Source organism: Ixodes scapularis, unplaced genomic scaffold (genome assembly GCF_016920785.2).
Source record: "Ixodes scapularis isolate PalLabHiFi unplaced genomic scaffold, ASM1692078v2 PGA_scaffold4__175_contigs__length_147842914, whole genome shotgun sequence".
Taxonomy (NCBI): Eukaryota; Metazoa; Arthropoda; class Arachnida; order Ixodida; family Ixodidae; genus Ixodes; species Ixodes scapularis.
Window position 1 is genome coordinate 48939633 of NW_024609879.1, and position 144179 is coordinate 49083811.

The following is a 144179-nucleotide window of genomic DNA, read 5'->3' on the forward strand; positions in this document are numbered from 1 at the left end:
CCGTTTTGTTTTTAGGGTTGATCCCCCTTGATGTTGACATCACGGGTCGTCGAGGGGCCCCACACTGGACATGTCACTCTCAGAAGAAGTGTCACCTTCATTAAGAGCGATGACGATTGGCTCTATGTGAGCACTTGTCGTTCCTCCTTGTTTGAAGCTTTCTTCCACTTCGACGACATGCCTCACAGCGTTGCACCAGTGGCAGTTACTAGCCGTGACCTGCTCAGCTTCTTCTTTGAGGAGTCTCTCAACGTCGCCAATCTTGAACATTGTGTTTCGGGCTGCGACACGATTCTTGATCTGTGCCCAGATGAGTTCAATTGGGTTGAACTCACAGTGGTAGGGTGGAAGCCTGACCACTGTGCAACCAGCCCTTTCTGCAGCAGTGTCCACACGGTACTTCACGTACTGCGGCTTGACCGACGACACGATCTCAAGGAGCTGCCTCTTCAGCATCTTGGCGTCCCAAGCAATACCTTTCGACGTGAGCCAGCCCTGGATGAGCTCCTTCCGGGAACTGGTCGTCGGCACCGCCTCTAACCGCCGGGAATGGTGCGGGGCATTGTCCATTACGATGACACTCCCGGTCGGCAGTTTTTGGAGGACATCGTCGAACCACTTTTCGAACCGAGGGCCGTCCATTTCCTCGTGATAGTCGCCGGTTTTTTTGCTGCGGAAGACGTCCAGGCACCCAGGGACAAATCCATCTTCGCTGCCGATATGCGTAACGATGAGGCGCTGGCCCTTCCCCGACGGCTGCTTCAGGCCCGTTGTGAGACCTCGCATGAAGGCGTCGTGGGACGAAGTCACAGTGCTGTCCACCCACACCGTCGAGGCAGTGTGCCCGGCCGTCACCCACGTCTCGTCGAGGTAAAAAATCTGGCGGCCCTCTTGCCTGTGACGCGTGATGTCCCGCAAGTACGTCTGCTGCCAAGCGACGATGTCGTCTCGCTCGACCATGAGCGAGTTTCGAGCCCTCCTTTCTCGCCTGAAGCTGATGTCAAGAAGGAGACGACGCACGGTCCACGCCTGCAGCGAGGGGAGTTCTGGGCTTGTGCGGAACTCGGCTGCTATCTTTTCAACCGTGGGCATCTCGTTCCGGCGAAAAAACCGATGCACTCACGATCTTAAGGCACACAGCACGAGGTCACCGTACTTGGCAGTACGCCGCTTCTTGCCTGCATTTGTTGGGCGCTTCCGAGAGGGTGACGCGAGTTGCCCATCATTCGCACTTGCCTCCTTCTTGATTGCAAGCACACTGGACACGCTGACACCTGCCAGTTTGCTGACTGCCTTGCAGGATTCAATCACGTCGAGGTCGGGCTCCGTATGTCGCATCCGAACGTACATGTTCAGAAGGAGCTCTCGTTGGCCGCTGTTCAAGATGTGGCCGCTCTTGTGCTTCTTGAACCAGCGTTTTGGCGTAGACGGTAGGTCTCTCGACCAAGAAGAATCCGAAGAATCACTTTCCGCAGCTTCCTCGTTGGGATCCATGACGGAAAACATGTGGAACACACAACCGGAGAACGACTTTCCAAATCGCGAATTCGTCGAAACCGGAAACGCAAAAGATTTTCTATTCAACAAATCAACTAAACATACACTATTCATCTATAAAGTATATAAAACTAAGAAAAATAAGGTAATTTGCATTAGTTACGAAATAATAATGTCCTTTCTTTTTTTTTTTTAGTTTTTCAAAAAAGTCGGGTTCTCGACTACCAAAACCGAAACCACTGGAAGACAGAAGTTCAGACAGCTATTTAGACAGGAAGTCAGTTAGAAGGCGGAACATTAGACATGACCCCTGTCCATTAATACTGAACCCGTGCGTGGACAATAACGTATCTCAACTTCTTTAAGTATCGTGAATAAACTAAATTATTTATGTATTGGCCTAGAAGACGTTTCTTTGAGAGGGATAAAACGGCGTTGCTAGGGAGCTATTTTCTTTGACGGCGTAGGCATTTCAAGCGGCGCTTTACGTTTGTGGGCGGAGCTCCAGCTTTTTTCTTAACCTGTAACCGACTATAGGTGTGTTTGTGTGGAGGCTTGTGTTTGTCCTTTGTCTCCTTTGTTCCCCTTCTCCAGGGATTATTTTCGTCAAGCCCTCGCAGCTCGGCATACTCCGTTCGATGAGCTGGCTGGGCTAGCTGTTTTCCTTAGCGGCCGAGCAAACTGGGCAGCGTCGGTACCGTGTGACGCGGGCGAGAGCACGCGGTGAACGTGCAGCGTGCACATGGGACTAGGTGGACTATCCGTGCCACGAGTCATAGTACAGTTTCTCGGCCACAGACATCGGTGTCGCCATCTACGATTCAGGGACGATATTCAGTTGGAATGTTTTCACTTTAAACGAGCTTACTGGCACTAGTGGGGCTCAGGGATGCTCGCACGCAACGCCACTGGCAAAGAAACTCCTTTTTTCGCGGTGTAATTTCAAGGAAAAAAGCGAACGTTTCCATTCAATCTCTCCTTCGCAAAATTTGATGACGTAACTGGGCGGTCGCAGTACCGCTCGGTGACGATATCAGAATGGGGCTCATAGATTGAACCCGAGCTCTGCGTGAACACTCGATTTGGGCTCGTGATAATCAATAGCTCGAGAAGCATTCGGGTATTGGCCCGCGTTCAATCGCTGCAACGACGACAGTAGCCGAACTATAACAATGTCTGGAACTCAGCGTGTGTCCTGTGCCTTGCCGACCCTAGAGTCACTAAATAAGCTACGCTTTCAGAGTGCCGCATTCCTTTTCGTTGGCACTTTGCCGACAACGCAGTCGCTCTATTCAACAATATTCTAGTTTACTCCGACATCATTGGACAGCGGCAGTCATGAGAGTCACTATAATCATCATCGCGTTTTTTCAACGCTACCATTTTGGGTCCAGCGATCCGCTGCTTGCAGCTGTTTTACTTTTTACTGCGCGCGCACATTAAAGGGACACTGACAGGGTATTTATGCTCGCCGAGGTTTTTAGTTGTACGTGACATATGAGAGCTCAACTACCCAGAACAGAGTTTGCGGCTCGAAATTCGGTTTCTTTCCGCCGGAAAACCGCCGATCAAGAACTGGCCGGTTCGAGTCTCGCTCACTCTCTTTTCGGCGGTCACGGGCCGTTTTCTAAGGTATCGATGCGACCACCAAATTTAATCAAAGTCGTGGGTCACTGAAGGCATACACTCAATATTAAAAATAGAAAAAAATATGAAACCCATTTTTTGTGGCTGCTAAAAAGCTGCAAATACGTTGATTGGAAAAAAAGTTTCACAGACAACCGGAAGCATTCTGTGCGTGCGTCGTTTCGCGTATCGTGGGACTCGCAGGGACGCGATGGCAGCGGACGACGGGCGTGAGACCTCTATTTCAGAACTGTCGTTCGCGGTACCGGAAAATTTTGTCTGCCTTTAAAAGAGAAATTTGGGACTGATCAAAAGAATTGGTCTTCGTCCCGTACGACACGCCCGACCACCAAGCCGATTTGCACGAAGACGTCGCCGAGCCGTCGCTCCCTTCTCGTGGCTTAAGACATCGCTCGCGCAAACGTCAAGCACGACGTGTCTACTTCGAGTTGAATATGCACGCGTACGATTTCTTTACAAGGGCAGAATGTCGCCAATGCGGGGTGCATCCCGACTTCGACCCGGGAGTGCTTTTGCTAAAGGAAGATCGGTAGCAAACTTCCCAACTTACTGTTTATCGGCTGAATTATTACTAAGGAAAGAGATCCCCTTGCTTCGATATGCCCCAGTAGCTTCGTGGGAAAGACGTCCGCTTTACACGTCGTAGGATCGAATTCGATCCCCCGTGAAACTTTTTTTTTTTCATATGTTTTTCGATGTCTACATTTCTTTTCTTTTTTTACAATTATCACTGCAGAAACAAAAAAAAAAAAAGAAACAAATGTTGTGGACGACACGTCGCTGAATTAAATGTTATGGGATTTCCTTTTTGACACCTGCGAACTCAATGTAATCACTTTCCACAAAATGCAAGGAGCATATAAATCAGGTAGCGTCCGCTTTCTGAGGTGCCCGTAAATGGTCTACAGGAATTGCAGCCAGCCTTTGGTCCCGATCCCGTTGATCTTTCGGAAACTCTGTCGCACAATGCCACTTCTGTTTCGGACGCAGGACATGTGAGCCAGCTCTTCACGCAACATCTTGGGTGTATTCTTTTCGGAGCCGATCAAAATTCACCACGGGCACTCACTACTCATCTCCAACTCCTCAATATACAAAACAACTGATCTTGGAGTACAGAACAACGAGCGGAACATACATAACTGCAAAAGAATCCCACGGCGAACAGTTCCCGTACGCCGCACGTCGTCTGCTACCGGGAAGGAGAAAAAAAAAAAAAAAAAAAAACACGGTCGGGTGTAGCCACGTGACTTCCACCACTTGTTCTCTTCTCTCCACTTCTCCGACCTCCGTCGGGTTTCGGTTTCGGTTTCAACCAGTTGCGTCTTTTGGCTTTATTAAAAAAAATACGCTACTCTGTTGCAAAATATTAATTGGGTAGTCCTCCGACATCGTAATGAAGCGCCTGGCAAAAAATTAAAAAAAATTTTTGGGGGGTGTCAGTGTCCCTTTAAGTCCGTCGTTCAGCATGCGCTTTTTCGTTCTTATGTCGAGATTCGAACAACACAACCTTGATTCGCTGCCACAGCCGCGGCTACGGCAGCTGGCGCAGGCGACGGCTACAGCTCGGCTTGGCTCTGCTAGAGGCACCCTTCCATCTGCGCGCGGACCCAAGATGGCGGCGCCTGACGCGCTTCAGGGGCGTAGTTTGGGAGTTTCGGTACTCTGAAAGCGTAGCTTTATTTAGTCACTCTAGCTGCGAGTAGAGGGGGTGAACGCTGCTCGTTTTTCTTTAGTTCGTTCGGTGACTTCGATTGCGTGTGGTGAAAAACGAAGGGGAGTTGCACAGGTGATTAGGGAGTTTCAGCAGGTCGTTTCCACACGAACGGTTCGCCCTCGAACGGATCCGCGACGCCACTGCGCATGCGCGCGCGAGTCGTTCGGGGAGTCGGGAGGCTCTTCTCGTTCGTTTCTCCCATTCCGGCCGCTGGAGTCGTCACCGCAACGCAGCCAGCACCGTTCACGACTCGGGTAAAAAAAAGGTGACGATCGGTCCGGCGACCGCCTTCGCCGACCCAGCCGAGCGTTAGGCTTAGGACAGCGGGAGGCAATTTGCCGTCCTGTTAGTCTGCTTCATCTGAGAGGTCGAACCAAATTATTTCGAGGACTGCTCACAATGGTAAGCGATCGTGAATGCTGTAAACGGCGCATGCTAGTAAATTTTCGCTATCTGCGGGCAGACTAGCTGCCGTGGCGACCGCAAGCAGACGAAATGATTTGGTTCGACGGCACACAACGTGAACGATCGTTCAAGTTCAAGATGACGGAGACACACCACATACCTTTACGGTCGTTCAGACACTTTTTACTTTATCTAGCTTCGCAGTTCTTGAAATTCCGACCGGCAAATGTTACGCCGGCCGTCTTGTTTACATCAGTCGTACGCCGGAAACACGAGCTGCCACGGATTTAAACGTTGCAGAATGTTTCACATGTTTGCTAGAAGATGGCGCCACCGTTAAGCATGATCATCATCATCGTTTACACGGTCTCGCCACTTTCACGATTCGCTAAAGTATGTCAAATTTGACGTACGGTTTCACGGAACGAACCTGCTGTACCGTTCGTGATTTCGGAACCGCGTGCTTGAAAAGCGACTCGATAAAACTCCCTAATAACGTCAGGAATCCACTCTAGGAGATATTGCATCGCTCTTTTAAGATGACCGCTGTGGTACCTCAACCTTAGTGATCAATGCGGAAAAGAAAATGTTCGACCGCACGTCCATCTCGATCAAAAGTGGTAGAGGCCTTGACTCCCTGGGTTCGGTAATCAGAAGTTTCGACCGGGTTGCTAAACTTGTCAAACACAAAGTTGGGGCCGAAGTTCGCTGAGCTTGCTGATTGGACACTCGCGACGATGGCGTCACGCGGGGAAAGATGTCAATCATTCAAGCTGTCTCGGTGCTCATATTCTAGCGAGATTGTGAAAAACAAAGTCATAGCGAGCTTTATTGGAGCGCGCGCGAGCAAAATCTTTGGGCCAGCCGATTTGAACGGCTGCACTAATGACGTCGTGCCCTCGTGCCCCTACATCCCTAGGCTGCGTTATACTCAACGCTTCCTAAATTGTCACTAGGCTGGCTATGAATACTCTGAACTTTCTTGTCGCAAGTTCGCGGTATATGAACGTTTTTGGTGACAACAAACTAACGTTTCAAAACTTTGGGAAGGGGTTATTTAAGCCCGAAATCTTCTTTGTGTATCGAGGCAAATATTGAACTTTGTACTATTGTGAAGCTGTGAGGCGGTGTTCACGGCTTTAGAGTTCATCTTCCGCCACAGGGAACATGCCTGCCGGGGTTACCCAGAGGCGTTGTGCGTGGTAACGTCGGTAGTTTTTGATAGATGTGGGGGGCGGCGGGGGCTGGGGCAATCGACTCCTTCCATTACCCCTTTATGCCCTTTGTCCCCTCTTTTGACGCCAACCGGGGGGGGGGGATGAATTGTTTTTCTCCCCGTTGACCTATTTGAATTCCCCTGCTTAGAAGTGTTCCAACTGAGCATTGACGAGGAACAGCTCAGCGTGCCATTTTCAAAATAGTAGCTTTGTTCGACTTAACTGCACCTCTCACACCGGTGCAGAAAAGTGTAGGGCAGTGTATTTCCGGTAGGTGTATTGAGATACGACCAGAAGTGCACCGCCCTGCACTTTTCTGCACCGGTGCAGGAGCTGCACGTAAATCGAACGAAGCTTCTGTTTCTCGAAATTCTGACTGTTCGCGTTTCATGAACCTACTAGCGGCCATGGCAGACTTTCAAGCGAGAGGCTTGTGTTAGGGTTTGTAGTATGCAGGCGGGTTCAGTGACGTCCTTTCATTAGCGGCGAGATGTTTCGGTGGCGCCTTCGTTCGGTTACCTTTCGTGACGTCATCGCCTTGTGAACAACAAGTTCGATGGTGTTTGTAATGAGCATTCTAGAAGCCTGAAATCATAACGGTCTCAAAGAAACACTGCCAGCACAGTCAAAATTGAAGTTCTTACATTCCTCTCATTTCCGTCGATGAGACATTCTTTGCTGACGTCATAGTCATCATTCGGCCAATAGGGAGTATTCACTGGATGCCATATTTGTGTGTGCTGTTTAGAGCGCATGCTCAGAACGAGCTCACATCAATTGGCTGCTAAGACCGGCACTCATGATGGTGCGGAATGCACGTTGCAAAATAACTGTAGAAGCTCGCCGTCAGCACGCGCTCAGCATTCGCGCACACACCTATGGCCGCCAGTGAATGCTCCCTATTGTGGTAGGCCGACCACAGCGACGCTTTCCATCGCTCACGTCGCCAACACCTAATAATCCTGACCCTTTACGTCACTGCCAGGATTAGCAGTTGTGAACAAGAAATTTGATGGTGCATGTTCAAATTTTCGGTACAGGTTTGATTGTGTACAATGGAAGCTTGGAGTCATCGCGTTCTTTAAGCACCATCGTTAGTATTAATATCCTTTGCTAACCCTTATTGGCGTTAATGAAAGCAGAGTTAATCCCAGTTTGGCTAATCTTGGCAACTCGACCACACTGACGCTTTTGCTAACCTATGTGGCCAATCGTATACTTAGTATAAACAGTAAAAGGATTTGATTTCGCCGATGGGGGGACAATTGCCCGGAGGCAAAATCCGCCCGAAAACGGACAACGCTACTAGGTTTGTTCTGACCTACCCTACCGAAAAATCCGGTATAACTTTCCCTATCCGGAATAAGGAACCGGAAATTTGTTACTGGAAACCCGAAATCCAGATTGAGAACAAAGGAATAATTTCTGAAAACCTAAATTCCAGATAGAGTCCAGATAGAATCCAGATAGATTTCCGGTTCCATAATCCGGATAGCGAAAAGTTATACCGGAATTTTCGGTAGGGTAGCCACGTCGGGCTAAACGTTTACTATATTAAAATGCTGACAGCAGTGAAAAGAACAGTATAGACGTTTTTCAGTAAATCCTTCTTTATCAGCGGAAATGAGAACGATGCCAGACTGTCAACTGCGACTGTTTTGATGTCAACGTTACTGGAGCAAGCCTTGTTTCACACCTGTGACGTGGGCTCAGTGGCGGTCACGAGAACTAGCAGCGCTGCAGTCGAGACTTACTTCCCGATTGTTTAGCCTGCGAAGCTTCAATAGCATTACTTCAGCTGGGGCGAGTTGGCAATTCATACTAAGGGCCGGTTCAGACAGTTGCGTTTGAGTGCGTTTGACTGCGTTGCCTCGAAAACTGAAAGCGAGTCACCTGCATATCTGTGCTTCTTATGAAGCTTGGAATCCAATTTAATGAATCATCTTCGCACGCGATAGAACCAGAAGGGATGTCCTGGTTTCTCGCAGAAACGCAGTCAAACACAACTTTCTGAATCAGGCTTAACACTTTATAGCGCAAGGAAACAGACGCACACAAAAATAAATTGCAAACACTCAAAGAAAGAACACTCACATTGCGCTGACTCTGATCTCTGTGGTGTATTACACTTCATCTTCATCATCTCTTTTTTTTTTTTTTTTGCTATTATACAGATGGAAGTAAAAAAAAAAAAAAGAAGAAAAGGAAAAAAAAAAAAAGGAAGCTCTCAACGGGGTGGTAGTAGACGACGCGCGAGACAGGGAAGCGAGATCCGACTGCAGCGCCGCTAGTTCTCGTGACCGCCACCTGCGCCTGTCGCCTCTGCAGGGGAGAATATGGAGCTGCGAAACAGCTCGCTCCAGTAACGTTGGCCTCCGCTGTGATTTTTAGAGACGATCAGAGATGATGGTCGCAGTTGATAATCTTTGTCGTGACGTCACACGTATGGACCGCGGTCGTCTCCGCTCGCTCTCTCGTGCTGCTCTTGTTCGGCACCTAGGAAAAGGTCGGGATTTTTTGCTCCTTCAATGAAAACCGTCACGAAGAAAAACGGATCTGCGGGTTCGTGAGAAAAGAAAACTTTGCGGTAATCTTTCGGCTCCCCCCTCTCTCTCCCCCCGCCCCCCCCCCCCCCCCCCATGTCATAACACAAATAATATTTGTGTTTGACGTGTTTAGCGACCGTGCTCCGAGCTTTGGTGCTATAATATACACGACCTTTAATTTCCGTCGTTCATGTACGCTAGGCACACGAATTATGTTTCGATTAAACGGAATGCATCATTTGCAAAAAAAAAAAAGCGCCATCTAGAGTAATCATGATCAATTGTCCAATTTCCGCCATATGGAAGGTTTCGGTGCCGATAGTTTCGCCCAAGAGACAATTGTCCCGGCAAAGTGGGACTCGTACAATTAAAATATTATCACCTGCTGAAACTCCAATTCGAACCCTTCACACAGCGTCTTCGATAAAGACTGTCCCTTGACCTGCGTGACCCAGTTCACTGCTTGAGTGACGAATCTTGCGACCTCGTTGCTTACACTTACTTTCCAGAATTTCGCGACCCTCTTTCTTTCCTTCTTTAGAACGAAACTAAAATGCAACCTATTCACTACAGAAAAAATTGTTCTAATATCATGAAAACCGAGTTCAATGGAGAAGCGCTTTGTCCACACCTGAAAGATGTGAATCCCTGTCCACCACCCCAAATATGGTGGCTCCAATTGGCATGTTGACGATAGCTGTCAAGAAGTTTGCACATGGCATATAGTGTAACGCCATCTAGAATAATTGAAGCATGCGAACAACCTTCTCTTTCTCCACGTATACATTGTCACACTCTGATGACGCCGACTGGGCAATGGACCTCTTGCAAAATCGAAGCGATCCTAAGGGGGCAGTATCGCGCGAAGCATCTTGCGATACCATTGGCAACAGTTTTAGTTTCGATTTTCCAGTGTCACTTCACGACATCGAGTCATGACCAAATACAACACTTCAAGTTTCGGATATGTTACTTTCCCTAATTTTATAAGACTGTTCGTGTTGCCTACGAATACCAATAGAATGTTGGGACACGTTTGTAAGGCACCCATTCTGCCAGCTGTTGGCGCGCAAGGTAAATACAGAGCTATGATAGCATATGGAAGAAATATGGTGGACCGATCATCCTCTTCCAGTGACTTCTCAATGCCCTAAGCTTCTTAAATGATCCGTGAGCAGGGGTTATCGTGCTCCACCCTCCAGTGGCAGCCAGGGCGCCAGGAAGGTAGGGGATGTGGCCGGCCGACCGTGCTCCTACTCCTCGCTAAGACTAGGAAGATCCTAGAACTAAAGCAGCGCTTCAGAGTAAAAACACTATCCCGTCTTAGTTCTTCAAATCTTGGTCGCCAGTTATCTGAAGCTCTATGTAAAATCAGAGGAAACACTTCGTACTCAATAAATGTTTATACAATTCGAGGCAGAGATAGTCAATATTACGGGCCCTTCCTAACACCGACTCTTATGCTGAGAAAGTCGCACTTTTGAATAATAACGATATGCATTTGCGTCTGCTCTGTGCTAAGCGCCAAGATGGCGGCGCCCACAACAATATCGCGGAAGAGTGTGCCGATACTATAAGCGTAGCTCACTTGTGGCCCTAGCAGATCCTTACGACCGCTGGAGGTCTGTGTTGCAGCTGGGGCTCTCATGAAGATCTATGAATGCAATGCAAGCGAGAGCTCACTTTATTTTATGTGATAACGTTCAAATGCTAGTGGACGTATTTTATTGTGTTTGAAGAAGTTTTTGTAGTAAACTGAAACATCTGCTTCCTTTCTTTCTCTTTTTTTTTTACAGGCAAAGGTTCCCCATGCCACTCGTAAGTCATTTTGTCTCATTATACCTTTCAAATAATTCTTGGTTGCTTTAATGCCTCAGTAAGGATGAGGCGTGACACCTCAAGGCTACAAACGCTGTTGACATTCGAAACCATTTGCGGCGTGCGCAACCGAAAGAGGTTACGCATATTGGCAAAAAAAGGAATCGTCTTTTACCTTACCTACATGGGCACTCTTAACCACTTTTAAGTGCAACTGATTTCGGACTGCAATAAAGGGTGACCGGGTAACTAGAGTATAGTTGGCAGTAACTGCTAACTATAATTGAGCGTAACTTTGGTTTATAATGCACGCCGGGCACACTTGACCATAGTTGAATCTGACCTCAGTCGCACTTAACTGTGGTTAAGGGCGCCCATGTAACTAACTGTGGTTAAGGACGCCCGTGTAACTATGGTATAAAGCTGTTGCACTCTATATAAAAAAAAAAGAAAAAAAATAACAGTTTAGGAAGCAAGCGCTTACAACTGCAGTCCGGTTGAAAATGCAATTCCGAAATGAGAGCGCCCTGAGACATTTTATGGAAAGTCTTTTAAAGGATGGGTCGTAGGATAATTTTACATAAATAGTAATGATATACAGTGAAACGTAGCGAAGAGGGACAGATTGCGATTGTTGTTTATGCTCAAATGCGAAGCGCAATGTCTTGACAGCAAGCTTGTTGTGCGAGTAAGTAATTATTTGGGTTTTTATCGACCATTAGAGATGCGAATGTTGGCGACAATAAAATCCCGTACGGCTGAGTTAAAAAATACAACAAAAAACATTACAAACTTTTTGAATAAGTTACTTGCGACGAGCAGAGTTTTTGGTATTTCTTATAGGTAGGCGGTAAACTAATTTTGTTGCGTGTATGTTTATACAGCCGGAAGTTAGTCAGCCCAATGTGTTTGTTGTGTTTCAGCTATATATGAAAAAATTAGCGAGTGCAGTACAACCGCTAGACTGCGGTCTTTAACATGCACCATGCAGTTGTGATACACGACAGTACGCCGGTAAGATGCTCATGCAGATCGAAACGAGCAGGGGTGGGGATTGAACCCAGCATCCTTGGGTTTTCCCGAAGAGCACCGTTAACCATGCGCTGTTGTCAGAATTATGAAATTGGTTAAAAAAATAACCAAGAAAGACATTTGCTGATGGAAATTTCTGCTCTAAGCGAGGAATATTCTAGCGAAAACACTCCGTTCTGAGACGTGCCGTCTGACCTCACCAAAGATCAGGCACGACTTGCCAGTTCTGAATCAGTGGAATTACTGACTTTGGAAGATAGTGGCACGTGAGTTAGGTTCGTCGGTTGGACCCTGTAGAGGTGGTCGCATTTTCGCTTGCCACCGTGACGGTGTTTTGTTTTAGGTATTTTGTTTATATTTCGCTGTAAATGTTGAACCACGCTTTTCCGCCGTGACCACAGACATATCTATCCCACGGCGAGGCCATGGCCTCGGAGCTTGCTGATGACCCGGGGGTGTCCGGGAACGCGAGCCCACGCAAGCCCACAAGAGCACTCGGAGCGAGCAGCTGCTCCCGTCAAACGACTTGCACTTCATTCTACAAACTAGACCGAGCTCGAGCTCAAACAACGTTCTCGTAAACATCAAGTCAGGTTCGGGTGGTTCCAGATGCTGGCTGAGAAAAACTGGGGTTTATGAGTCGGCATGCAAACAGCAACGTGAGAGCCGCCCCGAAGCGTGGCTTTCCTATCCCCGGAATGCCGAAGATGAATAGGGAGTCTTCGTACATCGTGTTCGCCGTCCCCCAACGATCTCCGCAACGTGCTACAATACCCAAAACTCTACAGCCAATACCATCGCTGCGCAGGCGCAGTATTGTCGTCTTCGTTGTGGAGGGGATAGCGGAGGGGAGAACGCGGTCTAAGAAAAGTTCCTATTGGGGAGTTTTTGTTGGTCGCTTTCGCCGTCCCGCAACGCTCTTCGCAACCCGCTAGGATACTCGGTACTCTTCGGCCAAGGCCAACGGCGCACAGGTGCAGTATTGGTTTCTTCGTTGCGGAGGGCTTAGTGAAGTCTATATTTTTGTCACCAACTACAGAGGCTGAAGTGCTTAACGTAATAAATTCATTAAGAAACAGCGGCGCATGCGGCGATGATGAGTTGAAAGTTAAACCTATAAAAGCAATTGGTGGGGTAATATGTCAACCACTATCAGCAATCTGTGATAAAATATTAAGCATCGGGATATTTCCTGCTCAATTAAAAATCGCCCGAGTATCAGTAATACACAAAGGTGGGCCACTTAATAATTTAAACAACTACAGACCTATATCTGTATTGCCAGTATTTTCAAAAGTAATAGAGAAGATAATAAACTCCAGGATGTCGGACCATTTTATTAAAAATAACCTAATTGTTGAACAACAATATGGATTTCAAAAAGGGAAATCAACCGAGGAAGCTTTACTGAAAATCAAGGACAAACTTTTAACCAATTTTGAGACCAAGCTTTACACATTAGGAATATTTTTAGATTTCAGGAAAGCGTTTGATTCTATTAAGCATGAAATAATTCTGAAGAAGTTGTATAACTATGGTATTAGAGGAGTAGCCCTAGAACTTATTCAAAATTACTTATCAGATCGTGTGCAATATACGACTTTAAGTTGCGATTAATCAGAAATCGGTAAAATACAATATGGTATTCCCGAGGGGTCCATCCTTGGACCACTCTTATTTTTGGCGTATATTAATGATATTGTCAACATTCCCCACACACCTGACATTGTGCTATACGCCGATGATACAAACGTATTTTTTTCTGGTGCCAACATAGATGAACTTGAATCACTTGCGAATGATTGGATGTTAGAGTTAAGTGCATGGTTGACATGTAATGAATTAGAGCTAAACACCGAGAGAACAAAGTTTATGATATTTCGAGCAAAAAATAAAAGTATTAATCAAGAACTTAACCTACGATTTAGAAACAGTGAAATTCAATATGTAAAAGCTCACAAGTTTTTAGGTGTATACTTTCAAGAAAACCTTAATTGGTCTTATCATATTGATCAGATCCGGCCAAACATCTCCCGGTCAATAGGCATTATAAATAGGCTCAAATATATCATTCCGGTTTGGTTAAAACGACAGTTATACTTTACTCTTGTTCATTCTCGTTTAAATTACTGCAGTTTGGTTTGGGGTACGTGCTCACAGACCTGTATATCCAAGCTGCTCATTCTACAGAAAAGAGCAGTACGGTCAATTGCCAATATCTCATATAAGGAACACTCTAGCCCATATTTTATCAAGTATTCTCTTCCTACGGTAGAACAATCACTCATTCAAAAATTGGCAATTTACATGTTTTACAAAATAAAAGCACACCCTCAGTTTGTACATGAAAATTACATCAACAATGCATCAATATACTCATTTCGCCATACCCACTTCACTCAGTCCAGAGTACGCACAAACTACGGTAAACAGAGAATACTTAATCAGATCGCACAGCTATTAAACAACCGCCCTGAAATACTGTCCATGATAAATAATTCCAATACAATATACACATTTAAACGAACACTGAAAAAGTACCTTTCAGGTATAACATGATTTATTAAAGTTTCCGGCCGCATTTCTTTTGTTATATCAATGTATCTTAGTGTAATCCCACTATTAGTATTTGATTGTTTTTGTTCCTATGTTTCTGTACGTTGTGCTGCTGACTGTACAGGGGGATGGAGCCCTGTCAGGCGATTTAAACCGCCTTTTGCCCCATCCTCCTAGACACTTGTCTGAATAAAGAATATTATTATTATTATTATTATTATTATTATTATTATTATTATTATTATTATTATTATTATTATTATTATAAGGGGAGATGCGATCTACGAAAATTCCCCGTAATCAGAGGTCCTCCGCTACACCTGCGTTCGCGAGACACATGCGCGCTGTGTCCGGTATCTCCTCCGTTTATCTTCTTTTGACGTACCTAATGCTCGCGCCCTCCTCTCAGACGACCGTTTTTCTCATTAGGCACGTTTTGACATTTCTCGTCCAGACTGCCTTTTATAGGAATATCTTCTCCAGCTCATGAACAAACCAGAGCTAGTTTCTTTTTATGTTTCAGCTGCAGTCGACCTTACTTTTGTCCACCCTAGATGAGGGTAGTATTTTCAGTCAGAGTGGTAGGGAGTGCGTCAGAATTCGTACCAAATGGGATGCTAACTAGACCCTGATTGGACGGGACAGGTGTCCGCGCACTGTCTTAGCCCTTGACCGGACGGGGTACCATTGGGTTTGAACGCGAACTAGGGGCCCAGTAATTCCCTCTCGCGGTTCGCCGTGTTTCTTCTCTCGTGCGCGAACAGTCCCTGTTCTGCGGCTTAACCGCTGTCCGCACCGTACGTGCGGAAGGACACATGAGGACGTCCGTTTTCGGTTTACTGCCTAACTACGTAAGTCGTGTGTATCAGTTCATTAGAATGTTTAATGATCGTACTGTTTTCGCGTAACTTTTTTACGCACTACTAAAGGTTCTATTTGTTTGTTCTATTCAATACAACCTGAGCCTCCACTTCGATTAACTCTTCGCCGTCGGCCGTAAGAAAAAGTCTTCAATGCCAACAAGGATCCTTGCCCACCTTCCACGATCCCCCCTGTCCCCGATGGCAGGCACCCTCCACGGTGCCTATTGAGGTTTGGGACCAAAACAACCTAATATATCTATACTGTCCCTAAGGAGTATCACAGTGTATATGCATTATTCATGTCCGAGCTGGACAGTAGTGTTTACAACAACACTTGTGGTTATGGTTGAATCTTGCGAATGACGCAGAAGCACTTCCTCGTGGCAGAAACATTTTGCTTGAGAACATATCAATGTGTGTCGAAGTCAAAAGACAAATTTGCCGTTAGGGTTGAACAACGTGACTTTAAACTGTCAGAATCAATGCAGCATTCTTACACGCTGCCGATTCGAATTTCATTCAGTGCAAAACCACCGATAGTCTGGAGTGCTTAACTTGTATGAAGCAGTAGTGTTGCAGGACTGCAAGTTGTTGCGATGCTCATCCAGACCGAAGGGGCATGGGTGTGGAATGAACCCAGTATCCTTGGACGCCGCAGCGCAAGTTTTTTTCCACGTGCTTGGAGCTGCGGTGTATTAACAAACGTGACCTTTCATTGGCGCCAGATAAGCGGCAATTGTGCTGCCCTTACTGCTGATCGGGTACTTTTTTCTAGGGTGCCTACTTTTTTCAACATACATTTTACACCACCAACATTGTTCTTCGCGACAAGCTCAAACACATATGATCATCAGCGCAATGCGAGGACGTCACGTTTCAGCTATTTATGTTTGCCGTCAGACGGAGCAGAAATACTGCAGGGTGAAAAAAATGCATGAACCATTCGACTCTATGACGGTGGATGCAGAGCCTTTTATACTGGGAGAGTTCGGCGGGTGGGAGGGGCTTACGGCCCGCTAGGTCTAGCGGACTCAGCGGGCGCCGCTTCCGCCATGATGTGCCTCCCGGCGAGTGGGTCCCCATTGAAATGCGACGTATACGCATGTAGGTTTTGCCGTTTGCGCTTTTGCTGGCGTAAGGAGAAAGACGAAAAATCAAGCATTTTGGGACGTTAATCATACGTTAATCCTAAACTTACCTCGCACAACCGAGAACTCGGCTTCCAGTCAGCCCTTCTTGGTTTGGTTTCCCAGATCTTGCGCCTTGCGTGGTTTTCTTTTCCTTGCGGGAACCGGTACATCCTGAACCCCTTTTTCGCGTTGTTCAAGCACCCAACGGCACTGCAGCCCCCCATCTCTTTTTCATCGTCTGGCAGAGCGCAGCGCTGAAGGATAGCTAGGTTCGACATTGTACATGTACCTTTTTTTAGTACACGGAAGTGACGTCATCACGTCTGATTGGTTGGAAACAAAAGTGACGTAATTTCCCTAGAAAAATGTGGGCGGAGTCGGCAAAACTGGGCGGAGTCGGCTACCGGACGTGACAACAAAATGACGTTTCGTTTTGGACCGAGTACGTTTCAAAAGGTATTTGCCCGGAACTAGGTGTCATTGGCAGCATGTTTCGGCGGCGAGGCGTCGTCGTCTCGTCACTTCGACTTTTTCTTTAATAGAGCTTCTTTTTTCGCCCGAAAGGCTGTATCGGGAACACCGCGATGCATTCGAGCTCCCGGAGGAGATCTTTCGGAAGCAATACCGCCTGCCCAAGATCGTGGTGCGGTGGTTGTGCGACGAACTTCGCGAGGAAGCGGAGGTGAGGAGAGTGCGTACCTCGTGGACGGTCATGACTGTGGAGCTTCAAGTGTTGTGTGCACTGCGCTTCTACGGCACGGGGAGCTTCCAAGGCATGATGGCGAGCGACGAACACGTAGCGCGGGACCAAAAGACAGTCAGCGTTGCGGTCCGCGCCGTGTCCGTCGCTATCGTGCGTCGTCTCGGGGTCCAGCGTGGCTGGATCCACTTCCCCGAGACGCCGAGCGAGAGGTTCGACGCGGAGAAGGGCTTCAGGCTGCTCGGCAGGATACCCGGCGTCATCGGTTGCGTGGACGGGACCATGGTCTCCATCGTCGGCCCGTCCAAGAACGACCCCACCGTCACGAAGGCGGCGTACTGGTGCCGCAAGTACTTTTTCGCCCTCAACGTGATGGTGGTAAGTACACTCATGTTACGTTGTTAAAACGCGCCCCAAATCTGTAGAAAAAAAAAAAAAACGTATTGCCGATACGGTTTACGTATGCCGTTTTATGACTGCGGGCTGTGGGGTCTCACGACTGCGCGAGCGTGTGCTCTACGTAGCATGTGACCCGTGAGACTCTTCTCCCAAAAATAATACTTATTTTTGGTTTCAAAACGTGCAAGCTTCCGTAAAAAAAAAAAAAAACACATTATTTTTGTTTCAAGGTAGTTGGTTGTACCTTGCATCCAGGAAGGTGTGTTGACATGCATGTGTCAGACAAAATAACTTAAAGGTTCTGAAATTGCGACTGCTTTGTGAACCATAAGTACAATCTACTACTTGTGGATTCAGGTAATTACATGTCAATATCTCTCTCACTTTCAGGTGTGCGACGCCGACTGCCGGATAATGTGCATCGACCCACGGTATCCCGGGTCGGTGCACGACTCCTTCGTGTGGCAATTTTCCTGGCTCCGAAACCAACTCGAGGAAGGGCAGCTGCCACGCGACGGCCGGTTCCTGCTTGATGAGCGTACTAAATTCATTCCTTACGCACACGGTGGCTCCCACTGCTTGAAAGCCACAGTACCACACGTACTGTGCTTGTTGTGAGGCACACAGACACAGTTGCTGGAACTCCTTGAAGTGAGACAGCACCCAAAGTTTGGCCATTAATCTCTGTTTATGTCCACATAACTCTCACACTCTGCAGGCTACGAAAGCCACACTACACCAATCTCACGACAGTGATAGACTATGCAAGGCATGCGACCGCAGTGCGAGTCGCTGTCCGGTTCGGCCCACTCACTGTTACTGTCTGCCTGTACCTTCTTGCCGGTTGGTTTTCGCATGAAGTTGGAGCTCTTTCACTGATACCTGGGGGCTCGCCTGGTCGCTTTGACGGTCGTCAGTTTGTACGGAATGGGATCAATTCCTCCTTGGCCACTTGGGGCTCGCCAAATCTGTCCTCGGGTCGTCTCTGTCCCACACACTGGATTCTTTTCCCTGACCCTTCTTCTTCGGTCTGCCTATATAGCTCCTCCTACTAGACCCTCCGTGTCCCAACAGGACCTGACTCCTTTCCAATCTAACCACCCCCTCTCTTTTCCCCATCTCCAACTCCACCGAGGATTAGGAAAGAGGTTCGTCGAACTGGCGCCTTATCCCCTTGCTTGCCAAAGACAAGGCCAGCGTGTTCTGCTCTGCCCGTGCCTAAGGTCACGGCCACACTCCCAAAAGCAACAGAGCTTTTATCTGTCGGATGCAAGGGCCTAATAATGCACTTGCATACAACACAGCACCCCTAAGGAATCGTGCACACATCCCATACAACCCACCAGGAAAACACATAGTTACATGAAATAACAGGGAGTTTGCAGGCAAACTGGTGCTAATTAATCATAATGTAAACTGATACTGTAGTGCAGAAATATTAACACACTTTTAAGTCACACTTAAGTTACATTATAATTGACATAGTTGCACACAGCTGTTTTCTTGCCTTTTATTTTAAAAAGTAAAGAATGTAATATGTTCCATCCTCTACATGTGCAGGTGACAGCGGCTACCCCTTGGAGCTTTGGCTCATCACCCCTGTCCCCGGGAACCACGCGACCTCCACCGCTTACGGCCGGTTTAATAAGGCGCATTCCTCGATCAGGTCTGTTGTGGAGCGCTGCATCGGGCTGTTGAAAAACAGATTCCGGTGTCTGCAAAGGCACCGGGCTCTGTATTACCACCCTTCAACAGCCACCGCCATTATTTCGGCATGTGCAGTGCTCCACAACATCTGCCTTGCATCGAGCGAGCCAGAACCGGAGTCAGACTCCGACCCTGAAGAGTCAGAGTTGGAGTCTGAGCCAAGCTCGGACGGTTCTGAGCCGAGCTCGAAGAGGTCAGCGTCGGCTCCCGAGAGGCTGGCTCCTGCCGGCCCTCCGGTCGGCCTTCCGGGCGGCCTCTCGGACAGGGGGAAGGCTCTGAGGCAGCGCCTTGTCGCCCGGTTCGGAACCCGCCGCAGACGTGCCCGTGCAGAGCGCCACACGCAAGGGGTCCGCCGCCACGACGGTAGTCCCGACCACCAGGGACACCGTCGGGAAGCCCCTCAGCGCCCTCGCTGCGGTGGTGCAAGCACGGACGCCGCCAGCGACAGGGAACCTCTCGCCACCACGACTGAGGTCCTGACCACCAAGGACCCCGTCACATCCTTGCCCTCAGTGAAGCCCTCCCCGTGGAAGCCGTAAAGTGCACACTTCGCTTCCTGCTCCACAGGCATGGCCGTCCACAAGCTACATGCTCTCTTCAGCTCCTACACCTTGTGAAGTTCGTCGCACAGCCAGCGTGCTGCCTCCGGATACGTGTCGAGTGCATCGCGGTGAAATCGATACAGCCTTTTTTTTTTTATTTTTATGAGCAGAAGGCACGAGACGCAGTCGACAGTGACAGAAAAGGTTCGGAGGTTTAGTTGCCAAACCAACAGGTCATCTGGATTGCCCCTGCAAAGAACTCAGAAGTAATTTAGACTACCTCTAGAAAGAAATGCTTGCTTTTGCAGAGATTGCTTTCTTAGTTGCTGATTGAACCAGGGATATTGTTGTCATGGACATTGTTTCATTTTGCAAATGCTTCAAAGCGTCTTGCCTTCTGCTCCATTTTATTATCTCTTTTATGGTACTTCATCAAAGTTAGGTGATTGTGTTATCTCAAGACAGTGCACATGTAGTTTGTTTTAAAAATTGCTTTATTTCTTAAAGAAAAACCTGTGACTTCATGAATAAAAGTGTGATAACATGGAATGTAATATTTCATTCTTGGAAGTAAAACTGAGCATCGACTGGAACCATGCAAGCAATTGGGCAATCTTAAGTATATATCACATATATCTTGTTGAACACTCTGGTCTTATTTGAGCACAATAGTTAAATTTCGAAAGGAAAAAAAAAATATATATTCTGACTAGCATACCACCATATAAACACTGGACCACTTTGAAAGAATTATCACAGATGTTGCGCCAAACATTCTTATTTGAGCACAGCAATAGCAAGTTCTCGAAAGATAAAAAAATTGTTTCTGACTAAAGCAGCCGTCACTCGCGCGCTCCCCGTTGGTTCCGCCGACCCCTCCGCTGCCCCCGGCACACCCGGCTCCTCGTGGTTCGACATTTTGGTTTGAAGAAGGCGCGTAGCGCACATCCCGCATAATATTGGAACAACTTTCTCTCCAATTAATTCTTAAATGTATTGCAAAAGGGTACAAAAAAGCGGTTTGTTTTAACAACGCCCAAAAGGTTTTGATTGTTTTTCAATACTTTTACCTGTACTAGAACAGATGCGACGGCCAGCGACGCACAGGATTGGTTGCCGTTCCTTCGCTAAACGCAGGAACTGCTCCCCGCGTCGTAGTAAATCCTACCCCGTATCCCGCGCGTAGGGACGCCTCAGGGAATGCGTAGCTACTTCCGCTCGTCGGTGGTTGGCTCCGAACGTCGCTGAAACGGGTGACGGGTGTCAAGTTTGCGATGACGTAGCGGCGTCAAAGTGGGCAGAGCCGCCACGTGAGTGTTGCTAGGATACGCTCCTCCTTTGCATTACGTCACTTCCATGTACCTTTTCTCAAATGTCCAACCTAGCGATCCTCAGAACGATCATTTTCATCGTCGTCTCTCGCTCCATGGACTCTAGCGAGCCGACTGCCAGCTCGAGTCAGTAGGGCAAACGGGTTTTATCAGCCGCCACCAGCCTTACACCAAACAAGGGTGAAGCTTGCAATTTAAGGTTATAATTATAATCCAATTAAATGCAAAGGTGCAACCAAGCTAGACGGCAAGGCACATCATGGCGGATGCGCACAGTTGCCAGACTGTTTGATCAGTGCTGCCAGACTGGCGGCTGGATCAAAGAACCGCCGAACTCTCCCAGTATAAAAGGCTCTGGGTAGATGACCAGCGAAGCTGTTTAGCACAGGGCACAGACCCGCCCCCAGGAGCCGGAGGAAACTAGACACGCGCGCCTGGACCGCCAGCCCGGGAAAGCGGAAGGAAAGGAAATTAGGCACACAAGCGCTTGCGACGACGACAAGGTGCGGGTGGTGCTGGCGTAGCCATGGCCGACACGGGTAGCACCAACGTTACTAGAGCAAGCTCAGTTTCACAGCTCCGCCTGAGACATGGGCTCAGTGGCGGTTACGAGAACTGGCAGCGCTGCAGTCGAGTCTTGCTTCCGGATTGTCTAGCCCGCCAACTTTTAATAGCAATACTTGAGCTTGGCCGAGTTGCTGATTCATACTAACACTGTACAGCGCAAGGAAACAGACGCACACAAAAATAAATTTCGAACACTCAAAGAAAGAACACTCACAATGCGCTGACTCTGATCTTTGTGGTTCATTACACTTCATCACCTTGATTATGGGCGTACCAATCGGGGGGGGGCAATGAATGTGTTTTACCCCCCCCCCCCCCCATCCGAAACAGCCGACACTGGGCAAGGCGAACTCTGGCCGGCGGCGCCCAAGGGATACCAAGGGCACCCCCTTCCGGTTCTGGGGGGGGGGGGGGGGGGGGGGGGGGCTGCTGTACCCCCCCACTCAAAAACAAGTTGGTACGCCACTGCCCTTCATCTTTTTTATTTTTGCTATTATACACACGAAAGTAAAAAAAAAGGAAACAAAGAATAATAAGAGGAAGCTCTCGACACCCCGAAGTCTAGAAGCGCGAGCACATAGCGTTGGCAGCAGCCCTTACTGCACGAGAGCTTGTGCCGCCGAGACGTGCCCTAAATCAAGGACCTCGCGCTTGTAGCCTTTCCTGCGGTACATCATAAGGTGAAATAGAGTATAGCACACAACGCGCGAGACAGGGAAGCAAGATCCGACTGCAGCGCCGCAAGTTCTCGTGACCGCCAACTGGGCCACTCGCCTCTGCATTCGAGAATAGGGAGCTGCGAAACGGAGCTGGCTCCAGTAACGTTGGGTCGCACAGCGGCAAATCTTTAAGAAAACTTTATTATCTCCCTGAGAGTCTAGTGAACTTGAAAATTGTGCTATTGATAACAAATTTATTGAATAGGTCTATTGCTAAATTACCCAAGCATCAAGGATTATGCAGGGAATTATGTTCCACTCGCCGCACCGTCTGGCGTCTGCAGCAGTAACTGTTATAAAGCAGAAGCCTGAAACAAATGGCATGTTGCACGCGCTTTCGTAAACGCTATATTTTGGTTATTTACTTTGAAGAAAGAGTGGGCGTGCGGCGCTCACGGCGGTCTGAGCGTAGAGTTTTTAATGACTGCACTCGAACAATCCAAGGAAGCCTAGCCATAAACACCGTCGCTGTAAAATATTGAGCTGTTAATCCGCATTACAGCCGCGGCACGCCATGCCGAAGTCGTTGGACACCGGCGTCGCTTTCATGCATCGTGGGTGTGTAAACAAAAGTTTTCAGAACAAAATAGACATCTGGCCATTTTGCTCCGAACGGTTTTGTGTGTTTTCTTCCGGAGCGCGTGAAAGCTAGTCCATGGCGTAAGCTCTTTGGATTAACAATGCTACCACGGCATTTTGTTATCAATATTATTTTTTCAGAGAAACTGTACAGTCTGCAACCGGTAGTACAAATAAAAAGCCAAGTATTAAGCAGGTTGTTAACACTGTGGGGTGGATCTTTGGTGAACCTCAACCTGTGTGGCTGTTACTGCTAGGGGAATTTTCCAATTTCAGATACATTCAGTTACTTCCGACTCAGCCAGCAAGTTGGTGTCTTTTAGGCTCTGGATTTAATGAGTGCATGGCGCTATATGCCATTGTTCAAGACTAGATAATAAACAAAAACAAATGGTGTAGTCCTGAGCTAACGCCTACACTTCGCACGCAGCGCACACAGGTTCGATTCCCGCTGCGGCGGTCGACCTTTTTTCAAGATTTGGCATCACCGAGGACGTTGCCACACTACAACGCCAACTAGAACAAAGACAACTATTACAACTACAGCAACTACATCAACAACAGACGTTACTTTAAAAAAAAAAAAGGGAAAGAAAAAACAAATTAGTCGTTAGTTGTTTATACAGCCGGAGTTTAGTCTTCCAGAACATGGCGACATTGGAACCAACTGTAGATAAGCAATTTAGCCAGTGCATTACAACCGCTGGCCTGGGGTCTTTAACGTGCACGACGCAGTAGTGATACACAACCGCACGCCGGTACGACGTTCATCCAGATTAAAACGGGCAGGTGTGTGGATCGAACCCAGGAAACCTGGGTTCTGCAGCGCGAGCTTTCGCTCCACGTGTTCGAAGCTGGTGTGCGCTAGACCACTCGGCCACCGATCGCCCTGACGTCATTTTCAGTTTGTCAGGAAGACCCCATTAGAGCCATCGCTGTAAAAGATGAGGAAAATTGCAGGGAAATTACGTTAATAAAAGGTTCCCGGACCTGTGTACCAATTCGCCGCCCGTCGTCTGCAAGTATCGGAATTCTGATCGCGTGAAGCGGGATAGGGTTTGAACAAGTCGAAAACTAAATTTAAACCGTTTGTTTGTAATTAGCGCTTTATGTTTTCGAAATTTTCTGTCGCTGGTAACAATTCTTTAAGCGTCCTCACGAAAACAACAGCCGACATACACAGATTTGTCAAAAGTAAATAAACATTAAAGCACATCAATAGAGCGTTTTAGTAAATTGCTTTTCGTCCCCATAACGACACCCGATAACGATACGATGCGTGCCCAAGGCCACCGGAAGGGAGAGGAAATGATCTGCTTAAATTCTCTAATACAAATTCCTTATAAAAGAAATTGCAGTTACCATTATCTTCAAAATCTTATAATTCGTGAAATGAATTACTTGAGCATAAATCGTTGACATCTGCTTAGGCGACATTTAAAAAGTCGTTTTGGGAAGTAAAGAACGCACTGCTTAAATCGCCTGGCTTGAATATCTCGTCAAATAAAATTGAGGTCTGATTACATTTGGTGAGGTGGATGGGATGGGGCTTGCTCGTGTTGGTCGCATCGAAATGGGGTCGTCTAGCCCACAACTACGTTTTCTACTAATTCGATTGATTACTTCTGATCTAGAGTGATCTTGCAGGCGACGGTAGGTATAATTTGCCTTTAAAGGGGGCTACAGTGTCAATTTAAACGTTTTTAATTAAACATTTGTTTAAAAGAGCAGCAAAGAGTAAGTCAGAAGCGGCCAATCATTTTACTTCAAACTCTTTAAATAATTTTTAATGATAGAAACAGGATCATATCGCAATGGAAACCAACTTGAAACTTTAGTATTTTGTCATCTTGCCGTGACGCTAGATGTATAAATATCAGCGCATGAGCAGCTTGAGCCTGTCTTGCCCAGCGTCAGAAGCCGTCAGAAGTCTGTCGCGATCCTCCACGGGGAAAAAGTTGAACTAGTCTTAATCAAGCGTGTCTGAGTTGAGCAATATCCAGCAAATGTTTAAAACTGTTCCAGCACGATATTTCAAACGATTCGCCATTCGCGTATGATTCGTCGGCATCTCTTATGAGCGATCTATATTCCCCATGGATGCATACACAATTTGCCGACAAGTCGACCTAGATGCCACTATATAATGAAAATGGTATGGAAGGATTTTTTTTTCTTTTTTCTTTTTTTTTTACCATCGTGCGAACGCTTCTTTTACCACAACCCGAACGCTGGGGGCCAGCTTTTGCGTCGGCCTTCTCGAGTCTACTTCCCTTCGCAAATACGTCTTGGTCGGAAGCCGGCGTGATGTCACTTATCTACATAATATTTTTGGGTACTATCGCACCTCATTGGATAGCACTACACCCCCATTTGTTTTTCAAGACTATGGACCCTGGGAAAGTAGTGACATTGCCTTCCCTACCTGCTAGTCGGACTCATACAGATACTAACATACAGACAATCATAACCACGCAAAGCGATTAGCTAATTTGTCTACGTTGCCCTAGAGAACGACATCAAAGCCTCCAGAGGGTCGTTCTATACCTGCCGCGCCATGATCATCACGGACCATCATCGTACTGGAAGCATTCCTCGCTAATATAAGCGTCTTTGGCACTGTGTATGCAATCAACTTATCAATCATGCCCATCTCCACGGATCTCTTACAAGCATATCGTTCTCCTTGTGTATTTCAAAACCGTTAACTTATTTTCCATCGCCTCCGAACACCGGCACAGCATGTGATGGTGGCACGACGGTGTCCGTTTGTTTCGCCGGTGTGTGGATAGCGAAATCTCGGCTTACAAGAAACGTTTCCATAAAACTACACGTCACCAGCCAAGTTAGATCGGCTCACCGAAAACGGAGGGGTCAAGGAGAAATCGCCCGATGGACCATGAAGGCAGTTTTGAAGTTTTATTCGACGATTGAAATGGATGTCAGGCACGTCTCAGATACTGTTGACCTAGGTCTAGCTCGAACAGAAGTTTGGGTGCCGCACCAATCGAGCAAACAGGCGCGGTAATAATAGCGCCGGGAACGATGCCTGAGACCCCACCGAGGCGGCGGCAGAAAGGTGAACTAAAGTGCGCCGTAGAAGCGTGACGACAACGGGCTCCTCGCCTGGCGATTGGTTCAAACGATACACGCGCTCTTGGTTTCGATTTCGGTGGTGAGATGTGATGAAAAAAGTTTACTTGAACGTTGCATAATCTTTTGGAGTTGTAGTTGGGAATTAATAGGTTTCATACCGTGCATAAAAGCATATTCTGAAGTGATCCCTCCGTTTGTCACTGGTTGAACGCATCCCACACTGCTATCTCGGGCGCGTAACAAGCATCGAGTAACCATGGACAAAAAAAAAAAGAAAAAGGTACGAGCGCCGGGGACGGCGGACTTTTGGTTTTGGTTTCGTGCGTCGTCTCGTGTTCGCTTCGCGAACTGATGTCTCACCAATCACGCCGCGTTTATGTGCAGTAGTAGGCTGCGCGAAAGGTCGGCTAAAGACGTGCGGTCGATCGGGCGACGTTAATTTGCATAAAATGCCGACCGATGCAGCTACGCGCAGCATTTGGTTGCGCGTAGTCGTCGTGCGTAGAGCTGTGGACAGCGGTGTCAGGATTTGTTCATTGCATTTCCGACCAGAAGACTTTGAGCAGCACCTTCACGTCAGCCGGAGTCTGGGTAAAAACATGAAGTTCCCGCGTCTGAGGGAAGCGCGGCGTTGTCGTCCATTTCTTTCAGGTTTTCTCCACAGACCGCCGCGCACTAGGGCGAACCACGGGAGCCACACTGAGTGTGCACTAAATCCTACCGATGCCGACAGTGCTCCCTGACGTCACTTCTTTTTCCAGAGACGAAAAAGGAAAGAAATCTGATAGTTTGTTTCGGTTTCGCAAATTTATTTGCAGGTACAGAAATAAGATCACAACGTTCTAGAAAAAATTGTGTGGCATGCCAGGACCCCAATGCTTCCGAAAACACCTTCTTTTTTAAAAAAAAAAAATTAAATTGCCTTCATGGTTCTTTTAACCGACCAAGACGGCGACCGTACCAGCTTATTCACACTGGAAACGGCACCGCGTTCGCAAAGCGGTTGCTAACGCGGTTGTGTGAAGATCCAGTACAATTGCACGCGCACTCGATGTCATCGAGTGCGCGCGCAATTGTACTGGATCTTTATACAACCGCGTTCGCAACCGCTTTGCGAACGCGGATCCGCTTCCAGTGTGAAGGAACGGTTAGGGAAGCTTGGCGCTACTGGCGCTACTTTCTCAGGATCCAGCGACTTTACCCCCTCCCCCCGCCCTTCCCCTTACCTCCCTCTTCCCTCTCCCCCTCCATCGTATGCGTCAAATAGCGTAAACAAGTCAAAACCCGTAAGGCCAGAAACACGCACTATTATTACAACGCACAACGCCGTAAAGGAGGGAGCCTCTGCCCTCGGAAACAATACTCGACGTCACGACCTATCCTAGTGCCGCCGCTACTCGGACTTGCAAGTAGAGCTCCAGCAAGGGATTCGGAAATGAACTGATATTCTTGAAACCTTGTTATCTCGTAAAAAAATGGGTCAGATATATTTTAGTCATACTCAAGAGTTAATATGTAGTGCCTTGTGACAGACTTACAGCTGTTTTTGCTTTGCTGATCAAATATCTTTATTCTGCTATTAAAAAAAAATATATATATTTATATATAATTTGAATCATTTTAATCGAGTTATTTTATCGTGTATTACAATATTATGTTTCGACCAGACCACCCTCTTTAGAAGCAACAATATTGTTACAACAGATTGAAATTTAGAGTGATTCGTCTTGCGATCCTTGCATGGTTTGTACATAAAGTCATCGCACCGCACTGGGAGTCTGCGCTATGTGTTCTTGCCGAGAAAAACAACGTAAGTGGTGTGAAAGAAAACTCCATCGAAAAAACGCGCTCAGCAGCAAGCCCATCACACTTGCAGCTGACATGAGGTCAGTCCTCGCATGAAAACGCACCAAACTTGATGGTGATTTGTCACAATCACGGGAGTTAAAAAGTATGGCTAAGTAGCGGTCATTTCTTGTACCAATTTCTCACACACTCTAAATTCTACCGCTCGAGCAGTCTGATAAAATGTTTTCGCGTAACGAATACGGGACACAAGTCATTGCGTTACTAATAGTCTATAAATTGGAATGTCGATTCATTCTATCATCGGGTACGCCATTAGGATGAATCCAATATATATTTATTGTTAAACTAACCAACCGTCAAGAATAATGCAGGGAATGGTGTTCCACGCGTTGCACGTGCTGGTGCCACCAGTAGTAACTTTTTTTAAAGCAAATGCCTAAAACAAATGGCAACTTGCTTGCGCATTTGTCAACACTTTATTTTGGTAATTACTTCAAATCTTTCAAACGAGGAAGGCGTGCGCGTGGGGCGCGTGGAACACCATTCCCTGCATTCTCCTTGATCCTGGTGTAATCTATAAATAGGCATATTTCTATAACCTATTTGTTTACTTCATAAGTGCAGAGACTTCCTAAAAGCGTATTCTGTTTGCCCAAGAGTGTTCGCTCTGCGCTTGGCGCCAGAACAGCGCCCGTTGCACCGCGCTGTAAGTTAACCATAGTTTTGTTTAACCCGAGACTGGGGTATTTCGGAAAAGGGACGAGAAGAAAAGAGGCCACAAGGAGGCGACGTCTCTGCTTGTGGCCTCTTTTCTTCTCGTCCCTTTTCCGAAATACCCCAGTCTCCGGTTACACAAAACTATGGTTAACTTCCACCAGCTCGCCTGCACCCTTACAATTTTTTCACTGTAAGTTAACTTGTAGTCAAGCAAATGTTTTCGGTGGTTGACCAAATAGTCACTTCAAAGACACATCGCCCACATTTCATTAACGGGATATATTCAATCATTTTTATGCGTCACGTGATGTACGAAGACAGAGTTATGGCCGAGTTCCGCCAGGGTTGTTCTAGTCGCCACTTTTATTTTGCATCTTTATTTAAACTTTTTGTTTGAAAGTGTTTACTCTGAAACAATTTTTTTTATTTACTCTGGAAGTATTGAGCTACGGGTGTTTGCGTATGCCGATAATGTTACCCTGTTTTGTGCCGACGAAAATAGCATAACTTAGGCAGTGCGCATTGTCAACAAGTTTTGGAAATATATTGGAAGTGCTGTGAATTGGGCAGAAATGTATATAGGTTTCTGGCTTAGCGAGTGGGATCATAATCTTAGTTTGTCTGAAATCGTTAGTTGGGTAACTACCATCACTTCACCACATAGAAGTCCAATATATACGCTACTTCTACAGTGACCCGTATAGGCGGAATTTGCTGTTTAACTGCGCATAAAGCCAGATAAGCGTACATGGAGGCATCTGTTGATTGTTACACATGCCACAGTGTGCAATTTAGTCGTTCTCATCGAGCTTACAGCACGTATTGCAGGTATTCTACTGCTCGCGTGTAAATGTATAAAAAAACTGCAGCGTATTTTTTTCGACATTCTCTGGGAACGAACGAGTCGAACGAGCATTTTTAGTGCGTTATGTGGGAAGTTTTATTATAGGCACATTTATTTTTGCGGCAAAGTGTAATCTTGTTTTCCTTTGTCTGACAAAATATTTTTTTTTACGCGCGACGGGCAAACTGTGCCAATTCAGAGCCTTGTCTGAATTTGTACTTTTTTGTGTGTGTGGAGGTGAGATTAAAGGCTAACTACAAGAAATTGTTTTTGGCAGCTCGTGTTTTGAGCACATGATTTTTTTTTCTCGAATATTTCTGCAGAATTTTTCCAAAGCAACTCTACAGGCACTTAGCGGTTTTTGTGCTCTCTCTCCCTCTCTCTCTCTCTCTCCCGCCCCCCTACCCCGTAGTGCTGTATAGATCTTTATACCTAAAAGCCCGGGGCAGAATGTTCTCAAACAAATTTAAATGGCGAAAAATCTACTCTGTGTTCAGAAATGTTTTAAAAGTTATATACCGAAATTTTATTGGCTACGATGTTGATCGCAGAGAAAGGTTTGTTCGTACCATGGTGTCTCAACACTTGTGAAAGAGACCGTAGCCAGTAGAACGTGTCATCCTGAACTGATCGGAGGTGCTTTTTAGAGCGCAGCTCTTAGGGGCCCGTTTCCGGCTTGAGCGGCGTCGCCGTCGGCGTCGCCGTCGCCGTCGGCGTCGGCGTAACCGCGCGGTGCATCATGAGAAATGTCCCATAATGCACCGCGCGAGCCCCCCACCAAGGTCACGTGACCTCGTGGGGGGTCACGTGACCCCCGAAGTCACGTGACTCCCCTGAGGTCACGTGGCCCCCTCCTCGAGGTCACGTGACCCCCGCCGATGTCGCGTGACCCCCCGATGACGTCATCGTCACTGATGACGTCACCGGCATCCACATCGTCATCGTCATCATCACTGATGGCGTCACCGGCATCCACATCATCATCATCATCACTGATGACGTCACCGGCATCCACATCGTCATCGTCATCACTGATGACGTCACCGGCATCCGCATCGTCATCGTCATCATCGCTGATGACGTCACCGGCATCCACATCGTCATCGTCATCATCACTGATGACGTCACCGGCATCCACATTGTCATCGTCATCATCACTGATGACGTCACCGGCATCCGCATCGTCATCGTCATCGTCACTGATGACGTCACCGGCATCCACATCGTCATCGTCATCATCACTGATGACGTCACCGGCATCCACATCGTCATCCTCATCATCACTGATGACGTCACCGGCATCCACATCGTCATCGTCATCATCACTGATGACGTCACCGACATCCGCATTGTCATCGTCATCATCACTGATGATGTCATCAGTGACGTCACTGATGTCGTCACCGGCATCCGCATCGTCATCGTCATCATCACTGATGACGTCATCAGCGACGTCACTGATGACGTCACCGACATTCGCATCGTCATCGTCATCATCACTGGTGAAGTCATCAGTGACGTCACTAATGACGTCATCGGTACCCGCATCGTCATCGTCACTGATGACGTCATCAGTGACGTCAGTGATGACATCATCGGCATTGGGGGTCACGTGACCCCCAAGGTAACGTGACCCCCCCTGGTTAGTTTAACCCCCCCCCCCCCCAGTGCCCTTCCCTCCTCCTCCTCAAGAGCTGCGCTCTAATTCGGCGTTACAGGGAGTTGTAAGCGGCTTTCATTTTTTATGCTTTGTTTTAGAGCGCAGCTCTTAGGGGCCCGTTTTCGACTTGAGCGGCGTCGGCGTCGGCGTCGCCGTCGCCGTCGGCGTAACCGCGCGGTGCATCATGGGAAATGTCCCATAATGCACCGCGCGAGCCCCCCAACGGGGTCACGTGACCCCCGAGGTCACGTGACCCCCGCCGATGTCGCGTGACCCCCCATTGACGTCATCGTCACTGATGACGTCACCGGCATCCACATCGGCACCGTCATCATCACTGATGACGTCACCGGCATCCACATCGTCATCGTCATAATCACTGATGACGTCACCGGCATCCAAATCGTCATCGTCATCATCACTGATGACGTCACCGGCATCCGCATCGTCATCGTCATCATCACTGATGACGTTACCGACATCCGCATCGTCATCGTCATCATCACTGATGACGTCATGAGTGACGTCACTGATGTCGTCACCGGCATCCGCATCGTCATCGTCATCATCACTGATGACGTCACTGATGTCGTCACCGGCATCCGCATCGTCATCGTCATCGTCACTGATGACATCATCAGCGACGTCACTGATGACGTCACCAACATTCGCATCGTCATCGTCATCATCACTGGTGAAGTCATCAGTGACGTCACTAATGACGTCATCGGTAGCCGCGTCGTCATCGTCACTGATGACGTCATCAGTGACGTCAGTGATGACATCATCGGCATTGGCGGTCACGTGACCCCCCAAAGGTCACGTGACCCCCCCTGGTTAGTTTAACCCCCCCCCCGTGCCCTTGCCTCCTCCTCCTCAAGAGCTGCGCTCTAATTCGGCGTTACAGGGAGTTGTAAACGGCTTTCACTTTTTTGGGATGTGCTTCAGTGTGTGTTGCGCATGCTCAAAAAATAGCTAAGGCCGATTCACACAGTACCGTTTTCTTACGTTACTTATAGGTCACCGAAATATGCGTGTGTAGAATGTCACGTTCCAGGCTATCCCCTTTGAACACTGGTAGCCACGTTGAATAGGAAGCAAATATGCCCTGAGGACTTGTATGTAAGCGTTCGCAACGTAATATAATGTTAGAAAATGGGGCTGCGTTAATTAAGGTATACCCTTCTTTCCGTACCTCTCTCCAGTAAGCTTCTGGGCATGCGTACACTCCTTCCTTTGGGCTTGCTTCCCGTTGTAGCCATTTTTGCCGGGCAAAGTGCTGGTCTAATAACATTTTCAGCACGTATCTTGGCATGCAATTGTTCTTTTTTGGCAATCCTTGTTTAAATATACGCTAATTGGGGGCATAAAAGCAACAAAGGTTAATACAACGGCTCGATTCCGATGCATTCTGACGGGCAAACGCGAGTTGGGCTGCCCTTGAATTGTAGTTCGAAAACACATCCGCGAACGGCGCTCGTTACTGTGAAATGGTAAAAAATTTGGGTTGTATATATGTTTATAAAGCCTAAAACTTGGTCTGCCTCAACGGGTGACGAGTCTACCAGTTGTAGATGAGAAATTTAGCAGGTCCAGTACAACCGCTAGCCTGGGGTCTTTGACGTGCATCACGAGTAGAGGTAGACGACCCGCACGCCAGTACGACGCTCATCCAGATCGAAGCGGGCAGGGGAGGAGATTGAACCCATAATCGTGGGCTCTACAGAGCGAGCCTTCGCTGCAAGTGCTCCGAGATGGTTTGCGCTAGCCCACTCGGCCAGTCGGCCACCGATCCCTCTTATACTTATCCAGTTAAAAAGGGAAAGTGTGGGCGTTGGCGTTCACATGCTCTGAGTTGCGGTGAGCTAGCACGTGGATTGTGGTAGAGTAGCGCCTTGCTTCCCATGAATTTCTACATGACGTCTCCATTCTTGGTGAGCCGATCTAAATTCGCGGTGACGGATAACTTTATAAAGCTTCTTCTTATATTCCGAGATTTCGCTATCCACACACTACCGAAACAAGCGTACATCTTCGTACCGTCACCACATGCGATGCCGGAGCTTCGAGGCATTTAAAAAGTGAAAGCCGTTTACAACTCCCTGTAACGCCGAATTGGAGCGCAGCTCTTGAGGAGGAGGAGTGAAGGGTACTGAGGGGAGGGTAGACCCCTCCTCCTTCTCCTCCTCCTCCCCTCATTCTTTAATATGCTCCGGGGGGGGGGGGTCACGTGACCTCGGGGGGGGGGGTGTCACGGGACTTCGGGGAGGGGGTCACGTGACCTCGGGGAGGCGTGACCTGGGGGTCACGTGACCTTGGATGTCACATGAGGGTCACCTCAAGGTCACGTGACCCCCAAGGTGACCCCCACGTGACGTGGAGGGGTCAGTGACCTCAGAGGGGTCACGTGACCTGGGGGGTCACGTGGGGGTCACCTTGGGGTCACGTGACCTTCAGATGACCTTGGGAGGGGTCACGTGACCTCGGGGGTCACGTGACCTCAGAGGGGTCACGTGACTTGGGGGTCAAGTGACCTTCAAAGGGTCACGTGAGGTCATCTTGGGGTCACGTGACCTTGAGATGACCTTGGGAGGGGTCACGTGACCTCGAGGGGTCACGTGACCTTCAGGGGGTCACGTGGGGTCACGTGACCTTGAGATGACCTTGGGGGTCACGTGACCTTGGGATGACCTTGGTTACGCCGACGGCGACGCCGACGCCGCTCAAGCCGGGAACGGGCCCCTAAGAGCTGCGCTCTAAAATAATTTTCCTGTATTAAAATACGCAGGAACAACATAATACACAGATCTAACTAAGCTTTCGGCGTTTGCGTGACGCCGCCATAACATTTGTTAACAGGAGGTAGACGGCCGTCCATGCTAGGGCTTGTGCCGTCTTGTGTTCTACATGTGCAGAGCTCCAGCGAGGTTGTCGCCCCTGCAGAAAGACGAATGTTCTCTTAATGCATTTCAACAACGGTGACGAAGTCAAACTGGTTTGTGAGATCGGTCAATTGTGAGATATCAGTGGAGGTGGGCATGATTAAGGTATTGCAGCACACAGTGCCAAGTATGCTTATATTGGTAGGAAGGCCTTCAGTTCGACGATGCCCTATAGTGAACTTGGTGCGAGTTTAATGGATCGACCCTCTCGAAGCTTGGAAGATTTCAATGGGCCGAAATGGCGATTTCATGGCAACAGAGACGGATTAGCCAATCGCCTATTGAGGTTTTGGCTGTCTGTATGTCAATATTTCGTTGTGCTTGGCTAGTAGGCAGGGGAAGGCAATGTCGCTTCTTTTCCAGGATGCAGTAGATGCAGTGGATTTAGCGCACGTATATTCGAAGAACCTGGAGGGAAAGCTCGCGCTGTAGAACCCAGAACCCAAAGATTCTGGGTTCAATGGACCTTTTGGCGAATATGTGCTGCCATCTATGGGGCGATGGACGAACCTGAGGCGCACTGGGTTGGAGAGCATTTGTAGAGAAAACAACGTCCACGTTAGGCTTTTTGTGTGCTACCGGTTCGTTTTCTTTTTGCTGCTCTTAGTTTTATTTCGCTGCTCGCATTTATAAATGATAGAGCAAGGGAGCACGCAGCCTCGGTGAGAACCACAACAGCAGGACATTTGTCAGCTCATTGGCGGACCTGTGGATGCGATGCTGAGCTCACTAAAGTCCACTTTAGAGCTCACCAGCATAACCGTCTTTCATAGGAACAAGAACTCCTTCGCGCGTGAAGTGCTGGAGGCCCTGGCCATCGAAGAAAAAGGAGAAGATTGCGGTCTGCCACACCCCGTTGAATACTAGGCTAAAAGGTTTTAGAGCGCACCTCTCAGGGGCCCGTTCCCGGCTTGAGCGGCGTCGGCGTCGCCGTCGGCGTAACCAAGGTCATCCCAAGGTCACGTGACCCCCAAGGTCATCTCAAGGTCACGTGACCCCACGTGACCCCCTGAAGGTCACGTGACCCCCAAGGTCATCTCAAGGTCACGTGACCCCCAAGTCACGTGACCCCTCTGAGGTCACGTGGTCTCCTCCCCAAGGTCATCTCAAGGTCACGTGACCCCTGAGGTGACCCCCAAGGTCACGTGACCCCCTGAGGTCACGTGGGGGTCACCTTGGGGGTCACGTGACCTTGAGGTGACACCCAAGGTCACGTGACCCCCAGGTCACGCCTCCCCGAGGTCACGTGACCCCCCCTCCCCAAAGTCCCGTGACACCCCCCCCCCCCCGAGGTCACGTGACCCCCCCCCCCGGAGCATATTAAAGAATGAGGGGAGGAGGAGGAGAAGGAGGAGGGGTCTACCCTCCCCTCAGTACCCTTCACTCCTCCTCCTCAAGAGCTGCGCTCCAATTCGGCGTTACAGGGAGTTGTAAACGGCTTTCACTTTGTATAATTGTTTATTCTGCCGTTAGACGAAGAAAAAGAAAGAAAAAAAGGGCCTAGGCCGGGAAGAAGACAAAGTAAAATTGAGTTGATAGTCAGCGTTGTCTTTGTCCAGTTCTTTCCTTCGTGTCCTTGTTTTTTCGTGTTCAGCTGACCTGGGGGGCTATGTTGCGCTTTTCGCACTCCCAGGGGACTAGGGAGAGGGAAGTGACGTCAACGACACAGCAAACGCAGATTGGGTGTTGATTTCGTTTTCTTCTGTCAACATCCAATCTGCATTTGCTGTGTCATTGACGTCACTTCCCTCTTCCAAGTCTCCTGGGAGTGCAAAAAGCGCAACATAGCACCCCTGATTGCCAACAAAAGGTTCTCACCTTGGGTTGATGATCTGGAGGACCAGCGTTGAAACCGACCGAGGGCTGACGGCCGTGGAGGCGAGTAGCTAAACCGTGTAGGGACATAGTCCGGGTGTGCCTTGTCTAACGCCGGCTGTGATTATTGCCGCACTTCGCAAAGCTCTATCGCTTGCAAAAATTACAAGTCAACTTTTCTGTAATAAAATGGGCGCTACATAGCCTGGACAGCTGACTCGGCTTCCAGTTCTTCGAGGGGTCGGACTTGTCAACTCTCCTGATGGCACAAATCCAGGCTGCCCGCTTAACGGGATGAAGCTTAGCACACGGGAAGCGAAAAAAGCTAGTTCCACAACCCGGGCGATAATAGTTCCGACAGCCGAAGGCTACACAATTCACCGGCATGATTGCGGTGCACGTCGTAATCTAGAACGGGCGTCGTCAGTACGATGACTCGTCTTCACCTTGTTCGCAACATCAAAACTTGAGTCTCGATGGTCTCCATGGCGCGCAAAGGCGAGAAAAGCAAGATGGCGAATTGTTTAGAACTAGATACTCTCGAACCCAGGCGCATCAAATACTCCCAGCATGCGCAACGCGTATTTCTACAGAAGGTTCATTCCACCCCTGCCCGTTTCGATCTGGATGAGTATCATACCGGCGATCGGTCGTGTGTCATTACAGTATGGAGCACGTTAAAGACCCCAGGCTATCGGTCGTACCGCACTTACTAAATAGCTCAACTACAGCTGAAACACCAGAGGCCCACTGAAGCAGATCAACTTATGGTTGTATAAACATTCACACACCATTTTTAGGGGCGAAGATCCTTAAGGCCTAGCCATGTCCGTATGTCCGTCCGATGTCTGGCATTGGGTGCTCGTGCGCACGAGCACGTGAGCACGTGGTCCCGTGCTCGTGTAGGACAAAAAAAAAAGCAACCTCATCTCCACGTGGTGAATGACGCTGATTCGGGCAAAGCTCTGGTGGTGCTTGTCTCCGTAGACGGTGAGCCGCAGCATGCCGAGCCTTTCGTTTGTTTTCATCCATGACATAAAGAGAATGTGTGGTATGGAACGTGGTTACATACGCATTTGAGGATTTGACCACAGCGTGACATGAATGAAAACGAACGAAAGGCTCGGCATGCTGCGGCTCAGCGTCTACGCAGACAAGCACCACCAGAGCTTCGCCCCAATCAACAACATTCAACACGTGGAGATGCGGTTGTTTTTTTAATCATCATCTCACAGGGGTGCATTCGTGTATGTCTAAACTGTGTGATTAAACAGCCCATGCTACCAGTAGTACTGCACTGTCTAAACTTATCACCAAGAGAGGAGGCACGAGACGCACATTGGTGTGTACTAATTTTTTGCTGTCCGACGTAACAAGAAGCACAATTAGTTACGATATGTTTGATATCCCACTTTTAATATGGCAGTATGTTTTTTAGGGGCGAAGTTCCTTGGGGTCTAGCCTTGTCCATCCGTCCGGCGTCCGTGCTCACATCAATTGCCATCCTATCTGCCTGTCATGAATGAAACGTTTCATGTAGCCGCCCAACGTCTATACAGGAGAGGGCGCTGCGGTCAAATGCGTATATAATCGCGTTAAACTTTGCATGCATTGGCTCAACGTTTATAGACGAGAGGGCGCTGCGGTCAAATGCTCAAATGCCTATATAACCGCGTTCCATACCACACATTCTCTTTCTGACATGGACCGTTGACTTAAGCGATGGAGACGCATTCCCACGGCTCCTAGCGGATCCAAGCTGATCCGCTAGAGGAACCACTGGCTCTGCATTTCACTGACCATAAAGCAGTAATAATGAAGTCGAAAAGCAACCCGGCACTTAGGACTACATGTGAGCAATGAAAAAAACCAGCACCATGAGCACTACCTATGAACAATAAAATTAGTATCACCAGCACCACCAGAGTTTCGCCCCCAATAACATCATTCACCACGTGGAGATGCTGTGATTTTTATTTTTTTTCTTTGTGTTTCAGTACCCACAAAGGTTACCAACCTCCGTGTCCTGTTCCGAACTCCAAGCTCGGTGTCTTTGGCCTGGAACAGACCTCCTGCGGTGTTCGAAGGCTACAAGGTGATCTTCCGCACGAGCGGCACCAGAATAGGCACATGCCTCAACGGAACCACACTGGACCCGACACAGACGCAGATAACCTGCGAGAACCTCGAATCATGCACCACCTTAGACGTGACAGTTTTCACGCAGAAGTCGTCCTCGTCGTCTGAAATTTCAGCCGGAGTTACATTGAGCGACATCCAAGTGCCAGGAAAAGGTAGGGCTCCTTCAAGTGCTTCGTAAGGGGTGTAAAGAAAATGGGAGGGAGATGGAAGGACAGAGGTAAATTGCCACAGTCGCAATTGAACTAACACACGAAAACCACTATTGAGCAAGATTTTTAGCTAGTCTCTTTTCAGTAAATGCATGCTTGGACACAAGGTCCCAGGAATGATATCAGCAAAGTTTTCACGCAGCCGGTTGTAAGCTCACAAGTGTTTTTTCATGCACCCGGTGAAACGTATTCCCGCAACTTTCGCCTTATTAAACCTGAACATCTCCTGGGATATGATGTGTCTCCAAGAACTGTCCAAAGAAAAAAGAAAGACCTACGCTCAAGCGTGCTTAGACAACGCAGTCACGAAAATGTAAAACGGGAGCGTTTTGCAGAATCCAGTGTTTTGGGGTTTGACCAACAATTGGCCAAAAACTCGAAGTAGTACGCAGAAAGGACACAACAAATCAGGGCAACGGCCTTTGTGCTCCTCCTTGCCCCCGCAGCATCCCTCGACACCTCAAATTGTGACTGACAGTTTCGCAGGGTGTTGCGAGCTCTGCGCATCTTATTATAGTTCCTTAGCCAGTCGAGCTTGTTGTACTACCTGACAAGGACGCCGAAGAACAGATCAGAAAGCGAGACGCGACTAACTAATAAGCTGTCAAACTAATAATCTAGAGTCAGCGACAGCTTGAGCTCTCGCTGACTCTAGATTACAAACACCGCAGTCACGAAAACGTAAAACGGGAGCGTTTGGCAGAATCCAGTGCTTTGGGGTTTGACCGACAATTGTGCGAAAATCTCGAAGTAGTACGCAGAAAGAACACAAATCAGGGCAACGGCCTTTGTGCTCCTCCTTTCCCCCGCAATATCCCTCGACACCTCAAATTGTGACTGACAGTTTCGCAGGGTGTTGCGAGCTCTGCGCATCTTATTATAGTTCCTTAGCCAGTCGAGCTTGTTGTACTACCTGACAAGGACGCCGAAGAACAGATCAGAAAGCGAGACGCGACTAACTAATAAGCTGTCAAACTAATAATCTAGAGTCAGCGACAGCTTGAGCTTTCGCTGACTCTAGATTACAAGTGTGAACACTGAATTTCTTTACGTCTGCTGGGACGAGCGACACGCATTGACGAGCACTGTCGAGTGACCGCTCCCAGTCTAGATCAAAATTGTCATCACACAGGGCGCTCTCGGTGGCATCTTGCCTGTGCGCTCTTTGAAACCCATTCGCGGACCAGCGTTTGACTATGTCCTCTCAGGCTACGCTCTGGAGAGGCCAAACTAAATTCACCGGCTCACCTTTGGTTCCTATGTCACATAAAAGTATACTCAAATGCCTCGCCCCGCTTCATGCAAGGCACGGGAGCTCAAGTGACTCGCAGTTCCCCCTCGACGTAAGCCCTCATAATTTTTAACTAGTGTTCTATGTTTTGGAGGTTCCTTTTTCTTTCGTTTGGGAGTGATGTTTATTGTCGATTTTTAGTGTCGGACAAAGAAAAATTAAAAACGTGTAATGCGGAATTGGAGCGCAGCTTTGAGGAGGAGGAAGGGAGGGCACGGACGTCAGGGTACGCCCCTCCTCGCTCTCCGTACCCTCCTCTCCTTATCCCCTCCCATTTAGCGGAACATTTTCGCTAAATCTCCGCTCTAAATATAGCGAAAATTTTCCCGCTAAACTTAGAGGGAAAATTTTCACGCTAAATGTAGCAGGAGATATAGCGAAAATTTTCCCGCCAAGATTAGTGGGTTAAGTTTACCCGCTAAATTCAAAGGGGAAATTGACGTCACATGATATTAACACCAATTCAGTTTCCCCGCTAAATTTAGTGGCCAAAACTGCGACGTCTCTCAGTGCAACGCGCACGGTTACGCCGACGCCGACGCCGCTCAACGTGGAAATGGGCGCCTAAGAGCTGCGCTCTAAAAACTCAGGACTATTTTGGTTTACCGGGGCTTAATTCGGGCTTATACTAAAGTGCCTCAACCCTGAGAAAGTAGCGCCATTGCCTTGCCTGTCTCCTATTTGGGCACAAACAGGTACTAAAATACCGATGACAAAACCTCGTAAGCTGATTGGCTCATCTGCCTAGGTTGCCATGACAATTGCCATTTTGCTCCATTCACACCGTTGAAGTTTTGGAAGGGTCGTTCTGAACCAGTCGCACCAAGATCGCAGTGCAACATTATCGCACTGAAAGCGTTCCTCTTCAGTATAAGAGTTTTGGCACTGTACATGCAATCAACTTACCAATGATGTTTATCTCCACGAATCTCTTACAACGGCATTGTTGCTCTCGCGTATTTTAAGACGGGAATATTTTCTTTTTAACGCCGCCAACCGCAGATGCCGCATGTGATGGTGATGAGAAGGCAATCCCTTGTTTCGCCGTGTATGAATCGCAAAAGATCTGTATTCAAGAAATGACTTTATGAAGCGACCTGTGAAAGGAAATTTTTACTGGCTCGCCAAGAATAGAGGTGTCAAGGAGAAACTGCATGGCAGCTCCATGAACCGAAATGGCGGCCATGAGAGAGTTTTGAGCTACTTTCCCAGAAAGCAATGACTTTATAGTTAAGACATTCGCGACAGTTTCGTTCGCAAAGATAAAAAAAAAGCGACCAGAAGACCGGATGGACCGTTTAGGCCCGGTGACACACATGTGTCTGTAGCGACCGCAACGACTGGAACAGCCGAAACGACCCTTGCAAGAGTCTGCAACCGTCACTTGGCATAGCGGTAGAGGGACGCACCACACGTCGTCCATAATGATTAAAAAGCGCGATAGGACAATGGACACAGAAGGAGACACAGACACAGCGCAAGGAGCTGGAGCGACTGCAACTTTCTCTGCTGCGTTGGAAACAACCGCAACGACAAACAAGTCACAGGTCGAGGAGAACGGGTCGCGTGCGTTGCATGCCTTGTCATGAGCCGGCTCCTTCTATCTGCAAACATGACGTCGGTGGTGATCGTCGACGTGGACGGCGTGGTGAAAGCTCATCGTTCTGCGTGAAAGCGCTATCCTTGACTGTGAATTTTCGTCGTGTGTCTCTATGATAGCCCAGCACGCACCAGAAGGGAAGATCCACCTACTCGTACGGCGATGTCGTGGCGGCACTCTCAAGACAGCAGAAACACCCGTGCCGTCGTGTTTGTTTACTTCGCCTACAGTGGCGCTTTCTAAACATTTGTGTCCTCAAACGTTGCCCGGATTTCTTATTTGGAGCATTCCATGCGTGTGATCAAGCTCAAGGCATTACTAGCGCGTACCGTATAAAGGATGCACATTTTCACGCGTTTTCATCACCGGAGAAAAGTGTTTAGTGTTAGTAATCCTGAACGCTCGCAACGTCTATCTGATCACGAAATCATATTTCTACGTTGCTATATCACTGATGAGAATACATCGTCTTTTATAATCGTAGAAAAGGCGTGTGGCGAGATTTATACTATTGGTAAAGCCGTGTATTAGAGTCGTGATCGTCTAAGACGGCGTACTGCCTCCTTTTATGTTCTTTTTTTTCATCCACTGCACCCTGCAAGCTTATCATGAAAAAAAAAAAGCTTCAGGCTATAGAAAACTGTGTGTCTATATTCCGTTACGGCATTGAGTGGCAGTGCGTTCCCTTCTTTCTAGAGGTACCGCTGAAACAGCTGACGGTGGCGTAGAAGTGGTCGCCGTGCTGACGACCCGCTGCGTTTGTTGCAGAGGTTGCAGGTGTGTGTACGCGCGGCGGAGACCGGTCGTTCCGGTCGCTCCGTTTGCAACGGACGCATCGCGCTCGTCGCAGATGTCTGAACCAGCCTTGACTCCTAATGGCTTCGCGAAGCTACCTCTCGCATCACTACCCACGCTGCAAACGCCGAACACTTGGCCAGGATGCTTCATCGCTGCTGTCATCTAGTTTGCTACGAGCGACACCGACACAGGAATACGAACTAGCCCTTCATGTAGTACATACATCCTCCATAGAAGACGCGTATGAAGAAAACGAGGTCAGGTGTGTGGTTCGCGACAAAATATGCATTACTGCGCACACTTGATTGGGGGTAGCGTTCCGAGTCAATACCTAAAAATTTTTGCGTCAAGCTTTCGTTTTTTTTTATTCAAGTACAACTTGAACCCGGGCTTTTAGGGGTGAAGCTCCTTAAGGCCCTGTCACATTGAGGAAACACGGCGGAAACATCAACAAAACATGTTTCTCAACAGTCGGGAAACATGTCGGCTGTCGGCTCTGTTGCCCGAAAACCCTGTCACATTGAGGAAACAGCAACATAACATGGACGAAAGCGACAATGTTGTCTCGATGTGAGAGCTTTTGGCAACGGAAACCTCGGCAACTTGTGTCGGACGACACGTGTTGCCCATTTCGGTGGCTGAGCGAATTTTAGAGCGCAGCTCTTAGGGGCCCGTTCCCGGCTTGAGCGGCGTCGGCGTCGCCGTCGCCGTCGGCGTAACCACGCGGTGCATCATGGGAAATGTCCCATAATGCACCGCGCGAGTCCCCCACCGGGGTCACGTGATCTCGTGGGGGGTCACGTGACCCCCCCGAGGTCACGTGACCCCCCGAAGTCACGTGACTCCCCTGAGGTCACCTGACCCCCTCCTCGAGGTCACGTGACACCCCGAGGTCACGTGACCCCCGCCGATGTCGCGTGACCCCCCGATGACGTCATCGTCACTGATGACGTCACCGGCATCCACATCATCATCGTCATCATCACTGATGACGTCACCGGCATCCACATCGTCATCGTCGTCATCACTGATGACGTCACCGGCATCCGCATCGTCATCGTCATCATCACTGATGACGTCACCGGCATCCACATCGTCATCGTCATCATCACTGATGACGTCACCGGCATCCACATCGTCATCGTCATCATCACTGATGACGTCACCGGCATCCACATCGTCATCGTCATCATCACTGATGACGTCACCGGCATCCGCATCGTCATCGTCATCATCACTGATGACGTCACCGGCATCCACATCGTCATCGTCATCATCACTGACGACGTCACCGGCATCCACATCGTCATCGTCATCATCACTGATGACGTCACCGGCATCCACATCGTCATCGTCATCATCACTGATGACGTCACCGGCATCCGCATCGTCATCGTCATCATCACTGATGACGTTACCGACATCCGCATCGTCATCGTCATCATCACTCATGACGTCATCAGTGACGTCACTGATGTCGTGACCGGCATCCGCATCGTCATCGTCATCATCACTGATGACGTCATCAGCGGCGTCACTGATGACGTCACCGACATTCGCATCGTCATCGTCATCATCATCATCACTGGTGAAGTCATCAGTGACGTCACTAATGACGTCATCGGTACCTGCATCGTCATCGTCACTGATGACGTCATCAGTGACGTCAGTGATGACATCATCGGCATTGGGGGTCACGTGACCCCCAAGGTCACGTGACCCCCCCTGGTTAGTTTAACCCCCCCCAGTGCCCTTCCCTCCTCCTCCTCAAGAGCTGCGCTCTAATTCGGCGTTACAGGGAGTTGTAAGCGGCTTTCATTTTTTTTCAGCAACACGGCAACATCTATATTTTTCAGTACAGATAGTCGCGCGAGAATACTTCAATAATTGACAACTCCCCATTTCTAAGCAGCCCCATCACTATTGCAATTAGCACATCCCTTCTTGCACTGTGTGATTTGTCGGAGCGGTCGAGTTTATTCGATAAGTTCAGTGTTTAGCTCGAGATGCCGTCGAACCCTTCAACTGTGCCGTTCACTTCGACTGAAGAGTCGAAAATGATCACGATGGTCGAGGAACGTCGATTTTTGTTAGACGAGGGAGATGAGCGATATCACAGACGTGATCATAAAGACAAAGGATACAGCGGCGGCAGCTGATCGTCAGAATCATCTGAATCAATGGCACAAAGAACCACCAGAGCAAAAGCTGCTGCTTTGGCTGGCGCGTATGCCACCCTGCAAGTGTCTAGCCCTGCAGCAGAACGCAACCGCCAAATCCAGAGAACACGAGATGGTTCGCGCGGCTGGTGAATCGACTACGGTAGAGCGACGGCGGTGAGACGGCGATCCAAAATGGCAACGATTCAAGGGGCGAGCGGAGCCAGCGGATCTGACCGCCGAATTCAGAAACCTCACTCAAACTACACTCAAACTGAAGGGCCCCTCCACTTCCTCGAGGAAGGCGCGAGGGCCGGCGGTGGCCAATCGCGAGGACGGATCCGCCGTCGCGATTGGCCGAGAACAGTGCTCCCACTGCACGAGCGCGCGTGCTTGGCAGGGATGCTGAAAGCCCGGAGCTCGCGCTTGTAGCTTTGGCTGCGTCTGGACCGAAGCTGAAACGATGTATAGCTGAGCCGAGCCGGCCGGGCAGACGAGGGCGAGAGAGAGAGAGAGAGGCAGCGCGCAGGAGATGAGGCAATTTGTGTTCTTCCGACACGCTTTCCCGGTGTGACAGGATGTTCCCCGAGTGTCGGAGGACAAGTTTGGAAACATGGTTTTCGGACGACAGCAACATGTTTCCGGACTGTTGCGGTTTCCGCAATGTGACAGGGTCCCCGAAAACATGTTTTCCTCATGTTGAAGGACAAAGTTCTCCGACTGTTCCCGCAGTGTGACAAGACCATTAGGGGCCAGCGATGTCCGTATGTCCGTCCGCCGTCCAGCGTGCCCCTGCTCCTGAGCTCACGAGCAGGAGCTCACGAGCTCCTGCTCGTGCGTTCAGCAGCGAGAGCAAGAAAAAAAATGAAAAAAAAGTCCGGCGTGCCCCTGCTCGTGAGCTCAGGAGCAGAAGCGCACAAGCTCCTGCTCGTGAGCTCAGCAGCGAAAGCAAGAAAAAAAATGAAAAAAAAGATGAAAAAAAAGAAAAAGAAGAGAAAAAAGAAGAAAGTAGGGGGCTCTGAGATGCCATCCCATCTGTCTTCTTAAAAAAAAAAAGAAAAAGAAGAAAACCACACATTCTTCTACTGACATGAATGAAAACGGCACCATCGGCACTACCTATGACCAAAATCAGTATCAGGAAAAAGAAAAAAAATAAATATTAGGGGGTTCTGAGTTGCCATCCCATCTGTCTTCTTACAAAAAGAAAAAGAAGAAAACCACACATCCTTCTACTGACATGAATAAAAACGGCACCATCATCACTACCTATGACCAAAATCAGTATGAAGAAAAAGAAGAAAAAAAGAAAGAGTAGGGGTTCTGAGTTGCCATCCCATCTGTCTTCTTAAAAAAAGAAAAAGAAGAAAACCACAGTCTTCTACCGACATGAATGAAAACGGCACCATCAGCACTATCTATGACCAAAATCAGTATCAAGAAAAATAAGAAAGAAAATAATAAGTGGTTCTGAGTTGCCATCCCCTCTATCTTCATAAAAAAAAGAAAAAGAAAACCACACATTCTCCTACTGATATGAATGAAAACGGCTCCATCAGCACTACCTATGACCAATATCAGTATCATCAGCACCACCCGAGCTTCGCCCCAATCAAAATCATTCACCACGTAAAGATGCGGTAATTTTTTTTTCTTTTTACGTTTAAGCTAATTGTGACAACACCCCCTCCCCCTCCCACCCCCTGAAAAAAAAATGTTTTGGAGTTAGTTTTTGGTGTTTATGTGTATTTACCGAAACAAAAACTGAACCCTTGTCTTTAATTTACAACATATTGAAGCGCAGTCTTATCCCCTCTAAGGCCTATCCAGACAGTCTTGTTTAATTACATTCCAGGTCGCTGTGAAGTTTTAGCCGAGTTATGACAGTTAATGACCGATGCATTCGAGGTTCGCGAGACACAAGGCAGTATATCAAAGAGCAGCCAGTGTGTACAATCGGCACGGAATGAAACCCGAACGCCGGAACGCGTGGCCGTTGATACAGGCTGCTCCACCTAGAGGGCCCCTGAGAACTAATGAAAATGCACCGGAGTGCGAGGGTGCGGGCCCTACGAAGGTGAGCACGACCCTCGCGCGGCGCGTCTGGGAGTTCCGCGTTTCGCCGGTGGCGCTCTGAAAGCGCCGTCACATCCGATACAAAAAGCACAGTCACTCGCTTTGTGTATTGAATTCCCAGCCATATCTCTTCAGAGCTGCCACTCATTATCGCTTTGTGTATCGCAAGGGCGAAATGAAAGGTGAAACATTTCGTGCACGGAAGACCCGTAGTGCTTGATGACGTGTCACCGGAACATCGTGCCACGCGCGGTTTCTGATAGCATCTTCGATGAACTCGCACCGGAATCGCCCTGAAACCAGCACAGTGCACAGCGCTCCTCGGTCGTGCAGCGCGATGTCGGTGCAACATCGAGGACAAACTGCGCCGCGCCGGTGCACCGCGGCGAGCTCCACCTTGCGTCACTTCGCGTTTTGTTCGTTTATTTTGAGTAGGTCAGCGCACGGTGCTCGTCTGCTGTCAATTTCTTCTATTTTTTTACTCGCGGATTTGACGGTCCCACAGAAATAAACATCGTGGACGTGATTGTCGATGGGGTCACGAAGCGGGTGACAATTTCACATGTATATGTTGGCCATCATTATTAGTTCAAGAAAACGAAACACCAGATAATAGCCGTACCTCGCTGTCATCGAAACGCCTCGCGCCGCTTTCCACGAAGTTCGTGCTTTTCGGGCGCTCCTTGCCACCGCAGATATCGCCAGTAATCGCGGCGATGGTGAGAAGCTCGTCGCCTCGCCGTCAGAAGACCCGAGGAAATCATCTAGTGCAGCTGCGAGGCCTGTTCGTTTTTGCAAGATCGCCATCTCGATAGTCTGCGCGTCTGCTACTCCCGCCACATTCTCGATTCCCGCTCCTGGCCGCAATGCCTGATGGGACTGCCCCCCGGCGCACCGCCGATTTTCTTGGTGCGCGTTGGGGCAACGAAAAGCCGCACCGGGAGGGTGCGCTTCGTTGATCGACGACGTACGGTGCGCACCGGTGCACTTGATCGAAGATGAAGGGGCGCACCTCAGCGCCCCGGTGGGCACCGGTGCGGATGATCGAGGATGCTGTCAGAAATAGTGAAACGTCGTAAGCGCGAAATAAAATTCGTTTTTTCGCATGACCATACTCTTTATGAAAAAAAAAAAAATACTACAACAGACTGACGCGGATGCCTCGGTTTTTATGAGCAATGCGCATGTTTTCGTGCGTGGTTATCAGTCGATTCTCAAAAAGCGAGGAATTGCTTGTTGACGCTCTCTTCGGTAACCACCGATATGCCAGGCGTATCCATTCCGGAGCGGAATAACTTCACCACCCTGTCTGGGCAGGACCTATCACAAAGAGCTATAGCCAGGTTAAGCGGCCGCCTAGTGTCGAACGGGCGACATGGGGCGACAGTGCGGCGACACGAAAACACCCTGAGTGACGGCGCTCACAGCGCGCCACCGGCGAAACGTGGAAGTCCCAGACGCGCCGCGCGAAGGTCGAGCACATTTTAGCAGGACCCGCACCCTCAAACCCAGGGCGCATTTTCATTAGTTCTCAGGGGCCCACCAGGTGGAGCAGCCTGTCTCGATGGCCACGCGTTCCGGCGTTCGGGTTTCATTCCGTGCCGATTGTACGTAACCTACAGACCACTTGTGTCCAGTGAATTGCGATCTTGTAATGTGGAACATAGTTAATCCCTAATCCCTGAATAACCATTACTAATAACTATACTTTGCTTGCTACTCACTACTACCAGTTTGGAAATATCGACAAAATGTTTTTGTAACTTTATTTAGTCTTAGTTCCGTCCCTTCTAAACGACATTCGGTAGCTGGTAGGAATATTTCTTACTTTACTCCAGCTTCCTGGCACTAGTGGGACCCAAGAATACTCGAACGCAACACCACTGACCAAGAAGCGTCTTCGTCGCGGCGGAATTCAAAGGATGAAACCGGAGCTTTGCTTTCTGCCTCTCCTCCCAAAGCCGTCTTTTGCTCCTTCGCGAAATTTGATGACGGAGCTGTGGGGACAACGGCAACAGTACGATCCCCGGGAATGCGTCATCGAGCTTTGCGATCGCAGCTGTGACGATATTCAAATGCTGCTCACACAGTAGACGCGAAGACTGCCTACGCATTCGATCTGGGCTAGTGGCAATCGATGGCTCGACATGCATTCAGGTAGTGGCCCGTGTTCAATTGCTGCAACGACGACAATAGCCGAGCCATAGCAATGTCTGGAACTCAGCGCGTGTCCTGTACTTTGCCAACATCAGTGCGTGGCTATGATCAACATTGGCGGCAGATAATCAGCTCCAGATCACGTGGCCGCTTGTTCTGGCTGCGAGTTGAGGGGGTGAACGGTGCGCATTTTTCTTCAATTTGTTTCTGGAACCTCTATTGCGTGCGGTGAAAAACGAACGCGTGTTTCATAGGTCCTTAGCGTCAGGGATCCGTTTAAGGCGGTATTTGCGCAAACTAAAAAATTGCTGTACCGCCCCTTTAAATGCTATTGATAATAAACCCGGTTATTGCCCTCTAGTGCAAATAAAATTATCTCCTAAACAAAAAGCTTTCTTCGTTGCGCATTTTGCTTTTCTGGTTGATGATGCACCTGGTTCAACCAAAAATAAATAAATTCCTTTTTTTTTTGGTCTGCATTAATAAACTTTGCCCTGCAGAAAGCTGAAACTGCGTCAGAATATGAGGCTAGCGATGGGAATAGGATCTGACAGTTTTAGAGTATGACGGTTACCTGATCAAAAAAAAAAAAAGAGAAAGACGAAGATGAATATAAAGGTAAAAGGCGAACACCTAAGTTTAATTTTTTCAAACAAGAAAATAGTAATATGGGAGCCTGTGGCATTAATTCCAATCACGATCAAAGTTACCAGCAGGAAGAAAAAACAATTCGGTTTTTCTTGCGGGCAAAACCTTTACACTCTTATAAATGCGACAGGTGCCAACAGTAATATTCGTGGTTCTTGACGAAATAAAAATGAGGTAGGCGTATGCTCGCAGAGAAGTTTTGTCTTTCCCTTTTATTGTTTGATCCAGGTAACGTCATGTTATCAACCCTGCGCATCTTAGCCGACTGGGTCGCCAAACTCCTCGAAGCACAACTTTGTGCCCGAAGTACAGTGTTTCCAAAGTTTGCCGAATGCGCTTATTAGACCCTCGCGACGCTGACGTCGCGCCGAGCGAGGTGTCAATCATTAGAACGCTCATTTCTTTGAGAGCTGCAAGTCAAAGTCAAATTGAACGTTTTAGTGATTTATACAGCGTAAGGTTGGTCTGGCAGTAGGGGCGACACTGGTTTACACTGTAGATGAGCACTTTTGCCAGTGCAGTACGACTGCTAACCTGGGGTCTTTAACATGTTCACGCAGTAGTGATACACGACCGCACGCCGGTATGATGCTCACCCAGATCTAAACGGGCAAGGGTGGGGCTCGAACCCAGGATCCCTAGGTTCTGGAGCGCGAGCTTTCGCTCTACGCGCGTCGAGCTGGGTGTGCGCTTTAGCTTACTCGGCCACCAATCCCCCTATTGAGAGCTGCAGAATGCAGCAAAGTTCACCGAGGCGCGCGTGCTGCGCGTGAGGGATGCGAGGAGCCCGCAGATGCAATGGCTTCGCTGATGACGTAGCGTCCGTTTGTTCCTACATCCCTACACCAAGCTAACATTAGTGCTTTGTAGGTCGTCCCTAGGTGACCTGTTGACGCTCGAAATCCCTCCAAAGTTTGTGCAAAAGAAAGGGATTAGAAACCTCGTTTTTCGAAGTTGTCGCTGACGTCAACATAACGTTTCAGAACTTTGCGAGAATCGTGGCTTGAGCCCGAAATCTTCGCTTCGGATCGAGGCGAAGTTAAACTTTGTCAACTTGGCGGTGCCGTACGCTGCGGCCGAGGTTATCTTCCGCCACCGTCGGCGTCGCTACCGAGACCAACGGAACGTCTTTCAACTCCCCGACGACGACGTTCGGCGACGGTAACAGCAATCGAAAGCCGTTTTGCGTTGACTCTGCGACGAGCTTCGTACGGCGCCCAGATTTCGAGGCGGCGGACAATCGTGTCTATCACGACCGTGGAACAACGAGTTCTCTACGCGCTCCGATTCTTCGGAACCGGTAGTTTTCAAGGCATTGTGGCGACTGACGAGCACCTGTCAGTCTCCCAGATTACTGTGAGCTGGGCTGTCATCCCGCTCATCATCCAGCTTCGTTATCCCGTTCATCGACTGGGCTCGAATGGACCCGAACGCCGTCGAGGTTGATGGCCCAGTTTGAAGAAAATTTTCGGCCGGTGGCTGAAATAATTTTGGCAACGCTAATAGTGACTACGACGTGCAAACTATTGGCCCACCAACTCTCGACCTACGTATCCTTATCTTTAGAACCTTTCTTGATATACGCTGCTAGACCTAAAATTTTCATTCAAATTTACTGTGACCCTTTACATGACAGCAAGGTGGTGATATACTCTAGGGAATTTAAGCAAGGTTTTGTTTCACCATGCACTAGGGCATGCAGCAATGTTCGGGGGTGTTTTCCTCACTGCCAATCGGTGCACCATAAAAGTCGGCATGTGAATGCAAAAGTAGTGTTATCTCACCTACAGTCCCAGCACTGGCCCGCCGCAACCTTGGATTCTCTCCACACCGAGGATTTCAAGTATTCGCTTCTCCTTTGGAGCCAGATCGAGGCGAACCTTTGGGTAGCCTTCCTCCCGTGCCTCTCCCTTCCTCACTTAGCATACCTGTATTGCCCCTTTCTACTCTAACTTTCGCACTCCAAAACTGTTGCCACTCCGCCCCAGTCTTGTCCGCCGGCCTCTGGCTGTTTAGGCGCCGCCTAAGCTGGGCCAGCTACAGAGTTAGCCGATCTCTGGTGAACCCTGCGGTGAGCTCGGTGCAGGCCCCCGCCATTTGTGGGTGGTCCTCCATAAAGCCAATCACAATATCCAATTGTATGGAGGACATGCGCGGGTTTAATGTTCTAGATGTTGAAAGAGCCGGCGAAGCGGGCGGAGAAGGCGACGATGCCGTTTTTTAAGCGTTTGTCTGGCCGTTGAAACGATTGCAGACGACATTTTGTCAATGTGTGCAGTGATGGGACTACTGCCACATTTTGTGTGAAAGGGCACCAGGAACATTCAGTCGACACAAATTCCACTGAAAATATTGTCTGGAAAAACTTTACATGCCTGCGTCACGAAGGCGACGAACTCGAAAACGAAACTGAAACCACTGAAACTCTCTTTGAACCTGCCTCCGTGGTGGGGCTTTGGTACTTCCGTTTGCTGTAAGACGTATTAGAAGTGGAACTGAAGACGCTGCAGACGACAGGCTTTGCTCGAGATTTCACAGTGTGGTGCTATATAAGTTGTAATCGAGAAAATTGAATGCAGACTAACGAATTAGCTCTAATATAGCACTAGCACCACTGGCCTTTTTGGTAGGCTGTATCGGGAATAGAGGCCTGCGTTGCTGGGGTCCAGCGGCACCGACAGCAGTCATCGCTTGACACGAGCTAATGCATGCTACGGGAGAAACGGGAAAGCTCAATTTTGTTATCTTAGTAGGTTGTTCTCGACCATGAAACTTCTATCGTGTTTTCTGCAAATAACAGAAAATGTTGTGGGCAAGAATATCAAACGCGTTAGAATACCAATCTTTTTAAAATAAATGTGGTGTGGTTGAGGGTCGAGGGCGACTGTGTTGGGCGTAAACTGTGATGTGTTTCATAAGACAAGGGTGACCGAGAGTTATTGTGGAGTCATTCGCGACCTCGAAGTCATCAGAGCTTAGCAAACATAGGTTAGAAGACCTTTATTGGGGCATTCGCATTGTTTTACCCACTTGTACATAGTAATTGTGGTGAAAGCTTTTTTTTTAAACTGCTGTGACGGCTTCCGTGACAAACTCAAACTCGGAGCGTGCCGTTCAGTCGCTGAATGTGTCATTTATTTAGCAACCGAAGCAAGCGACGTCGGTAGAGTCGGCGGCCGTCCGGCCCATTTTGTTTAAATCAACGTTCGAACGCTTGACGAATGTATATTTGATCTCCAAGCACTTGACATAATGATCGCAGCACATTAAAAATACTCGTCCTCGAGCGCCACGTACAAGCTTAAATATTCCTACTTTTGCGTGTTTCTTTCTTAGACTTGCGTGTATTGCCTGTTGTCAAGCAATGCCCTCCGGTGATTCCACGGACGGGTTCCCGATCTGCCATTCAGACTCGCACTGTGAGAGTTCTAATGCATCGCACCCGCAGAGTGCTGCACGGAGAACCGGCCCCGAACGAACTTGCCGAATGTACTGAGTGCAGTCGATGCTGTCGCCACAGATGTTGTACAAGACTACCGACCTCAAACCGAAACTAGCGCATTTCTGTTCGACGTGATGAACGGGAATGCGAGAGTGCAGTCGCTGCCAGCGTTTATGTATAAACGCAATTTGCTGCAAAGTGTAAATTATATTTCCGATGACTTCCAATTAAGCAACTCGGCTGTCAGAGGTATTTACAGACGGCGAAAGTTTCCAAAACCAGCTGACTGCAAAACAGCACGCACTAGATAAAATTAATGACATTGTACGCGCAAAAGCTTCCTCCGTTTCCATCATGCTATTATGAGTGAACCACTGAAAGGACACGGCTTAAATCTAGTTGGTTAGAATATCTGGCAGTACGTTTCGTAAGACTTTTTATTTCCCTGGTGAGGGCGTCGACAACGAGAACTTTCTCAAACAAAATGCGACGGGGCAAGATAGCTGGCTTTCAATTATGATTTTGCTCAAGCCTCGGGTAACGTCTTTATGTTTAGCTTTCCCAGACGCTTTGTGAATGCGTCGTAGGTTTGTGCTGTGGGAGCTTTGTTGAGAAATGTTCCACTTTTTACCTGCACTCGGATGATGTGAGATAACGCGACCTGTGATGTGTTTGTCCTGAACCTTTCATTACACACTGGTAGGTTTCTGCGCCTGTATAGCAACATAGCGACTCAGATTTCACAAATAAAGCACGGGTCGTCGATTCCTCCCTTCGTGAAATATCGGACGCCTACAATTCAAACTCACGTTTGAGTTTGTGGCCCACGGAACGTGATTTCTAGCAGAAACTCTACTTGTTCTTTCAGTTCCGCTGTGCGAATGCCGCATCATAGCAGACGAACTCCCGCACTCTTAAAAAAGCCCGTGCGTCTGCTTTCACGCACTACACTCGGAGAGCCAATCACCGCAATTAACGGAGGCAGCTCAGCGAATGACAATGCCGAAGCATATATGTTTAGACCAAAAAACGCAGTCTGAGTTGTGACATTATGCAATGCAAGTGTGACGTTTTGCTTTGCTTGATGTCACAACTCAGACTGTGTTTTGTGGTCTAAACATATGTTTCGGCATTGTCATTCGCTGAGCTGCCTCCGTAAGTTGAGGTGATTGGCTCTCCGAGGGTTGTGCGTGAAAGTAGACGCACAAACGTTTTTTAGAGTGCGTCATCTGCCTCGCTCCTCGCCTGAGCGAGGCATGACGGGATTGACGGCGCTGCAGTGCTCAAAGATAACGAACAGCAAGCCAGCGCCTTGAACGCTTGCCTCGCCGCGCTGTCTCGTGCTCTCGTGCACTGCCTAAGGATCACGGGGGATTTTCCGTTCCTTCAACGTCAAAAGTTGCCAACCTGATGCGTTTTCGAATAGAGGGAGGAGGAAACTTCGCGGCGTTCGTTCGGTCACACCCCCCGCTACATCAGAAAGCAAAGAAGGTTTGTGTTCCATAAGTTTAGCGATCCTGGTATGTTAATAGGCCGGAGTATGAGCTTTTTGCAATTCGTACATTATTTGTCCGGACCGAAATTCCATGTTTGATTATCTCGAAAAAAACTCGCTATAGAACCGCGTACAACATGAAATAAAGAGCATAAGCAGACTCATAAGAAATGATATATATGTGTATATATATATATATATATATATATATATATATATATATATATATATATATATATATATATATATATATATATATATATATATATATAGTATATCTATAGGGTGTCCAAAGTCACCAGGTTCGATCTAAATTTTACAGTAAAAATTGACGCCTTGAGGTAGCAATCTAAGCTTTTCGTCGAGGGTGTATTTCGCAAGTCAGTTTCTTCTTTTAAAATTACAAAGCGTAGCTTCCTTCCTGTATAAAATAGGGCCAAGAAACTTGCCAGCGTCTACGGCGGGCGGCGATGCAGACGACCGAGTCGAGTTGCGGGGTGTGTTTGGCGCTCGTATTGATAGAAGGCGCTAATTCTTTATGAAGACTGCTCGCGACCACAGTGGCTTATTAAAATTAATATTTCCTTTTTGTAATGTACTATAGGGAAAAGTATAATACGATCAGAGGAGCGCGTGACTCGCGGTACAGGCTGCGCCGCCTGGAAGTGAGCCTAGGGGCGAGGGTGTGTGGCCTACCCCGATTTGTATGCGTCCTTTGCATGGCACTTCTTAAAGGGATAATTAAACGATTTTCCTACTTCTTCCTCCTTAGCTTTAATCCTCAACTCAAATGCGAACTGCGAAATCACGTCGTCGTGACAATCTTCGGCACCGGTTCCATGGCTCGTAGCTTCCACTGTGCTTTTTACACACACCATAGAACCTGTCATTCCTCAGTGACGATAAGTTCCGTCAGGGCACTGATTGGCCACGAACGCGAATCCAAATAGTCATCGATGGATTGATTGTTGATGAGCCCATACGTCCGAGTGACGCAGTTCTCGTGTCCAATGCGTGAGCTGGGCTCGGCTGACGTCAGGTTGGCACCGCTGACGCGCACTGGGAACCGCGGATGTGTCATAGTGAAAAGGCGGAGAGCTTTCGAAGGAAAGAGGGTACAAAATATTCCGCTATAATTTCAAATGTTCGTACAGAAAAGCTGGCTTCTAACTTTCTACCCTCTTTCTTTTGGCCAACTAAAGGATATGGGATTAGTAAAGTCCCAATTTAAAATATTATATCCCAGCCGAAAATTAGTTTCATGGCCCCTTTAAAAAGTGCCGAGCGAAGGACGTATACAAATCGGGGTAGGCCACACACCCTCGCCCCTAGGCTCACTTCCAGGCGGCGCAGCCTGTACCGCGAGCCACGCGCTCCTATGTTCGTATCTTATTTTTCCCCGATGCTTCCTTTGGTTTAAAAATTAATGCGGACAATAAAATCCAAACAAGAAAAAAGTGTTTACATGACGACGGCGGTTTTGCTGCCAACGAATTTCGTCTGCTGACTTTCGCTGGTCAGCTACAGCTTCGGATGCTGCTCCCGGCGCCATCTATCAATACGAACGCCAAAGGCGCCCCGCAACGCGACTCAGTGGTCTCCCACCGTTGACCCTGGCAGGTTTCTTGGCCGTGTTTTTTGCAGAGAGAGAGCTGTGCTTTGCGATTTTACAAGAAAAAACTGACGTGTGAAATTCACCTTCGACGAAACGTTTAGACAGCTACATGCAGTCGGTTGTTTTACGGTTCATAATAAATCGAGCCTGGTGACTTGGGACAGCCTATATTACTCTAAATGTCAATAGGCATTCTAAGAGCAAATAATAATAATATTGATTGTGGACAAGATAAACGACATTTCCTTATTAGTATAGCTATCTATAAGTCTGTAGTCTATACGTAAAAGAATTGTATAAAGAACATTTGCTTGAAAACGTACCTTTTCTGCTCTACAGATCCAGGGCCTCCAATGGACATAAAACATGACCCTATAGCCCCAAGAAAAACGAAGTTACACTGGACTCCTCCTCAGCTCGTGTGGGAACCTCTGGGTCCATACAAGGTCACGGTGTGTCCGAACCCGGACTCGTGTCCGAGCTCACAGCAAGTCGGCTGCCACGAAGAGGAGACTCGTGCCATGAGCCTGGTCCTCAACACAACGCCGGTCACCGACTACTGCGTCGTCATTCATTCGACCGCTTCGTGCTTCGGGCAAGTCCACAAGAGTCAGGCCGCATTTAAGACCTTCAAGACACGCGCCTTTGGTGGGTATCTTTAGGAGTCGGAGGCCGAACGTCTTAGCACACCGCAGCCCGGAGCACAGAGCGATAGGCTCGATCTGCAGAGTCCTGGAATCCCACCTTAATAACTACGATGATTAAAACTTACAGTGCATAAAGGCAGGACAGAAGTAAGTGTACACACAATCACGAAGTCAACTTTTGCACGACAACCACAACCGTGACAAGGGTACTGCAACCGACTGGTGTGTCAGAGGGTGTGCGTGTTTGTATGTGTGGTTTCGGTTGGTCGTCTAATATAAGTTTCCGCCTTGACGATAAATCTTCAGTTCTAATTTCGGTGATTGCATGTTCTCTACGTCTTGTCCTGTCTTTTTGCGCTACGTTTCAATTGTGATGCCTTACCAACACGCAGAAGCTTATTTTTTGAAAATTAATAGCCATCCCTGCCCACTCCGATTTGGATAAGTATTGTACCTGCGTGGCTGTTGTCTATCAATGCTACGTGGTGCACATTAAATGCCCCCAGCTCGCAATGGTAGTGAACTGGCCTAATATCTCCTCAAGAGTGGAGACACCAGACGCCCTTTTGTGGGTAACTTACTCTTGTTATTATCAACACGCAGAATAATTATGTACGAGGTGCATTGAATTCTTTCATGCACGGAGCATAAAACACTTTCATTATAAAGTTCCCAGTCATTGAAGTGTTATCATAAAAAAGGCGTCTACACCGTGTTTAATAATATTAGAACCATTTATATGGGGTGTTTGTGGTGCGTGCACGGTATGTCCGTTTTGTACTTTGTCAACTTTTGCGGTAATGAAAAATAACTCTCCTTAAGTGTACTATATTGCCGCGCGCGCAGCTGGCCAAGTAGGTAGCGCGCGCGTGACCTAACGGTTATCGCGCCTGCCTCCCACGCGAAACGCAAGGTTCAATTCCTGGCCGCGGAGGCGCATTTTTGTTGGCTTTGTAAAGTAATGTTCTGGTAAATTCGAGAACCATGTTGCTTGTTCGAGGTTAGAATGTTCTACGCGCCGAAACTTCCACGCCGAACGATCCAGAAACCCACGAGGGTACATAAGGGATTCCGCCAGGCAAGCGGAGTCAGTCTCGCCCCAGCGTTCGACTCTGCTGTTACGCCGACTTCGACGCCCGCGACGCTCTGTTATTATTTCTTGTACCCTTTTATTTTTGGCACAAGTTCGCCACATTAAGCGTTTATTTCTTCCTGTTTATTTATTGTTTTTTTGATTACCAGCCGTGACATTCTGGTGGAGGTGCGGGGTACCGCATGCCCGTGCAGCGTTCCCCTCCAAGGGCCCGCAGTGCAAGTCCGACTCCCGGCTTGATGAGAAGACCATTAACCGCGGAACCTGAAACTCGGACCAGCCGCCACATTAAGGGAGAGGATCCTGAGTACGGTCTGCTGCCGGACAAGCCAAGGTCCAAGAAGACGGCGATGGCCAACCAGTCGGAGATCCCTGCCGCTTCTGCCGTCGTATACTTGCCCGTCGCACCCCGGACTCCGACGCCTTTCAACGGGGAGATCCGCGGGGACGTTGAAGATTGGCTACAACGTTACGAACGAGTGGCCCGCCATAACCGATGGAAGCCGGAGCAGTGCCTTCAGAACGTCTACTTTGCTCTGGAAGGCACGGCACGCACCTGGTTCGAACCACGAAGCGTCTATTGCGTCGTGGGAAGAATTCCAGGCCGAGCTGCGACGGACATTTGCCAACCAGCACCTACGGCAGCGTGCCGAAGAACTCCTGCGAGCGAGAACCCAAGGGCCGACCGAGAGCGTCACAAGCTTCGTCCAAGACGTTCTCCACCTCATGAATCGCGCCGAGCCAACCGCTCCCGAAGAGAAAAAGCTGCGGGTCTTGATGCGCGGTGTGAAGGAAAACATCTTAGGTGGCCTTGTGCGGAGCCCGCCTGCCACCTTCGAAGCTTTCGTCGCCGAAGCAACCAACATCGAGCGCGCGCTTCAGGCACGTGCTTCCCACTACCAGCGACATCCAGGCGTCGCTGCACCCACACTGCGTAACGGCGAAAACACTCCGGGTGCACCGGACATCCGGGAAATTATCCGAGAGGTTGTCCGGGAGGAACTGCGAAGGTTGCTGCCAACTACCAGCCGTCCGCCAACTTTTTCCATCGCCGAGGCTTTCCGAGAAGAAGTGCATCGGGCGCTCGAACCAGAGGTTCCCGTCACCGCGGTGGCACCGGAGGAACCGACGTTGAGCTACGCCGCGATAGCCCGACGACCGCCGCAAGCTCCCCGCCAAGCCACCTCGCCACCCCGAAGAGACGCCCCAACGAAGCAGTACCCCCGACGACAGGAAGATCAGTCGCACGTTCACCCAGAGCAAGCTGCGCCGAGGAAGACAGACGTCTGGAGGACGGCCGACCGATGCCCTCTGTGTTACCACTGCAGAGAAGCTGACTATGTGTACCGCCGATGCCCATACCGACGACTCGGGCTGCGTGGATTCCACCCAAACGACCCGCGCCCCTGGTATGGTGAACGCCCTCGGGAGATCGACGAGTACCTGCGACGACCTCAGTCCCCCGAGCCTGCGTCCCGCCGAGAGTTCCGGTCGCCTTCGCCACGACGTCCAGCTTTGCCGATGCACCGACCCCGACGTGAAAGCCTGTCGCCCCTCGCTCCACGCCGGGGGAACTAGGCGCGGCAACCCCTGGAGGTGGAGTTGCCGAAGACGACCGACGTATAGAGCCTCCAAGAACGACGGAGCGCTCCCACTCTCCTGACGCTGCGCATCACAACGACGCTCCTGCATTGGTGTCCAACAACCTAAACGTTGTTATCGACGGCCTCGACGCATCGGCACTCGTGGACACCGGAGCAGACTACTCAGTCTTGAGTGGGAGGCTCTCCCGCCGCCTTCGAAAAGTCATGACGCCGTGGGATGGACCACAAATAAGACCCGCCGGAGGACACCTCATTACACCAGTTGGGAGATGCACTGCACACGTCGAGATTCAAGCTGAGACGTTCCCTGTCAAGTTCGTCGTTCTGCAAGGCTGTTCGAGGGACGTTATTCTCGGAATGGACTTTCTCTGCGAATTTGGCGCCGTCATCGACCTCAGAGCAAACCGGCTAACTCAACGAAAACCTGTTTCACCACCGGAGGAACCCGAAGCGACGTCATCCGCGGTCCGAGTCCTCGCAAGTCACGTGAACTTACCGCCGCGGTCGAGTGTCTTCGCACCCGTCGGGATCACCGAAGCTTTCTGCGGCGAAGTTCTGCTTGAAGGAAGCCTCCAGTTGCTTCTAGGAAGAGGAATAGGCGTCGCAAGAGGGGTTGCTGAACTTCAGGATGGCCGCACTGTGGTCCTCATGACGAACTTCCGAAACGAAGCGCAACACCTCACGAAAGGTGCAGCCGTTGGCCACGTCGAGGAACTTCGAAACTCCACCAAAATCGCCGCCGTTACTGGTGAATCCTCGCCACCTCAGCAAGACAATACGTCGCCAGCACAGCTAGACATTGACCTTAAGCTTCCGGGCTCGAAACGACGTCAGCTGATTGACCTCCTTGCCGAATACCGCGACTGCTTTGCCACGTCGTCAAAAGTACGCCAAACCGCCGTTGCGAAGCACCGCATCATTACCGAGGACGACGCGCGCCCTGTGCATCGATCTCCATACAGTGTCTCCGTGAAAGCAAGGCAGGTGATCCAGGAGCAAGTTCAAGAGATGCTGAACGACGACATAATTCAACCCTCAAGTAGTCCTTCGGCCTCTCCAGTAGTACTGGTTAAGAAGAAAGACGGGACGCTTACGTTCTGCGTGGACTACCGGCAGCTGAACGAGTTGACGAAGAAAGACGTCTATCCCTTCCCACGCATCGACGACACGTTAGACCGGCTGCGCCATTCTCGATACTTTTCATCGATGGACCTGAAGAGCGGCTACTGGCAGATCGAAGTCGACGAACAGGACCGAGAGAAGACAGCCTTCGTCACACCGGATGGGCTGTACGGGTTTAAGGTGATGCCCTTCGGACTATGCACGGCGCCAGCAACTTTCCAGCGTGTCATGGACACCGTACTGGCAGGACTGAAGTGAGAGAGCTGTTTCGTCTACCTCGACGACGTCGTAGTGTTTTCCGGCGACTCCGAGCTGTTCTCCAAGCAATACGGATCGCCGGACTCACCCTCAAGCCGTCAAAGTGTCGGTTCGCCTATGACGAACTGAAGTTCCTTGGTCACGTGGCTAGTAATGAAGGCATTCGCCCAGACTCAGAGAAGACTCGCGCCGTCGCAGCATTTCCAGCGCCAAGAGACAAGAAGGCCGTGCGAAGGTTCCTTGGGCTATGTGCCTACTATCGGCGCTTCGTTCGAGATTTCACAAGACTTTCCGCACCGCTCACAAACCTCACGAAGGACGCCGAGAAGTTCGAATGGGTGAGGAGCAGCAGCAGGCATTCGACGAGCTGAAGCGACGACTGCAGACTCCTCCTGCTCTTGGACATTTCGACCAGGATGCGGAAACCGAGATTCACACGGACGCAAGCAACGCAGGACTTGGCGCGGCACTGGTTCAAGTACAGGAGGGCACCGAGCCAGTCATCGCCTACGCAAGTCGGACATTGTTCAAGGCGGAGACAAATTACTCCACGACCGAGAAAGAATGCCTTGCGGTCGTGTGGGCAATCACGAAGTTTCGTCCATACTTATACGGGAGCCCGTTCCGCGTAGTCACAGACCACCACTCGCTCTGCTGGCTCGCGAACCTCAAGGACCCGTCAGGACGCCTCGCGCGATGGAGTCTCCGACTACAAGAGTTCAACATGACCGAGGTCTAAAAGTCAGGCCGCAAGCACAGCGACGCCGACTGCTTGTCTAGAGCTCCCGTCGAAACACCTTCCGACAGCAGCAACGACGATGACGACGAGTGTTTCCTGGGCGCAGTGAACACCGACGACATGGCCCGACGTCAACGAGACGATCCTGAGCTGCGCGCGCTAATAGAGCACCTTGAAGGGCGCGGGAGTGCCATGCCACGTGTTTTTTCACGAGCCCTGCCGACCTTCACCATTAGACAAGGTGTACACTACAAAGAGAACTTCGGGAACAACAACTCGACGTGGCTGCTGGTAATCCCGACCGACCTTCGGGAGGAGATCTTTCAAGCCTCCACGACGACCCGACGTCCGGACTCCTTGGTTACAGCCGGACACTGGCCCGTATTCGTGAAAAGTATTACTGGCCCAAGCTCCCCAAAACCGTCCACCTACACACACAATCATGCCGTGAATGCCAGCGACGAAAGAAACCTCCGACGAGGCCGGCCGGACTCTTGCAGTCAATTCCTCCGCCAACAGCACCCTTCCAGCAAATCGGAATGGATCTACTTGGCCCTTTTCCGCCGTCGACGTCGGGAAATCGCTGGATCATCGTCGCCACAGATTATCTCACGCGGTACGCCGAGACAAAAGCCCTTCCGTCAGGAACGGCTGCTGAAGTCGCCAAGTTTTTCATCGAGTCCATCGTCCTCCGGCACGGCGCTCCCGAAGTCTTGATTTCAGACCGTGTACCCTCCTTCATGGCCCAGCTGACACAAGAAGTCCTTCGTCTCAGCCACACCAGCCATCGTCGCACCACGGTGTACCACCCACAGACCAACGGGCTGACGGAAAGACTCAACAAGACCATCGCCGACATGATTTCCATGTACGTCGACGTGGAGCACAAGACATGGGACGAGGTGCTGCCGTACGTCACCTTTGCCTACAACACGGCTGTACAAGAGACCACCGGAGTGACTTTCTTTCAACTGGTGCATCGGCGCGAGGTAACGACAATGCTGGACGTCATGTTACCCCACGAACCGGCTGTCGACGCAAGCGACGACGCCCAGGTGGTTGCCCAAAGGGCAGAAGAAGTCCGTCAGCTCGCCAGACTCCGGATTAAGGCGCAACAACGTGTCGACACTGGCCGCTACAACCTTCGTCGTCGGTACGTCCACTTCCAGCCCGGAGACAGGGTGTGGGTGTGGACACCGATTCGCCGCCGCGGTCTCAGCGAGAAACTCCTGAAACGTTACTTTGGACCCTACAAGGTGCTTCGTCGACTCGGGGATCTGAACTACGAGGTGATGCCCGACGGAACACGGTCTTCGTCACGCCGCCCTCCACGACCGGAAGTCGTCCACGTGGTGCGACTGAAGCCGTACTACGCTCGATAGGACTGTGGACCTTATGTGTTCCAAATGACTCTTCAGCCTACCGACATGTTTATTTGCTTTGTTTTGTTTTGTGTTGCATCGGGACGACGCGTTTCTTAAAGGGGGAAGTAATGCCGCACGCGCTGCTGTCTAAGTAGGCAGCGCGCGCGTGACCTAACGGTTATCGCGCCTGCCTTCCACGCGAAAAGCCAGGGTTCGATTCGTGGCCGCGGAGGCGCATTTTTGTTGACTTTGTAGAGTAATGTTCTGATAAATTCGAGAACCATGTTGCTTGTTCGAGGTTAGAATGTTCTACGCGCCGAACCTTCCACGCCGAACGATCCAGAAACCCACGAGGGTACATAAGGGATTCCGCCAGGCGAGCGGAGTCAGTCTCGCCCCAGCGTTCGACTCTGCTGTTACGCCGACTTTGACGCCCGCGAGGCTCTGTTTTTATTTTTTGTACCCTTTTATTTTTGGCACAAGTTCGCCACATTAAACGTTTATTTCTTCCTGTTTATTTATTGGTTTTTTATTACCACCCGTGACAATATCATCAAACTCTGACGAATACTTCAACAAGCGTAAAAACCGAAGAGCGCCTCGAAAAAAAAAATAACTAACCGGAAGCCGCGGGAAATTTAGAGGGAAATATTTGATCCGTACCATCGTTTTTAAAGAAAAAATGCCTTTGTATATGTAGCACACCAATGACAGATGTACTTTTAGCCACGCAACATCAGACTTATGACCAGTAAGTACCCCTGAATTTCTAAAATGACCTGAAGACATCCTCGGATATTCCGAATATTGTGCGATCTTCGCTTGGTTCATTGCGTGTGGGTTTCAATCCTTCCTCCGAGTGAGCGGTGGATCCTTTGATCATGCAGTTGCTAGAATATTCAGCGAGGCATCTAATACTGTGGGCCAATCCAAACGGCTTTGCGGTCCACAAGTATATTCACTTTCCATCAACTTACAAGCAGCTCGGTGTTGTAATTTTAAGATGAAAGTAATAAAAAATAGGAATTTGCGCAGTATGCCCGGTCCTTTCTATGAGGCACAGCCTGTTCCGACTAATGAGAACAAGGGACATAGATGAATAGTGCGGTTCATGCATGCTGGAGATGCGGCTTCTGAAGGGTCTTAACTCTTCCTTTCATCATGCACAATTTTATGCATTTCCAGAGGGAACTGCCTGAGCTCTTTAATTTGAATTGGGGCACATGGAGATCGCTATATTGTCTGCTATACCCAACCAGAAACCTTAACTGAGCGACTACAGCGGGGACCAAGGCGATGCCAATAGACTGTTTTCAAACGTCCATGAAGCTGCACTCGCAGCCGTCATATTTTGGCAATAGCTACAGCGCGAGACGTGCGATTGGATCTGATTTCACTCTAAAAGCTGACGCAGCTCTCATGTCGATTGTTGAACCAATATAATCCGCGGGCTGTGACGCCGCACCCTGGTTCAGCACATGTTCAAAGTTCCCGCCAAAAATATGGCGCTTCTCGCACTGGTGACACACTGGCCGCCGGAGTCCGCACACTTATGAAAATGGTGTAAGAATTAATCGCCTTAGCATAGGGTTACCATAATACCGTTACCACAACCAGACGGGGTAGGGAATGGGTAGAGAATATAACGTTTTCGCAAACCGTTATCTTATGTCACAGCTGTTTTAAGCAACATTAGTGAAAATCTTATTCAATGGCAATGCATTTCCTTCACACGTTGCGGCTCAAGTTACAGTATGACACTAAGAAAAGCCACTAAATTGGCTCGTTTAAATTATGGGCACTTGATTCTTAGTTTTTTTTCTTCTTTTTTTGTGGAAGCTGCCGTTTTAGTGAATAGCGCAGCACGGGCACAACGGAGCATATGCGAAATGCATGGCGCCATCTAGTAGGGTGCCGATGAACACGCAGCATCTCACCAGTTGGCTTCTGCGCTGGCGAAGGCTAGCGAAGGCCAGGCCGCGAAAGCGTCGTTCCAAAAAAATCCTTCGCTCGCACAAGCACTCGCGCAGAGAAAACGCTTTAGAAAGACAGGCGCCCGCGTCTTGGCCGGCACTCAAAGCCAAATTTATAGTTGAAGTGCACGGCAGCCATGTTGGTTGCGGGGAGAAAACAGCAAACGGCGGAGCGACGACCACGTGCATGCGCAAAAAGTGTGTAAAACAATACTAACCTCTGCTCGCAGGTGTGGGTGAGGATCGATGACGGTGAGCAATAGGCCTCGATCATGACCTACAACGCTACGAAATTGACAAATAGCAGAGGAATCTCGACGTAACAAATATGGCTGGGCACAGACTGTTGCCAGACTGTCGAACGATTTTGCGTATGGTCTATTGATGACCGCTACTATTCCAACATTGATGCTATTTCATGAGGTTTAAATGCAGTGTCATGGAATTCGGGCTGTAGTGTTTTGGTCGGGGAGTGATCTAGGACGTCTAAAGGACAAAAAACCGTTCCTCAAAGTTTCAAACAAAACTTCGTATAACTGCAGGAATTGTTTTATGTATCAAAATGGCTCAAGTGTCATCACAATGAAGCGTATTTTATTGAGTGGTTCTAGCGCTAACGTAATAGGGGTAATGTTTCGTTAAAGGCTAAATGATAGTGAGAGGCGAATAAAGAATTGCTTCCGTACCATATAAGAAATGACAAGACTATGCCTTCAGATACACCTGGTCTACACAGTACCACAATATAGAAAATATTTGATCTTACTTTTCATAAATTAACTAGTAAGTAAATTAGAGGTATGGTGTTTTAAAAATCAAACAGTTTCAATATGAGGTGAATGTCGTCTGACCAGTTGTTTTCCATACCAACTCGTTCTCAATACCTATTCGCTTGCTCCGGTGAAATAAACGAGTAAAAGACTCTGTATATTATTCGACTCTCCTAAATGCTCTGCGCTCACCCTAGCTATCTCGGCTAACTCCAAAACAAAATGGTGCTTCTTTAGATAGACCCAGTTGAGCAAATAATCGTTACGCAGCGAAAAAATATTCTTAGATGAACAGCAACCGTCGCTATTTTCTGGTATACCGTATTATATCTCTTTTTCATTATTACCCAAAGCAAGCAAAGTACGCCATTTTGATTTAAACTTACATCTTAAGACATCATTCATATCGAGAGATTTTCTGAGCTTCTTAAACATAATCTGAACGTTACGAGATATTCCGTTCTACTATATGAAAGATATACCTCCCACTTCTTGCTTGTATGGCCTTTCTTGAGCTCTGATGAAAATGTTCAGTATATCGGGTCTCACTTTTCTAGAATCACAGCTTAACTCTGAAAACCCTGAAGTACAATCTCGCGAAACAGGCTGAAACGTTCCGAAGGCTTTTCCTCTTTGGCTGTGGTGTACTGCACTTCCTGGCTGCAAAAAGTGAGAAATGAATTGCCTTGCTTAGACATCCCTTCAGATGCATTAAAGGTGCAATCACAACTGACGTATCGGGTTTTGGTGGGGATATTTCCTCGCGAAATATATCGGGGAAGCTGTGCTGTCACGTCACTCGACATTATGACTAAACGTTACGCCTTGAGGTCCCGTGACACTGCAACGTGGCGTATTCGCATGACGTCACATCGCACTGTGATGTCACTTGACACAAAGAAGTCGCGTGATATCGTGACGTCATATGGGGAGACCAACGCGAGCAAGACATTTCCGTCGAGGGTTTTCAAATAAACCAATTTTCGGTATTCACTGGACGCGATTTTTGAGTGCACTTTTCTCTGGGCGTGCTCAGTACGCGGGTTCAACTTATGGGCAAGTTGACCAACCGGGCAATTATTTGGTTGGGTTCAGTTTTGTGTACAGTAGCTTTGCATTTTGCTCCGGTTCGATTCCGGTTCGGTCATTCATTCGAAATAACGGTTCGGTTACCGGTTTTCTCAAGCCCGAACCGGTTAAAACCGGTTCTTAAGTCTAACTTAGACCGCGGCCGCCAATGAATTTCTTGCGCTAAACCAACACAAAAGTGCACAACTCTCAGCTCTAAAAAAAAGTATGTCCAACACAATACCCTAAGCAAAAAAAAAAAAAGGAAAACATTGTTGATTAGAAGTTGTTTTCTTCATTAATATTACATTTATCGAAACACGATTGAATGCAAATTATTTAGCCATACGAGCGTTCGGGTAACATACCATATTGCAGAACTCACAGATGAGAAGTGAAACAACCAGCACGCAAAATGACGCCGCGACAGTAGTAGACACACCGAACTCTCAAACTACCGTAGTCAAATAATTGACCGGAAGACCAGAAATAGAGCAAAAACAAAAACAAAAAACAAAAAAAAGTGATTCAAGCATAAAAAAAGGAAGAGAGAGAAAGTGAGGGACAGAGAGCGAGAGAGAAAACAGGCGGCATGCCATACTTAACTAAACCAAAAGAAAACAACAATAAATTTCCTAGGGCAGCGTCAAGAGTCCAGGCGACCGGCGGCCCGGCGATGGAAACCTCGCCGCTTCTGTGGCGGCTCTTTTTTGCCTTTGCAGAACAGACACATGCAAACACCCGTTCATTTACTTTTTTATTTAATTTTTACCGTTTCTTTTTTTACTCCTTCGTATTGTACAGCGAAAAAGAAAAACACACATATAGAACTAATAGCTGTTTACCCTCTTAACACTGTAAATGTACACACTTTTCACCTGACAGAGGGGGGCGGGCGTTACGTGCCATCCCAGTAATACCAGCAACGTAATCGTTTCACGCAACTACGCGCCCCGCGAGTCACTGCTCCCCTCCCGAAGGCAACGTGAGAATCACGCGTTATCGAAATGACTCCGTTCGCTCGTAGCTTTCGCTGGTAGGCTGTGTTTACACGGATGCGACAGTAACGCATAAAATTTAAAGGGAACCAATCACACGATTTCAGTCCCTCTCTTTCTTTCTTCCTGCCAGGTCAAAATAGTAATAGTCATATGGGATTCAATGCTCTACGGCTGCATTTATATACCCGTGACCAGGGTGTAAGATAGACAGGTGGGGAAACGGCCCACAGAAGCCTACCGCAGCGCCGTGACCGGATTGTGTACTCGTCTGCTTGCGGGTACCACCGATTTGCGACAGATGGCGCTGAGGCGAGAAGAAACAAATCGGAACCGGATTTGCATGGGAGAGTGCTCAAAATAAACCGAGAGCACACCCGGAGTGAGAGTTCGCGGTGCCCCACATAGACGGCGCCACAGAAAAAGAGAAAACCGAGGGGGACACAATTCGGTCGCTCATTTGGCTCTCGTTTCCCCACCTGCCTATCTTACACCCTGTGTGGCAGAAGCTGCGCGCGGTTCTATACTAATTAAAGGAATTCAGAAATAAACAAAACGACTATATTATATCAACTCGATTACAGAAATATGCTATACACAGTCATTGTTCAGGTCGGCGTCGCCGCGATCTTGTCCGTTCGAGTTCCTTCGTTCCACTGACCCACACTCATCTCCCCACACACACACAGACACTCGCTAAGCCGTCTCGTCCCGAAGCCTGTCTCCGCACTTCCCCCCGGCTCCTCCTCAGCGGGCCCCCACCGCCGCCAGAGCGTCTGGCTCGCAGCTGCAAGTCCTCAAAGGGAGGGCCCGCCGGCACGAGCGATTCGGAGGAGGAATAATGAAAGGTCACGTGACCCGACGTCACCGGAAGTGACGTCACAAATATAACGTCACGTGACAAAGAAATTTTGTTTTGCTTGTTTTTGTTTGTTTTGTTTTCTGTGACGTCACGGTTTTTAGCGAGTAAACTTTGTTATTTTTACTTTGTTGACGTATTATTTTTTTTTTTTATTTTTTTTATTTTCTTGCTTTTTTGCAACCGCGGGACCGCGTTTCTGCGCTTCAGATTGCGTTTTTCCGACTCCTTTGTTTGATATCGTGTCGTATCGTCGTATTTATGTAGTTATTAGGAACGGCAAGGCCTACGTTGTTGCGTCCTTTACCTGAATATCGTGACCGAATCGAGTGTCGTCGATTTGAATCGTGTCTTGCGAACCATCGTCGAACAAAAGGTGAGTGATTTGCGTTTTCCTGTGATGTGATTTCGATGTGTTCGTTCCACGCGTCCGAGCTGCTTCTTCGTTTCAAATACATTTGGCGCCGCTGCCTATTGTTTGAGCCTGTGCTCACGATTAAAACACGCATCACAGAAAACTGAAAGCCCGCCAAAAGAGCTCTAAAAACCGCATGCCTCCGACCCCAGACCTGCCGGCAGACTTCCGAGCTAAGCCTGATTAAACAAAAACATTTGATCCGGCGGAATAATGTGTTTGATATTACATCCCATGTCAACAAGGAACTGCGCTGTCTGTCTTCGCCCCCAACAGGTTTCATTCTTCCGGGTTTTTCAAATCTTTACCAACCCGCGTCCGATCGTAATACCCCGATGACAACAAATAGTTGGTCGTGCTCCGATGGCTCCAAACATCAGCCGGCAAGGAAGTTACGTTTTTCGCTTCTATATTTTGACCCAAGTAAACTCATGTTCTCAAACTATGTCATTCTGTCACCACCTCCAGTTGCACATTCTGGCGCACTTGCAGCCTCGTGCACCCTTGCGAGGTTTCCTGCTATCGTACCCTGGATATCATGGATTTCTCGCCGTACGCGAGTGCTCACGGAGGCGTGCTATACACTCTGTATCATAAGTTGTGTGCAGCAGAGGCGCAGGCCCGAGCACATGACAATAAAAAGCGCCTTTTTTGCACGAGTACCCGCGCAAAAAGAACATTCTGCAGAGCTGCGCCCTCGCACCCGTGCCTTTGCTGCACACAACTTACGAGGCAGTATAATAACCGAGCCGTTTTTGTTTCTTTTGCACATTACTGTGAAAGAAGTGTCATTGCTGTTTTCTTCTCAAAGAAAACTCAGAGACGTTAGACAAAAGCAAACAGATAGGAGACTGCACATTCATGTTTTTCCCCCTTGTGCTACAGGTGATGGCTGGTCGCGGTTCATCAGCGTTTGTTTTGAAACTGATGGGTACCACAAGGCATGAAGGAGGTGACTTGCAGCAGCAAGAGACTGCAAGCCTTCGCAGCAACTGGCTAGCCAGTGCTGCTCTGTTCTGAACTGCACTGCGTGTCATGCGGAGGTTTTGTGCAAGCTCTCCGAGCGGCGACGCTAGCCACGGTAAGTGCATTCTATGCAGCTTCCTTTTAGGGATATATGTGGCTCGCAGGCCATGTCGTGCCAGCGAAATATGTGCCACCCGAGTGACAGCAGTGCTAGTGGCAAGGCTGCGCTGACAGTAATCAACACTGCACTGTGTTTTCATTCAATAACTAGTGACAAGGAACCAAATACTCCCGAGAAAGTCTCGGTTGTGCTTTGATGAACTCCAGCTCGCTTATGAACAGGTGGATGGCACAGATGGCTTTTCCTGGTGGACTTGGTGTCCGTGTTAACATTGCAACCAGAGTTTCTTTCAGTTTGTGGCGTTTTTTCGTTGCGGGTGACCAGCATTGCAGTAGAAAAATATGCAAAATAGTATAATGTTTGCATTCGTTACCTAAGTTAATTGCAAGAACAACTGACATACATTTCCACCGACTGCATTTCTCGGAGGAATAACCTGGACTAAAAAGCTTGCTACACTATGTCGTTCCCTCTTAGCCTGTACAACTCTGCGTCTTCCCTCGATTGTCTTATGTGGCTGCTTCTGTGTCTGCCTAGGCACTCTGTTGAAATGGGGAAAGCTGTCTGCGTTGCACATAACCGCCATTAGAGCCAGCGTGGGCGTAGCTGGGGTAGCCCCCACTATGGCTTCTCCAGCTCGACACAAGTAACATTCCTACCGCTGTTGTGTTAGCAGAAAACAGACCTGCTTAAAACGTACAGTGCACATAGCACACAATGGAGAGGTTGCTCGCCAATCATTTTCTTGGAAGTGTGAGTTGAGCCCTTTCGAGGCAGTTTGCTTCCGCACCGTGCATTATAATCCGCCCGAGAAGAGAAAACAAGATGAATAACCAGTAGGATTTCTTTGTTCCAAGGCTTCTTGACGCAGAAAAAAACTAGGGAACCAGTATTGTTGCTTTTTTGCTACCCCGTGCGAGACTCAAACCCGACATGCAAGGAAGTGGAAAGGCCTCTTCCTTTCTGCTTTCTTGTGCCTTGGGTTTTAGCTGTGTTCACAATTCACAGCTCGCCTGCATGCCTACTCTTTTGTTCACTGTGTTACTGAAGTTTTCTGTCATTGCTGTCCTAGATTGGCTTCGTGGATGCACAGAAATACTCAAGGCGCTTGACGTCTGTGGCTCATCTGTATTGTTTTTCCCGGTACCCCGGCATGAAGGAGCTGGCCTCCCTCCCTTCCATCAGCTGCGAGATACTACAAGCACTGGGCTACAGCTGCAGCTAGCCCATGGGTACCGTTCTGCGTCCTGTACTGCATCTAGTTCGAAAGGCCATGTGAAAGGCAGGTGTGGTCTTTATGGGCTCTGTCACTATGTGCATTTTCTGCAGCTTTTTCGGGGCAACTTCATATTAAGATTCAATACGGACTCGAGTGAGAGGGGGGCATTCTGAGAAAGCCAGCCTCTTTGTTAAACCATTGGGACTGGTATTATATCTACAGAGTTTATTTACACCTTTTGTTATGTACTTTTTTATTTATTTTTATTTTACTAGTTACTTATACTTCAATCTGACACGACAGCCACCAAAAATGGGGAAAGGACAAAAATGTTGACATATTGGCCTTTTTGTTTTCTGGCAGTTTGTTTGAAGAGCCAATGTTGGGGGCCGTCATTCGTGTTATTTTTCCCACACGCACGTCCAGCCTATGTTTACGTAAAGCCCCAATTGCCCCCTTAGCAACAAAAATAATTTATGCGACAGACTAGGCGGCAGCATTGTGGACGAAAACAGGCCAGATTATATCTGCCATGTTTAAAAACTACATTCGGTGACAGGTTATGAATTCAGTGGCAAGAATGCACACCGCCTGCCAGTCGCTGCTGTCAGTTGTCGTGACGTCACGTCCTGCTAAGAAACTAGTATATATTTTTTTTTAAATGGCAGGTTTTGGTTGCTGATGCCTCGTAGCACGTCAGCACTCTAAGCAATTCTTCTGCTCTTGGCCTCTCCGGTTTTACTTTGCAAAGTCATGACGGCGTCTACTTTTGTTTGCGGTATTTCCCGTGTGTCGACGTGAGAAGGCAGCGATTGTATCGCCAAGGAAGTAGCGATCAATCTGCGCATTTATTCCAGCGGCACAGCGTTTACAAACCGGACTTTGCCCTTCACCGAGGGGAAAGTCTACAGACCGGCCCTACAGTTGGCGAGCATTGTGCAGCCGTGAGCGCGTAACTTGTCCGAATGCTTTTGTCTGTATACAGTGACAAAATGACTCGCTGAAATGCAAAGTACCATACAGTACCATGCCGTACAGCAAACCATCGATCACTTGCTGCAGCAACTTTGCGTTTTAAGTCGTAATAATAAAGTGATTTTTAGGCTAAAATCATTTTTTCATACTGCTCAATTATTCGGAATTCTGCACGATCCCCATCGGGTCTGCAATATCGGTCGGTGGCTGTATAACCTTTAAACACAATGGTTACACACCACAGGTACCGGGGACCATGACATCAGTGAGCTGGCTTTCACCTTGTCCAAGGCAGCAGCGGAACACTACGGGCGGGACCCTGGATCACTGCACCATGGATGCCGTCCTGTACCCTGCACGGCACTGCGTGTGGCTTAAGTGGCCAAGCAGAGGGTCATTGCATGACTTTTATGAGGCGCCGCTAGCCATTGTAAGTATATTTGGACACTCGTGTCTGGTGATGTACTTTTGTGCTCTACCGCAGAGCACATTTGGTGGCGGTTCAGTCTTGCCAATTACACCATTTTGAAACGGAACACATTTAGTGGTGGCTCGGTTTAGGTTTCCTGGCTCGGTGATCTTGCAACAGTGTCTAGACTTGGCGTAAACCTTTTTGTACTTCATTGTCAAGGCTAGTGTAATTTCTGCAATGCCGTTGAAGCCACTTCTGCACGCAAACAAGATAAAAGTCGAAGCCACATGCTCGTGCACAGTGTATGACTACATGTATGCATGGGCACTCGTGCCCATGCGTACCCACTCGCAACATGGAGCATGTTTGTTTCGGCCGACACTCCACGCGTTCATTTCGGCGTCGCCACTCCACTCGTCTATGCACTCGCTGCACCTTGAGAATCAAGTGTGCACCAGAATGCACTCCCGTCATGCATCACTCGGGAGAGGAACAAGAGCAGACGACTGGGGTTTTTCCGCCATAAGGAACGAGAACCGAAAAAAAGGGGATTTTCTGCTAAGAAACTGCGTCCCACGGGCAGCAAAATCGGACGCGAGCTGGGCTATTTATTCTGTGAAGCAAGCAATCGACAACCTGTGCTTCATTTTCAATTTTTCTTTCAGTTTTTTTTATTTCTCAATACTTATTATTTATTTCTCAATACTGCCGGCCCAATTTAGGGCCAAGGCAGGAGTGGGGTGATACAGTGTCATACCTGCAAATTATAAACACAACAGTTCTAAACAAAAAGCAATCTTAGCACTGAAAAATATCTAAGACTTAATCGAAAGAAGAAAGTCAATCAATATCAACAGTAATACAGTAGCCAAATGTAAGGCTAGTAATAACAGTAGCAGTAAATGTAACAGCAGTAATAACTAATAAAATAAAGAAAGTAAAAATAATGTCATAACAGCAATAAATGCAATCTTAGCACTGAAAAATAATATCTACGGCTCTTCCGAAAGAAGAAACTGAATCAATATCGATAACATCACCGGGAAGGCTGTTCCAAAAATCAATTGTATGCACAAAAAAAGATTGTTTAAGATTGTTTATAGCTATTTATTCGAGCTTTAATAGGGGCTACGGTCTGTGAGTGATGCAAGCGGTCCGAGTAAAAACTTTTTGTTTTTAAGTAAATCACGCTATCAATTTTTATACTACTCTTGAAAATCTGAAAGAACAGCTTCAAACGTTGGCTCTCTCTTCTGTTTGACCGCGGGCTTATATTGGCTCTCCTTTTAAGTTCGGTCACAGACATAGTTTGTCTGAAATCTGAAAAAAACTATACGCACTGCTAGCAATTGAATATCTTCGAGTTCTCTGACCAGAGAGCTCTGCCATGGGCTCCACACTCCAGACACATATTCTAACACAGGTCTAATAATTGTCTTATAAGCAAGAATTTCAACGGAAGGGGGAGATTTACCCAGCGTTCCCCTCAGGTACCACAATTTGTTAGTTGCCCGCTTCTTAACATACTGTACATGCCTTTTCCACCCAAGGTCACAAGACAAAATCACTCCCAAATATTTGTAACTGTCTACTTCAGTCAATCCTATGCCAGCAACCTCATAGCTAAAATTTAAGATAGTTCTTTTTGTTGTAATATGCATGTACTGAGTTTTGCTAATATTAATATCTTCATGTTATTTTCATGACACTAAGACGCAATGTTAGCCAATGCGTCACTCACTTTTATCTGGTCTGTAAAGTTTATATTCATCTCGTCTCGTGACATGAAGTCGCTCGTCTTCGGGTCTGTGCTGACGTCGTTGTCGCCGATTGCCAGTCAAGGGTTTTAGTGATGTCGGGATCATAGACTTAGGGTTGAATAACTTGGCTTAATATACAGGTGTTATACACAAAAATTACGGCATAGTTAGAGTTCACTAGTTCTCAAAACTCAATGGCCTCTGCCGTTTAACTCTCTAAGTGACACCCCTGCACTTTATCCACTTGATTTTTTTCCGCATCGCTCTTGATGGGCCTTTTATCTCAACTCCTGCTGCATCGCTCTCGATGTGTCTCCTCTCAAGTCTCTCAGTCAACTCCCCCTTCTCAACTCTCCCGCTCCCAACATAGCTACCCTCGTCTCTCTCTTTCACTCTCTCCCTCTAACATGCATTCTCGTCCCTGTGGTAGGGCTACACATATCCCGACAAGCAAAATAATAAATGAGTTCAGTTGGCGCTATCCAAAACAAAACGGCCCTCCGCCGCCGACTCTGTAAACATTCCAATCGTAGACCCCTACAAACGCATTTACAAGTCTTTAATATACCTCTCATGTTTACAATAGCCGATTCCCCGTACAACCTCGAAAGGTCGACAACACGGGATGGGACATGCCATCAACGGCATAATGCGGCACAATGTGCGTCAAGGCCAGCTAAAATAATACAAAGTACCTTTGTAGGCAAAGAAGTTATATGCGGAGTTCTATATAAACAGGTGTAAGGTTATAATGTTCACGTTGGCGCCTCCACTTGGGGCCCATCGACCCCGGGAGGGGGCACGCAAGGTGTAGTAAAGATGCTCGAACCCCCGATGAAGGCAAAAAGATACAAAATTACGCAACACGCCCCTTTAACCGAAATAACATAAAAAAACAAGATTTGCGAGCCTCTGCTCACGAAACGCCCATTGTTTTCATTGCACAGTGCAACTCCTCCTGTAATACTGCTTTATAAAACTTAGCATCCGAAACAGACACGCACAAGTGAAATGCTCTGAATACAATAAACTTTTTTTTTTTTCACATTCTCAACGTTTACGTTTGTAAAAATAAAATAAAAATCTTTGCGACTACATGTTCAGTGGAGAAGCAGATCGCAAGCCTTGGCAGGGCACTACATTCTGATCATAGTGCCCATAGATACGCGACAAGGCGTCCGCATTCGAATGCAAGCAACCCTGTTTGTAGTCTATCTTAATCTGGTAGGCCTGCAGCAACAGGCTCCAACTTTGTAGACGGTCATTGTTCTGCCTGCCGTTGTTTAGCCATCGGAGCGCGTTGTGGTCCGACTGGACTGTGACATTTTGTCCATCAACATACACATGAAAATGTTTCATGGCCCACACAATTGCCAGACACTTCTCAATTGTTGCATACTTCTTCTCACAAAGAAGTAGCTTACGGCTGGCGTACGCAACGGGGTGCTTGACGCTTTCGCTAGTTTGAGCTAGAATGGCCCCGATCACCCTGTTGCTAGCGTCTACTTGGAGTATATAGGGTCGACTCGGGTCTGGGCTCCGCAGCACTGGACTGCTGCATATTCTCTCCTTCAGTGCGCTGAATGCGCTCTCGCATGACAGCGTCCACACTACTTGCTTAGGTTCAGCCTTATGTGGGAGGTCGGTCAGCGGTGCGGCCAGCACCACGAAGTTTTCAATGAAATTCCGGTAGAAGTTAACTAGGTCCAAGAAGGAACGGACTTCTGTCTTCGTGTGGGGCCTCTCGATCGCCTGGATGGTCTCAATCTTTTCACGGTCAGGTTGTGCTTGCCCATTCCTAATCACGTGCCCCAGGTAGTGCACTTCCCGCCTCCCAAACTGGCACTTGTTTATTTTTTAGAGCCAGGCCTTCCTGACGCAACTTCTTTAGGATGGTGCACAAATGAAGCAGGTGTTGCTGAACACCTGCCACGTGTTGCTGAACACCGCTATGTCATCTAAGTATGCCCGAGCGAAGTCTCGGTGCTCTTTCAGGAGGTCGTCCACCAACCTTTGGAATGTCGCCAGTGCTCCTTTCAGTCCGAACGGCATCACCGTAAATTCGTACAAGCCGGTGTCCGTACGGAATGCTGTCTTAAAAAAAGCTTCCTCTGATAAACCGATTTGCCAGTAGCCTTGGGACATGTCAAGGGTGCCGATTATTTTGGCTCTCCCCACAGTCTCAATCATCTCAGGGAGTAAAGGCATGGGGTAGGCATCATCCTGTGTTGTCGCGTTCAGCTTCCTGAAGTCGACACAGATCCTCATGCTGTTGTCTTTCTTCTTCACGCATACTATCGGGGATGCCCACGGACTTGTCGATGTCCGTATGATGCACCATTTCCAGCATTTCCTTCAGTTGTTCCTGTACCCCCACCTTGATACTGTACAGAACTCTGTACGGTTTCGACGCAATCGGGTCGGCGCTCTTTGGGATCTCGTGGTTCTACCTGGCCTATCGTCGAAGACTTCACCGTAGGACCGAATCAACTCGTCCAGTTCTTGAACCTCGTGAGCCTGAACTTCAGCGTCCATGTTCAGCCCTCCGCTTGACCCGTTCTCTCGGGTCCGTACATCAAAACACGCCATTTCGTCACCGATTTCGTCGGGTGCTTCCATTACAAAGGACATCTCTCGGGTAACGTTTTCGGTCATGACCGCTTTTATTTGATACGGGTATTGAAGAAGTCTTGACAAGATCATTAGAGAAAAACCGAGTGACTTGCGGGAGCCACTGGTTTCCCTCCCCTGAGAAGGTGTAAGCTGCAGACATTCCGGCCGGAGTCGCCTGGCTTCGAGCCTGCTCGTTCTGTATCATGTCGGGGAGAGTACGCCACCCTTCTGGCCTACTCTCACACTTCCCTGCACGTTTCCCGTTTTCAAGGGACCAGCCAGATCACACGGGACGGTCCCTCCTCCGAGTGGACGTTGCCCGGAGTCCTGAAGTGGACTCCGGGCGACGGGTAGGGTGCGAAGAGATCCTATGAATGCTATGCAATTTAGAACACCTTTAGGAAATGCCAAAGAAAGCTATTTTTTTGTGGATGTGGTGCTGTCTGTTGGATTTTTCGCTAGCCAGTGTTAAACTTCCAGAACTCCGTGCCGAAAAACTGAGGGAGAGGAGGAGACGAGAGTGCGGGGACGTCAGAACGCAGAGCTCCGATTGGAACGATTAGTGGGTAGACCTAAAGCTAGCTGCCTTTGTCTGTTCTGCACATGCGGAACGACGGTGTCTGGCTTTTGGTTTTTGCATTTGAATGCGTTCGACGAGTGCAGTGGAGACAAAGATAGCTTCTGTCTCTGCTGCAGTCGTCGAACACATTTGAAGATGGAACGCCGGCATCCAGCGTTTTGTTCTCTCATTCGAACACGTTAGAACGCGGAACGCTGGTGTCCAGCGTATGGCTTTCACATTCAAACGCCTTTGACGAGTGCAGTGGATACAAAGGCAGCTAGGTCTACCCTCTAATCATTCCAACCAGAGCTCTGTATTCTGACGTCCCCACGTGCTCTCGTCTCCTCCTCTCCCTCAGTTTCTTGGTGTATACTCGAGTGCTCTGCATCATGTGCAGATTTTTTTTTTGTGGGGGGGGAGTCACATTCCCCCCCCCCTTGAGGTTAACTTCTTAAAGAAAAATCAACATACTCCAGCTTTTCTTAGGAAGAAATTATTAGTTTGTGGTGACATAACAAATATTAGGTCAACAAAACACACCTGGGCAACATTTTGCCCGTGATATCATCTTGCAAACCGCCCCCCCTCCCACCGACCCCCACTCCAACCAGCCTGACAAATTCGCCCCTGCTGTTCATTGCCTTGCATGTTTGGGTCAGATATTGTTGCTGTTGACCTGATGGACTCCCTTGTTCTCTTCATTCATCATAGGTTTCAAACCGTCCTGAATCACGGACCAAGCCTTGCCAGACCTCACTCTTATGCCCTCTCCTTTTTGGTGGATCGGGTCTTGCCATCTTCCCCTCTCGTGGCTCCCTGTCATAAATAAATTGTATATTTTTCTAATGACGGTGTATACCTCTTGCTACACTTCACAAAAGGAGTGTGGTAAATCCATGCCACAGATTACTGTGAAACATGTGAGGAGGTAATTATTAAAAAGATGAAGCTCCGAAAAGTTTGATGGAAAGAAGATGGATATCCCCGTTTAATTTTTCTTGCCACCTTAACATGCTATGTCCGAAGTATTTCAGCCTTTCGTAGCATTGGCTTTTGACCATTCACACTTTTAAGGAAAGGCTTTTAGCAAGAAAAGTTCCCAAGTCTGTGTTCTGTTTGCAATTAATTACTGAGAAAAGGTTCATGTGGAGCGCAGGTTCGTCTGCTTGTGGTTACGTCGAAATACGGAGCTCTGATTGAAAGATGGTGGGTAAACGATGCTAGCTGCTTAAAGGTCCATCCACTATCCTTAATCACAGGTTTAGCTGCTTTGAGGTCTATCCCCTATCCTTAAATCGGAGGTTGGCATTCTTGCATCGCCACAACCCATGCAACAGAAAAACTCGCTCCACGTAGACATTGCCAAGTGTATTTCAAAACGTCTATGTGTTTAAACCTTAGACTATTTTACCATTATTTTAACGAGGTCTTGCTAGGGGAAGTAAGTTTTCCAAAGTTTTTGCAATTGCCATACATAAATCTGAAGAAAAATCAGAAAAAAAAAACATTGACTGCATTTGTCCTCACAGTTTTTACAGAATACACATCGCTATCACCATCACTGTTTTTATTTTTTCAAGATGGCCGTTCCGTTTCGTCTTTCGTGAACGTTCTGTGATTTCGGCGATTTACGTGATTTACGAACAGCACTGCCCAATTGGTACGTTAATTTTGGTGGCTATTTATCGCGTAATATTGTGGGTATCTTGTATTTGTACTGAAAGTAGTATTTGAGGTTTAGATTCGTACAGAGCATTAGCTCGGTGGGTCGTCGTCTCCTAAATTGCTTGTTTGCCTTTTGTCCACGTTTTTTTCCCTTACCAACCCATCACACACTCGTTCATTTCCCTGTTTTCAGTACCTACAATTTTGCTAACAACAGTCTGGTTATGTATGAATCCGGATACATAGGAAGTGACCAATGTCGCTGTTCGCTAAAATGTCATTCGCTCATGTGATACGGATCCGCTCTACCTGCACTGTTCTTTTTATGCTGCGAGATACGCTTTTACTGTTCTGAAAATATTAACTTACGGCGTTCTATAATATCGTTTGGAAGCCGAGTTATGTTCGTAAAGAACACGTGGTTAAACAGGGTGGATAGCACCTGTGCTGAGATGTTTTATTTCCGAATGTCCGGAAAGCAACCTCGCCGGGGCAGCTGTCAACAATCTAGGGACTAGCCGAAGCGGGACGGTAATGTTAAGAGATATGAAACTGAATAGTACCCAGTGTAAAATATTTCTATGTTCGCTGATCTCCTAGGCATCACTGAGGTGCTTTGTTTGACTGTGTGCCTTTATTTTATGCTAATAGAATGTGCTGCACCTACAACTGCTGCTCAGTTGCACTCGTGCAGGGGTCTATGGCAGTTGACCGAACACCATATCATAGAAGCGTGTTTTCGAGGACTGGCACATTTTATCGAAGCTCAGTTTACAGCAGCATCATTTATTGAAAAAGGGTCGCAGTTTAGTGAATCCCTTCGATTGAATTAAGATAAGCAAATCTGGAAGCACCTAAAGGCTAGCACATGATTCACTGAGGCATGATTTAAGTTGTGAAACAAACAGAACTTAAAAGTACTATTGCGAAAACAGCAGGGTAGTGACATGCACGAAAACGTGTCCATCATACTCTGAATATGCTGGCCGCAAAAGCGAGCGACTCGCTGACTGGCTCAGCTTCACCGTCAGCCAAGACAGAACAAGCGAATACTAGAGCAAGCAGTCGAGTTCGGTGAATTGTTTTCCTAAAAACAAATTTGCTAAAAGGAGGTTCGTTGCCATTTTCTCTAAACTGGGCGTCTTTTTGAAAGGATTCAATAAAATGGGGGTTTCTAAACCGGTGCTTTGGAAAATAGATGCCTCCCCTTGGGCCATACATGCCAACGTTCTTGGATCTATCAGTTGACAAGCTCCACGGAAAAGCAGCATTCAAAAACAGTTTTCTGTTGCCGGCATGCAAGCAGGTAAGGGTGGATAATGTTCTTAGCGCCACAGCGTCAATGCCTCCACGGTCAGCAAAAAAACATTTTTTGAATTCTCTTTTTGCGTTAAGTATTGTGCAGACCTTATGTTTACTATAAGAACCACAATAAAACCACTTTCCACCGCAGGTAATGTGCATCCAATGATCTACCGGATCTGTCCATAGGACGAGCTGATAGTGTAGCAGATGCCATTGAGCGGATGTGCCGCAAAAGAGCGTCGGGCATTTTCCAAGTGTGTGAACTGACCTAGATCTAAGAACATTTGTACACACATTGCTAACATTGCCAAGCAGGTCCAGATATTGTTGGAGATCTGCTGTTTGCTGAGGAATTTGTTCACAACATTCACACTTTAATCAATGCAAGCACATCTTTTTTTCAGTAATATTGAGGAACATTTCAGCAATCAAGGAAGTTGACACCGAAATGTTAAAAGCAATAAAGAAATTAAAGCGAGGCTGTTCTTGGGTGCAGATTTTATATCTTGTTTTATTGTTAAGGGCAGCACCGATTTGTTTGCCCCATTATTGAAGCATGCATATCACCTAAGGAATCATGCTCTTCCATCGTTGTGGAGAAAGTCTACTGTAGTACCGGTATACATGAACTCAGCTCTCCTACGTCACGCCACGGTGGTGGCGCGTCGGGCGCACTTCCGGTCTGGGGTGGTGGGCAGAAGTCGCGGTGCGAGACATGCATTCCTGCGTTCTTTTGGGAGAAACCAGACAAAAAACCTGCCTTCTCGTCAAAATGCTGCGACGGAACTGTACCAAGAGACTCTGGAAAGGTTTGAAGATCAGTTTTCATGTGTTTCTGCCCGTCCATTCGTCCAAAAACGTGGATAGTATTCGTGACAAGGGCTAACCAGACGCTGTTGAACTACGATTGCTTATGCTGGCAACACTTTGTGCTCGACAGATGTAGTTGTGTTCCAACATGAACGAGAGAAAACCGCCAAGTTGTCCGGACCACCCGGGGGTTCAGCGAGTCTTCAAATTCACACGGCCGCCTGATCGTTCAAACTTGTCTGCTTTTAGAGCGCAGCTCTTAGGGGCCCGTTCCCGGCTTGAGCGGCGTCGGCGTAACCAAGGTCACCCCAAGGTCACGTGGCCCCCCAAGGTCATTCTAAGGTCACATGACCCCTCCCCCAGGGTCACGTGACCCCCCCCCCAATGACGTCACCGGCATCCGCATCGTCGTCATCGCTGATGACGATGCGATGACGCCATCATCACTGATGACGTCACCGGCATCGTCATCATCACCCCCCCCCCACGCCCCCAGTACCCTTCCCTCCTCCTCAAGAGCTGGTCTAATTCGGCGTTACAGGGAGTTAGTTGTAAACGGCTTTCACTTTTTTGTCGTCTGCTCGTTCAAACAAAAGCGGCCCGCAGACCAAACTCTGTCCCAGTGATTGTAATAAGAAGTAATTGCAAGCCTCAAAAAAATTTAAGTTGGCTCGGTGAAAACAATAGATAAAAGATGTTGATCATTGGTACCAGTGGCCATCGCCGACTTGTTACGCTCGGTGTGTTCCAGCTTCCTATTTTCAGTATTGACGTCGATCATCGCCGCTACCTTTTACACGTTTGCAGCACGAACGTTGCGACCAAAAATAGCTAGAAGAATCTCATCATGGTTTCGGCGTCCATTCTGCGGCGTTCATGCGAATGAATCTCTGCACGTCAAATTATTTACGCAAAGTTCAGCGTCGTAACAAACCTTGATAATTTCGCTCAGGCGATTAAAGTGGTAAGGCATTGTTATGAGGACGTAGAATTGACAATTCCAACACGAAAAAGAGTATGCAAACTCACACAGAAGCTGACGTGACATTCCAATGGTTTGTTGACGCGGGACGCGGTGCTTCTTGCCTGCACTCCATTGCGCATCCGTTCGAACTGTCGTCTGCTCTTTCAAACGACAGCTGCCCGTAAACCAAGTTTTGACCTGGTAATTGTGATAAGAAGTAAGTGCAGGCCTCAAAACACTTTTGAGGGTTGGTTGGGTAAGTAGGCCAAGTGTAAGTAGATACAAGAAGATATTGATCATTGCTACCAGCGGCCGTCACTGACTTGTAATGCCCGATTCTACTTGCCGTTTTCAGTATTGACGTCCACCATCTCAGCTACGGTCCACACTTTTACAGCCCGAGCGATGTCGCGACTGAAAATAGCGAGATGACTCATCGTGGGAGTCGGGCTTTTGTGCTCATTCTGCGGCGTCCACGTGAAATAAATCACCGCACGTCGCATTATTTACGCAGTTTTGCGGTGCAACGAGCCTCATTAATTTTGCTGAAGCCGCTCAAGTAGTCGACATCGTTAGGAGGACGTAGAATAAACAATTCCAATGGAAAAAGAGCACGGGGACTCACACCGACGCCGACAACAACGCAATTCAATGGTTTGTTTATGGGCGACGGCAAGCTTCTTGCCTACCAACCACTGCGCGGCGTCCGCTAGGGGCACTCTGGTTTGTTTTTAAACATGAGTTGGTGTGTGGGAGGCGGGTGACATGTCTAGGGCAGACATTCACTGCCCCATTTCCTTACTGTATGTTCGTTTGAGATAGTTATACACAGACATGGGTCTTTTTACTCCAGTTTTGAACAGAGCACCATTGAACGCAATTTTTTTTAGAAAGTTGCTCAGTAAAAATTAGATTTTGTAAGCTTGAATACGCAGTGCCATTTGTTCTCTCTTGGAAGCAAGTTAATATTATTCATTTTGATTTATAACGAGCTTTTGATAAGATGAACCACAAATTACTTTTGTAAAAACCGTTATTGTATGGTGTAGCATTGCCACATTTAAAATGGATTAATAACTAGCAACTTGCAAGATGAGGACGGCAGGGTGAAGCTTCAGTTGCCCTCACTTTAGCACGAATTTCCTACCTTCGGCAATGCTTTGAGCCCGAGCATTTGCAAGACACGCCCATACGTTCTCATTCCGTTAGGGACTATATCTAGCATATTGCCCGAATCGTGTACAGGTGTTGAATAGACTATCGCATGTTTTTCTACCAACCTGGGGTGTGCCTTGAGGATCAAATGTAGGACAACAAGAATTGCAGGGAGGAGCCTCCTACATTTGGCAATGCTTTGGCGTCTTGCAAGCCTCAACAATGCATGCGCAGACAAAGCATGAGAAAAGGCAACAAGTGCTTGCTGGAGGCTGGGCATTAAGAGATGCCCTGCGTTTCCCACCTTGTCGGCGACTATTAGCACCGAGATGTTCTGGTGGCATTTTTTTTGTGCGCAACATCAGAGGCAGTTTGAAACTTCAGCACCATGTTCCAGATAAAAAGAAATAGAAAAAAAAAAAGAAAATTTTTAGCCTTTCCACTTTGGTGAAGAAGGAAGAGCAGCGGAGCTGTAGCTTCTGTTTTCGGTGGTGGCTTTTCAGGCGAGCGATCTGCTCTTCTTTCGTAAAGGAATCTGAAGCGCTTGACGCAGTGGAACTTTAGGTAATAGCAGAACCATTCGCGCTGCTGCGCACATCGCTGCTCGTTCCGTTCCCGCTCTTCTTCCTCCTAAGAAATGTTGCCGCCATCTATCAGCGATGGCAGCAACCAGTTCTCTGGTTGCCAACGCTGGAAAGGCTGCCACGATCTATGAGCGACGGCGGCAATCAGTGTTGTGTCGACCACAGGTGTTGACATTTGTTTGGTACCGGACATGATTCTGGGGAAACTAGCCCTTAACAGCTCTGCTGTAAGAAACTCCTTTCATGCAAGGCTTGTCAAAATATTAGGTGCTGGAAAATATTGGCCATACACATTCAGTCCTTTTCATGTCCTGCAGCCACATTGAAAAGCACTGCAAACAAGTACAATCATGCTCCTGATCTCGTCACAACTGTCTCTCCTCCTGTACAATAAATTCTGCATGCTATGGTCACCAAATGTCAATAGATGCATATGCCAATGCAGCAACTGAAGCCAGCTACAGCCACATCATCTTCCTAATGCCAAATTCCTACCAATGCAACAGTAGCTTGGGCTCGAGCTAGGCAGTCCCCCCTGCAAATGGTTTTATGTTATCCCTTCAGTTTATTTCTAAAATTCTATAGACCTTTTCGCCCTCCGTCGCATGGGTGCTGCGATCTTGAAATCACGTGACACAGCGGCTATTAGGTGGCTTCAAATTGTCACTCGTTTCTCCCCTTCGCGTTCTATTCGTTTTTTCGTCGCATTTTACTGCAATTTTACAGCGAAGCTGTATAGGACTCCGTTGGTCAGGTTTTTTTTCCGTCTGTTAACAGAACAGTAGTGGACAGAAAAGCATCGTGCGGCGCACCTTGTCTTCTATCGCATAGTTTTGACACTTGTAGTTTTCAACAAGAAAACCACAAGTGTCAAAACCACAAGATAGACGACAAGGTATGCTCAAACAATGTGAAGTACATAGCTCCCCGCATGCGTCTCGGTAAAAATTGCGGTTGCGTAAGCTGCCGTGGCAACGGCAACGTACAGCCGTTTATCTAGACCCTTTTGCTGTTTACAAACATGAACTGCCGCTTGTGTCCCAAGTGACTTCCGGTCGCTCAGTCTTTGCAAGCCTGTTGAGCTTGTTCATGTCACCAGTGCTAGAAAGCGCTTTCTAATCAAAAGTGCTAGAAAGCATAATCTCCAACATACATCAAAGTTGGAGATTTAATGAGGGCATTTGCCTGTACAATTTAATGTCTTGGAGGAGGCAAGTTGGTGTACAAAATATTGGAAACATTTTAACACATCTCCCGTTTCTTCATTCTTTTGGCGCTCACCTGGAGAACTGGTGGTTACACGTTTTATCGACATTTTAGGCAGCAGTGTCAAAGTGGGTTTTGTTCATTCTTGTTATGAATCAGAAGTTTGCTGAGACATCAAACAAACTGAAGCACCGCCTGGTGGCGCTTGCAAAGAAAGGGGTCTATATAAAAGAAGTTTCGGTACACTGCGTTTCGACTGTAAAACGTGGTCCGCAGGTAACGTGCACTGTCATAAAAGAAATGCCAACAATTTACTTATATGAAAGACACGAGGGAATGGGGTACAAGACTTGATCCATCAAGAGGCGCTGGGCCTAAAGAGAACTTCCATCTTGCAAGGCTTGATCCACGATTCAGGGTGGTTTGAAACCTATGGTGTATATGCAGAGAACGAAAGTGCCTATTAGGTAAACAGAAACAGTACCTTACCCGAACATGTAGGGCAACGCACAGTAGTCGGGTGCAATAAATTCTCACTTGAGCAAATGTCGGTTTAACAAGTATTTCAGAATAACAAACTTTAAAAAATCTATGGTGGTTTTCCTTTGCATTCTATGCAAAAATGTTTGCTCTACGAAAAACAAATTTCGGAATAGCGAATATTTCAGTTCAACGAACTTGATCGGTGGACCCAGGATTACTGTTGTGATCAGTTCAACAAAGTTTTGTGCTCTGCAGTGCTGGCGTAGCTGATGGCCGCCGCCGAGTTTGCAGCAGCGGCGCGGTAGACAAAAACGAACCATGCGGTGCATATTTTTTTTTTCTTTATCATTGGTTCCTTTCGGCCATCTTAGTTTTAGGTAACAACGGCAGTTTGTGCGCCCACTTACGTAATAAGTATGACGAAATGGAAGCGGTTGTCTCTCAGACAAATTGAAATACTTTCAGCGTCTGCACAACGGGTAAAGGCAAGTTAACGTTGCGAAGGACTATCGGATGCTACCGTCGACGTTGTCAACGTTGGTGAAGCAAAAGTCGAAGCTTGAAAGAGAAACTGCGTTCAATCCCAACAGGGAACGGCTCTGCACTGAATATTTCAAGCCAGTGGACAGTGCCGTTGCGGTATGACTTCCTCACAGCAACTAGCCGTGCCAGAGGATATGCAAAAAAAAAAAAGATACTCTCTGGGCAACTTTGTTACTTCATGCGCTTTCAGAGCGCCGGTGCAAATGAAAATTATTGACTATTTTCAAAATGAGAAAGGCAGCAGCGTAACTGCAATACACTTTGTATATATCAATGTACATGACTCCATAAATTGCATTTCACCCTTGTGACTCAATGTATGCTGTGCCCTATGCTGTTCCATAATCCAGTGAATATATTCAGTTTAGTGGACTCCTAGTTAAGGGAACTATTTCTTTGAGTCCCTAGAAGTTTGCTCAGGTGGGAGTTTACTGTATAGAGTTCTAGAACTTAAAGGGAAGCTACGGAGCTTCTTGGAAAAAATGAGTTAGAAGGGAATTCTAGTGTATTTTTACCCCGTGAACCCGAATACCCAAACCTTTTGCTGCGTAAGTATTGTTAAACGCGAGAAAAACGCGAAAGACAGTCGCTGTCCGTGACGTCATCGACGGATCTTTTGGCTGCCCAAGGCTAGGGGGGCGGGGCTTCAGCCCTATTTTGAAATTGCTCTTGTGGCTCTCCGGCGCGTCGCATTGAAATATAATTTTGATATCTGCTATTCTAAAGGCCAAATGAACGGAATTCAAGCGTTTTTTCTCAAATGTAGAAGTGCCCCATCTTCCCTTTAAACGATACTGGCTATTGAAGAATATAACAGGCAGCAAAACATTCACCACAACAGAGATCTTGAAACATGCATTGGCAGTCCAGCAAGTTATGTTTCAAAACAAATTTGTGCGCACAAACAAGAAAATAGCCCTTTTACCACACTATTGAGGCAAAGGCACTGGTAAGGCCGCATTCATACAAAAATTGATCACTAACCCGTAAGAATGTCCAGCAATAGGTTTCGTGGCACTTTAGATTCCGATCGTTGTATACACTTCTGATTTTATCCCTTATGGGAGGGGTGAGGATGAGAGCTTTCTCAAACAAAATATAATGGTGCAAGGTAACTAGTATAGGTAAATGTTAAAGGGGCCATGAATCGATTCTTCAACTTCCTTCTTAGCTTTCCTCAACTTACAAATTGTGCAGTGTTACCAAAGGTACAGGGGCATAAGTATACCTCTAGCAATTCAAGAGGAGGAAAAGGAGGAACTCCCCTCTTGCTCATGGCGCTTGGATCCTCATTTTTGTACTCGCACATCACCATTCTCCCCCTAGGAAATTGGCCCTTGATGCTCGTCGCTCAACATTCAGACAAAAGTTGCTAATCCCCCCCTCCCCAGCCAGTGGCTTCCACAGTACTATGCACAACTAGCATATAAACCGGAATATAGGTCGAATTTATTCTTGAAATTGGACCTGAAAAAGTCGACCCTCGTCTTATATGACGGTCATTAGCGGAAAAACAAAAATAATCTCGCAACACTCAGTGCCTGAAGACGCCATTTTGTTTTTCTTTGCAATGGCCTAGCACTCGTCCACTTGTCACGATGGTCACGATTCACTTTTACTTGTGCTCCTTGGTTTGTTACATCTACCGCAGCAATAATGAGCGGAAGTAGAAGACAGTTCACAGTAGCCTTTTAGAACAAGGCAATCGCCTATGCAGAGATCCACCGGAATCTTGCAGCGCAGCGAGAGTTCAATGTATCGGAGAAAAGCATATGCTACTGGCAAAACCAGAGACAAAAACCGGCGGCGTGCAGCAAGGCGAAGAACACTTAATTTCGTGGAAGGACTGCAGTGTACCCCGGATTGGAAACAAAGGCGGCAAACTTTACTCGGGATCTGTGCGCCAGATCGATACCTGTGATGTCGGAGAGCATCCATATAAAAGGCGTTGAGGTTGCTCGTGCCTCCGAGCTCTCGAGGGCGCAATTCAAAGGGACGGCATCGTCCCTTTAAATTGTGTTAGTGAACTCGTCGTCGGACGAAGGCTCTGAGGAATCTGAGTAGTAACACTCGCATACTTCCTGTTTTATTGAGTGCAAAACAATTAAATAAATCTGCCGTGTTTTCTCGTCCTTTCATATACTTGGACAATTTTGTCACCAAGGTAAGGTTGCGTTTTCTTGCCATAAAAACTTCTTTTGCATCTTGCAACTTGTAAATTAAGGGGTCGACCTATATTCCAGTTTATACAGTATCTTCCGTGCACCCCTAAGCCGACAGTGCTGTGGAAACTATGTGCTCGTTGGGCCGGTCACACTTGTATCTTCAGCCACATGATCACGCTCCCTTGCGCATATCCACATATGCAGAATGGGGTCAGGTGATGATGGACAGGAGGGCGGGCGAGGTTTGTCAACTGAAGTCCCAATTTTTCAACCCCGCAAGGATGGTGAGAGATCTCACGGTAGCTGATGTTGGTTCTGAACCTTACTTTATCCCATTGATGTATTTCAATGTCTGTGTGGCAACAAGCTGAAAGAAAACTTGAAAATGAAGCACAGGTTGTCGATTGCTTGCTTCACAGAATAAATAGCCCAGCTCGCGTCCGATTTTGCTGCCCGTGGGACGCAGTTTCTTAGCAGAAAATCCCCTTTTTTTCGGTTCTCGTTCCTTATGGCGGAAAAATCCCAGTCGTCAGCTCTTGTTCCTCTCCCGAGTGATGCATGACGGGAGTGCATTCTGGTGCACACTTGATTCTCAAGGTGCAGCGAGTGCATAGACGAGTGGAGTGGCGACGCCGAAATGAACGCGTGGAGTGTCGGCCGAAACAAACATGCTCCATGTTGCGAGTGGGTACGCATGGGCACGAGTGCCCATGCATACATGTAGTCATACACTGTGCACGAGCATGTGGCTTCGACTTTTATCTTGTTTGCGTGCAGAAGTGGCTTCAACGGCATTGCAGAAATTACACTAGCCTTGACAATGAAGTACAAAATGGTTTACGCCAAGTCTAGACACTGTTGCAAGATCACCGAGCCAGGAAACCTAAACCGAGCCACCACTAAATGTGTTCCGTTTCAAAATGGTGTAATTGGCAAGACTGAACCGCCACCAAATGTGCTCTGCGGTAGAGCACAAAAGTACATCACCAGACACGAGTGTCCAAATATACTTACAATGGCTAGCGGCGCCTCATAAAAGTCATGCAATGACCCTCTGCTTGGCCACTTAAGCCACACGCAGTGCCGTGCAGGGTACAGGACGGCATCCATGGTGCAGTGATCCAGGGTCCCGCCCGTAGTGTTCCGCTGCTGCCTTGGACAAGGTGAAAGCCAGCTCACTGATGTCATGGTCCCCGGTACCTGTGGTGTGTAACCATTGTGTTTAAAGGTTATACAGCCACCGACCGATATTGCAGACCCGATGGGGATCGTGCAGAATTCCGAATAATTGAGCAGTATGAAAAAATGATTTTAGCCTAAAAATCACTTTATTATTACGACTTAAAACGCAAAGTTGCTGCAGCAAGTGATCGATGGTTTGCTGTACGGCATGGTACTGTATGGTACTTTGCATTTCAGCGAGTCATTTTGTCACTGTATACAGACAAAAGCATTCGGACAAGTTACGCGCTCACGGCTGCACAATGCTCGCCAACTGTAGGGCCGGTCGGTAGACTTTCCCCTCGGTGAAGGGCAAAGTCCGGTTTGTAAACGCTGTGCCGCTGGAATAAATGCGCAGATTGATCGCTACTTCCTTGGCGATACAATCGCTGCCTTCTCACGTCGACACACGGGAAATACCGCAAACAAAAGTAGACGCCGTCATGACTTTGCAAAGTAAAACCGGAGAGGCCAAGAGCAGAAGAATTGCTTAGAGTGCTGACGTGCTACGAGGCATCAGCAACCAAAACCTGCCATTTAAAAAAAATATATACTAGTTTCTTAGCAGGACGTGACGTCACGACAACTGACAGCAGCGACTGGCAGGCGGTGTGCATTCTTGCCACTGAATTCATAACCTGTCACCGAATGTAGTTTTTAAACATGGCAGATATAATCTGGCCTGTTTTCGTCCACAATGCTGCCGCCTAGTCTGTCGCATAAATTATTTTTGTTGCTAAGGGGCAATTGGGGCTTTACGTAAACATAGGCTGGACGTGCGTGTGGGAAAAATAACACGAATGACGGCCCCCAACATTGGCTCTTCAAACAAACTGCCAGAAAACAAAAAGGCCAATATGTCAACATTTTTGTCCTTTCCCCATTTTTGGTGGCTGTCGTGTCAGATTGAAGTATAAGTAACTAGTAAAATAAAAATAAATAAAAAAGTACATAACAAAAGGTGTAAATAAACTCTGTAGATATAATACCAGTCCCAATGGTATAACAAAGAGGCTGGCTTTCTCAGAATGCCCCCCTCTCACTCGAGTCCGTATTGAATCTTAATATGAAGTTGCCCCGAAAAAGCTGCAGAAAATGCACATAGTGACAGAGCCCATAAAGACCACACCTGCCTTTCACATGGCCTTTCGAACTAGATGCAGTACAGGACGCAGAACGGTACCCATGGGCTAGCTGCAGCTGTAGCCCAGTGCTTGTAGTATCTCGCAGCTGATGGAAGGGAGGGAGGCCAGCTCCTTCATGCCGGGGTACCGGGAAAAACAATACAGATGAGCCACAGACGTCAAGCGCCTTGAGTATTTCTGTGCATCCACGAAGCCAATCTAGGACAGCAACGACAGAAAACTTCAGTAACACAGTGAACAAAAGAGTAGGCATGCAGGCGAGCTGTGAATTGTGAACACAGCTAAAACCCAAGGCACAAGAAAGCAGAAAGGAAGAGGCCTTTCCACTTCCTTGCATGTCGGGTTTGAGTCTCGCACGGGGTAGCAAAAAAGCAACAATACTGGTTCCCTAGTCTTTTTCTGCGTCAAGAAGCCTTGGAACAAAGAAATCCTACTGGTTATTCATCTTGTTTTCTCTTCTCGGGCGGATTATAGTGCACGGTGCGGAAGCAAACTGCCTCGAAAGGGCTCAACTCACACTTCCAAGAAAATGATTGGCGAGCAACCTCTCCATTGTGTGCTATGTGCACTGTACGTTTTAAGCAGGTCTGTTTTCTGCTAACACAACAGCGGTAGGAATGTTACTTGTGTCGAGCTGGAGAAGCCATAGTGGGGGCTACCCCAGCTACGCCCACGCTGGCTCTAATGGCGGTTATGTGCAACGCAGACAGCTTTCCCCATTTCAACAGAGTGCCTAAACAGACACAGAAGCAGCCACATAAGACAATCGAGGGAAGACGCAGAGTTGTACAGGCTAAGAGGGAACGACATAGTGTAGCAAGCTTTTTAGTCCAGGTTATTCCTCCGAGAAATGCAGTCGGTGGAAATGTATGTCAGGTGTTCTTGCCATTAACTTAGGTAACGAATGCAAACATTATACTATTTTGCATCTTTTTCTACTGCAATGCTGGTCACCCGCAACGAAAAAACGCCACAAACTGAAAGAAAGTCTGGTTGCAATGTTAACACGGACACCAAGTCCACCAGGAATAGCCATCTGTGCCATCCACCTGTTCATAAGCGAGCTGGAGTTCATCAAAGCACAACCGAGACTCTCTCGGGAGTATTTGGTTCCTTGTCACTAGTTATTGAATGAAAACACAGTGCAGTGTTGATTACTGTCAGCGCAGCCTTGCCACTAGCACTGCTGTCACTCGGGTGGCACATATTTCGCTGGCACGACATGGCCTGCGAGCCACATATTTCCCTAAAAGGAAGCTGCATAGAATGCACTTACCGTGGCTAGCGTCGCCGCTCGGAGAGCTTGCACAAAACCTCCGCATGACACGCAGTGCAGTTCAGAACAGAGCAGCACTGGCTAGCCAGTTGCTGCGAAGGCTTGCAGTGTCTTGCTGCTGCAAGTCACCTCCTTCATGCCTTGTGGTACCCATCAGTTTCAAAACAAACGCTGATGAACCGCGACCAGCCATCACCTGTAGCACAAGGGGGAAAAACATGAATGTGCAGTCTCCTATCTGTTTGCTTTTGTCTAACGTCTCTGAGTTTTCTTTGAGAAGAAAACAGCAGTGACACTTCTTTCACAGTAATGTGCAAAAGAAACAAAAACGGCTCGGTTATTATACTGCCTCGTAAGTTGTGTGCAGCAAAGGCACGGGTGCGAGGGCGCAGCTCTGCAGAATGTTCTTTTTGCGCGGGTACTCGTGCAAAAAAGGCGCTTTTTATTGTCATGTGCTCGGGCCTGCGCCTCTGCTGCACACAACTTATGATACAGAGTGTATAGCACGCCTCCGTGAGCACTCGCGTACGGCGAGAAATCCATGATATCCAGGGTACGATAGCAGGAAACCTCGCAAGGGTGCACGAGGCTGCAAGTGCGCCAGAATATGCAACTGGAGGTGGTGACAGAATGACATAGTTTGAGAACATGAGTTTACTTGGGTCAAAATATAGAAGCGAAAAACGTAACTTCCTTGCCGGCTGATGTTTGGAGCCATCGGAGCACGACCAACTATTTGTTGTGATCGGGGTATTACGATCGGACGCGGGTTGGTAAAGATTTGAAAAACCCGGAAGAATAAAACCTGTTGGGGGCGAAGACAGACAGCGCAGTTCCTTGTTGACATGGGATGTAATATCAAACACATTATTCCGCCGGATCAAACGTTTTTGTTTAATCAGGCTTAGCTCGGAAGTCTGCCGGCAGGTCTGGGGTCGGAGGCATGCGGTTTTTAGAGCTCTTTTGGCGGGCTTTCAGGTTTCTGCGATGCGTGTTTTAATCGTGAGCACAGGCTCAAACAATAGGCAGCGACGCCAAATGTATTTGAAACGAAGAAGCAGCTCGGACGCGTGGAACGAACACATCGAAATCACATCACAGGAAAACGCAAATCACTCACCTTTTGTTCGACGATGGTTCGCAAGACACGATTCAAATCGACGACACTCGATTCGGTCACGATATTCAGGTAAAGGACGCAACAACGTAGGCCTTGCCGTTCCTAATAACTACATAAATACGACGACACGACACGATATCAAATAAAGGAGTCGGAAAAACGCAATATGAAGCGCAGAAACGCGGTCCCGCGGTTGCAAAAAAGCAAGAAAATAAAAAAAATAAAAAAAAAAATACGTCAACAAAGTAAAAATAACAAAGTTTACTCGCTAAAAACCGTGACGTCACAGAAAACAAAACAAACAAAAACAAGCAAAACAAAATTTTTTTGTCACGTGACGTTATATTTGTGACGTCACTTCCGGTGACGTCGGGTCACGTGATCTGCCATTATTCCTCCTCCGAATCGCTCGTCCGCCGGCCGGGAAGAAACAAGGCTCATCCGCGGGCCGTGGAAGCTGAAATCGCTGCGGAGGTCACGATGGCTGCGTATAAGCGGGGTCTCCCCCTAATGTACGTTTTTCGCGTATTGTGGAACACCCTGCCCCTGACTACAGAAGTGTAGGCCTCCACGCCGACGGCAAGTTGTGCTGCGCATGCACGTTAAATTTGTTCATTTGTTTTATTATTATTCAGTCGTCCTTCCGTCGCTGTAGTTTCTGTAGACAAGAATGTGCCGCTCACACCACCGTCGCGAATATTTAATTCACGTCGCGTCGACAACCGCAAAAACAGACGGGGCTCACATTTCATTACGCCGAACCGTTTTCCTCACAAACGATTACGGTTCGTTCCGGTTCGTGTTCAATATCAAATTTTTGTTTCGGTTCACCGAAAAAGGACGATTTAGTTACGGTCTTAAGCGGGTTTTACATGCAGTGATTCCAAGGCCGAAATCGCTGCCGCTAGTGGCGCGGCGGCATGGATGGCGAGGTTTCATTTCACTAGAGTGTTTTCTGCCGTTGCAATGGCCAGTGTTGCTTGCAACGAGGAGGTGCGCTCAGTCGGTTACAGCGGCTTCTAACAACAATTTTAATGCCTTAGTTTTCAGTTTATCTTTTAATCTCACCTTAATAAAACAAATCAGAAAGTGTTTAAAATACTAAATAAACATTTGTCTTATTTGTTTGTGTTTTTTTTTTTCTAACTTCGTTGTCGCGGAGGATGAAACCTCGGATCATCCTGGGCAGCGTCACAAGCAGTGTCTTCTTCGATGTAACAGGGAGGTTATAATGGACAGGAGGTGGCGTCCCTATGTCCAATGCACTAAAGCCCCTTGATATGTTTGTGTTTGTCTTGCAAGTAGCGTCAAATGCGCGAGTGCACGAGGCCCATGTCTCGAGCGGCCCTTGGAAGCAAATGGCGGCGCAGCACTGAAATGAGCGGGCCTTGGAAGCGAATCGCGGCGGAGCACCCGCTCATGGCACGTGTCTCGCGCGCTTCCACAACAATGTTTGGCGGTACTTGTAAAAAACGCTTTTATCAAGGGGCTTTACAATGCACGACCTACTCTATACTAACGACCACTCCATCTGAAAACACTCCAGTAGGCACCTCCAGCAGAGCCGAGTTTCAGCGGCGCCTCGTGGCAGGGTCAGAAACTCGGTATTTTTTTCGTCTTTTTCCGCGCTGCACTAGGTTGAGTTGGCCTCTATGGCGTTGGCGGCGCGCGGGCGCAGCCTTACCATCTGGTGTTGACTGCACAAACTAAATAAAATGCGAACTAATTAACGAATTGGTTTCCTTTAGTATGCTTTACATAGAGAAAAACATGTTACAGCGTGAATGCGCTTGAAAGCAGAAAGTGCGGACAGGTGGCACGCACCCACGTATAACAGAAGAACCCGAGGAGGTAGGAGTTAGGTAGGAGGACTAAAGCCCCTCGATATGTTTTAGTTTGTCTTTGCAAGTAGCGCCAAATGCGCGAGCGCACGTGGCCCAGCTCTCGAGCGGCCCTTGGAAGCAAATAGCGGCGCATCACTGAAATGAGCGGCCCTTGGAAGCGAATGGCGGCGGAGCACCCGCTCGTGGCACGTGTCTTGCGCATTTCCACAACAATGGTTGGCGGTACTTGTGAAAACACCTTTATCAAGGGGTTTTAAGGAGGACCGAGTTTTCCTGCCCCCTAGTGAGAACGCCTCTCACTAGATGGCGCTAAAACTCGGCCCTCAAGCGGAAGCAGGCTCTTCCATAGGGAGCGCTTAGATGGAGTGGTTGTAAGTATAGAGTTGGTCGTGGTCCAATGCACGGAGCGAGGTATAACGGAAGTGGGCGGAGCCACGAACTCTTCTCAACCAATGGGGAGCTCGTCAATGGGTGTCGCTATTGATTTTAGTGGCAAACAAGCCTCGTTGCCATGGCATTTCCATGGCAACCCGCTTTGTTTGCCCCAAAAGTCAATGGCATGGCGACGTCCACTGAATCGATGTTGAACAGGCCTGACCAGTAGGAAGTCGGCGTGTAGCGGACGCTCTCGACACCAATCCTGGAGCGTCGTCTAGGACGAGTCGTCATAGCGCGGCTTTGGAAAGCGATCGCGTGTCAGTCATCGTACGAACGAACGCTCAGGATGGCACCACGGGCTTAAAAAGCCGTGCAAACCCTGCTTCCACAAGGTGTTGGTTTCACTCCGCCCTGATGAGAATGCGGGTTCGCATCGAGACATATTTTAGTGCGTCAATCAAATCGAAAGCCAGACGCGACAGCGAGCAGACAAATCAGACCACAGGCACGAAAAGACGAAGCCTAAGCCTAAATCGTGGTTCATATGCAGCGGTTTTGGCGCTAGAGCGGCGCGATTTCTGCCGTCGCGGCGCTCTGGCCAGCACCAGCGGTTGAGCGGCACGAGCGCCGCGACGGCAGAAATCGTTAGGGCCAAAATCGCTGCATGTGAAACCCGCTTAACGCAGTCGACCGAGCGGTGTGCAGACGCTGGGAGCTTGGTTGGATTTAGTTTGGATGAGAGCGGTTCGGTGCGCAAGGCAGTCTAAGATTGGGGTCCTTTTTCCGGCGTCGCTTTGCATGACGTCACGCCGAGACCTGCCCTATTTAAACGTCCTTGGGGTGTAAAGACTCCAACTAATATGGCCGATCCAAACCTCCTTAACGGCGTTGAAAAGGTTGGTATTTTCGAAATGGGGGTATGTGCCCATGATCCGTAGTATGTCCGTCTACGGTGACTGTAAGAGTATCTTCTTTTATTTTTATCCGTAGTGCTCGCACATACCTCTTCCGATTAGCCTCTCTTGCGCTCGGTACAGTTGGTACTCAGGCGAGGAAAGTAAAAAAAAAAAGCTGCGTAATTCATTGAGAAAACAAATTCCGAGGAAGGAGAACAGCAATCTCCTTCCTTCAAAATCTCCTGAACAGTTCCGACGCGAATGCTGAAGCAAGCAAGCTCGACCCGCCGGAAAAAAGAAACCTCAAACCAGTCGCTTGCGTACGTTCTCTGCTGGTCGTCTGCTTCAAGAACCTGAAAACGCCGCCGTCCAATGCGCCATCTTTCCCGCAATGTTTCTCCTCCTGTCACGTGATTGCCCGCCGCGCTGTGTGTGGCCAGCGAGAAAGCTGCCGCTCTGCCGCGGCTAAAAATTTCCAACCTGGTAACCGTGCCGCTCAGCGGCTGCGGCTGGCCAGAGCGCCACGACGGCAGAAATCGCGCCGCTCTAGGAGCAACATCGCGGCATGTAAAACCCGCTTCAGGGTTCGAGTTCGGGTGCGGTTCATCGCCTTCCGTATAGGTTGCCAAGACGTGCAAACTTGATGGTGAAGAATTGACGTTGATATAGCACCATGGAAGCTCGACACCCGTATGCCCTGAGCAGCTCCGCACTCACTTAGCTATGTGGGCGCCAATGATTATGCATTATTACTTGAAAAAAAAAAACGAAAAAAAAAAAAACGTTCAGCCCTTTCTCTCTCCTGAAGCAGGAAGACCAGCGGAGCTGTATTGGATACACTGTCACGACGTGCACGCGCCCGTTTCCTGCTTCTTCCCGTCCGACACGCCGTCGATCGGGAATACGCCTCCAGTGAACCAGAGTCGGTCGCACACGGCGCACGTGACGCCAAAATGGTAATCCACGAACTCCCTCCGGAACCTCGCCGTCGCGCCCGGGAACTAGCGTGGAGTGCAATCGTCGCCGGGACTCGCGCTTGCGCTTGGCCTCCGTGGCACGATCGTCGTCCGTGGCGTCGGCCCGCCGGTGCCCTTTGCATCGCTGGTTCTGTTCTCGGCGGAGGCTTTCCAGCCGAGCGATGTGCTCTTCTTTGGCAAGGGAATCTGAAGCTCTCGACGCAGTGGAAGTTGAGGCGAGAGCGGCTTTGCGGCGGTTGCTGACCCATTCGCGCAGCTGCGTACGTCGCCGCGCCTTCCGCAGCCAGTCTTCTTTCCCCGAAAAGGCGCGCGGCCGACCCATCCTAGGCCCACCCTAGAGCCACTCGATATGGCAGCGTAGCTGGCAGAGTAGCGCCACGCTTTTCCCTGTGCCGCCTCTCACCGCGATTGGTCACACGCGGTTCCATAGCAACGAGCTGAGCTGGCTCGGTTTCCGTAGCAACCGAGTGACGACTCGTCACGTGACCTTTCAAGAGCCGTGATGTCATCGGTAAGATGGCAGCGCCCAGAGCTGGTGGATGCGAGTTTGTTCGGTGCCCGGAGTCGTGATGTGCCGCAGCTTGCCGACGATTTAGGGCTTCTTCGTGCTTTCTAACGTAGGTATAACATGAAGATCTGAAATAATGATACTTTATACCCTTTCTGTGCAAGATCGCTTTGGATATTAGCACCTGTGCGACAGCATCAGTAATATCACCTTAGTGGTGCTCGGATTTCCGGTTGTGTTTAAGGATCGATAAGGCTAGTGCCACTAAATAAGCTACGCTTCAGAGTAACGACACTTGGCCGTATTGCGTCTTAAAATCATGGTTGCCAGTTATCTGAAGCTTTATCTGAAATCACAGGAAATGCTTTTCCGTCCTCCACAAATGTTCAAACCGTTCGCGACAGATCAAAGGAATATTACATGACCTTCCTAACACCAAATCTAATTCTCAGGAAGTCGCACTTTTGAATCATGACGATCGGCCGTTGTGTCTGTCCTGCATACGAGCCAAAATGGCGGCGCCCGCAACAATGTCGGGGAACGGAGTGCCGATAGTCTAAGCGCAGCTTATTTAGTGGCTCTAGATAAGGCCTTTAGCGTGCAATTTTCGCCTTCTCATAGTTTTATTTTAACGTTCGAGTGTCTGAGAATCGATGCAAAATCTATGCATCGCATGTTGGGCCTTGGGAATTTGTTTTTGCCCCAGGTAACCGCATGATCACAAACTTTTAGTGAGGAAGCTCCTGCGATGTTTACGTTTTGTACTAATCAACCAGGGAACCTGGGTTCAATCCCCATCCCTGCCCGTTTCTCTCTGAATGAGCATCGTACCGGCCTGCGGTTGTGTATCACTACTGCGTGATGCACGTTAAAGACCTATAGACCCAAGGCTAGCGGTTATACTGCATTGGCTAAATTACTCATATACAGCGAGTGACTCGTCGCAACTTTGAAATGGCTGACCAACTACACACTGTATAAATATTCACACACCTCCCAAATATACCAATCAACAATTTTACGAGATGCGGAGCGCAAGTTTGTCTGCTTCTTTTAGTAGGGGTTGTGGTGACGTGAGAACGCCGAGCTCTGATTGGTTCTGAATAAAGAATAATGCGTAGGCCTCAAGGCAGCTTGCTTTTAGGACTACCCACTATTCTTCATTCAGAAACCAATCAGAGCTCGGCGTCTTTCTGACGTCACCACATCTCCTGCAAAAGAAGCAGACGAACTTGCGCTCCACATAGCTTTTAGGATAAAATTTTTGCATTTTTCTAGCTTCCTTTGAAAGTCTGAATTTCTGAGAATCATAACGAAAGGTATACGGCGCGTGTAGGGCCTAGGGGAAATTGTTTCAGCCCTGGGTTACCGAATAATCACAGCATTTTTTAGCGAGGAAGCTCCTGCGATCTTTAACCTTTTTTACTAATCGCCAATTTTACGAATTGGCGGTTCTGAAGATTTTGATATAACTTTCTTTCGTTGCAGTAGCTTGCATTTGATCGCAGTATTCTTTTGGTTTGTTTTTCAAGTCAAAAAATGGCGTTCGCTCAAGTGACGTATATGAAACGTCCTGCTATATAGCAATGCATTAACACATACTATTAAACTTAGATGCTCAGAAATATGTTCGCCTTTGTAATTAACAAGTTACAGACGTATTTATTTATTACGAGTGTAATATTTATTTTCTGAAGCTGGGCCCGTTTTGTGCTCCTTAAGGTGTATCCACACGACGGACCGGGCCGCGGACCGATTGATCACGTGATGCGCGGCCCGCGGGCCGCCCGGCTGCAATGAGCATCCACACGGCGGGCCAAAAGAGCAGACGACAGAGTGAACGGGCCGGTCTAACCCTCGACCTCACAGCATCGCCAAACGCATGCAACGAGCTGCTTTGAGGCTATTTATAAGGAGCCAAGATGGAGGTTGAACGAAAGCGACTTTTGGCCGCGGTGGCCCTGGCGTTGACTATTGAGGACGAGGAGGACTTAAGTGAACCGAAAAGGGCATGCATCTATTGTCCCACAGAGCGGGGAATTGCTCCACGAGCGCGATGAAGTAAAAAGTTGCATCGTCGCACCATGCCGCCATCGTCGAACAACAAAATTTTCCTCTTTGTCTTCAGCAGTTGGTGCCAGAAGAACACGACTTTCGATTTGGATTCCGATCCGAACAAGAAAAGTCAGCTTGTTGCCAGACCTAGAGCTTCAATTATACTAAAAACACCGCGGTCCGGCGCCAAGGTCCGGACGAGAAAAGTCACTTGGCATTTTTCAGAAGCTCGGGCCGCGGACCGCCGGCGGACCTCAAAAAGCGGTGACGTAAGATCACGTGATGCGCGGCCCGCGGACCGAAACAGCAATTTGGACCGTCGTGTGGATACACCTTTAATGTCAGTGTGCTATGACGTTATCATCATATGTGTATGGTTCTAAATATCCCCTTTACAATGCCTACAAAGGCCAAAATGACGTCAGCCGACCCTAACTCACGCATTGGACACGAAAACTGCGTCCCTCGGATGTATACGCTCGTCAGCAATCAATTCGTCCATGGATATTTGAATTCGAGTTCCTGGCCAATGAGTGTCCTGACAAAGCTTATCATCACTTGCGAATGCCAAGTTCTACGGTGTGCTTAAAAAGCACGGTGAAAGCTTGGGGTCATCGCACTGGTGCCCTAGCATGTCACGACTGCGCGATTTCACAGTTCTCTTTTCAGTTGACGATTACAGGTAAGGAAGAAGAAGTTTAAAAATAATTTCGTGGCCCCTTTAACACGAATATGTGTGCTACACCAGATACAAATATTGACTTTTTGAATGCCGGTAAACTTCCGAACGACCTCTTGGCCTGTCGGAAAGAACACCTCATATCCGGCGTCCGTCTCTTTTGATGGCGTCAACAATTCCCGAGAGACCACCATGCCGTCCTTCTTGGTTGAACCCCGTCGACGTCGCTCCTCACCAGTCGGTGAGAAAATTTACTCTTGAAGGGATGATCGGGTCTTGAAGAAGTATGATGCTAAACATCTACTTGCTCACTATGGGGCAGTCGAGCAGCAGTCATGTTCCGAGCCAATCGTCCTGTCGTGGCCGGCGTAATCGGATTTTGTTCCATCGGAGCGAAGTCCGAAAGTACTACGACGGTACGTTCGTCCCACGCAGCGGCCGCCATCCCGGCGGCGCCGAAAACCACTCGCCTTGTCCGTGCACGTACGATACCATAGCAGCTCTCGTCAGCTCTCGTCGCCCGACAGTCCATGGGATGCAAATCGTCTCACTTTTCAGAAAAAAACAGGCACCGTTCCTCCAGAGGTTCTTGCCGTACCGCGATGCCAAGCGTCTTATACCACTTTTCAATGAACGAATGGAGATATCAACTAGACTACAAAGGTTGCCGCCCGGCGTAGATAGAAGCACGGTTACCATGGCAACCTCCCAGGCCCAAAATGGAGATCACTATCAGCGCATCTGACGTCGTGCATCTAGATAATTTTGCGTCGTGTCGCTACTCTGGCAGCTACGCTGCCATATAGACGCTTTGCAGCAGCTGTGCATGGGCACCGCCATAAGTGACCTTCAGTTTTTGCTTCCCCTTATTACGTTTACTTCACTTCATTATTACCATAGCTGGCCAGGTTATTGCCATCTTAGATTTTATTCTGTCTTTCTCCCCAGCATTGGCTTTTGTGGAGTCTCGTCCACACCAATTTCAGTGGCTCGGTATCTCGGTAAAACAAGAGAAGGTCAGCAATGGAGGCTGCATTCTGGCGCGTGTGTAAAGCGTCTATAGAATGGCTCTAGCCCACCCGTAACAGATAAGAGCGTTGGAAACAGCGCGAAAAACAGACAAGGACGAAGAAACACTCGTGACGAGCGCTGCGCTCGTTACGTGTGCTTCTTCTTTGCCGTCGTATGTTTTTCGCGCTGTTTCCTACGATGAATTCCCACCAAAGCGCCCGACTATCCATTCTTCTATGATAGCTGGAGAGGTTGGCGCCATCTACGAGCGACGGCGGCAACCAGACTCGTTGAGTGCTTGCCGCCGTCGCTTATAGATGGCAGTAGCTGTCCAGCTAGGTTAGAGTGCCTACATACACACGCGCGCTTTTGCTTGAGTGGTGACATCTCAGCCATTTTTCAGCGCAATCGTTTTTATATGCATCTTGAAGTGCGTGCAATCCGGTGTCACTCAGCTCGAGCGCGTAGCTTTGGCTAATGCATTGACGCCATTTTACCGCCCAAGTCACGCACCGAGTGCGCGAGAGCGTCACGCGCTGGCATATTCAGGACAACAATGGATGTCTCCACCCTGAGGCAGACAGACATGTAGGCACCCTAAGCTAGGTTTGTGTCGACATACCGGACACGATCCTGGGGAACCTAGCTCTTAACAGCTCCGTGGTAAAAACCTTTGTTAGCGCTGCACGTTGCTCTCTTGACAATCGTCAGCTTTAAATGCCCTGATTTAATACGTACCTCATTTCTTTACAGCTCCCGGAAAGTTCACAGTAACTGCTGCGGCAACGAGTCCTTCATCCATTCGGCTGCTCATAGATCCTCCCAAAGAAAAAAACGGCAACTTGGACGGTTGCTCCTCGCAGTGCTCATCCTCTGAGAACAAGAACGAGATAAACTGCGCTCCAGATAACGTGGACATAGAGGTGAAGGATCTAATACCAAGTAGCCAATACACCTGCCGTGTAACATTTTACAACAACCACGAGGGTCAGCGTCTCGAGACAACGCAAGAGGTTGGCGTCCTTACACCAAACCGTAAGTTCGGCTCTTCGTTTGTGGTATACGTGCTGATTGAAGGAGGCGTTGTTTTTGCGTGTGGAGTTTGGTCTACAGTTCTTATGTGAGGACCGACCATACTTATGTGATGGCCGCCCTGCCAGCTTGCACAGTTTAAAAAAAGCCTTCAATGGACAAGTATGCGGAGTTACGCGAGTGACGTTCTCAGCGTACACAAGTCCTAGGTCAGCGTCGTCGTTCACACCGACCAGGTGCAGCGTGGAAAGATTTCTGCGTTTGCAGTTGAGTTTAGCGGTTTCCATTTTATACACCACCGTAGACGAATTCATCGGTTTGCGCACTTGACCCTAAGGGGTTTAATGAGAAGCTATCGTTAAATCAAACTGAACCGCCGCCGAGCTATTATTGTTTATACCGACAGAGCATCCTTCCCTCTCTCTGCCACCAAGTTTATGTTTATCGCAAAAATCTGACTTTTCGGTCACGTCATGCATACGCCGGGGAGAAATACCTGGGACTTCTTTCTCATGTGAATACTGCTTAAATTACAATATACTAGGACTATTTATTTTAAGTTCCGATGAAACGTTTTTACGAAGAAGGGTAACAAAATTATTTTAACATACGTACAATGAGCACGCAAACTTTATATACTACATTAGACAATTACCGTACAAATTAATGCAGTTTTTATCAACTGGAGTAGGATAGTAAGTTGTGCCAGTTTGTAACAGATGAACATGATAAATTATAGTCTCAATAAGCATAGACAATGACGAGGAAACGAACACTAGAGCACAACGGCGACTCGCAACTGAAGTTTATTGTATGAAACGGAAACAAAGGAAACTTCTTAAACAAAGTACAGACATAAAACATTAAAACGCACACGCCTACCAGGCAACTAGAGGCTGCAAAGGTATCGCCTAACAAATTGGAACTGAAGTTAGGCCGAAGGTACCTCTCTTTCTCGGATAGAGGCACCGATGGCTCACTGACACATCTGTCTGCCCACAAGGAAATAAAGAATGCTTCAATTATTTCCCGAGCCATTCTGTCTGGGCGTCTACCCATAACAGTCGCGTTACAAAAGGAGGTGAGACATGAACAATCCCTTTTATGAAGCGGTTGGGGGCCCCTGACCGTAGCCCTAAGAGAATAATCCTTGTCTTTTAACCTTCCTTTTAAACTCCTTCGTGTCTGGCTTACATAAGATATTCCACACGACAGGCGTATCCGGCAGACGACACCCGATGCATAGGTCGCCAACAGTCTTTTTTTTGTTTTTTGTGCGCTTAGCTTGGGGACGTTTTTCCGCGCTAGCATGAACTCTCGCGCCCAGCTGGCTCATCTTTTGTGGAGCTGAGAACACAACAGAGATTCCGTACCGACCTCTGACCTGTTTTCGATTTTGAGAAGGCCGATGAAGGCAGCGTACTACCACCATCACAGTTCCCCACACCTTCCTTTCTCTTGTCTATACCTCTTGCCTGTTTTGGAAAGGAGCCGGCCACCTCAACCAAAAGGCCCAAAAGGAAACCCCGACATCCTAAGTCTATTCCCCTGCTCCATGAAACTGTCTTTCATCGAGTGCGCGCATGACTTATTGAGAGCCGATCCAAGCCCTGAAACGGCAATACCCGGTTTACTATTTTTGAGTGGGTGAACATCTAGTCAAGTACCGCCTTCATAGAGTGCTAAATAAAATATTAACAAGCATCTGTTGATTCTTTTTTTTTTTTTTGAGGAACAGCTACAGAATTAGGAACTGGATTACCCCCTTATTAAATTCTTCAAACGTAAAACTTTTTTTTTTCGAAAACTGTCATAGCATTTACCTTAGTATTAACCCCGCCGGCGCTGTCGTGGAAGACAAAACAAATCATCCACGTAGCGAAACGCCTTCCTCGCGGAAGCATCCTCAAGAGCACCTCCAATAGCTCTCTCCACTTCTCCAAGAACATTATCACTTCGAATCGGGGCCACACACGACCCTATACACACGCCTGTTTCTTTAAGAACTATAACTTATCTCGCCAGCACATCATCAAATTGATGTATAAAATTAAAACACAATGAATCAATGCCTTTAAATAAATTCGACATCACGCCAGAGGTGCCCTTTAAACGCATCCGCAGTCAATAAACATGACCGCTGTTCTGGCAGATATAAGCCAATCTGTTTTTGCCAGGAACCCTTCTCAGTCACAATAGCCCTAAACGGACAGAATTGTTTCTGTGTTTTGCGCTCCAAACACGTGTAGGTTCAAACTTTCAGATTTCTTGATTTCGTTTCCATCTGACTCAGGGCTTCAGGACTTAGCTATGGCACAGCTCATGTCCCCGCACCATATCCTTTTTTCATTACGGGATCCACATGCTTGAAGGTTTGAACATCGAATTGTTTTTACCAAACATGTCTTTAAACCCATTTTTGTCTGACACAAATACGCGCTTTTCATTGTCTGTCATGTAGTTGACAAAATGCCTCACTATACTCCGCGACAACCTTTCTTGGCAATGCAGTGGAAGGTACAGGCCCGCGTCCCCTCTCCCACTTTGAGTGTGCGCGGGCTCTCCTCCTCTCCCCGGAAATGGGGGAGGAGGAGAGCCTGCGTACACTAAAAATGGGAGAGGGGACGCAGGCCTGTACCTTCCACTGCATTGCCAAGAAAAGTTGTCGCGGAGTATAGTCCCACTTGTCCACCAGATGCTTTCAGACCATGCAGGGAATCCTCACACCCGGTCCGACGGTCCTAGTCCGAGGCCTTGTAAGAAACCTTTTTTTCAAGATTCACCAGCTCCGGAGGTCTCAGGACTTGCTCGAGCCCAAACTTGGTACCGACTTGCCTAGAGTATGAGAAACGTTGAGGTCACGCAGAGTGATAAACCATTGAATGCATGGGATGCTTTTTGCTTTCTAGGCTCCAACACTGGCCAAGCACTTAACCAAACAATATCTCTGCGGCCTCTAGTTGCCTGGCAGGTGTTCGTTTTATTTTGTGTGTTAGTAATATGACTAAAAAGTTTCCTTTGTTTCATTTTTGATAGAACAAACTTCGCTGGCGAGCCAGCCGTTGCCCTGTCGTATTCGTTCCGTCTTTGTCGTCCGCGCTTACTGAGACTATTTCATCCTGTTCAGTTAACATTGTCACGAACAACAAGAGCAGAAACAGCAATAGTACCCTTTCCAACTGAAACTTTATTAAGGCGAACTTGTGCCAAACAAAATAAAGAACAAGCGCAGAGACAGCAGACAAGCAGGTGGCAATTTAGCTGTGTAACAGCAACCGAGAGCGAGACTGACTCGACGAGGTCACACGCAGCTTCTTACGCAGTGCGAGCCGGCATCTCAAAGATTCGGCCCAAGCGTCCGTGGCGACTGACGGTGTTTTTTAAACTTGTGATTAAGTAACCGAGGTTAAAACGGTAATCTATTTTTTGGAGAAGGAGCAAACAAATGCTTGTTGCACGTCATTGCAACTGCCTTAATATGTCAGTAATTGTGTGAAGTAGCTATAGTATGTACCTACATTGTTTTTTTTTTTTTTTTGTAAGTGCAGCTCTTAGGCGCCCGTTTCCGGCTTAAGCGGTGTCGCGATTTAGCGAAAACATTTCCTGCTACATTAAGCGGGCAATCGTCTGCTATAAATTTGGAGGGAGATTCAGCGATTACTTCCCGCTAAATAGGAGGGGAGCAGAAAAAGAGGATGGGAAAGTACGGATGAGGAAGAGGGGCATAGCCTCCTCTCCGTACCTCCTCCTCGTCCTCCTCAAGAGCTGCGCTATAGTTCGGCATTCTAGGGGATTGTAAACGTCTGTCATTTTTTGTGCAAAATATTTTATGATTAAGTTCTTCGCCGGATCATCGGAACTTAAAGAAAGAAGCTTTCGTAAAAAAAAATGTGAAATGGCACTCTGATTTTTATTTGAATCTACTGGTCTTACACTCGAAGGGCGTGATAATTTACTTGCGTATGATTTGTTCCAGGTGCCGACCAACAGTCAAGTTACCTATGGCTTATCTTCTTGATAATGTTCTTATTTTATTTTCGCTGAGATCACCAGATTACAGTAAAGAAGGCAGTTGGGAGACGCCGCATCTCTACATTTCTATATCCGTCCATCACTTATTATTGGTCTTCGCGATGGCGCCATCTTGTCTTCCACCGCGCAGTGACAAGTCAGAATACAAGTTTCCATCAAGCTCTTCAAACTGATGCAAATTAGTTTTTCGCGGTGCTTGTCCGCATGTTCCACATTAAATTTTTATATGAACGACCGTATCGGGACGCAGCGGACTGATGAGACCCAGCATGAGAAGAGACAAGGGTCCCAGTTAACGAACTACAATACTTCACTCGTCAACAGCATGGAAAAGCACTCCCCAAGGCCAGGTAATGCGTTTTATTCAATCTGGTTATCGTTTTCTTCCTCAGATCCTCACATTATTGAATCAATCTTCGAACAAAAATTATCATTATATATGCTGCCTTTGGGCAACACGGAGTCAAATAAGAGAGAAAACAAAGAACACAAAAAAGCATAGAGAAAGAGAGCCCGCAATGTGAAACTATTTAGAACAAAAATATTCCTTCAATTTTGCATGAAGGCTAACAGGACCCACGGTGTTAAAGGAGCTGTGCAACGATATTCATTTGGAATGTTTTTCACTATACACGAGATTACTGGCACTAGTGGGAGTGAAGGATACTCGCACGCAACTCCGCTGACCAAGAAACTCCTTTGTTGCGGTGTAATTTCAGGGACAAAAGCAATCATTTTCATTCAATCTCTCCTTTGCGAAATTTCATGACGTAACGTGGGGATCGCAGTACACCCATAGAACGATATTTGGATGCTGTTCATAGATTGGACCCGAGCATTGCGTGGGCACTCGATTTGGGCTCGTGATAATCACTAGCTCGAGAAGCATTCGGGTAGTCGCCCGTGTCCAATCGCTGGAACGACGACAGTAGCCGAGCCATAACGATATCTGGAATTCAGCGCGTGTCTTGTGCTTTGCCAACCCCAGCGCGTGGCTATGATCTACGTTGGCGGCATATAATCGGCTCCAGATCACGTGGCCGCTTGTTCTGGCTGCGACTTGAGGGGGTGAACGCTGCTCGTTTTTCTTTAATTTTTTTCTGGGACTTCTATTGCGTGGGGTGAAAAACGAACGCGTGTTTCATAGGTCATTATAATGTCAGGGATCCGTTCGAAGCGGTATTTGCGCAAAGTACAAAAATTGTTGCATCGCCCCTTTAAATTCGAGCGCCGAGGGTACGTCGCAGTCGTAAATTTTATTCATTATCACTGTAATGGAAGTAACCCTCGAGCGAAATGTGTGTCTGTTTGTGTGTTCGCGTGTTTTTGCCCTGATTTAGTCATTTTTTAAGCTGTCCACCTAAATGAACGCCCTCACCCAGAGCACTGGACGAAACCCTCGAATAACATGTGCTATAAAACCCTTGCCAATGGTTTATTGCTGGCTTAATAAAGATGTTAACTATTCTAATCTAAGTGCAAACAGCAGATACTTCTTTACAACGACCTTGCTCAGATAAAAGTGCACATTTCTTTCTCAACCAAATGAACATGTAATTAAAAATAAATCAGTTGCTTTATTCACGAATGGTCTGCATACTGCAACATTATTTTCGCGTCTGTCATGTCTTGAACCGTGCTATGTCATTAAGTTTAAAAAACCTGAACGGAGATATTTAGTCTTTGTTGGGTTGGGAAGCGAGAGGCTGCGAAAATGTCAGAAGTTTTATTCGTCAAAGCTGAAGCGTTGAAGATTAGAAAAACCGCGGAAAGGGTTGGCAATTTCATTAGTTTTATTTATAACAAGTCCCACTGATCTACAAGATGTAAAAACTTGCATAATTCAACAACGAATATAAAAATGTACAAGTGTAATGGGCAGTCACATGCGCAACAATATTTGCTGAAGGAGATACTGATGAAAATGTTAAACAATACTGTAAACACCAGCACAAAGTGGAAAACTAGGCTAGTTTTTGACCTTGTGCAGTTATCACATTAGAGTATTTGAACCAGCTCTTAGGACCAACTAGCTACAATTAAAAAAAAAATGTAGTGGTGAGAATACGTGCCCTAAGCCACACCTGCCTTGTAAGTGCGGGTGCCCCATCGGTCAATCTTGTTACTTCAATGCAAATATCTCAAATGCTTTGTCAGTACTCCGCCAACAAAATTAAGGATCGTTAAAATATATATTTGTTTCGGAGCGGTTGGGGGGGGGGGGGGGGTTAAACTTGAACAGAGCTGCTACAATTGCTTTTGAAAATATCAAAAAATAAATAAGAAAACGATTTTATTTATACGTTAACACGCAGCATGTGGGTTACTCACTGTATCCGCAGTATTCTCAAGTTCCAATGGTATTGCTTCAAAAACGAAAGAGCGACAAGTCACGGGTATTTGTCCGTCACTCCATATTATCGATACCCGTATAACGCAGAGCAAGCACCATTTGTCTGTAATGGTCGAAGAGCAATGCAACCCCTTGGCGTGTGTCTTCAAAGATGTAGTCGACGACAGACCTGGCGAGGAAGGGCTAAATGAGGCCACCTGCACAAACGGTATTTTTTCAATGAACTACTGCAACTGCATACTGGGAGGAAGGGCAGCGGAACGAAAACCTCAACGTGAAGACACTCTTGGTGACACGACTTCTTGAAGTTATTAAATATGAAGACAACACAAACAATATCGCCGAAGTCTGAGTCGTATTTAAACACCAAGCTTGCGCGGTGCCGTAGCTCAAAGTGACGTTTTGTTACATGCTACAAAACATTGTTTACGTGACTACATGGTTCGGGGGAGGGAGGAGGGGGGGGGGGGGGTATATGAGGCATTCCTAAAGCGCTTGACACAAAAAAAAACAATCAAAGTTGGGGTTTTAAGTGGCTCCTTCAGCGTTCACCATTTAACGGAGCGAAGAGACAAAACAGCGGTTTCCCCAAACTGTTATTTTTTTCATTGTTTAACTAAGCGACACAATACTCAAGTACATGAATCTTGTGATTCTTGAAAAACTTAAGAGTAACAGTAGAAACCTACGCGTGTAACGTGATTCGGATCACTCCCCCGGCCAGTTTGGTGGACACGCGGTCTCGAATCCAAGTGAAGTCACGCCCGACAGTCTCCTGCTGCCTTACCGTTTCTGATATGAAGGGAAGAACTGACTCACCGAGAGCGGAATGCGCGAACATAAACTTGGTTTCCCTTTAAGTCCAATTGCAGCCGACGCTTCGATCCAATGGATCCTTTCACGTAGTGACAGAAAGGCATCGTTTCGACGCTCGAAGACTGTACGTTTGCTTACACCCATCAGACGCACTAAGCAAAGTGAATGCGAGGCTAACCTGCGCTTTTTTAGAACGAAGCTGTCTATGGCGAGGGTTCTACAGATTGTTCCTATGCGTCAACAAAAATCGCAACGCCCTTTGTTTGTCGTCGTTCCAAGCGCTTGAGTGCCTAGCTCTCCTGGGGTGACGGTCCCGTCGCGCGTGTCTACTTTCCTCTGGCTCCTCTGTGCAGCGATCGTTTGTACATTTGTACAAAATCTTGTGTCACGTGCCCTGGGATAAAAGAGTTTCGCTGGTCATCAAACTTCACTGAGTAGAATGGCACATTATTAGTTTTTCTGTGGGTGATTCGTTAATTCGACGATAGCGAGCCCAAGAAGACAACGAGCGCAATGATGATGCAATTTTCGCGCCGCTTGCTTAGGTTCCTCAGATCGTGTCTACTGCGTGATATGAAAAAGCGAATATGATTAGGAAGAGAAAAAGGGGTCAGGACAGAACGCTTTTCTAAAGTCGGACTGCTGTTGGACTTTAAGCGAGACCAAGTAGACCTGTTATCCTTTCAAAAGACCCCCTGACATTACAGCCATAGGCGCCTAAGCTTCTCGTCTCGTTTATTCGAAGTGCTGGCTAGATACGCGTGAAAATGGTTCTGTGCACTTTAGGGCACAGAACCGGAGACAAGACGAGATTTAGAGTTTTTGACACTTCCGGTATAATAAGCTCTGCAACAGACGAGGTATCTCTGTTTACGTCTTGTAGTCACCGGCATCTTAAAAAAGTCAGGACGTTCTGTATTCTCTGCGCACTGATTTATAATTCGAGCTTCGGCGCCTTTATCTACTAATTCCGGAGTCCCATTGGCCGAAACGATAATAACTATTCCGGGGCTCACCAGGATTTGTGTTTCTAAATTTGTCGGTGCGTCTAGGGTGCCTTCATGTGCGCTTTGCTTAGGGTGGAGACATCTGGCCATTTTGTCTCACACTTTTATTTTTATTTTTTGTTCAGAAGCGCGTGAAAGCACGTGTCCCTGCACGCGCTCGTGGCGCTGACTGTGCTACGGCGACATTTTGTTTTCGTCGATTTCTTTGTATTTTACGCGTGAGTGCGTGCTGTCGGCATCGGGCACTACAAAGGGTGGCATCACCCTAAACAGAAGGACATTGAGGCACCCTAGGTGCGTCATCCAAGCCGCTGCATTATGCGTATATTCGAGACGCTCATGAACCCACCTGTTGTATTGTAGTTGGCCCATACATCAGTTATGCTGTCCATGTAAAGATCTATACAGAAAAACGAATGTCAAGTCGATGACGAGGAGAATGATGATGGCAGCAATGCCCACCCTCACGATGGTTTTGTTGCGATTCCAGGTGAGCTCGTTCGATCCCGTCTGTTGGGTAATGTTGACGTCCACTGCACCGGATACGTGGTCTCTGTCCTTGGTCATCTTTGTCTCCGTCACGGTGATGCATTCGATGAAATCCCCGCGTTCCTGTCCACCGAGCTGAGGCATTGTAAGCAGAAGCAGACAGTAGCACCGATGGGAGCACGGGATCACGCGCAGCCGACGTGGCGCAAGACACGTGCGAACCAGATTCGCGACGTGAGCTGAACCAGAGCCTCATATCTACACTCTAAGAAAAAGTGAGCACCCCCCCTCGTCATCGTGCGTTTTGACGGCTGTAACTACCCCACAGGCTTACTTAACGACCCACTGGGCTCCAGCCATCGAGAGTTAGCACCCTGTTGGCAGGTGACAAGCATGGGGTAGTCACGTTTTATAAACTCTTGAATTGAACATTCAAGTGCATGCAGTCGTTCAATAGTAAAAGTCACTTCAAAAATCTCAAAAAGTACTTGAAACTTGTTTTCTTTGTGCGTTGGTTATCATTTATTCAAATTTGAACCGGTCGAAACAAGCGTGTGGCTCAGTTCACCTAAACTGGCAGAAAACAAACAAGTACAGGCAACTTTGGTAGGCACCTGCTAAAACCCGAGGCAGATAAAAAGTATCGCGGTTGTCCTTTTAGGTTCCGTCGCGGGTTTTACCATGTACAGCAGTAAACAGCTGGCAGCTGGCGTCGTGCTCGAAGAATCTCTAGAAAAGCACAGGAAGCTACGCACAGGCGTGAGTTGACTTGAATGTTCGCCGGACGAGATACTCTCGTCGTCTTTTATTGTGCGGTTCAGTAAAGAGTGTGCTCTCAATAAAGGTGTGATCGGTCAGTTCTGCGTGCAGATCAGTTGAAACTGGCCTCCTCGGTTCCGCCGAACTTGCGCGCCTGTCGTACCCAAGTTTTTTGCTTTTAAGAGCAGTGAAGTATGAAGCATTGAACACCACGACTGAGGCCGGACAGGACGAACGTACACAGATATCTGGGATCATGTCCGTGTATTTCACTATTTCTCTGTCTCGAGGTACATGATTCGCCTTCTCTGGTTCATTTGGCACATTTCATCGAGCATACTCGATAAAAAAATGCTTCAAGCAAGGCCGGTTCAGACACTAGCGTTTGACAGCGTTGCGTCGAGAACCGAAAGCCACTCACCGGCACGTCTGTGCTTCGTATCAAGCGTGGAATCCAATTCAAGGACTCATCTTGGCACGCGATATAAGCAGCAGGAATGTCCTGTATTTCGCGTTCGTTGCAGGTGAAGGCACGGGCCCGAAAGCAGCAATTCTGCACTGTCCTCTTGGCGCGAGCGCGAGCGCACAGAACGGATATTTAGCGAAAAGAAGAAAACTGAAATCACGCTTCGGGGAGGACCGGCGGACGGGCTTCGCTAAAATCACCTGCGCGTGCTCAGTGTACTCAACGTGTACCCAACCGCCGCTAAAGTCAGTCTGGATATGTACAAAAAGAAAAGAAAATGCATCCGTGTGTTCAGAAAGTTGTGATTGCAGAAATTGGTTTCGATTATTAATACAATTAATTAAACAGGCTTCTGTATACTTGAAGTGTAGGCAAGCGAGAAAACGAAACTGTTCAAAATGTGACGTGTAGCAACTATTCAAATTTATTTATAACCTGCAGTTCACTTTTGCAATGGCCCTACATTAGAGATACGAGCGCTTTCCTAAGGGCAGTAGAGGAAAAGAATATATACGGCGAAATCTTGCACAGTCTTTTCGTATTTATGCAAAATATGGCAGTGGTCACCATCCTAATCGGTCACACAAAATACAGCAGTATATAACCTGGTGGTGTCGACTAGACGTGTGTATAGAAATGGAGAGTGTCAATATGTGATGTTGTATCTTGTGCTGTTTCTGAATGCGTTGATGTATAAGATGCTGTGATGTCTGTATGTCGCGTATGAGTGAAGTGTGGCGTGGGATATGTACATACGGCATTGTCTGGCGAGGCGCTCAGAGCAAAAATTGCTGGTTTCTTTTTTTCTTTAGTTTGAGCGCTGTCCGTTAGGTGGCGCGTGTCGCCGCCCAATTCAAGGAGTTGCGCGTTTACGTGTCTACTTATTTGAGTGAAAAACATGGAGGCGTTGCGTTCCATGGCTCCACGTAGCAGCCACAAAGGGTTCCGTCTGGTTCGGTCCTCGGCCTCTCGTCCAAATGGGATCAGTCCCATAGCCAGGTGAATGGGTGTTCCGTGCGGTGAATAGCGCCAAGTGCGTGCACAGACGCGGCGAGGATTACCAGGGACTTGAAAGTGGATAACGAATGCCAACAGGTGAGCAGGAGCGTTGAACGATCGGAACCGACGCCGCTTAAATCGGTGATGCTTCGCCTCGCCGCTGTCAACCGAAAACGCCGGATCACTTGCGGCAAGCACAGCAAGCAGATGCTCTGTTCAATAAAGATATCATTCCATTTGTCGCTATTTTGTTTCCTTCTTTGAATGTTGTCTGGCCGCGAAGTAAATGCAGCCGGCCTCGCGAAAGCAATCGCGAACAAACCCCCTCGAATGCGCCCCCCCCCCCCCCCCCCCGCCTATCTCACATCGTCGCCCCTACTCGTATTAGGTGTGGTGCCGGTGCTTCGAGGCGCGTTTCGGAGTGCTTTGTGCGCACGGAATGCAGCGAACGGGCGTACGCACTTGAGAATCGTATTTTAGCAAAAAGCAGTCCAGCTCGCTAGGCCTTACTCGTATTGCTCCACTGTCGCTTGCCAGCGGCCATGTTGCTTTTGGGGGTGCTCACTATGATTACCTGCTGATTGCGTGCCGTGTGACTGCCCATGGGGTTGTTAGTATAACGAAGGGGGGGTAGCGATATCTGTGACGGCTTCTGACTACCCCAAGTGTAGTACCCTACGACAACCCTTTTGTTGAGAGTGTAGGAGGCTCTGGTGTTAACACGTATAGAGTTGGTCGTGGGTCTTATATAGGCTGCTCTGGCTTAAAGCCCCTCGATGTGTTTGCCCTTGGAAGCAAATGGCGGCGCAGCACTGAAATGAGCGGGCCTTGGAAGCGAATGGCGGCGGAGCACCCGCTCATGGCACGTGTCTCGCGCGCTTCCACAACAATGGTTGGCGGTACTTGTAAAAAACGCTTTTATCAAGGGGCTTTACTCTGGCTGATGAGTGGACGACACCTAGCGGGAAAAAGCACCGAACTCACAGGAGCATGTCCTTTCGCCGATTCCTGCTTTTCCCTTGCGGCTCACATGATTGCACGTTGCCGGCGGTTGCCGCAGTACCACATAAGTAAAACGAGAGAAGCTGCGTTGGTTGTGACTTCATGAACAAAAACGGCAGCCACGACAGGGCCGCATGGTAAACTGTGACGTGTAATGGCTTAACGGATTATATTCTTCTTGCTTTATTTCGCATTTTGTGCATGTTGAATTATATACTTTTATGACCTATAGGGTGCGTACTGGTGCCTACAAAAATGGCTTTTACCTGGATGATCGTTGAAGAACAGCAGCACGAGGCTCGGTCTGCGACACGTAAGTAATTCTAGTTTTTCTATATACGAGTATTATTAAAGCTTTACGTTCTTGTTTCTTGTCCGGAAGGCGTAGGCAAGCACTTTGTTGTGAAGCAGATCATCCAGGAGATAGAAGCGCGATTCTCAATTGGTACCACAATCGCTGAAAGTAGCGAATGGTTACCCTGGGCATCTAGGTTGAACATTTACATTTACGTTTTAGATAGGCTTAGAAATTGACGTATCAAAGTCTGATTGTTGGAGGCGATTGCCTGCACCAATCAGATGCACATACGTCACTTCCGGGACCTTTTAAAACGCACATGTGAATATCGAACCAACGTTGGTTCAACATAGTTTTCCTAGTGACCCTGTCGTTACTTTAGCATAAAGGTGTTTTCCAGATCGCTACTACGAGGGTCCTAAGCAAACGCAAACAAAACATCGTGCGTTCATCAAACTTTCTCAGAGCTGTAGAAGGGGCAGTATGTAGTCCTTCCATCGTTTCCCCCAAAGAAAGCGAAGCTTCTGGATGCTCCCTTGCGCCAATATATCAGCGCGGGTTTTAAACGTACGGGATAAAAATCGGGGCAAACCAATTTGAAGCGAATTCTCGCCTGCTTAAACCCTAGCGTTCTGCATTGAGCTGGCTTATAGCACAATGCACCATGACCTACTCTCTATGCCTCTTTCATTATTAGCTGCGAGATGTTTTAGTGGCGCTCTCCTACGGTTCCCCCTTGTGACGTCATTACCTTGCAAACAAGTTTGATGATGTTTGTAAATAGCATGCATGGTGGAAGCTTGAATCATTGCGCTCGCAAAGGAACACTGCCAACACCGCCAAAACTAAAGTTCTTTCATTCCTCTTATTTCCGTCGATGATAAATCCTTTTCTGACGTCATAGTCAGCGTTCGGCCAAGCGTGGAAGGCCGACCACAGCGACGCGTTTGGTCGCGCACGTCGCCAATAGAGGAGGCACAGCAAGCAGATAATCTGGCCGCCGCCATGTATCTGCACGTGCGAGCAAGCATGTGCTAGTGCCACTAAATAAGCTACGCTTCAGAGTAACGACACTTGGCCATATTGTGTCTTAAAATCATGGTTTTCAGTTATCTGAAGCTTTATCTGAAATCACAGGAAACGCTTTTTCGCCCTCCACAGATGTTTAAAGAGTTGGCGACTGAGCAAATCAATATTACATGAGCTTCCTTACACCGAATCTAAGGCTGAGGAAGTCCCACTTTTGAACCATGACGATCCGCAGTTGCGTCTGCCCTGCATACGAGCCAAAATGGCGGCGCCCACAACAATGTCGGGGAACGGAGTGCCGATTCTCTAAGCGCAGCTCATTTAGTGGCTCTAGCATGTGCAATTGCGAATTCTCGAAGCAGCATCCACGCGCTCGCTACACGTGTTTGCACGCATGTGGCAAAAGCCAAGCCGCCAGGCTCGCACTTGTCAGCCCTTCGCCCGCCCTCTCGAGGACGAACGAAGATCCAAAGGAGCCGAGACGTTGGTGGAGACGGCGGCAGGGATTGTCGTCCTCGTTGCTGCTGTTACCGAATGGTCCTGGATAGTGTGCTCAAGCATCATGAAGCTTTAACAAAACAAGCGAGTGCGAAGTAGGAATGATTCTCTTCTGCTCCGCGACTTTTAAAAATAATTTTCATTGTCTTAGCGCTCGTCCGAATCTCCATCACCTGTGATATGCACTCACCGCTTCGCATTTGTAGCTCAATAAAATTATTTTAGCACACAGACCAGCGTCAACGAGAAGCCGGAGGGAAAAAAAAAACCTGGAGAATCAATTCCTTATTCTTCCACCATGTTGCGACTAGTGCCCGCCATCTATAGGACGCAGGATTTGGGAATAGACCCATCGTTGCTACAACTCAGTTGGAAACTGCCATAGAGCCTCCTACGAAAATGTGGCTTCGATCAGTACTAAGTTCACAATTGATATAATATTTGCTCCCAAGAGACTATATAAAATTAATAGACTCCATTTTTATGGAGTCTTTTGCGCACGCTTCTTAGCAGTATCTTGAGATCGAGCGTATAAGAGGGCGTAATATTTAAACGGTCCAATACATCTCTTTTTCGCCATCTTGAGATATGCGGTACCAACCACGCCGTCTATATTCCGTTTCACTTTATGTTATATTGCAGCGAAGGCTAGAAGCGCGAGCCCATAGCGTTGGTAGCTGCCACTGATCTCCACTAGCGGGGGCTGGATGGCGCATTGAGCAAACAGGTATGAAGCCTGCGGAAGTGAGCGGCTTGTCCCGGAAGTGAGCGCTTGGCAGGCTTTGTAACCCTTCCGAATGCTGGTTCGAAAAGCGTCGAGGGCGCTGGATTTTCGCTTGTTTCCTGAAGAGAGCCTGCTTGTTGCACAGTAAGAGCGCATGCGAACCCGAGAAGTATCATGGGAAGCCATTCAATGTAAACATTTTGAGATTCTAGTTGATCAAGTAGTGAATATGTCCCAAGTTCAAATGCCTCATTCTCGAGATTTAATCCAGAACGGGAGTATTAAACCCAATCAAAGACACAAAAAAGCATGGTCCAGAATATCGACTGAATGCACTAGGAAGCCCAGCGCACACCCGACTTCCGGGACAAGCATTGAACTTCCGTTGGCTTCACTTGCGCCTGGCTCGGCGAGCAGCTAAGCGCCATCCAGCCCCCTATAGTAGATATCAGTGGTAGCTGCTTTTGGTGCACGAGAGCTTGTGCCTGCGAGATGTGCCCCAGAGCAAGGAGCCCGCTCCTTGTAGCCTTTCCTGCGGTACAACACAAGGTGAAACAGAATATAGAGGAGGGGTGGCCAATATGGGGCTCGCGAGCAGCATGCGGCTCTTCGCCTGTTACAATGAGGCTCGCGGCTTCCCCCTCCCCCCTCTCCCCCCCTTACACACACACACACGCCTCCCTCCCGGTCACCACGAGCACTTCCCCCAAAAAAGAAATAGAACGCGTTTTAAATCGAAAGACAGGTTGAGGTTTCGTAATCGTATGCTTCTGCTACCCTACGTACAGTCGAACTGATTTTGACTCGGATGTGTCGAAAGTAGTTCGAGTTTCGTTTGTTCCACTGGACAAATATCCCCCCCCCCCCGCCCCCCCCCCCCCCCCCCCCCCCCCAATGGGTCTTGGAAGTTTCGTGGGTTTGTATGCGGCTCTTAGGCCGGGTCAGCCTGGCCACTCTGCACTCTAAGAAAAAGTGAGCACCCCCCCTCGTCATCGTGCGTTTTGACGGCTGTAACTACCCCACAGGCTTACTTAACTACCCACTGGGCTCGAGCCATTGAGAGTTAGCACCCTGTTGGCAGGTGACAAGCATGGGGTAGTCACGTTTTATAAACTCTTGAATTGAACATTCCAGTGCATGCAGTTGTTCAATAGTAAAAGTCACTTCAAAAATCTCAAAAAGTACTTGAAACTTGTTTTCTTTGTGCGTTGGTAATCATTTATTGAAATTTAAACCGGTCGAAACAAGCGGGTGGCTCAGTTCGCCTAAACTGGCAGAAAACAAACAAGTACAGGCAACCTTGGTAGGCACCTGCTAAAACCCGAGGCAGATAAAAAGTATCGCGGTTGTCCTTTTTGGTTCCGTCGCGGGTTTTACCATGTACAGCAGTAAACAGCTGGCAGCTGGCGTCGTGCTCGAGGAATTTAACCAAATCTCTCGAAAAGCACAGGAAGCTACGCACAGGCGTGAGTTGACTTGAATGTTCGCCGGACGAGATACTCTCGTCGTCTTTTATTGGGCGGTTCAGTAAAGAGCGTGCTCTCAATAAAGGTGTGATCGGTCAGTTCTGCGTGCAGATCAGTTGCAACTGGCCTCCTCGGTTCCGCCGAACTTGCGCGCCTGTCGTACCCAATTTTTTTGCTTTCAAGTGCAGTGAAGTATGAAGCATTGAACACCACGACTGGGGCCGGGCAGGACGAACGTACACAGATATCTGGGATCATGTCCGTGTATTTCACTATTTTTCTGTCTCGAGGTACAGGATTCGCCTTCTCTGGTTCATTTGGCACATTTCATCGAGCATACTCGATAAAAAAATGCTTCAAACAAGGCCGGTTCAGACACTAGCGTTTGACAGCGTTGCGTCGAGAACCGAAAGCCACTCACCGGCACGTCTGTGCTTCGAATCAAGCGTGGAATCCAATTCAAGGAATCATCTTGGCACGCGATATAAGCAGCAGGGATGTCTTATTTTTTGCAACGCAGTCAGACGCACGCAGTCAAACATTACTGTCTCAACCAGGATTTAGATAATTTAGCATACGTATTTCGCGTTCGTTGCAGGTGAAGGCACGGGCCCGAAAGCAGCAATTCTGCACTGTCCCCTTGGCGCGAGCGCGAGCGCATAGAACGGATATTTAGCGAAAAGAAGAAAACAAATAACGCTTCGGGGAGGATAAAAGGCTCTGGGGAGGACCGGCGGACGGGCTTCGCTAAAATCACCTACGCGTGCTCAGTGTACTCAACGTGTACCCGACCGCCGCTAAAGTCAGTCTAGATACGTAAAAAGAGAAAAGAAAATGCATCAGTGTGTTCAGAAAGTTGTGATTGCAGAAATTGGTTTCGATAATTAATACAATTAATTAAACAGGCTTCTGTATACTTGAAGTGTAGGCAAGCGAGAAAACGAAACTGTTCAAAATGTGACGTGTAGCAATTATTCAAATTTATTTATAACCTGCAGTTCACTTTTGCAATGGCCCTACATTAGAGATACGAGCGCTTTCCTAAGGGCAGTAGAAGAAAAGAATATATACGGCTAAATCTTGCACAGTCTTTTCGTATTTATGCAAAATATGACAGTGGTCACCATCCTAATCGGTCACATAAAATACAGCAGTATATAAGCTGATGGTGTCGACTAGACGTGTGTATAGGGATGTAGAGTGTTAATATGTGATGTTGTATCTTGTGCTGTTTCTGAATGCGTTGATGTATTAAATGCTGTGATGTCTGTATGTCGCATATGAGTGAAGTGTGGCGTGGGATATGTACATACGGCATTGTCTGGTGAGGCGCTGAAAGCAAGAATTGCTGGTTTCTTTTTTCTTTAGTTTGAGCGCTGTCCGTTAGGTGGCGCGTGTCGCCGCCCAATTCAAGGAGTCGCGCGTTTATGTGTCTACTTATTTGAGTGAAAAACATAGAGGCCTTCCGCTTCTCGCGGCGTTCCATGGCTCCACGTAGCAGCCACAAAGGGTTCGGTCTGGTTCGGTTGTCGGCCTCTCGTCCAAATCGGATCAGTCCCATAGCCAGTTGAATGGGTGTTCCGTGCGGTGAATAGCGCCAAGTGCGTGCACAGACGCGGTGAGGATTACCAGGGACTTGAAAGTGGATAACGAATGCTAACAGGTGAGCAGGAGGGTTGAACGATCGGAACCGACGCCGCATAAATCGGTGATGCTTCGCCTCGCCGCTGTCAACCGAAAACGCCGGATCACTTGCGGCGAGCACAGCAAGCAGATGCTCTGTTCAATAAAGACATCATTCCATTTGTCGCTATTTTGTTTCCTTCTTTGAATGTTTTCTGGCCGCGAAGTAAATGCAGCCGGCCTCGCGAAAGCAATCGCGGACAAACCCCCTGGAATGCGCCCCCCCCCCCCCCCTCCCCTTCCCTCACATCGTCGCCCCTACTGTATTAGGTGCGGTGCCGGTGCTTCGAGGCGCGTTTCGGAGTGCTTTGCGCGCACGGAAGGCAGCGAACGGCCGTACGCACTTGAGAATCGTATTTTAGCAAAAAGCAGTCCAGCTCGCTAGGCCTTACTCGTATTGCTCCACTGTCGCTTGCCAGCCGCCATGTTGCTTTTGGGGGTGCTCACTGTGAGCACCTGCTGATTGCGTGCCGTGTGACTGCCCATGGGGTTGTTAGTATAACGAAGGGGAGTAGCGATATCTGTGACGGCTTCTGACTACCCCAAGTGTAGTACCCTAGGACAACCCTTTTGTTGAGAGTGTGGTATAGAGCAACGTTACCAGGAGGGCTGAGCTCGGCACGGAGATATCAAGGCGAGTTCTCCGCCAAACTCGCCGCCCGCCGCGATTGGTCGGCGCCGTGCATGACGACACGCGCCGTCACTCCCTAGATCGTGACGTCAGAACGGAGGGTTTGAGGCGGTTGGAGAGTGGCATATCCGGAAGTCGCGGCGAGATGCTGTGACGTCATTGTGACGTGGCAGAAGCCGCCGCGGATGGGAAAAGCTTGCTGGCTCCGACCTAGGCGAGTTTGGGCGAGTTGGGCGCGAGAAGAAGGACAAGCGTCCAAAATGGCAGCGTTTTTGTTCGTGTTCCGCCGTCGGCGTAGGTATTTTGAGCCACGCCATTGTGTTCGACATAGATGACGTTCATTTTCAACAACACTATCGCCCCTGGAAAGACGTGGTAAGGTGGCTGTGCGATGAACTGCGTGGCGAACCGGGCTTGAGGCGATGGAGCCGTTAATGGACCGTCGTCCCCGTCGTGAATCCTACAAACGAATCCTACAAAGTAAAATCTAGAAACAAATGTGTTTTTACCGGCAACCTGCAACCAGGAACTTAATTTATCATTATCTACAGGCATTTATAATTATTGTGGTGGTTTACTACGCTGCGTAGATGCAAGAAAGACGCACTTGATAAAATTTAAACTAAAACAGAAGATCGAAGAAAAACGATGTACATGAATGACGGAGACAAACAACTGTGTAATTTCTCTCTCATCTTCCTCCCTCCACACCGTATTTTGACAAACAAATTGTTCATTAATTGTTTATACTGTAGGAGTTTAGTCTTTCAGAACATGGCGACATTGTTACCTGTAGACAAGCAATTTAGTCACTGTAGTACAATTGCTAGCCTGGCGTACTTAACCTGCATCACGCAGTAGTGATACAGGACCGCACGCCGGTACGATGCTCATCTAGATCGAAACGGGCAGGGGTGGGGATTGAACCCAGGATTCTGGGTTCTGCAGAGCGAGCTTTCGCTTCACGTGCACCCTATTTTAAAAGACATATTGTGGCGGTGTGGGGGGAGAAAAATGAAAAAGAAATTACACAGTTGTTAGTTGCGCCTTTCCTGTATGTTGTATTTCCTCCATTTTCTGCTTAGCTTATATCTTTATCAAGCGCGTTTTTCTTGTATCTACGGCAGCGAAACATCAAAATGTCTAACCAACCAGCTCATATCCAAGCGAAATTCGTATAATTAGCATCCGTGCTGTTTCTGATTCTTATTTGTCATTTACGATTTAAATAAAAAAAATTGGGTTGTGTGTATGTTTATACAGCCAAACACGTGGTCTGCCTCAAGGGGCGGGCGACGATTCTCCCAGCTGTAGATGATCAATTTAGCCAGTGCAGTACAACCGCTATCCTGGGGTCTTTAACGTGCAATACGCAGTATTAGTACACGACCGCACGCCGGTGCAATGCTCATCCAGATAAAAACGGGCAGTGTTGGGAATTGAACACAGTATCCTGGGTTCGGTAAAGGAGCTTTTCTTCTACGCGCTCCGAGCTAGTATGAGCTAGCCCAACCGGCCACCGATCCCCCGATTTAAATAAGATTAAACCCTTCACTGCGGAACGTAGGGGCAAATCGAAGCTACGCTGGTGAACTCGCCGACGCCGGGAGGCTCGGAGACGTAAGGGGAGGAGTGGGAAACTCGCCGGGGCGGAGTCAAAAAAGCTCTTCCCCTCCCACGTTACGTCGCATCGGAGAGATTCACGCCGGAGGCGAGCTTATTCCCCCTGGGGGGCTAAGCTCGCCTCCGGCGGGCATCTCTCCGATGCAGCGTCGCGAGGGAGGGGAGGAGCTTCTTTTGACTCCGCCCCGGCGAGTTTCCCACTCCTCCTCTTACATTTCCGAACCCCCCGACGTCGGCGAGTTCCCCAGCGTAGCTCCGATTTGCCCCTACGCCCCGCAGTGAAGGGTTTAATTTGATTTAAATCGTAAATGACAAATAAAAATCGGAAAAACATGGATGCTAATTATCAAAGCCTGCAGGTAATAATAAATTGTGTTCCTGGTTGCGAATTGCCGTAAAAACCCATCTGTTTATAAGAATCACTGCGACCATGCTGTTCGTCTGCTATGAGCGAACGCGGGCGAATAGAACACCATGGACGACGGCCAAGAAAGCGCGATGCAAGCTAAAAGGCTGCAGCCTGGAGCTTCTGCTGCTCAACAAGAGCACTTGTATTCATTCATGCGCGACCACCCGCAAATTACACGCGCCGCCAGTGATTTTACAGGAGGGGTAACGCGCGAAGGCAAAGAAAAGCTGTGGAGACAGCTCACGGCTGAACTGAACGCCCTCGGACCAGCCATCAATTCGCCCGCCCGGTGGCGACATTACTGGACGGACAAGGTGTCCTGGGCCAAAAAAAAAGGCAGTAGATTTCCGCCAGAGCAGTGGGTGAGTAGTAGTGACCCTTGATCCTTGATGTGTAACCTGTATGTGCCCGTCATTCATTGTTCGGAAACGCTGGCCTTACGGAGTCGCATTGATATCTAGATGGAGCCCTGTGACATCCTAATTCCCGTCAGTGCAATCTGTGTATACCTGCGAATCAGAAAGAACTGATTTTTCGACGTTCCTGCCCAGCGGTACACGCGGCGGCTCGGTGCCCGGCGAGGCCGGCGTCGTTCTGGACGTCGTTGGCCACGACGCATCTAGCGATTGCGGCTCCGTGAAGCTGTCTGGTCGGCCAGAGGTAAGAACGTAAGCTTCTCTAAAGCTGAAATGATTGTACATAAACAAGAAAAATTAAGACGCGCTAAGTAGACTATTTGTGCATAGGACCAATACAGGTGTATTATATATGGACACCGAGAAATTGAGGCTGGTCGCTTAGCACATTCTACGGATTTTGGGCCAAGTGTCGAGCACACCACATAAGTGTGCTATCTGGCGAGGATACCTACACGAATAAGAGGCTGCATCTGAAGATAAGGGGTAAACTTCCATCTAACATGCCGATTTTTCCAATGTGGTTATTTTTTTGTTTTATGGTTTTGAAATGAGCATGGAGCACGCACACTGATCTGCTTGTGATCAGAATGTGATAAGTCTGAAGAACATAAGAGGAATGCAGTGTCTAGAGTTCAGTCCAGACTGAACAGCAGCAGACGCAGGAGAGTTCTGTCCAGGTGGAACGGTAGCAGGCCCAGCAGGGTTCCGTCCAGAGGGCCTAGTGGATAGCATTTTGTCTTTTCGTCTTCAAGATTGAAAAAAACAAGAAGCTCTCAGTCAATTTTTTCGGACGCCGAAGATATTTTTGTGAATATTTACAACGTGGAGCCACAACAGAAGCTTGTTTTTATTCAAACCTAATTACGAAACTATATGCTGCAATCTAGGAGAAACGTTGAGGGAAGTGGAGACAGGAACTGCTCCTTCATTATAAGAATACACCCAGCCTCAGGTCTTGCATTAGAATGGTTGTCATTCCTAAATAAAACTTTGAAAATGATCCACCACATTCACTGTACCTGGCTTTCAATAAATACAAGCTTAGAAAAAACATGATTGCTGGGATAGTCGGAATTAACTTAAAGACTAAATTAAACTTGACACTGGAACATTGCCAGTTGTTACTCCGAAAATGGGTCAGGGGCTCCAGCATACAGCGACCAACCCCCGTGTAGCTGGACATAACTTGCCGCGTGTTTCTCTTTAGTTTAGACGGAATTTGAGCGGCGGCTAAAGTTCTCTCTGCATGGACCTCCAGTGGTGAATGTGATTCTGTCTGGACGGAAGTCTACAAGGTTTTTTTAACTTTCCGTCTCGACAGGACCCTAGTGATGACAATTGTTCTGTCTGGAGGGAACCCGAGCCACAGCCTAAAAGAGAAGCAAAACGCAGTTTTCTGAATGTTGTTTCATAATGCAGTGTCGACACCTGTGAATATTGCTGAAGCATGCAGCAATAAGTTTCCCCATTTTCCATTTCACCGAAAAGTATTGTTTTGCCTCCGTCTCTAAGTCCCTGTTGCCATTAGACGACGGAGATATTTACCTTCAAAACCCTGCACCACTTTCAGGGTGCACCACCACCACAATCACCTGAGTCGCCACCAAGAGTTTCGGTTGGGGAGATTCCAGGGACAAGCGGTGCATCCAGTAAGTTACTCAATATAGTAAGCAATACTGTAGCAATACTGTCTGTGTTTCAGTTGATATGTGTCCTTCATAATATGAACAAATATAAACAGGACACCAAGCTGCACCACCAGCTTCCGGGCTTTTGTCACCTGGAAATGAGGGCACGACCGACACATCCGGTAAGTTTCTTACTATAGCAAGCATTGCTATCAGTGTTTCAAATCATATATGTCCTGCCTGTGAGAACAAATTTAAGAATGATCTTAAATTAAGACAAATGCATGGCTTATTACATTACATTCAGCCTCGAGGTCTGACAATACACGCGTCCACAAGATAACTGCATGGAAGAGCAATATGTGGGCCACATTAAGAGTGCTGCCTGAAAATACTGAGGAAATGTGCAATCGAAGTGTGAGATTTCTGAAAAATTAGTGTCTAAGCACATGTTCAGTTAAAAAGAAAAAAAAATTGCACAAAATATACATAGCATATGGGAGGCCTTAAAGGGGCACTCAAGCGGTTTTTGGAGAAGCTACTTTTTGGTGCGATGGCGTTAAGGAAGTGTTAGTGAATGAGTATCTTCAGTTTTAGAAAGCAGAACCGCCTATTAATCACGCAGGAATAAAATACGTGCGGACTCTTTTCTACTTGGGAGGACCAATGAAATTATCGTATGTTTGAAAATTTTGGCGGTCGTGGTAAGTTTCGCTAAAGAAACAATTTTCAGTTCATTTAAATATATTGTGCATGATAATTTCACAAGGCGTAAATATTTCTAGTTTAGAATACGCGACACTGCGGTTATCGTTTCACAAACAAGGGACTACGTTTTCTAGTTGCCTTCCTCCGCGGGGGGTGAATTTCCCGTTCCGCAGGGATGCGCGGAAGCGCACGTATCTCCGGGCGTTGCAGGCCGGTCGGCTCCTTCTATCCGCAAACATGGCGTGGGGGTGATCGTCGGCGTGGTCAAAGCTCATCGTTCCGCGTAAAAGCGCTATCCTTGACTGTGAATTTTCGTCGTGTGTCGCTATGATAACCCAGCACGTACTAGAAGGGAAGATCCACCTACGCGTGCGGCGACGTCGTGGCGGCACTCTCAAGACAGCAGAAACGCCCGCGCCGTCGTGTTTTTTTACTTCGACTACAGTGGTGCTTTCTAAGCATTTGTGTCCTCGAATATCGCCCGGATTTCTTATTTGGCGCATTTCATGCGTGTGCTCAAGTTCAAGGTATTACTGGCGCGTACCGTATAAAGGATGCGAATTTTCACGCGTTTTCATCACCGGAGAAAAGTGAATAGTGTTAGCAATCCTGAACGCTCCAACGTCTATCTGATCACAAAATCATATTTCTACGTTGCTATATCGCTGCTAAGATTACATTGTCTTTTATAATCGTAGAAAAGGCGTGTGGCGAGATTTGTACTATTGCAAAGTCGTGTATTAGAGTCGTGATCGTCCAAGACGGCGGACTGCATATTTTTATTTTATTTTTTTCATCCACTGTACCCTGCAAGCCTATCAAGAAAAAAATAATAATAAATCTTTAGGCTATAGAAAACTGTCTGTCTATATTCTGTTAGGGCATTGAGTAGCAGTGCGTCCCCTTCATAGAGGGGCCGCTGAAACAGCTGACGGCGGCGTATAGAAGCGGTCGCCGTGCTGACGACCCCCTGCGCTTGTTGTAGTGGTTGCAGGGGTGTGTATGCGCGGCGCAGAGCGGTCGTTCCGGTCGCTCCGGTTGCAACGGACGCAGTCGTAAGTACGCGCTCGTTGCATATGTCTGAACCAGCCTTCCCCCCGTCCTCCCGAGGTGAAAGTCAACGTGGCGACATCGTTTGACATCCCGTACCCGAGGTAACGCTGCGATGTCAGACGTTGGTTTGGTTACGACTTGCCCCAACCGCAAATTGAAGAACGCCCGATTCCCGAAAAGGTCTGCGTTTCGTCGTCCTCGGAACCTGAACATGTCTCCGGGCGTCATAGGAAATCATCCCCAGGTCGGCTGTCTGCCGAAGAATTTCAACCTCTAACGGCATCAGGTCCTCGAGCGTAGAGAATTCCGCCATGATCGAAGCTCGAATGACAAAGAAGTTCGGCCGATGCGGCTACCTCGGGATCACTGCGCGACGGAACGTCGTCCAACGCCATTGGCCCGAGATCCTTTTGATGAGCGTGCGAGGACCAATGAGAGTGGTTTCGTTTTCAGATGGATCCGAGGTTTGGCGGCCTTCAATTACATTTTTATTAAAGAAATAATTACCGTGTGACTATATTTTTTTGGTTTTTAGGGATACTTAGAGCGTTTAAATTCAGTTGTCATCATCAAAACACGAACTCAAAAACCACTTGAGTGCCCCCTTAACGTTCAGAATTGTTGCACCCGCGTCAGCCTTGACTGCCGTGCACGGGTGTGCTTGGAGAAGCAGCCGACACGACGGGTCAGTTCAATCAGTTGGGTGGCCAAGTTACCTTCTGAATAATTTCCACACATTTTAAAAGTAGCACCCTTACATGTACTGTGAAACATGCACATTCTGGGCATATTATGGTATTTATCAGGTGTTTCTAATACTTTTTGAGATAGCGCATGGAGCTTGGCAAAGAGTCCTTGCTTGCTGCTTACTGGCTGTGTCTCGTTCACCTCATACTTTGTTTACAATTGCTTTCGCCCTTAGTTCCCAGCCAGCCAACCACCCTTGCACAGTTTCCTGTACAAGCACCGCGGCGTCGAAAACGCAAGGGGGGACCTCACAGAGGCGAGGGCTGCTGCTTCGGAACGGGTATGGGACCTATTTCCTCAAGCGGCATTTGCCTCGGTGGCTGATGTCATCTGACATGTCTTGGTGCATGTGCATGTACCAATATTTGTTAGTGCATGCCTTTGCTGTCTCCTATCGTTTCAGCGGCACGGTTATGGTACAGAATTGATGGTCTAATGATGAGAAAAATAACAGCTATTACAATTTGGTGTTCCTGGTACAGGCGTGACCAGGGAAGATTACGGATTGACTAGAGAAAGATAGATGCTATATATACGGCAATACCCGGCCCAAAATTTCCTTTCGACAATCACACAGAAAGGGGGGGGGGGGGGGGGGGGGAGGTACTTAGAGTTATCTCGGAATCATCACAATCAGTGTTTTCGTCGTTTATGTCCCGACAGTAAATTCCAGAAAGCCAAATCATTCAGAAGAATGATAATAAGCAAAGCAAGTATGAAATGTTCAAAATGTAGGGTGCTTCCAACTTATAGATTTATCAGGTCATCTGGTTACAGACTGATGGCTGCGATTGCTGCAAGTTGCATGATACACTGGTATTAAAATAATATACATTCTGATATTCTTTAAATTGCGCATGTCGTTGAACAACATATCAACAAAATGATGTTCGGGCAATTGGAAACAGCAACAGGCCTTACTTTTCTTGGGGACATGTCCAAAATATGTGGAGTACCGAGTGTTGAAACAGGCTGCTGGTGACAAACAGGCAACTTTTTGTGAACCGAGTTATCTTATGCACCTCTTATCAATCCAGCACGTGGAATCGCTGCTAACCGAAATGAGGCGACAATGCAGCGCAACGGAACGCAGGCCGCTGCCATGGAACGGCAGGCCGCTGCCATGGAACGGCAGGCTGCAGCGATGGAGCGGCAGGCTGCGGCGATGGAGCGGCAAGCCGCAGCCACGGAACAGCAGGCTGCGGCCATGCAGGTGCCCAGAGCACTCCTGCTGCTTGTGGCCATGTTGGCCACCACATTCCAGCGCGTCGTGCTTGTGCCGAGCAGGCCCCCAACACCGCCGCAGTTGGACTAAATCACTCCTACCCCTGTTTTTTTTTTTGTTTTTTTTTGTGGAATGCTACAGAGTTTCTAGTCCTACATAATTATTTTTAGGACAATGTATACAGTCGCCAATTGATTTTTCGGACTTCACAGTGATTGAAACACCGTCTGAATAAGAGAGTAGTCTGAAAATTCAGCAGATTAAAAAAAACTGCCTTTATTACGTCTAAGCCGGCTTAAAAAAGCCCTAAATAGTAGCTTACTTCGGGTTATGTCTACGCGCCTTGTTTTAGGTTACGCCCGTTTGCGTTCAGCAACTTTTTATTAACTTGAGAATTGCTGCCTTCTTTTCTAGCGTTATGGTCGAGTACTTTCTGCGCTTCTTAGCAAAACATCATAGCAGCGAAGAACAGATGGGCAATGGCGTCCCAGCTAGCGTTTTCCAAAAACACGATTCACCGAAACGAGGTCGAGATGAGGCGCAAGTCCACGACTGCAATGGCAAATCAACAAAAAAAAAATGGTAACAACAATGATGATGATAATGGAAAGCAGCTAGAATAAAAGAAAAAAACCGATACAGCATTACGTAGCAGTAAACTTAGCAGTACTCAATGAGGCCTGCCAAAACAAGAATTAAAAATAGCCGCTTGGCGGTGGTGCTTCATGGTGATCGCTCCCGACGACTTTTTCAAAAAAATCAAACGTTCGGACTTCAAGCTGTCCGATACATCAGTTGTGAATATGCACTCTTTCTATCGGGTAGGTCACGGTTCCTCCTTTAGGCCAGAAATATCGAACAAGTGTGAGTTATCTGCATCCGAAAAATTGGTGGGCGACTGTATTCCTAATAGTATTCCATGAATCATTGTCAACAAAGATGTTTTACAAGATGTGGTCATTTTATTTCTTTTCTAGCATGTTTAACAAACATTTACGTGGAGAAATCTGGAACATTCTGTGAAATGAACTACTGCCGCTCTTGATTATGTAGGTGGCCGTATGACCTTTTGTAACAAAAGCTGGCGTCCCACCCTACGAGGGACATGGAACATGTGTCATCTCCATCAATAACAACAAATCATGTAACCTTTTCCCTCGTAACGACAAAAGTTGCGAGGCTGATCTAATATGCCCCACCCCGTTCTTGAAAAGCATTGCGACTAGGAGATACCAAAGCTTCTGTCTTGAAGCGCTCGTGAAACCAGCTGTGCAAGCTCTGGACTGCAGGGCCCCTGTTCTTGCAACCATCAAACATTCTTCCCCATAAAGATTAGAACTGAGAGCAAGTTCTGTTTGCCTTAAGCTATGCGTCAGTGTGACCTATTCATTCACAGGCAGGGACCGACAACTTTATGCATGTTATGAAAAAGTTTTTTCACAAGCGCTTTTTCTGAAGTTTTAGATACCTCGCAACCTCCGCAAGCACCGAGGAATCTGTACACCAAGCGAAATTTTGAACAATGCATGCTGGCTGACGAAAACAGGGCGTATAACAAACTACATATGTCAGTTGAGTTTAACAAGAGCCCATGAGCCTTCTCGGAAGCAACTGTTGAGAGAAGAGTTATAAACTGCCCGGCAATGTGCTCCATCAATGGTTCAACACATGCGTGGGTAAAGGTGTTGATACCAGCTCCTTTCCCCTCTAGCAAACACTTTGCTAGCCGGGCATCACTGCATAAGGTACCTTCATCCGTACACTTGCAGAAATGCCGCAACAAAAGTCTAATGCAAAAACACATCCTTCTGACCCACCCGTAGTGTGAAACTTGCAAAAAAGAACATCAAACACGCCATCAGGGTCACTACTTGCCCTCACGGAACACCCGTACATGTGAAACTTGCAAAAATGTACATCAAACATGACGTCAGAGTCACTACTTGTTCTCCTGAGGCACCCGTACGTGTGAAACTTGCAAAAAAGAACATCAAACACGACATCAGGGTCACTACTTGCCCTCCCGGAACACCTGTACGTGTGAAACTCGCAAAAAAGAACATCAAACATGACGTCACTCACTTCTTCTCACGTGACACCCGTACACGTGAAACTTGTCAAAAGAACACCAAACAAAAAGCTCAAAGCACTGCATAAGATCCACATACCTGTGAATCTTGCGAAAAGGACAGTGGAAACACTGTACACAAACACGAAGTCTAAGCAAGCTCCGGCAGTAAACACACCTCACCCACAGGCATACACACACACACACACGAAGTCCAAGTAGGATCCGGCACAACGCAGACCTCACGATACAGGCACACACACGGAGTCCGAGAAGGGTCCGGCACAACATGGACCTCACTGTACAAGCACACACACGGAGTCCGAGAAGGCTCCGGCACAACACAGACCTCACTGTACAGGCACACACACGGAGTCCGAGAAGGCCCCGACACAACACAGACCTCACTATACAGGCACACACACGGAGTCCGAGAAGGCCCCGACACAACACAGACCTCACTATACAGGCACACACACGGAGTCCGAGAAGGCCCCGACACAACACAGACCTCACTATACAGGCACACACACGGAGTCCGAGAAGACCCCGACACAACACAGACCTCACTATACAGGCACACACACGGAGTCCGAGAAGGGTCCGGCACAACATGGACCTCACTGTACAAGCACACACACGGAGTCCGAGAAGGCTCCGGCACAACACAGACCTCACTATACAGGCACACAGACGGAGTCCGAGAAGGCTCCGGCACAACACAGGCCTTACTGTACAGGCACACACACGGGGTCCGAGAAGGCTCCGGCAGAACATCCACAGCACTGAGCACGCATTACACTCAGAAAGTATAAGACCATCAGCGGTGGCGACCACGATGGCGGATCCGGTGAAACCGGCGACGCACACGACGCACATGACTTGTGGTGGCTCCAACCACAAGCTGGTCCCGCATGGCCTTACCCTCAACGTAGAGGCGCCTCGACTGCAGGATTCTGCGCTCTCGTGCTGCGTCACTGCTCTCGTCTGCCTCGCTGTCATCGTCAGAGCCGCTGCTTGACTCAGATTCCGACGACGATGATTCCGGATCCGATTCCCCTGCGCTGAGGCAGATGTTGTGGAGCACAGCACAGGCTGCCACGATCGTGCCGGCGATCCTAGGATGGTGGTAAAGAACCCGGTGTTTTTGGACGCATCGAAAACGACTCTTCAGCAGCCCAATACAGCGCTCCACCACCGACCTCATTGAGGCGTGGGCAGCGTTGAACGCCCGGCAGGTGTGGAGACAGCTGACCGGCCAGGCACGGGAGTCATGAGCCATGGCTCCAACGGGTACCCACTGTCTCCTGCATGAAAAATAGCAAGTCTAATCTCAGATATGTGAACCACATGCTGCGTTTTAACCAAATTTGATTTATCCCGTCCGACCCCCCATAAGCCGTTTCCACAAGCAGGTGGTGTGCATTCAGCTTAACCTTGTAGCTTCCGAGTAGTGCTGATAACGAGTACTACTTGTTGAAACCCCCGCTATATCTTATTTGCATGCCAGAGACGCCGCAGAGCTATCAACTAATATCAGGTGTTTACCGTCTCAACAGGTTTTTACAGATCACACCGACTATGGTGATGATGACACGCCTTGGAAACGAGTTTTAGGAAAATGCTGTGGAAGCTCTGGGAATAAGGACCGTGAGGCTATCTCCAAGAGTATTTCTCATGTCTGTTACCCGCGAGAGTCTCACCTTGATGAGATTGAAATAAAACGCAATGGTACACTTGAAGGAGCTTTTTTGCAGCTAGAGGCTGGACACGGAGCACCTATGAGCCCCACTCCTCTCTTTCCTTTTCTCGCAGTGCCTAGTGTAATTCAGTGGTTAACTGACAACACTTCTTGATTTCAACAGTTTCGACCCTAATGCACTAAAGATGAACTGTTAAATTCCTCATCTCTGCTCCAGAGCCTGGAGCAAGGACATGAAAGTGAACCTTTGCATGATGACTTGCGTTAGGCCAGTCATCCAAACACTGGTGTATAGTTCTACGGCAATCTGTTCATGTGAATGTCAAGAAATGTCTGGGTACTCTGCATTTTGTTCTCATGCGAGCTGACAATGTGCTGCCACTTTAGGTACACTCAGCGAGTAGGTACTCCCCGTGCCTGATGAGCCTGCCAGCGATGCATTGCTGCCGCACCCAAGACTGCCCCCACACAAGGGCGTCATGTGAGCAGCCAGGCATCGAAGGGTCGACTGCCAGGATTCGCATGTTGGCGTCACACACCTGCAACAAATAAGAGTGCGACAGTAAGAGAGAGACAAACAGATGATCACAGCTTGTGTACATCTATTACGTTCCTTTCATTTTGAAAAAGACAACTTAACAGTGATCCCGCGCACTGTGAGAAAGAAAACAAGCATCTGTCAATAGTTTTGTGCAATATTCTTCTACCGGTGCCCTCGGTGCACATCAACAGGTATAAATTATAAATAGATCTTAAGCACGTCTCCCAACACTCCTACAATGTCCATAGAGCTGTGCAGCAATTGCTACTCGGACCCAGGGGCGTAGCCAGGGGGAGGGCTCATGGGGCTTCAGCCAGTCAGCCAGCGAGCCAACCAGCCCGCCCTCCCCCCCCCCTCAAAAAAAAAAAAAATCCAGCCGACCCTATAACATACACATGCATTGTGACCCCCCCCCCCCCCTCATCCCCCTCTCCGCACCCCAAGTCGTGGACATCCCAGTCACCTCAACCCCAGCCCCCAGCCCCCAGCCCCCCCCCCCCCAGCCCCCCCCCCCCAAGCCCCCGATTTATAACGATTTCAGATTACAATAAACGTCACCACATGTTACAAACTCGGTAGGAGTCAAAAATGGAAACTTACCACCATGACGTTTAGCGCGTAGTGGAACTTGCAACACCAATACCCCAAGTAGCACGAAACATCTGAGCAACGTTGCTGATATGTTGCGAATGTCACGTAACGTTGCAGCCTAAATAGTAACGTCGTTGAAACATTATTTTGAAAACATTGCATAAATGTTACGTACAAATGTTTCGGTAACGTTGCAGCGGAAACGTTACTGTGGCAATGTTGCATTAACATTACATAAAGATGTTCGTGTAATGTTCCAACAAAATGCTATGGCAATGTTGCATTAATGTTACGTACAGATGTGCCTGCAACATTCGAACAGGAAATGACAAATATGACATTATTGTGAACATGTTCATATTGAAGCAAGATATTTCCCGGGCATAGTAGACAGCTAACACCACATAGTCATAATTTGACTTTTTTTGCACATATTATTTATTTATTTATTGACCCTAAAGGCCCAAACGGGCATTACATAGAGGGGGAAGCGGTGGGTTCAAACCATCGCTTCCCCCCCCCCCCCCCCCCCATGTTCGGTGGGTTCAAACCATGGAAGGCACTCTGAGAAAGATGCATCTGGTGTAGGCGCCATTTATCTGGGGGGGGGGGGGGGGGTGCGGGGTGGAGTGGGGGGGGGGGGGGGGGGCGAATTGAAACTTCAAAAATTCCAGAAGCCTCCAGTGTTTGCCTGTGAAAATCACATCACATGGAATAAGCAAATGATGCATTACCACCATAGAACATGGGTAATTTGGATAAATAGCACTAAACTTCAGTAAATATGGGGAGCTTATTTTATGCCCCTTTTAAAGGTGGTTTAGCTGCAGCAACGTTGCTGATATCTCTAGCAGATAACTCAAATAATGCTGAGACAGCCGGCCCTATGGTGCATGACTGGACGATCGCTGCAAATCCAACTACAAACTCTTCTTGAATTCCTCAAAAAAAGTTGGGGAAGGTGTGTCGTCCGCAGGGGCTCAGAAGTATAGCACCACCACCAACCCCAGGGCTTAATGTTTGCACAGATAGAAATGTGGCTTTGTAGGTGCTTCCATAGTGCTTGTGCTCAGCCGACGGGGCACTTCTCCAACGGAAGTATACTCGCGCTTGGTTGTGTCACGTGCACACGCCAGCTTCTAAAAAGTTCTCGACCGGCAATTTGAAAAGAGCTAAATTAGCTATGTCGTTCACTTGCAGCAGATCGCCGTTAAGTCGGTTTCCAAATAAGTCCGTTATGCATCCCCTCAATTACAGCACACATAGGGTGGTCAACAAAGTGTTCGGCAACTCGACCCATCGATTGTAGACTAACAACTTTACACAACAGATACCAGCACTGCGATGCGCTTACGCCGATGTGAGAAACTGCAGCTTGGGCACTGCGCATCAGCCAGGGTACACATGATCGAATTCCGTTGTTCACTGGCGGGGCCCGCGTTTCTTGTTTTGAACACCGCTCTTCTGTTGAGGTATGCTTACACGTACACACAAACGATCACTGGTCTAGTTAACATCAACCAAGTGGTTCGAGCACTTTAGTATAGCATCTCAATAATATTCACGGCGCACGACTCCAAAAGTGCTACACCATAGCAGAGTGACCATAGGTACAGCGTCAAAACCCGACGCCGTTACTAATTTCCAAGCGAACCTGGATTGACTTGTCTGGCTTGGCCACCAGTACTTGACTTGGCCTTTCGTCGTTCTCGTCAAAAGTCTGGGGTTACGAATACCACGATCCTCTGAACAACTTATGCTAATATTCAAGGTGTCCAAAATATATGATTTTTATTTTCAAATAAAAATGTTTATTTATATAACCTAGGAAATTACTAATTGTGAGGAGTCTTGCTTTACATGACCAATCATCATCATCACCGTTCTCTGGCACGCGGGCCCGCTTCCTTTGTTTTCCAGGCTTGTGGTTGTGGCGTGTGGTGCGTACCTCGCAAGAATCCTATCCTTCCCTCGTATGCTACGTGCTCCTTCGTCGTGCCATCCAAAACGTACGCATTAGAAGCGATCGGTAAGCATTCTAGGACAAGAGTGACGCGGGAGGCGCTCGGCTTGCTATGCATCGGAGTTGTCAAGGTCGGACGCTTTCCCTAACTAATCCCTTTTGCGGAAATCCTTTTCTTGGCGGGAGGGATTTGTAACTTGGATATCCGTGTCTGCTTCATTCTGTCTAAGCTATACACCTTTGCAAGTGGAATCCCGGCTTAACCTCGAACCGCGTGCCAAGGTGAGGCGGGCCTACTCTCCAGCCAGGACGTTCGCTGGTTGTCGTACAATGTTGCCAAGCGTCTCTCGCCGAAGCGTAAACCACTGAGCGCAGAAATAAATTTTAAAAAATAATTATAAAACGTACACGTGTCGTCTTCGACAGCGAAATAGCAAGGAAAATAGAATAAAATGCCTAAAGCGGTAACAAATCGAAAATTTTCAAAAATATCGAACGTTTCAAGGCGCTCTCTTCAGAATGCGCCAAAAGCATACATGGGTAAATTACTTCCAAAATGTAATTTAATTACAATTACAATTACTTAGCTCCCAAAGTAGTTTAACTACAATTACAATTACTACTACGCGAAAGTAGTTAATCACAATTACAAATTACCTTTTAAAAGTAATGCAATTACTTTACAATTACTTATTTCTGAGTTCCCCCCCCCCCCTTGGGCCATATAAACTGTGAACGAGTTGTATGGCCGCTGTATAAATGTCACGCATTGTACTTTCCTTTTATGAAATTTGTTAAATGGGTTATAGAACTTAATATTTTGGAGTAATGGACTCCTGCGTTCTTATATTCTCAAGAAATAAAAAATAAATGGCGACAAAATTTACAGGTGCGAGGTGAATCTCCTTAGAGCTTATGCAAATGGTATCCAAGTCAAACCAACAAAAATAAACTTAAAAAATAATACAAGGAAACAAATATGCGACAGTACTGATATCATAAAACTCACGTAAAAATGGCTAAGAAGAGAAACTTGTAAACGACATCAAACATTTAAAGGATACGACAACTTACGAAAACATTTCAGCCACGATGATTCGCTGCCTCTCCCCGTCTGTGGACTTGTAACATGCCGGATGTGGGTAACCGTAGCACGCGAACTGTGGTCGCTTCCACAAAACTAGTGTCACAATAGCAGCAATAGCAGCAACTCTATTGTCAGGGATTCTGGGTTAATTCAGTGCACGGTAATACCCAAAAAGCGGCTGAGATAGATAATAAATTTAGGATCGTCATGTAGCTAATCATTAGGATATCAATGATTGTGTCGATATTATGCGTTTCATAAAGAAGACCGATTTAAATTTAGCATGGCAAGAACAACCTCGAAGAATTAATGATACACTGTAAACGACTTTATTTTCGCGAATTTCGCGAATCACCTACAATTCGCGAAAAAAAAAGTCCCGGGAGCAATTATGGTAAAATGTAAACACATTGGAATCTATATTGCGACCCCACCGCGTTACGAAAATTAGAATCCGCGAATTATTCCAAAACTGCGGTTTCTTGGACGCCTCGATTTCATGAGTTAATTGAGCGTGTTTCAGCTGGAAGATGTAGACGAGCCATTAATATTATTTTTCATACCTAAGTATTATTGAAAGTGACAAAAAGCTGCCTACCTGCAAATGTTTCCGCAAAGTGGAGGTCGCCTTTCGGTTTGTTGAATTTGTTTTCAGAGACGGTGCGGAGAGTTCGCACTTCACAATTATATTTTTTACATTGCTGCTAATATGTTTAAAGAATTTTTCGTAACAAGGCCCCGGCAGCCTTTCCATTTCCATTGTAGGTAAGACTGTTGCTGGTTCTCAATTCAAAGCAGCACTGCGCGCCTCGGGACGGTTCCACAGGCCAGGACGAGAGGACAACGCGTGGAGGGTCACGATAGAGGTGTAAAAAACAAAGTGCAAGCCAAGCCCTTTATAAAAAAAATAAAGCCTTCAGCGAACAACAAATGTAAAAACAAGCTCCCTACAGTCTAAAGTAGCGGTTTGTAAGTTTTGGAATCTCGTCCAATCAGGCTGACGAACGGTTGAAAGGGTTAGGCAGAGCGAACACTAAATAATGAAGATTTATACAAAAAGGTAGACGAGGATTGGGAGAAGGAAGAGCGGTGTAGCAACAACAGTTGGAAGAAAAGCAGGGTGAGTCGTGTTAATAAGACCTGCTGCTTCTTTGCTTCTTCGCCCCGATGTTAGAGTAGCACGACTTACTGTTAGTGGTACCAACATACGAGATAGAGAAGGACGTAAAAAACTCATAAAGAAAAGAGAATAATTTCACGAACAAAAAAGTCCCCAAACTTGACTGAAATATGTAAGCTAATATGCTTTGCGGCGAAGACGGGTAAGGAAAACCTGGAGCCTCTCCGCCTCGACCGGATGATGTGATCGGAGCCAACCAGCTCGACTTCGACCCCCGATGCCCCCGTGTGGGAATGCGAAATAAGAAAGACCCCTAGAAACAGGAGCAGCAGGAAGCGAACGAGACGAAGAGTCAGATTTAACTACGTCAGGAACGAAAACGGACGCGAATGTAGCCCTCATTTATCAAATTATTTCTCGGATTCTTCATTAAATCGTTATACAGTCTACAGAATCCTTCATTCCGTTCTATCGGTATGAGGGATTTTGTCCTCTCTTTCGCATTCCTCCTTTCCCTCCTTTTGAGCAGGTTGGGATACACTCTCCCCACTGTCGCTTTGGCTGTACTGTCGTCTCCGTGGCCAGGGGGGAAAAGCGCCGCCGCCGCAAAATCTTGCAAAAGTAATTGTAATTGTGCCTGAAATTTAGCAATTACTGACACTAGAAAGTAATTAAATTACATTTACAATTCCTTTTAGCCAAAAGTAATTATTACAATTACAAATTACCAGGAAAAGTAATTAAATTACAGTAATTCAATTACTGTAATTGAATTACTACCCAAGTATGGCCAAAAGTCGCATGGCCTTTGCATCAACGATGGCTGCGCTCGCGGCAGCTCTGGCTTCCACAACATGCAGGAACAGAGGCTGCGATCGTTATAAAGTCAGCTCCAACCCTGAAAGATGCCCCGTCCTACAATATGTGACGCTACGATTCTGTGTGGACACCTCCTCCTGCGTTCCGAGACAGTAAGTGTGCCGCTAACGTAAGCCATCGACGATGCAGCAAATGGCACCATCTTGTCATCGCGCACCCCAATGACGTGCCCCTGGCGCACCCCAGCATGGCGGAAACGGTACGGGGCGCCAGCATCGTTCAAAATGGCAGCGCACAGGAGCCTTTCTTGCAAACGTGTATACTCCGTCGCTGTCTGCTTTGTTCAGTTCTTTTCCGTCGTGTATACTCGCGTGCAATTGAGACATCCAAGAAAGATTTTCTATAGCCGCGCGAAATGGAGCGGATGAAACGTCCGCTTTCTGATATTTGTACACGACAGCTGCGTCAAAAAGTTGCGGCTGAGGTCCAGAAAGAACTAAGTGACAACGCATCTCGTGCTAATTGTGAGGAGGGATATTGCAAGCTTCCTTGCAAAGAAACTGGAGCGACGGGAATATCTGATCCCGAAAGGTCACCACTTGAGCGACATTCTCCTGATACTGTGTCAGTCCAAGAGCCGGACAACGTTGTGTGGGAAGACACCGCTGGGGACTGTGACTCCGATGTTCCCTCAGACCGGTTGGAAAGTACGCCACCCGCTTCGCCACTACGTGATCAGGTGGAAATCCCTCATGATGAACCTGACCGAGGTGAGACGCTGCCGTCCTTGTCCAGCCAGCTCAGAGATTGGGCTTTGCGCACAAATGCTTGTTAGTCACACTTGAACGGTTTGCTCAAAATTCTGCAGCCACACTATCTAGGCTTGCCATCAGACGCAAGAGCACTGTTGAAGACAGGTAGGGCAACGGACGTAAAGAAGATGGGCAATGGTTCATATGTCTACTTCGGGCTCACAGCAGCACTTCTTGAAGGACTAGCGTGCGGTCTTATCCCGAACTGCAGTTCCATGTTATCCCTGACTGTGAATGTGGACGGCATCCCTCTGTAACGGCAAACCATTTGTTGTTGCCTTCTATATTGGCAAAAGCAAACCTGAAAGTGTGACTGACTTCATGAAGGATTTCGTTAAAGAGCTGCGTCACTAAGCGAAGGCATTACGCATTGTGGAAAGAGCTACATGGTGAAGCTTCGTGCATTTATATTCGACGCACCAGCTAGGGCATTTTTGAAGTGTATCAAAAGTCACAATGCCTTTTTCGCCTACGAAAAATGAACCCAAAAGGGGGTATACTCCAGCGAGCTGCACAAGATGCTGTACCCCGACAATGACCGGCCTCTTCGCACTGATGAAGATTTTAGAGAGAGATCTCAACCTGGCCTCCATCATCAGGTTGACTCTCCGCTCGTAGCAATAAATGTAGGGCTTGTTAGTCATGCACTTTTGGACTACATGCATTTGGTATGCCTTGGAGTCATGAAGAGACTGCCAACAAAGTACTGGGTATCTGAAAAGCCATCCCCATCGACATTGTGTGTCAGGTCCCGCCTTGAAGTGTCGGCAGACCTGCTACGCCTTCAAGACAGTACCCCGACAGATTTCACTCGCAAGCCACGATCCCTCCAAGAGCTGGACTACTGGAAAGCTACAGAGCACAGGAATTTTTTGATCTACTTTGGCCCTGTTGTCCTAAAGGGCCACTTGGAGTCAAAGTTTTATCGGCATTCCTTAAAGCTGAGTTGCGCAGTTACTATTCTTGCCTCACCTAAGCTTTGCATGGAACGCTGCGACGACGCAGATCGTCTCCTACGAGAGTTTGTGATGGAAGCTGGTGCTCTCTATGGATAGGGGATTTACGTATACAACGTCCACTCCCTGGTTCACCTTGCACAAGACGTTCGCAAGTTTGGGTCGCTTGACAGTTTTTCGGCATTGCCGTTCGAGAACTTCCTCGGCCAGATGAAGAAACTGCTGAGGTCGCCCTCGTTGCCACTGCAACAAATTGTGAGGAGGATTTCAGAACTGCAGCCAGCGTCATCCACAAGACCTGCTCCTCAAGTGAGCTGTGCTCTTAAGGGGCCACACAACGATGGACCCATACCACCAGATTTCCATGGGAAGGAGTACAAAAAGTGTGTGATGGTGAACACCATTCTCTCGACAAAAAACGCCGATCGGGGCGTGCGCGTCAGTGATGGCAACATCGTCCTAATTCAGAACTTCCTTGAGAAGGACTGCATAATGACCATCTGTGGGAAAGTGTTATGTCCGGCATAACATGGAAAAAGAAGAAGACGCGCCTCGTCTTCTTCTGCGACATCAGACAGTGCACGTGCCTGCGCATGCAGGCACATTCGGTCACGCCGCCATCACGATCGCAGAGTAAAGCTACTCGTTGTGCTTTCCGTAAGCGACGACTGGAAAAGGCAGGGCTGAAGCTCAAGCAAAGCAAGTGCTTCTTCGGCGTGAAGGAGGTCAAATTCTTAGGTCACCGCATAAACGCCGAAGGAATTCATCCAACCCAGGACAAGATCCAAGCAGTACTCGAAGCCCCAGAACCAGAGAACAAGACGCAGTTACAGTCCTTTTTAGGCCTCCTGGCGTTTTACGACAGGTTTCTAAAGGATCGCGCGACAATCGCGAAGGAACTGTACGAACTACTTGAACAGAACAAAGAGTGGAGGTGGGAAGAAACACACCGAAGGGCTTTCAAAAAGCTGAAAGATCTATTGGCGAACTACACTGTGCTCGCACACTATGATGGAAAACGACCTCTAGTGTTGTCTTGCGACGCCTCACCATATGGAGTGGGAGCCGTACTTGCACAGCAAGATGCTGATGGGCGGGAGGCTCCGATCGCTTTTGCATCCAGAACGCTAGGCAGTGCCGAGCGGAACTATTCGCAACTGGATCGTGAAGGCCTCGCTATCGTGTACGGAGTTCACCACTTCCATCAATACATAGCTGGGAGGACCGTGACCATATTCACAGACCATCAGCCTTTGCTAGGTATCATCGGCTCCAACAAGCCTGTTCCACAAGTATTATCACCAAGGATGACTAGATGGTGCGTGAAACTGGCAGCCTACCACTACGACCTGAAATACAGGCCAGGAAATCGTCACCAGAACGCAGACGCTCTCAGTCGGCTTCCGTTACCACACACAGAAGACGAATTGAATCCACCTGGCGACATCTTGATGTTTGAAGGATTGTCACGGCCTCCTCTGTCAGCGCAACAGGTAGCAGAAGCGACAGCAAAGGACACTGTGCTGGTTGAAGTGTTAGAAGCAATTCAAAAGGGCACTCTTCATCGACTCAAATCACCAGAGTTCGCACCTTACACAAAAAAGGCGGCAGAACTGTCGACACACCGAAATTGTCTGACATGGGGGGCACGCATTGTGATCCCCACGCGGCTGAGGACGGACGCGTTGACGTTGATTCACGCGGGGCACCGCGGAATTATAGCAATGAAGACATGCGCACGGAGCTACCTCTGGTGGCCCGGTATCGACGCAGACATAGAGTCATTCGTCGCAGAATGCACTGCCTGCCAGACCCACCGCAAGACACCACCGAAGGAGCCCATGCCAGTCTGGCACAGACCCTCCCACCCTTGGGATACTATTCACGTGGACTTTGCGGGCCAAGTTTTTCTGGTAGTCGTGGACGCATACACTAAATGGGTGGAAGTCCGAGTGATGCGAAACATGACGTCGGCTGCCGTCATTAGAGAATTGAGGGCTATCTTCGCAACTTTCGGCGTTCCCCGGAAGGTGGTTTCGGACAACGGCACAGCGTTTGTGTCCGACGACATCAAGACCTTCTACCGGAATAACGGTGTAATATCGATCACAAGCGCGCCATACCATCCAGCAACTAACGGCCAGGCTGAACGCATGGTTCAAGAGCTGAAAATGGCACTAGCTAAAAGAGGAAGAGAAGATCTGAATTGTGTGGTTGCCAGATTTTTATTCAAACAACATACAACAATCTATGTGGCAACAGGAAAGACACCTGCTTGGATGCTTTTTGGGAGAAAACTTCCGTCTGCTCTCGAGCGACTAAAGACGTTCAGCCCCGAGACACCTGAAAGCACTGCCACCTTTACAAACCCACGCAAGCTGAATGTAGGCCAAGCAGTGTGGGTTAAAACATTTCCAGACGGTAAAAAGTGGATACCGGGAGTGATCGAACGTCAGTTGGGACATCGCTCTTGGATGATTCGGGTAGAGCAAGGTTCAATTCGCCGGCACACCAACCACATACGGCCGCGAAGAGTGGCATCGCATAATCAACCTCCACAGACAGCTGTGGCACCCGCATGGGACATTAAGAGCCGTGATGACCTGGCTCCGCAACCCTCGACAACCATCAGGGACAACAGCACAACTGCTATTCCCGAGGAATCGCTGCCTGTTGTGCCGCCGGCAGAGCCTGACACTTCAGGCACTCGAAGAAGTTCCCGAGACCGGCGACCACCTCAAAGATATGGACATGACGTCTAGTGGGGGGAGGTGTTATGTCCGGCATAACATGGAAAAAGAAGAAGACGCGCCTCGTCTTCTTCTGCGACATCAGACAGTGCACGTGCCTGCGCATGCAGGCACATTCGGTCACGCCGCCATCACGATCGCAGAGTAAAGCTACTCGTTGTGCTTTCCGTAAGCGACTCCTGATTACTCAGCACTTAACAGAAAGCATTCACCACTGTGAAGTACTTGTACTCCAGCCCACTGACATCGTCAGATCTGTCTGTCTACGAAGCTGGTGGACTTTCCCATAGTTATTCCCTCTGGAATGTTAACAATGTGTTGCAAAAGTGTGTGTGCCTGCCACTTAAAAGTAATGCTTTTGCCATTGTCCCTCTTCTTCATATGTAATCATTTTGGCACTAATATGACTGCTTGAGTATTTTGAGTATGAAGCAGACAAAATTGAGTATTTTGTCTGCTTTAACAGGTCTAAAATATTAACTTTTTTTTAAATACAAATTTCGCATGACCAAGCTGGCATTAATACATTGTTGCGCCCTTTACTACTTGTGTAATGGTAGATCTGCCGCAGTGTTAGCTGTTTATTGTTACCCTTGACGAGTATAGTGAGAACTGCTATTGTCTGTCGTGCCCGGAGCATTTCACAACCTAATACTTTTCTCTGAACTGTTTTTCGGTCCTTGTAAGGAAATTTCGACTTCAGCTACAAGGAAAGTAATGCACCTATTTTTTTAGTAAAGTTATGTAGGAGATAGTGCTGGCTTAACCTCTGAAGGGGATTTCGACTTGAGTTACAAGGAAAGTAATGCACCTAATTTTTTAGTAAATTTATGTAGGAGGTAGTGCTGGCTTAACCTCTGAAGGAGATAGTCATCTGCATTTTTGTTTCAGTAATTCCAAGAAAAAGGTTAGCATTATACAGGGAAACTTTGTGTCTAGTTTCAAAGTGTTGTTTGCCATTGGGTTCTTCCTGCTTGTTTTAATGGAACATTTTCTGTGCAACTTCTAGTTCATATATTTTAGTTCATTTATAGCTGCAGACTCTGTTATAATTTGGTTGCCTTAGCTAATGTTTATGAAAGGTATATATTAAAGCTTGTGTACATACACATTTCCAGTATTTGCTTGGCCACTTTCAACAGTTGTGAGTGCTCGTCATGCTGCTCAAGTCCGGTGGTCTTCACTATTTGTTAGCGCTTTAAACTGAATGTATCCCAGAGGTGTTATATTCATTCATCAGAAAAGATATGCACTATAAGAGAATGTCAAAAACATGTCTGAGTGAACAGGACTTTAGTTGCTTTTCAGCTCTACTTCATTCAATCTCGTAAAGTAGATAGATTTTTCAGAACTAATAAATGTTGCCTAAACTGAGGTGCTGATTCGATACATCATGTTTGGACGCAGCTGACATAAATTTGTTGCTGATGGATCTGCTTCCATAGGTAAGTTTAGGAGTTTGTATTGCTTTTGGAAGCTCCCCCTAATCTTTGCATGGAGCATTTTATTGTCAGTTGAGAAAGATAAAATACGCTTTGTTTTTCACCTTTTATACTACCACACAACCAAAACTGCAAAAATTGAAAACTTTGAAGAAATTTGATAATTCTAGCATGCAGTGGCCAAAAGGACACAACAAATATTATGCCTTTTCTTCCA

General features: G+C 47.9%; 2 protein-coding genes, 1 long non-coding RNA gene and 1 pseudogene across 4 annotated transcripts; 1 reads left to right on the forward strand and 3 right to left on the reverse strand.

The window, feature by feature from the left end:
- Nucleotides 1-39: 39 nt before the first annotated feature.
- On the reverse strand, nt 40-786 carry LOC120840671. The gene has a single exon (XM_040211279.1). The coding sequence runs from the start codon at nt 784-786 to the stop codon at nt 40-42; it is 747 nt and encodes a 248-aa protein (XP_040067213.1).
- Nucleotides 787-10819: 10033 nt separating this feature from the next.
- On the forward strand, nt 10820-106698 carry LOC115314513 (fibronectin-like; the record flags this gene model as incomplete). Its single annotated transcript, XM_040211280.3, has 5 exons — nt 10820-10847; nt 37853-38149; nt 55827-56135; nt 101769-102050; nt 106024-106698. Coding segments are annotated over 5 exons (984 nt in total), but the record flags the coding sequence as incomplete, so codon positions are not given.
- Nucleotides 85024-91787, reverse strand: LOC120840644. Of its 2 annotated transcripts, none has more exons than XR_006078334.1 (4): nt 91548-91787; nt 90256-90469; nt 88920-89467; nt 85024-85144 (listed from the first exon to the last, which is right to left on the reverse strand). It is a non-coding gene; the product is annotated as an uncharacterized LOC120840644 (long non-coding RNA). The 2 variants fall into 2 exon arrangements; XR_005715608.3 differs by having other exon boundaries at nt 88920-89105; nt 91548-91776.
- Nucleotides 106699-130907: 24209 nt separating the features above from the next.
- On the reverse strand, nt 130908-133040 carry LOC115313511 (annotated as a pseudogene).
- Nucleotides 133041-144179: the final 11139 nt, after the last annotated feature.

What these genes read in the sequence shown, in the direction of transcription:
- LOC120840671 (XM_040211279.1), bottom strand. Translation starts at nt 786, where the DNA reads ATGCGAGGTCTCACAACGGGCCTGAAGCAGCCGTCGGGGAAGGGCCAG.